Below are 141,717 nucleotides of genomic sequence, written 5' to 3'. Positions count from 1 at the left end.
ACTTTCATTCTGTTTTTTACCTCCAGATAATTGGTTTAGGTCATGTGATTAGATCTGGGATTTTTTAAAATTGTGTATGTTTTGGACTCATCATGAAAGGATTACAAAAATAAAAAGAATACATGAAAGAAGAATACGATTTTTAAGCTTTTTCAACTTGAATTCAGTATGTAGTCCACAGTATTTATTCTTCATCTTTCCTCCTCCTCCGCTCTGGCCAGACGGAAATCAGTCCATCTGAATTATTTACGTCCTGACTGGTGAGTCAGAAGGATAAACACCAAGAAATTATTTTTGAATCCTGTTTGAACCTGGCCTGGTTCAAAGACAGACAAGGAGAAGAGTGATATAGAGGGTGAGAGAGACAGATATGAAGCACAAGAGTCAGGAATGGAGACAGACGAGGGAGTAGAAAGAGGATACGAGTCATTCATCAATCTCATCCTTCTGACAACTCCGCGGCTCGGCTTCATTTTCGCAGCACTCCGTCATTGTTGCGGCACGAGACACTTACACAGAGGCCGGTCAGGACGTCACATGGCAGCATAAAAATACTTATGTGCTACTACTCAGCATGATGGGATATCATTTAGCCCAAATGGAAAACTGAAAACTTGCCATGCTGATGATTTGGAAACATGAGAATCCAAATGTATCTGGAAAATTTTATTTTCTCTTCTGACTGGGTAATGAACGCATCCCTGAGGTCTGTTTCTGACTGGCAGTTAATTATATCGTTCGGTAGTTAAGATCTCTACCTCAGTTTGGTTGAACCTTGTCTCCTACAAAATACATTTAAATCCTGATAATGAGCTTTTCCTAAGTTGTTTTGGGTGAACAGTAATTGCTGCCTGGGTTTTGTTTACCTCCAAGACTTCTACAAGTTGCCTTGTCATAACTGTAAAATAGGAATGTTCCAGTCAGGTTGTTCTGGTCTTGATCAGAGTCTTTTAATATTTACTATCAAGTCCAGTCCGATACTTATATTTATTTTCACAGAGCAATTCATTACAAACACCTGTGCAATCTAATACGACAGCTCTGCAATAAATTCTACTTTTACAAAGCTTTTGCATTTTCAGTTTTTGTTGACACTCTCACAAAATGGTGATAACTCTACTTGATACACGATCAAACAGTAGCTGCAGGTGTAGGTAGGTGAACTTGACTGTTGTCCTGATATAGAGCGTAAACACCAGACACCAGATGGTCACTGACAGTCTTGTTGGATAGACAAAACTGCTCCATATCTGATAGTTCCTCCCTGTTTATTCTGTGCAGACAAAAGCCGCTTTTCCACCATGTGGTACAGCTTGACTCGACTCGACTCTATTCGCCTTTTTTGGTTTTCCGTCGGGCAAACGTTGCGGATAGTACCTGGCACCTGGTGCTTTTTTTGGTATCAGCTCCATCGAGGTTCAAAGCGAACTGAGCCGATGCTAAAAGGTGATGTGAAAACACTGCGGACCACTGATTGGTCAGAGAGAATCGTCACTACAGTCATCCACTTGCACGACAAGGGACATCCTGCAGTGGAAAATGAATGAATGTAAAGGAGGAATGCAGAGGAGGAAAATTAAATTATAATAGCATCTGTTTCCACAGTCCACATCATCTGTTGAGTGTTTGATGGTTATTTATTTGTGCTTTAGAAGATAATCACCATAAAACAATCAGAAAATAATATTATTATTTAATATTATATCTCTCATTCACTGCTTTGTTCTCTCTACCGCTGCTCCCTCTTCTCACTCGACCACGTCTAACTTTACTTTTAATGTTATCAAATGAAGAGAAATGTCCTCCCCTCATCCTAAACTGGTCCTAAACTGATACTAGAATACTTCCTTGTTTTATAATAGTAATAATAATAAATTAGATTTATATAGCGCCTTTCAAAACACCCAAGGACGCTTTACAAAAAGGAAAAAAACAAAGAAAACTAAGCTGAGCTTAAATAATAAGCAACTGAGAAGTTAATTGGTTAACTGTGGGCCAAGAGCCTGAGCAAACAGGAAGGTTTTGAGGGTTGATTTGAAAGAGTGTAGGGTAGGAGCGTTACGGATCTCGGGGTTGCCACGCTGAAGGCTCTGTCTCCGAAATTGCGTTTATGAATGAAGCGGTACACAGATACACAAAGGAGATGCGCTGTGTGTGTTTGACCAATCAGCAACGGTTATCCCTGCAATACCTGCCCCCATTGTGAAGTTACTATCTGCAGTGGAAAACCAAATCCAGAAAAGTAAAGCAAGTAGAGTTGAGTGGAGTTTAGCCAGTATCATGTAGTGGAAACACGGCAAAAGTTCAAATCTGCTCTCAGATTAGATTAGAAAGTCACATTGCTGTTTTTTTTTTAATCACAAGATGTAATTCTCTGATCATCTTAAATCAAATGTTGCAGCTGTGACAGAGTTATTCCATCCCTCCTGTAATTGAGAAGCATTGGATTCACCTCGTTAACACAAATCAGTTTCAGGTGTTGGCACCGTTTGTTCAGAAGCAGGAAGCCTTTTGGCCTGAACGACGGAACAAAACTTCAAGAGTGAAACCCAAAACTTTTTCCTAAACACCTTCAAGCAAGTGCTCCAACCAGAGAAATTTGAACCTCTTCATTGTCTCAAACACACACCACACTCCCATGAAGATTTAGTGGAGTTTAAAATAAAGCTCTTTTTTTTTTTTTTTTTTTTTTTGGATAAGTCAACAAACAACAAAAACAACAAAAAAAAATCTCAAGGGAAAGCAATGCCATGAAACTGTGGTTTAGCAGAAAGACGTTAATTAGAGAAAACAGCATCAACAGAAACAGGTCTTGAAGAGTTATTTTGCCTTTTGCCATTTACTTTCTGCATACTTTTAAACTTAGTGTGGGGATTAGAGGAATAATACATTGGAATAGTCCGTGTGTTCCATTTTTTAAAAAAGTTTTTGGGGAGTTTTCTCTCATCTTAATCGAGGATGTAAGGATAGAGGATGTTGTATTGCTGTAGAGATCATAAAGCCCCTTAAGACAAATTCATGATTTGTGATATTGGGCTATATAAATAAAATTAACTTGACTTGTTAGTAAAAAGAAGAAACAGTGGTAGTATAATCAGAGAAATTAGAGTAGAATAAATACTATAGTGTTTTCTGATCTGATGCTCCAATTGATAGGATGACATTATTCCTAATAATCTCGGTTTATGTCCCATATTTGAAATATTTATCTGCTCTGGTTTTTCATTGACTTTTCATGTCGCCTCTGAAAAATATGTTTTGAGTTAAGTCTGAAGATTTACAATTCAGATAAGATGTTGTACGTTACATCTTTGGGGTAAAAGATGGTTTATCTGTCCAACACTTGAGTCTGACAGCTCTGGTTTGGATATTTGTGATCTCCGGAAGATGCTTGTGATATTTGTGAGCGTTCCTTTAGTGTCACCATCAGGCCAAAATATACCACCTGACCGACACTTTGGTCGATGACAAGAGATTACGAAGACCGATGTCCAGATTTACATGAAATTTGTCCCCAGAGGAGGAAGGCTTTACATTTTAGACATGAGCTGTGGTGCCGGAGGGATACATTAAAAATTAGAAGATACTGACACATATTCATGTAGAAGATGCGCTATACAAAACCAGTTCATTGTCATTTTTGGTTAGAACAAACAACATTTGACAACACGTATAGTTTTTAGATTTGTATGTAGAGTTTTGCTGGTGCTGAAACGTTACACGATTCTATATTTCAGTCTTTTGACACCAAAACAAAAATCCTCAAAAAACTAGCTGACAGCTGCACAGAGTATGTGTTGGAGCAGTATAATTAAAGTGCTTGAAGACAGAAGTGCTGAGTGTCAGAGATGCAGATACAGAGGCACACAGTGACAGACGGGTTAGATTGGATTCAGTGTTGCTCTTTTGTTTTGTTTTTTTTTTTTTGTTTTTTTTTCTGTGGCATGATGCAGCAAAATGCAGAAAGCCAGAGGAGATGACAGCAGCTGTACTCTGCTGCACCATCAGCCTCAAGCTGCCAGAAATAGGAGACACACTCCCAAAACAGGAGACACGCTCTTCACTTTGCAGCTGCTCTGACACAAACACTCGCCTTTCTTCTTTTTTAATTTTTTATGAAAAGGGCAGTTCTTATATTCGACTGTTTCAAATGTGTTTTACAGCCAAAGAAGGCAGGAATGACATATCTATTATTTAACCACAATAATGGAGGGGTGACTGAGTGGGCCTATAGGCCACAGGCCCTCACCCTGCATAGAGGCATCTGTATGAATTGAATTGACTGCATACTGGCAGTGTTTGATGGGTATTTATTTGTGCTTTAGAAGATAACCACCATAAAACAATCAGAAAATAATGTTTTATTTCTCTCATTCACTGCTTTGTTCTCTGTACCGCCGCTCCCTCTTCTCACTCGACCACGTCTAACTTTACTTTTAATGTTATCAAACGAAGAGAAATATCTTCCACTCGTCCTAAACTGCTCCTAAATTGATACTAGAATACCTTGTTATTCCTTGTTTTATGAATGAAGCGTCCCTCGCCCTGCACAGAGGCATCTATATGAAGTGAATCGACTGCATACTGACATCATGCAACACAGGATGTCTGACGTCGCTGCAAGAATTTAAAAACCCTAAAAGTCAAATTTTCATGTGGCAACTCTGATTAAAGTTGCTGCTATTTGCATTTTGAAACATTATACATGGTAGAAGACTTTGATTTTGTTGTTTTCTTAGTTTTTCACCGTTGAGCTTCAATTAGATCCAACAAAATCTACTTACGTCCCATTCACCTGCAGACAAAACATTTGATTTTCATGCATTTCAATATTAGAATAGAACTCAACACTGTAATATAGTACGTTAAGTATATAAGTTTTGAGAAGAAACAGTATAGATCACTCTGTATTCTTGACAGTGTTTCATTGACTCCCCTTATGGCGTCCAAAATGACAGGATCAATGGTTGACAGGAGCAAAGAAGGAAATCAGGTGATGTTATAATAGAGTGACAAGGTCCACGTAGGGAGGATGTTGAGATTGGGTCAATAAAAAAGAAAGACTTACAAAACATGGGTGACTGACTCGATGTTTCCTCATTTCCAACCATGAGTCAACATTGTTTATTACAAATCAAGAGCACAATCAACCCCTAACCTTAACCATGTGGCTATTATTATAATCATGACAACAATGGTCCGTCTTTCATAAGGAAGAAGTACTTTTAACCGAAACCACAAGGTTTCCCAAAACCTACCAAGGTACTTCTTTTAACTCAAACCATGATCTTTCTCTAAATCTAACCAAGTGGTTTTTGTGCCTAAACCTAACCAGAACAGATTTGAGTATTTGCACTTCTTTGTGCGAACAAGCTCGTACGTGACATATAGGGTTTGGTTCTGATATGTCTGGTTACATTTCGAGTCAAAGTTACCCTAATAAAGTTGATGATTAAGTGTTGATGTGTGGGATCGATCAGTCAGTCAGTAGCGAGTCACACATCTGTTTCACAGAAGCGGGTAGCTGTTGCTGGGTGCGGCAAATATTTGTAACAGCAATCAAAGAAATATATTCAGATGTTATTTCAGTAAGTGGAGTTACAACAACGTGTACAGCTGCATTATTCATCCACATCCGTTTTTTTTTGGGCAGGGTTTTTTGGCTCCCACCTTCAACACTTTGATGGGTCGACTGTTTTTTTTCCAGAAAACAGCTGTCAATGAGAACAACACCAGCGCTATTAAAATCACTGAGAAATATGAGACTTTCAATAGTTGAAAACTCGGATGTGTAGGATCTGAAATTGATAGCAGCACATAAACTGCACCACTGCAAACTAGCCCTAACCCTAGCCATAACCCTAGCCATAACTCTAACCCTAACCCAAAAGATTTATAGATTTGTGCATCAAAAATGTACACATACATGTAGGCTTTTTGTCTAAAATTCAAAGCTGAACCTAAATATATTCTGCAACTTGAAAGTATTGCGAGTCTATGATTTGCTTCTTGATAAGATACCTAAGAAACTTAACACAATGAGCAGTTGTTTAACACTTCTGCACACTCGATTCTCTGTGTTTCAGATACCGAATGATGCTGTCACTACTGTTCCAAACACTGGATTTATAGCGTTTTGGAAATGAACTTTTCAAATGAGCCTCAGCAGAGCGAGCAGCAGCCAGGCCTTCATGTCTTTTTTTTTTTTCTTTTTTTTTTTTTTTCTTTTATGGCCCTCGTGCATCAGACACTTGGCCTCCGTCCCTGCAGAGCAGAGCCAGGTGGATCCTGGACGGTTTAATGGAAATGGGTTTACATTCTTCTTTAACTCTGAGTCCAGGAAACCTGTGGTTTGAAGTCAGATGAAATAAGAGTTTGTCTGTCTGTCTTTTTCTCTTACGGTCAGAAAAAAGCAGGGGACACCTGACCTGCAACAAACTAGTCCTGCCTCGATATGGCTACAAATCTAACTACTGGAGATTTATCCCGCGCAGACATTTTGACGTGTATCCTCATTTTTTTAAAATACATTTGACAACCTTTTGGCCCGAACAAGCAAGAGGAGGAAAAATATACAGCATTCATCTCTTTTTCAAAGCCTTTATCTCTCTCAGTTACTTCTGCTGACCGACTCTTTTTACAGGCTGATTTATGGAGTGGAGGATTTATCGTAGAGGTTTATTATATAGAGTTTATGGTACCGAACTGGACATTATATGACGAAATATGAGGTTATGTAGGAATTTTGAGGATGAACAAATAGGGTTATTGAGTCCTATAATAGATGAGGTTTTTTCTTCCCCTCAAATCAGTTCATGAAATAAATCTAAAACATGACTAGAAAATGTCAAAAGTTATAACCCTCATTTCTGTTTTAATGGCTTTTTATTCAGTATTTTTCCCATACTTTCCCTTATTTTTCAGGCATTTCAAGTTTTTTTTTTTTTTTTTACATTGCATTTAAATTATTAAAGATGGGCTCAGTGTTTTTACTGTTTGTGACATTTTGCTTACATTAATGTCATTCAGCACCTATTCATTGCTTCAGAACACATTGAAGTTGTGGGTTTTGAGTTTGGTCAAGTGTGAAGTGTGTTTTCAGTCATGTTGTGTTGGTGTAACGTTTTTTGTAGCGTGTGAAAAGTTTGCTCCTCTCCCTCTTCACTGGGTCTTGGTTCCCAACAACCCTAACCCTAAACCACTAGGTTCTTGTGTTAAATCACCAATTTCAGTCCAATGTTTCTCTTAATTTATCTGTCATGTTACACAAATAATGGAATACAGGTTACAGTTGAGTATTTTGTGTTCATATTGTTGAAGGGCTTCAGTCCTATTGTTGTTGTGCATCATTAGCTGCACGAAGCAGTCAGTCACAGCTCTGTCAAGCTGAGGTAGGAGGGATAAAACTGCTCTGTAGTAAATGACATTCTGTATAATTTGGTGCACACATGGCTGCGTTTGTGACTGTAGGAATTTTGTGATTGTCAGCAGTAACAGAGAAATTCTACATAAAAGTTCTATATTACTGTATAGTGTTGAAAGTTTCTGTAGTAAAATGAGTAGATGGTAAACTCGTGTTAGGTGAGGCTGACAAGCTTTACCCTTTTTACACCAAAATTAGTGCACATATGCAAGTTTTAGGCGATTGACTCCTTTCTAATTGCTTGTTTGACATCACGAATGTGCAGGAAAACAAGGTTAGTAAACAGTAGAGAGCATGGAGGCCAATGACAAATGTTACTATGGTTACTTTTTTTAGATCTTTTACTTCAGTCTGTCTTTCAAACTCAACACCGACTGAATGATGTTCGAGCGCTGCCTGAACAGAGACACAGGGTGGAATTCGTTGCACGTTGCGTTCCTGGCTATTTACGCACCAACGTCTGGAACTTGAACGTGAAAATTAGCGTGTCCACCCGGGTGTCATGCTTCCATCACTGCCAATCGGAGCTGGAGGCAATAAATACCCGTGACTACTGCAGAGTTATTTGATCCAGCAATGAATACCGATTGTACCCTTTCCCACTGAGGACAAAAGCCAGATGTTAGTGGGTGTTAGTGTGAAAGAGGCTTCACCAGTGAGAGGAGTAGGGAATAGAGAAGCTGTCAGCTAGCTGTAAGGCTGCACATTTTATTTGTTTGTTCTTTACTTCAGCTCAAGTTATTATTGTTGGATGTCTCTGGGTTACTTTTTGCCCATTTCATTAATATTTTTGTAAATAATCATCACTTTTTTTGTGTTGCACATACTCCTTCCTGCCAACCTGCTTCATTAACGCCCCCTTTTAAAGTTTCCAGTGCCAAATGACATCTTCTGCCCTTTATATTTTTATAGTTTCTCTTTTTTTCTTCCTCTCCCTCAGACGTATCCCATGGTTCTTGAGTACCGGCCACGCATCGACTTTGGCTGAACCACGGCTGCAAGAAGAGGACCACACACACGTACACACAAATGACATACAACATACATAAGTATACAAAACATTAGGAACACCTACATTTGCACACACACACACACACACGACCACAATGTGCAGAGAAAGAGAAAAGATTTAAATGTATTTTTGTACAGCCAATGATGAAGTGCATACGTTGTTACGGTAAAGAGGTTTTATGCTACATAGAATAATATATATGCTATAATATATGATATTTTTAAATGTATGTCCCTGTGCCTAAAAACCTGTTCAGATCAGAAATGAAGTACGACCATATCTTGACTTGCCTGTCTAACTCTGTAGATTAAATGTTGATTTTCTACTGTTGATGACTGGTCGTGTGTCTGATTTCTCTACATTGATCTTAACTTCAAACAAAGTGAGTCTAAATGAAAGGTGCACAAAGTTTTTTTACCCTCAAGACAGAAGATGTAACACTTTTCAGGAACTGCATCTAATAAATAAATGAAATTATTAATCTAAGGGGATTTTTTGGCCGTTTAGGGGAAGAGGAAACAAGTAGTTGACACAATCCGTTGAACTTGTTAGCAAACAGTTGCTTATTTCCACATCCAGCAGTTATGGAGCAACATTATCATTCATTTGGAGTCGTGTTTCTGTCCACCTGGTGAATGTAAGTCCAATATTCACTCTCTTTTAGCTCTGTGTTTGGTCTCCACCAACTCCTGAGGGAAATATCTGGCTCTTTAGCTGCTAAATGCTCCACTATGTTCACCAGCTAGTCTACAGCTAACTGTCAGTTGGTGCTGAGCAGGTAGTGGACAGTAGGGTTTTTAGAGCTTTTTCTCTGAAAACAGCTGCATGCTGTGGCTGAAAATGAAACAATAAGAGCGCAGAGAGTGAACCGAGAGGGTGACAGATAAACAATGAGCCGAAACTCTCTATAAAGCTCCGTAAAGCCGAGTGGAGCTGCAGAGTTGCTGATAATTCTCTGTAGTTTCATCACTTCGAGCCACAACCAACATATTACACACTTAAAGCTGCTGTAAGGTTGGTTAAATTAAGGCAATACTTTTCTAAAGCTCGAGAAAGATCACAGTCATGGTTAAGGTTGTTTTTAGCATTTACACACATGACCAATGCAGACTTTTTTTTTTTTTTGCTTGTGAGGACAGTCCCTGACACTTCCAAGCACCCATTCATTTAATTCTAGTAATTAGAGACAGTAAAATATTACTGTTTGCACCTTTAAGTAAATGAGTGCTGCTTCTGTGCCCGGTCATACTTCATCCCCCAAAAATACACACACAGAAAATGTTGAATGTGTTGTGGCGGTCAGGGTCAGACAGACAGTTTGCATCTGCTCACTAAAACAGTCACCAGGTGAAATATGTCGGTGTCTGAATTTATGAGTGAAGAGAGCAGACAGAATGATAAACAGGCAGAATGACACACACACACACACACACAAACACACACCTCACACCGACCCACATAAACAGTATATGCACACTGTAGTAAAAACAGGTGCATCGGATGGCACGTTAGCCTCCATTCCTCACCGGGGACTCAACGTGTATGAATGCATACAAACAATGACATGACAAAAACAACTCTGACAGTTTTACTCACACAGTCACACACCCTCGAACATGCTCATATCTACACTGAAACACACACATACACACACTCGTCCTTCCAACTGTTCGTCTTGCCCTCGTAGTTGTTTTTTTTTTTCAGGTCAGAGTTATGTAGGCCAGAGGTCCCTGTGGTTCTTCATATGAGCCGTCAACGCTGTATGATGCTGTAGTATAAGGTCTGGCTTTATGAGAAGATGAATGTGAGTCTTCAATATCATCTTCTTTTTTTTTTTAGGACTGGACAAAGAGAGCTGAGAAAAAATGTTGAGCTAAAATTTGAAGTTATAGACGTGATAAATTGTCAGGTGATGTGATGCAAGTCAGTAAAAAAACAACCTTTACCCCCCCCCCATAAAAATAAAAAAAACTGATTGCTGCTTTTCATTTAGCACAAAGACATTTCTTACTCAAACACACACACACACACACACACACACACACACACACAGTCCTCGAACAAGTGTGTGTAAAAGCAACCTTGACGTGAAATAAATCCTCAGAGGCTGTAACTATGTTTCAAAGGTTTACTGAGAAAACAATGAAAAGTTGCAAGATCCATTCTTTTTCCCGCTCAACTTGGCTCTCAGCCTTAAAAAAAAAAAAAAAAACTGTCTCGCTCCACGGACTAATTAAACTGAGAGCTGTTGGCTATGACATCAGCGGTAGAGCACATAAAGGAGCATTTGAACATTGTAATATATCAACATTAGCAAGAACCATCTTTCAATATTTAATAGTATTTTTCAAAACAAATAATTTCACATGAGAGATTTTGCTACTAATATTATCTTCTCTTTTTATTCTCAATATGGCTCTTACACACATACACATACACAACAACAGGACTGACTGCTTTGAGCTAAATGCTAACATCACCATGCACACACACTAACATGCTTATGTTTAGCAGGTAATATTAACCATGTATGCTAATATTTGCTAATAAGCACCTTATGACCAAGTCAAAGGATCAAATTCATCCTGAAGGTCACATGAATGTCTGCACAAAATATCACGTTAAACCGTCTAAAAGTTGTTGAGATGTTTCACTCTGAAACAAAATGTCAACTTGCTGGTGGCACTGGAGGAAAAGTCAGATGATCAACGAAGTCTGTGGACTTTCGTACAAAATTCTGGGCCGATCGATGCTGCGGATGTTGAGATATTTCACAGAATCAATTAATCTCTTAATTAATCTCTGTAAGTCTCGGAGCAGCATTGATATCTCTACCAAACTTTACGGTAATCCATCCAATTAGGGCTGCAACTAACGATTGTTTTCTTGATTATTCAATTAGCTGTTTGGTCTATAAAATGTCAGAAAGTTTACTATCATAGAGGATTAAAGGAACCTTTCCTTTCCTCCCTGCCTCCTCTACATCCTACATTTCCCAGCATACCTTTTAACAACTTCTTGCGAGGGTGTGTGAATTTGTCTCTTCCCTCCATTGGTTTGTTATTTGTGTGGGTGAAAAGAGTGAAAATGAGTCTTATCAATACTAAAAGTCCCAACCAGTAAGTGAGTGTTTTTCCAGCTTAGACAAAATGAAAGTTTCTGTGTCGTTTTCAGAACACGAGCTACGTTTTGTTTAACGGAAGCCGCTGTGGGAGGACAAACAAGTTTCACTCTCTGTTGTTTGATTCATTACGGGATGTCAAATAGAGAACAGAAGACCTACAATCACCAAGCCCAATTTCAGCCTTTGGCTTAGAAAAACACAATTACAATACGTGACTCTCATTGAATCTGCTCTGTCTACCTGAGATACCGTGCGCTTTGAAAGATCACATCAAACCAGAGCCTTTAAACCTGCTGCGAGTCCTTCAGCTCTGGACTCCTGCCAGTCTGCTGGACGGAGGAACACACAGTGCAGTAAAATCAGTGATATTAAAGGCAAACGACGTCTGGCACAAGACACGGACGTGTTTCATAACCAGCAGCCACATCTCAGTTTCAACCTTGGATCCAAACATCCTTTATGATAAATATATCACCCTGAGAGGACGACTCTCCTACTGCAGGTGTAAGGCTCATTACCATACTTGTTATTACCTTGGAAACAGTTCTCATCAACCACCAAGGTTCATTTAGTCGCTCCGGAGGACTTAAGTGACCTTGTGGTGAAACTGTTTTGTCAACATACTTAGACTTAGACATATTTAGATTGTTATCCCAATTAAGGTTAATTCAGTAATTTAGTTCTGATTTATTATTATTATTATTATTTAATTCTTTCAGTCATGTCATGAGAAATATGTTGTCTGATCCATGCATCATCAAATGCATGTTTGTGTTATTTGTAAGACTTGTGTCAGATATACAGTGGATTTTCTTCACTATTTGCACACTTTGTGTTGTAGTTTTCATTTTAAACAGAAAAAATTGCTATTGTTATGACCATCAAGCTACACACAATAACCCATAGAATGACAAAATTCAAACATATTTTTTTGCAAATTTATTAAAATCTGAACTTTTTCGTTTACAGAAGTATTCAGACGCTTTGCTGCGGCACTTCTAATTATGATCAGGTGCATCCTGTTTGCTTTAATCTTCCTCTAGATGTGTCTAACACTTGACTGGAGTCCACATGTGGCAAAAGAACAGATTGGACATAGTTTAGAAAGGAACACACCTCTACAGAATCGATAAAATAATAAAAAATATTACAATTAATTGACATTACATTAAATCCATACAGAGTTAAAAATCTAGAGAAAGAGAAATAATAATAACAACAACTAAAAATCATCCTTTCTGAGACCTTTTTAGCAGCAGGAGCCTGATAATGTAATCATATGTCCAACACTTGTAGTCCAGAGCAAAATATCTCAACAACTAATAACCAGATTTCAATAGAGAGCTTGTTGTAATGTGTATAACTTAAAAATCCAGCCTTGGAACATAACCTCACTCACAGTATGTTGTGTTCACTCCATATGTTTATATAAGGTTAATGTTTCCACTGTATCTGATGAACTATGTAGGTTATCAGGACAAGATAAGACGCAGTCACCTTGTTGTTGTTCTTTGTATTTACTGTTGTGTGACTCTGATGTTTGAGTTTAATGAATGACTGAAAAGGTGAAATGCAGAGGAGGAAAAAGAGACAATCTTTATTTAAAACACGTCTGAAAGCCGACAGCAAGAGCAGAGACTTTTATAAACCTGCAACTATCCCGTTGGAACTAAAAATCAGTCCCTGGTTTCTCTGGTCGAAACGCAGGTTCAGTTCTCGGTCTTCTGCGCCTGTTTTTTCGAGAACGTTTTCAATTTACGCATAAAAAAACCTGAGTGGCATCTCCAGAAATATAACACACTCTGATATCTGCAAAGGTATGTATAATGGACGCAGCTTCATGACACTACCTCACCCTGATACCATCCCGCCACTCAGTATCAACACTCAACACAGATATCAACGTGTCAAAGGTCGGGCCAAGTTAAACAGCAGATGGCACGGAATGTCCCGCGGCCGGAGGGGGAGCTGACATCGAGTCCGCTCAGACAAACAGCAGCTGGCAGAGTCCTGCTGAGAAGGTCTGCGTGCGTGACACCGAGACATCACAAGTGCATGTTCACACTGTGTGTGTTTGATCACTACAAAATATATTAAGGAAACTTACACGTAAAACGAGATAAACAGTGAACATAAGTGCAACAACAACAACTTCTCTGCAGTCGATCAGTGAGTTTGAAGGACAGATTATAGATGGGAGATGCTGAAATTCTTGGATCTCTAACAAATAACAAGTCTGGATGTGTTTTTTTTTTGTTTGGACTCTGAATTAAGTTTCAGCTCACACATAAACAAGGTAAACAAAACAGCCTTCTTCCATTTGAGAAATATTGCCAAGGTTCGGTCTCTCATCTCCAGCGGGTTAGATTATGGTAATGCAATTTTGACTGCATTTTTTTCCCAAAAAGTCAACTGAAGCCTGACCACAACTAAAAATAGAGATCATATCACTGCAGTTTTAGCCAAGAAGCCAAGAAGAACTGATTTTATGGAAGCAAATAACCGTCATAATAATCTGAATATCACTTTAAAATGCAATTAAAGCCATTAAAAAGTGAATAAATAATTAAACCTAAAGTTAAAACTAATTAAAGCTAAGTGGAAAATATGTTGAATGCTGTTCCACAGTTTAGGAGCATACTTTATAAAAAGCTGCATCTCCAGTTTTATTTTGATTTTATTTTGGAAACAAACCAGCAGTCTGTAACGTTACGTGGACCTAAACCATTTACATATACATATACACTAATAACAGGAATTTAAAGGTGCAGTGTGAAGAATTTAGACTTGGCAGAAATGGAATATAATATTCATCAGTATGTTTTAACTAGTGTATAATCCCCTGAAAATAAGAATCATTGTGTTTCGTTACCTTAGAATTATATCTTAAGAGGGAGCGGGTCCCTCTGTCTGTGCTGGCAGACACCCGCCAGACACGACATATAGTAGCACATGTGACAGACATCAGATATCATCACAAGGGTCGTAAATATTTGTCTTGTCTGTTATGTCATTTGTATTTATTATGATTATAAAACGGATTCTTGTAGAAGGTCAAAAACTGGCGGAATGATGGATGTGTTATTTATGAGTAATAACAGGAATTTAAAGGTGCAGTGTGAAGAATTTAGTGGCGTCTAGCAGAACAGACTTGACAGAAATGGAATATAATATTCATAAGTATGTTTTAACTAGTGTATAATCCCCTGAAAATAAGAATCATTGTGTTTTATTATCTTAAAATGAGCCCAGACAAACCACACACTGGCTCTAGAGAGAGCATTTTGCATTTTTCGTGTATTTTACAGCCACTGTAGGTAGTCTGTTGCAATCCTACACACTGGTACTTTAAAATCAATTTTTTCTTGGCTAAAACTGGAGGGATGTGCTCTCTTTTTGAGTTCTGGCAGCAGAGTTTTGAATCAGTTGCAGCCTCTCAGTAGACCTTTTGGGAAGGCTAGTAAAAAAAACCTGCTGGAGATGAAGGCCTAGATTAACCTTTCAGCATGTTTCTGGCTGAGAAAACACCGAACCTTGGCAATATTTCTCAAATGGAAGAAGGCTGTTCTGGTCACCTTGCTTATGTGAGCTGCAACTTAATTCAGAGTCCAAGAAAACATCCAGACTTGTATGGAAGCAAACCATTTCCATAATAATTTGAATTATATCAGCAACTGAACACCAACATTTGAAATTTAATCACTTCTGAATATTTAATGTTGAAATTTAAATACAGCTGTATTTATTCCAATGAAATATTTGACTCTGAAAACCATCTTTCTGAATTTATGTGAATCTGAATTTCACTTGACAAGTGAAAAGTGCAATTTTAAAAACTTTATTTCTACTTTATATTTATTTTAGGGCTTCCATATTCATTTAGAAAATCAATGTGGCTTATATTCAAAAGCTGTACAAGTCAAGTCAAAAACTCTTGTTGCTCAAATACTTTCAAATTAAGGTGCTAAAATTGAATATATAAAATTCAGATCAGAACATACGAGAAACTAAAAGCAATCAAGTCTGAATGGAATCGATCCAACCTCTGTCCTAAATATAAAATTAATACATAAAGTATGTGAATAAATATACCCTGGAAAACTTGCACAACCTGAAAGTGACTATTGAGAATCTCACAAACTGAAAATTAAGACCATATAAATTCAGAAAAGATGATTTTCAAAGTAAAATATTTAAGTGCAATAAAGTCAGTGGTGATTAAATTTCAAATTAAAGCTACAAAAATCAACACAAACTAATCTCAAGAGCACAGAAGGTTTCTGTAGATGATCCAACTCCAACATTTTGTGGCCATTTTTTTTTTACAGCAGTAAACTGGCGGTAATACTGCTGCAGTGTGTATTCACCTGTCTGTGCTGGCAGACACCACCAGACATTACCGCTATAGTAGCACATGTGACAGACATCAGATTTCATCACAGGGGTCGTAAATATTTGTCTTGTCTGTTATGTCATTTGTATTTATTATGATTATAAAATGGATTCTCGTAGAAGGTCAAAAAACAGAAAAGGTGACTGGTGGAATGATGAATGTGTTATTTATAAAACCAACACGTAACTTATTTTTATGTGATATTATACAAGAGATAGTGTGTGTGTGCGTGTGTGTGTGTGTGTGTGTGTGTGTGTGTGTGTGTGTGTGTGTGTGTGTGTGGTCCAGGTATTCCTCACATTGTGGGGACATAAATCTGTTTACACAATCATGTTGTGGGGATTCACCTCCCTTATTGGGACAAAAATCAAGTCCCCTTCATGTAAATCATTCATTTTAGGGTGAAGACTTGGTTTAAGGTTAAGGTTAGGATAAGTCTCCAGGAAATGAATGTAAGTCAATGTAATGTCCTCTGAAGTCATGGGAACACGACTGTGTGTGTGTGTGTGTGTGTGTGAGTGTGTGTGTGGTCGAGGTATTCTTCGTGTTGTGGGGACGTAAATCTGTTCACACAATCATGTTGTGGGGATTTTCCTCCCTTATTGGGACAAAAATCAAGTCCCCTTAATTTAAATAATTAATTTTAGGGTGGAGACTTGGTTTAAAGTTAAGGTTAGTTTAGGGTTATGTGAAGGTTAGGGGTAAGGGTTAGGGTTAGGCATGTGATGGTTATGGTTAAGGTTAGGATAAGTCTCCAGAAAATGAATGTAAGTCAATGCAATGTCCTAATGTCCTCTGAAGTCATGGAAACATGACTGTGTGTGTGTGTGTGTGTGTGTGTGTCTATCATAGACAAATGTCAGACCAGTTGACTGGGGAAAAGCCGTGTCCCCAATTGGTAAACCACTGATTTTTGGGTCAGTGGTTAAGGTTTGGGTAAGTCTCCAGGAAATCTGGAAATGAATGTGAGTCTATGTAAAGTCCCTAAAAGTGAACTAGGACAAGATGTGTGTGTGTGTGTGTGTGTGTGTGTGTGTGTGTGTGTGTGTGTGTGTGTCTAAAGACTTAAAGACAGAATGAGGACATTTTTGGAAACTGGTTTTTCACTTCTTTAATAAGCGTGTGTTTGATGAGTATGTGTGAGTGTGAGTTCGCGTGATAACATCTGCGTGAGTTTGCACCCTTTCAGTGTATGTGTGACTTTTTCTGTGAGATATGTTGAGTGTGTGTGTGTGTGTGTGTGTGTGTGTGTGTGTGTGTGTGTGTGTGTGTATGTGTGTGTACTTAAGAAAGTGTGTATGTGTGGAAAATATTTACCGCAGCAGTCTCACCTGCAGGTTTTGCCACCTTCCCTTCAGTCACATGTTGATCTCTGCTTCTCTGTGAAGGCAAACAGCAACAACTGCTGCGGCAAGAGTGTGACTCAAACCTGCAATAATAGATTATTTGGCTTCTTGGGGGCAACAGAAACAAGTAATGAACCAGGAAACTGAGACAGAGTCGTTCATTTACACATTATTATAAAAATATATAATATGGTCTGCAGCTCCTCTTGTCTTTATGGAGCTTTATAGTGAGTTTCAGCTCATTGTTTATCTGTCTGGCAGCAACTTTACTGTTCTGGTTCACTCTCAGCGCTCTCATAGCGTCATTTTCAGAGAAAAAGCTCTAAAAAGCCACTGTACACTACCTGCCCAGCACCAAACAGCAAACACAGTTAGCTGTAGACTAGCTGGTGAACATAGTGGAGCATTTAGCAGCTAAAGAGCCAGATATTTCCCTCAGGAGCTGGTAGAGAGCAAAAACAGAGCTAAAAGAGAGCGAATATTGGACTTACATTCACCAGGTGGACAGAAACATGACTCCAAATGAATGATAATGTTGCTCCGTGACTGCTGGATGTGGAAATAAGCACCTGTTTGCTGACAAGTTCGACATATCAACTGAAAAGTTGATGATGTGTCAGTGTTGGGTTCAATATTTGCTTCCCATGAAAACAAGTGGCCAGAAAAAGAAGTTTTGCAGGTTTAAGCTAAATTCATAGTTGCCTAAAGAGTAACTTGTCACCTACTATTCTCACCGTGTTACAGCAGTGTGAACATGTTCTCAAAGATCTACACAACCTGTAATCAGTGAGCTATAAGATGAAGTGGTTACAACCAGAAGAAGAGCAGGATGCAGGTTATTTAACCGCCTGATCACAAGAAAAAAACAAGACTGAAGCCATACATTCAGCTACATTTAGACTAAATATAACTAAAGACGGTTATGTTTCACAATATGTCTCAGCCTGTCACAATTAGCTGCAGTGTTTGCAGCGCCACAAATTTGGACCTAAGCGTCTGACAACAATGGTGGAGAAATGGTAAATGAGTTTAATAGGTGATGTCACAAACAAGTCATCCATGTTTTTCTACTGAACCTCTCTATTAGGGGTGTGCCTGAATACAAATACATTGTTTGGCAAAGCACAAATAGTGGGTTTTATATGAATATTTGTTCCGTACAAATGTTTTAAAAATTATTTTTTGGGGGTATTCCCCAGAGATAAAGCTGAGCTACTGACACAAGTGAAGTGCTCCCAATGGACTCTCCATAACCTGTTGTTCCCCTTCTCCTTTCCACAAAGTTAGGTTGTAAAAAAATAAGCAATACATGAAAAATGCAAAGCAATAATCGCCTTTGAAGTTCCTCTCTACACATTACACTGTGTTATGGGTGTATAAATAGGTAGAGGTCTGTCTACATGAGGTGATGAATAAAGTTTTAGCTCAGTAATCAGCGCAGTCGTCTATGATCTGGGAGACTCCAGTTCAAGACCCGGTGTGGGGACCTCCTTTGTAAGGTAGTTTATTCATGAACACTTATTGTAACACTTTAATTTTCTGAAATTAAAAGTGTCATAAAAACAAAAACAGGATTTTTAAGCCTCTTTCCACTTTTATTCGAATACAAATACAGATACAAATAAGTTTGCTGCCTCAACAAATACAGATACAAATACAAATACTGGGATCTCTGCACGTCCCTACTCTCTATGGGATGGACATAATAAAATGAACACTTCTCATGAAGTCTTAATATAACCTTGATAGACATAAATGCTTAATACAAGAGTGGCCTAAATCTGGCACTGCTTGTTGTGGGAAACATGTCAGACTTGTGATGAATAATGCACCAGAAATGTCTTGAGCATACTCCATCTGATTCCACCAGCCGTCTCTGGCATAAAGCTGGCCCGAGTGCTGCTAACTGGAGCTGATTTCTCCTCCTAAGTCCCAAGAGATGGTTCATATATTTGGTTCTCTGGTGCAACAACACAGCTGAACAGCTGGCACAAAATTAAGTGAAATTACAGCTGAAAAAATAAATGTGTTTAGAGAATTGCAGGAACATCTGGGAAAGCAAAAAAAAAAAATTATAAAATGGCAGATGGGTAGTAACAAAACACATTCACTCAAGTACTGTACTCAAGAACAAGTTTGGGATACGTCTACTTAAGCATTTCAATGCATTGCTTCTCAGTTGTACGGAAGATTTAAAATGCCTAGAAACAAAATCAAAGTGAAATATAATAAACATTGCAATAAGTCATTTCTTAGGTGTTAAATGTGTCGTAATTAAATGAAAAAACATATTAAAAGGACAATTATTTAGCTTCTTGTCTTTAGTAACTATGTTTCTGCAACCAAACTGTGATTGGACAGTTGATTGTTTTTCATTTTGGCATGGATGATGTGTCTCCTTGCATCTTCTGATGGAAACAAGCTTTGTATTTAGTATCGGCAGGTCTGCTGTCCTCTGCTGGACAACACTGAAAGTCAATAAACCGTTTGCTGTATTGTGATTGGATTTTAAAAGCATGACATGGAAAATTCATGTCAAAATGAAAAACAATTCACTCAATTATCAAAGACAAAAACTAAATCCTTTTCTATTCAATAAACATTTTAATTTCATTATGACACAGTAAATGCATAAAAAGTATTTAAAATTGTACTTTGTTTTGTAATTTTTGTTTTGACAAGCGTATACAAATAAAATCTGTTATCTGTTCAATTATTCTGTTGGGCGAGGTTTTTATAAAAAAAAGAGAATGAAATTGGTGCAGTTCACATGATGCTTTCCACTGCACTGTCTCTTTTTTGTTACTACAATTGAAGTAGAAAAAAGTAGGACATTTTCAAATTCTAATAATATTTCTGCATTTCTGCTTTATTAAAGGATCCAAATACTTCTTCCACCACTGTGGTTATGTCCCCCTACACCACATATATCTTGAGTGTAGAAAATAAGTTGTTGGAATAACCAGAATTTAATCGTTACTTTCCATGTGTACATTTGGTGTGCCTGTGCTAGTATCTAGATGTCAGGTATACAGGTAGGAAAGTCACTGTGGTGCTAAAAGTTTGTTTGTCATGATGTAAGTTGATTTTTTGGTTTATGGAAACTGGAAAAGGGAGTTTCATTCACATTTATGCACGGCGGAAACAATAAAAAGGATTGTTATTCTGCTACTGAAGAGCAGCCTGGAGATTCTGTACTGAACGCAACACGTAAATGTTGAGGATGATATTAATCCAAATAACAGTGTTTCCAATGTTAGTAGTAAACGCTTTTAATATAACAGTGTTAACAGTTTTAAATTAAGAGTGCTAAATCAAGTACCACATCCTCTGCACGCATAAAAGCTGAGGCAGATAGAGCTGCACTTGTCGCTCGTGTTGCAGCTTTAAAAGAAAGGCATGCTTTGGAAGAGCAGAAACAACAGCTGAGGAGGAAAAGGGAGCAGCTTGATTTGGAAGCTGAACTAGCTGCATCCACCGCTAAGTTGGCAGTACTACAGGCCTCTGATCTGAAATGTTCTTCTCAAGGACCCTCAAATGGCATGAACTCCTATTTTGAAAAGGAAAAAAGGAAAATGGAATCTGTCAATGTCTTAAACCCTAAGGCAAAGGAATGCCAATTAACAACTGCTCAGTTAAATGATGAGGAAAGGCAATCTACATTACCATCATCAAATCAGTCAAAATCCACTTGGACATACTTACCATCATGCACAGGCACACATTCCCACATTTGAGGGGGATCCTCTCCAATCCAGAGCATTTATCAAAGCATATGAGCAAGGAGTGGAGGACAAGGCAGGAAGAGCGGATGTTTGTTCTATTTGGAACAGTTTACTAGAGGACAGCTGCGAGAACTAGTGTGTAGCTGCCAGCATATGGCTATTGAGTGGCAAAGGGCCTTCTAGAGAAACACATTGGAAATCAGTACAAAATCGCAACTGCTTATATGGAAAAGGGTTTGGCTTGGCAAACAATACAATCTGAGGATGTGAAAGCACTCCAAGCCTACTCCTTATTCTTGCTTGACTGCTGCAATGTAATGGAGGACTTCCAGTACATGCAGGAACTGGATATGCCTGTAAACATGAGAACCATTATTTCAAAGTTGCCATTCAAAATGAGGGAGGAATGGAGGACCATAGCTCATGACATACTGGAAAAAACAACCGCAGATTAATCTGTGTCAGAATTCTTTCTGACTCTCTGCTTGGTGACATACAGGATCCAATATCTGGTGTTGCTGGGATAAACACTTTCATTAGGTTTAAATCACAGCCCAGGAACAGAGTAAAGAGAAATATTGTCACCACCACAGTAACATCTATGGACTTGCCTGATGGAGTTAAGGAGCCAACATCATATCCAGGGAAGGCAGAGAAAGCTGGATGCCTTTGGTGTTCTCATAGCCACTTATTGGAGGAGTACAAACAGTTCAAGGAAAAGAAGCACAAGGAAAAAAAACATTTTCTGAGGGAAAGGGGGTTGTGTTGGTCATATGAGCCAGGATTGTGAAGTTTGTGGTCAAACTCATCCCACCATGCCTCATATCAAAAGGCAAGCAACAGCCCTGGAACAGTTAAAGGAACCATCTAATAACTAATAACCAGCCAACTTCACTCAAAACATGTGGACATAAAGGGGCCAGTAAAGACCAGTGTGCTCTGTCCATTCTCCCGGTAAAGGTGAAATCTGCAAAAGTAAATCACATCATACAAACCTATGCCTTTTTGGATCCTGGTAGTTCAGCCATGTTCTGCTCAGAACATCTAAGAATGAATATCATAGGCAGAAGAACCAACTTCCTGTTAAAGCATAATGAGGCAAGAAATGGTTGTTCCAGCCTACTCCTTGACTGGTTTGGAGGTATCTGATGTGGACAGCAACGACTTTTATATTCTTCCAGAGGCTCTCACGCAGAAGAATATGCCAGTCACTGCTGATAAGATGGTGACACCCAAAGATCTGGCCATACCTGTCAAAAGTGCATCCCAAGCATAAAGACAAATGTCGACTTGTTGATTGGAACCAATGCTCCAAAGATACTGGAACCTTGGGAGGTCATCAACAGCTGCAGGAGTGGCCCTTATGCTATTAGGATGGTATTGGAATGGATCCTTAATGGTCCGCTGAATGGAAACAGTGGTGCTTTGGAGGCAGAGCTTCCCTCTGCTGTAGTGAACAGGATCTCTGTGTGCAAACTGGAATAAATGCTTACCAATCAGTACAACCACAAATTCAATGAAAGGACTACGGAGGTGAAGGAAATGTCTAGAAAAGACCTCAAGTTTCTGGAAACCATAGAGCATTCAGCAGTACTTCAGGATGGGAAGTATTGTTTGAAATTGCCCTACCCAACAACTTTGCAGTTGCTAAGCAAAGGATCCAGGATTTGAGGAAAAGGTTCCTTAACAACAAATGCGTACACCAGGAGTATGCAGGGTACATGAATGAGCTCATTAGTAAGATCTAGGTGAAGCAAGTACCTCAGCAGCAACTGCATTGTGGGAATGGGAAGATGTAGTACATCCCTCACCATGGTGTCCACCATCTGAGGAAAAGATCCCTGTGTGTGGTGTTTGACTGTGGAACCACAATTCAAGGAGCATCATTGAACAGCAAAGTCTTGCAAGGTCCTAACCTCACCAAACCACTGCTTCAGTTCTTACTACAGCTCTTACTCGCTTCAGACAGGAACCTGTGGTATTCATGGGTGACATTCAAGCCATGTTCCTCCAGGTGCGGGTTGCTGATGGAGATGTCACTAAGGACCTTGTGGAGTATAGAATGACTGTACACCTGTTTAGTGCTGTGTCATCTCCCGGTTGTACAAGCTATGAACTGAGGAAAACTGCTGATTATAACCAGTCTGAGTTTTTGGCTGAAGTGCTTCAATCTTTTAAGCAGAATTTCTATGGGGATGACTGTTTGAAGAACTCAGCCACTGAGGGAGAAGCTATCCAGGTGGTGAGAGATCTTATTGCTCTGTGTTGGAAATGGGCTTCACCTTGGAGAAATGGATCAGCAATAGTCGTGTGGTTTTGCAAGCCATTGCAGAGGATCAAAGGGACCGAGACATTCGGAAAGAGCTCTGGGTCAACAGTGGTGTATGGAGAACGGCTCTTTCAGATTCAAGATGGAGATAAAACAACAGTCTCAGTGTATCATCTTCTGGGTTTTCTGGCACCAGTCAGTTTGCATGCCAAAATGATGCAGTAAGAGCTCTGTAGAAGAGGTTGTGGATGGGATGATTTACCACAAGACATTTTAAACCAATGGAAAAGATGGTTGGAGGACTTTGATCAACTAGCTGCATTCAATGTGGACAGGATGCAGGCATCAAGCCAGTGGACATTGGAGAGGTCAGACATGCCCAACTACATCACTGCTGATGCCAGCAAAGGTGGATACAGAACTGAAACATACAGTTAAATCAGGAAAACTGCATCCAGGTCACCTTTCTGCTCGGTAAAGCCAGAGTGGACTCATTGCTAAAGGCAGAGTTAAATTTCCAGTTGGAGGATTCAGTATTTTGGACTGACAGCACTTCAGTGTTGAAGTACCTTAACAATGTCAAAGTCAGAGCTGACTTTCTGAAGAACAGCAGGCAGCTTGAAAGTCCCACATTTCTTTGGAAGCATGAGGAGGACTGGCCTAAAACTGTGTTGGAGGTGTCAGTGGACTCTAATGACCAAGTCCAGGTCACTCCTTGATTAGACATCTCAGTAGTTTAAAGTAATGGACTGAGCTTCTACACTGAGTATGCGAGGACTTTGTTGGACATATTATATCGGGAGTGTGTCAGTGATGATGATGATGACATGTAAGGCCCTCGACTCAGCACATGGCTCGGCTACAGCAGCCATTTGTGGGAATGTACATGTGCCGAGCTGATCACTTGTAGCTGGTGACACACGAGGATGCCAGAGAAGTGACTGCATGACTGCAGACGGGCTGCAGGTCAGAGGTCATTGAGATTTAACAGGGTGTGAAGGTTCAGGAGATGGAGTATACAGTATATATCAGTGAGCCTGCCATGTGTATGATTTTTGATACGTGCATAAGTGCATGCATGGTTGGCATAGAGAGGCTATGGATTGTGGCTTGGAGAACTTTAACTTGAAGATAAAAAGGGCACTTAGACTTTTACAGGCAAGCTTTCACATCCAGAGACAAACACTTCTAAAGGGAGACTTTGCTGGTTTGCTTGTGCATCAAATGCAAAGATATATCCAGGATTTATTTCTACACTGCTGACACTTAAATAACATTAAGACTCCAATGCAAACCAACAGGTGACATCACACCTCACTATATCTATCTTTACATATAAGCTATGGTAATAATGTACTTATTTAAGCAATTATTGGCTTGACAAAATGAAAACAGCTATTTGCTTGCTGACAATGATTTTGACTCATTCCCAGAAATGGTTAAAGAGGTAAAGTGTCGCCAGTAAAACTGTAATTACAGTGTAATGAGTCAAATCATATCATGGTACTGCCAGCAGCCTCCGTGGAGACGTCTGATGGGGTCAGGTCTAAGGGCAAGAGATCAGAAGACATGCACAAATGCACCTGTTCATCATGACCACACACACACACACACACACACACACACACATATTCTGTCAGCCTGCAGGATAAATGGCGTCTGGGTGTATTGCTGACGGCTCGCTCCAGATGTCATGTCGGCGAATGCTGTAAGATGAGCTGATCATTTCTTCCCTCCTTTTTAGTCACTTCACACTGATGGATTACTGTACTCAACTTTAGACTTGTAACCTCATTAACTCCATCAGGACACCAGCGTCCACTAGTTGTCCCCTCTCCCTTTCTTGCCTTCATACATCACACCCCTTGTGGTTTTGCCGTAATCAGGAAGACCTGCCTGGACCTTTTTCATGAAAAAACACTGTACAACTTTCAAACAGCGTGCTATCTTCTTCAAATTTGAGGCAGGTATTCACTGGTATTTAGTTTTTTAGCCCCATGGTGCCCTTCAACTTTACAGTCAAAACCACAAGCAAACCACAGCCCACTTTAAAGACCTTCTGCTCTGTTTCTATATCATTTTGAGTTTTTCTGACACTTTCACAAGAAACTGTGGGAGTTTCCTTTTGCGGCAACCTTATTTATGCAAATAGACACAGTTGTTTGAAAGCTACAGCCATTTTAATTTGGGTATGATATTTGAGGTGTTTTTTGTCCCAAAATAGAGGTTCAGTCAGCTGTTTTCTGTTTGACCTTCCTATTTTCATTGGAAAAGCTGCAGAGAAGAGTCTAGAAGTACAGTTTTGCTGTGTACTCTAGCCTCCTTATCATGTTGAAACAATACATCAATGCCCTCGACGAGAAGAAGATGTAAACTCTGAATCCAATATACAGTAATTCCCAGTAATTGATGTATCCCTAACTATATGTCCTCTTACAGTGACAGTACCTCAGTAAAAGTTGGTGGTGTTTACCGTCTCAGAGGAGTTGGTATCTGTCCTGTGAGAAATGAGTTATGTAAATGTGCTGCTCTATATTCTGCTCCAACTTAATGGGAGCATCTGCAGGATGATTTAACCTTTTCCAGTCCCCCCCTTCCTCCCTATCATAGACCCATTTTTGTCTTTTTTAGGGATGGGTCAGGACTGTTCAGGGACCACAATATGCAGAAATATTCAAATACATAATTTTTTAGGATAAGAGAAAATAACACATTTATACTGTTTGCAAAAAACTGCATTTTTTTCCCCAAAAACTGCATGGATGTGCATAAAGTGGGCATGTCTGTAAAGGGGAGACTCGTGGGTACCCATAGAACCCTTTTTCATTCAGATATCTTGAGGTGAGAGGTCATGGGACCCCTTTTGAAAATCGCCACGCCAGTTTTTCCCTCGCCACAATTTAGCCTAACTTTGGAGTGTTCTTTCGCCCTCTTCCCGACATCCTAGATGAACCTGGATGCCTTAGGTCATCTTGTTTCATACGATACCTGAATCTTCACTCTCGCTTTAAAACTGAGCCTGCTACAGCCTTTAAAAGACAGTAATGTCAGCCTAGGACGCCGGCGTGGAGTTTAAGAGGTTAAAGTTGAAAGAGGTGCTCTTTCTTGGTGAGTCTAAACTGTGAATAAAGGACCTCGTGGCGGGTTCATTAAGGAGCTGTCCTTGCAAAATGTAAATGAGTGTGGCCTGTGAACCTGCTGATTTGGTGCTGGACAGCTGCCTTCTGGAGGACTCCTTCTGAAAAAGTCACTATGTTCAATCTTTTACCCAACTTTGAATCTAGTGTTTGTCATTCATATTTCATCAAACTTCTGACTTAGTTACTTTACTTTATTAGTTATTATGACTCTCTTATTGTTGTTTTGGCTAAGTCTTCTTTAGGTTGTTTTTCTTTTTCAGATTTATCATATTCATAACAGGTAGTGACATACACTGCTGAGGTCGATATAAGCAGTTTACAATACAATAAATGCAATACTGATGGATGATTAAATTAATCCTCTCAAATATTAGCACAATTTGTACTTTTTCATCCCATCAGGTGGCACACAAGGTGAGTAAAAAGGTAATGAAAACTCACCAAACATCCAGCCATGTTGGATCATGTTTGTGACACCAGTTTGATTTATAATTAAATTAATCATACCAAAATTCTCTGATGTCTTACAGAAAGTACTTTAATTCTGGGCCCAGGAGGCAGTTGTACACAGACACAATAACAGCAGTAACAAATTCATTTTTTGACATCACAAAAGCAGTTGTTCAGTGAACTCAGTACTCCAGGGTCCGTGGATCTAACGGGCAGGTACATCTGAGTAACATCATCAGCATAACAATGAAAAGAGACACCGTGTCTATGAATAATGTGCCTGAAGGGGAAGCATGTACAAGGAAAATTAATTTGGGCCCAAAACTGACCCCTGGGGCACGCCAAACTTAATAGAAGAAAATGAAGAGACTAAGTTGTTTATAGAGACACAGAATCTCTTATTCAACAGGTAAGATGAAAAGATATCCTCATACAGTGCCTCAGTCTCTCTAACAATGCATCTTAAAGACATCTCACAGTGACTCAGCATTTTGGTACATGTTCTCTATAAATTTCTACAATTAAAAAACAGTAAAAAGAAAAAAAAGCAATATAAGCCAAGAAAGCAGCACATTCTCAATAATAAAAATGTAGCATATTACAGTATAAAAGTAATGAATTCAGCAAGAAATTGCTGCAATAAAAGCTGCAATACAGAAAAGCACAATTAAAGTAGTATTTTATTAACTGTCTGTTGTATTATTTTGATATTATTATATGTCCAGTAAGTACAAGTACAATCTTGAGACTGCTAATTTTAAAATATTTAAAAATGCTACAACTAAGTTTTGTTTGGCAACAAAATCAGGATTCTTCCACAAACTGTGAGTATTTCCCGCATGCTGTGACATTTACGTTGTTAATTACATGAAAAGGGCCGCAACCGACAAGAGAAGCTCGGCTAGCACCAGCACCATTGTGGAGTTGCTCTCATTTCAGAAATGGTAAACAGTATTTCTGTGATTTTTGACGCCGCGCCAAGAAACGAACTAAGAGCTGGCATCAAAGATAGCTAACCTCTGAGTGCTCGCCATTTTTACACACATCAGCGAATGACTCTCAGGTCATTTCTACTCATGAAGTCATAATTTACCGAACAGAGATTTATTCATACGGGTAGACTCTTCACGGAAACATGTTGCATAATCTCAAAGGGACCATAAAATAAAGTTCAAATCTATTACTGTAAGGGGAAGACGGTGACAAAAATAGCCAAATATCAAAATATCTTTGTGGTTTTAAAATGTTAATGGATGTGTATAAATAAATGTAATTTAGATATAAAAATATATATGTAAGAGAGGAGGCGTGTGGTGTGTGTATGTGTGTGTGCATGTGTGTGCGCGCGCTTGTGTGTGTGTGTGTGTGTGTGTGTGTGTGTGTGTATGTGTGTGTCCCTGAGCCACAGGTGTTTTTCTGGAATAGAAAGATGACATAATGCTGTAACAGGCATTCTGATGACACAGTATGATGTATGTGTGTGTATGTGTGTGTGTGTGTGTGTGTGTGTGTGTGCGCGCGCATGTGTGTGTGTGCGTGTGTGTGTGTGTGTGTGTGTGTGAGAAAAGACCGATTTAGGGACCGAAAGACTATAGATGGAGACTGTGTGAAAGTGTGAGAAAAGGGCGGTACAGTAACTATGCATGTGTGTGTTCTATATGAAAGCTCTATAGGCTGCAGCGTGTGTACGTGCTTATGTGCACGTCCGTGTGTGTGTGTACGTGTGTGTGGGTGGGTGTGTGTGTGTGTATGTGTGTGTGTGTGTGGGTGGGTGTGTGTGTGTGTGTGTGTGTGTGTGTGTGGTTGGGTGTGACTGTGTTTTATGGCAGCAGGTGTATGACAGCATGCTGCACATATGTGAAATATGCTGTTACTTCAACCCGTGTAATAGTCATCAGTAGTTGTGAACAGTTGTAGTCAAGGTTGGACTGAACGGGTTGATAGTGGATGATTTTTTTTTACTATACAAAGGAAATATTAAAAGAAAATATTACAAATCTGAATAATAGCAAACAAATAATTGAATAAATCATGTAAATTTGGTTATCATTTGAACTTCTGGTATTTCTCTCCTCCTTACTTAATGCAGGATTAAACACAGGAATCCAGCATAATACAATACAGTCTGTTAAACTTTAAATAATACCCGCCATATGAACCAAACAGAATATTAATACTCTTTCAGTTTTATTGGCTACAAATTCCTTGTATGCATTAACATAGACACCAAAAAAGCTGATTCTGACTCTGAAAGGTGCCATTCTACATAAAAACTACTTTTACTTTTGATACTTTAAGTGCATTTTACTTATAATGTAGCATGTTTATACTGTGGTATTTCCCTCATGTCCACACCTCATATAAATGTTCACCCCACGCTGCTCTGCTGCATATTTTAAATATACTAGAACAGAGAATGCACTTCATGTTGATGTTAACTCACCTTTTAACCTTAACAGAAATGAATGTACAACATTTTGTTAAGAAAAAACAAACAAAAAAGCAGATAAATATTCAAAAAAACAACAAAAAAAAAGAAAAATACATAAACGGACAAACTGACACAAAATTAGATAAAAGGAAAGTTTTGACCCTGACAACATATTGATAAAACTCTGGATGATACTACATGTGTCATGTTGATCAGTCTGCTCGATCTGATGGTTACAACATCTAAACTGATCAATTTAATGGATTGAATTCAGGCTTTGATGCAAAAACCTAATAAAACATCCCCGAGAATTTGACAGGATGTGTAGATTTTCATTCATACGCTGACTAGCGAGGGTGTAAAGTGTGTGTGTGAGTAAAGTACTGAATGACTTTTAATAAAGTATATATACTCTACAGGCCTCTGGACGTATCACGCCATTCGCCTTGACATATGGCTGCTGTGTCGTCAAGTTTCAGCGGCAAAGATCAGCCTCATCATTACCGTCTGTGACCGGATCGTTTTACGCGACAGGGACCTTTCAGCCGAGCATACCTGCACACAGCGCGTCCCTCAGGTCAATCAACAAACATTGTGAACATTCGCAGCCAAACAAACATGTGGCATTAACACTTGTGACCAGAAAGCTGCTACTGCCGCCGCTGCTGCTGCTGCCGCTGCTGGTTTCTATCCTCGGACCGGCTGTGATTGATTTATACTCGCTTCTGCTGGAGGAACACAAGTCTGATCACTAAATAAAATACATAAAGAGCTTATTACATAACATGACACCTAATACCAACACCTGCAGGCGAGAAGAGTAATAGCTGACCTTTTCATTTTAATTTCCAATAGCGCCACCTAGAGGCAAATAGTGTTAGAGCAGCAGTTTTTTGAGTTTTTACATGTTATCATTGTATTTTATTTGAATAATAATATTAAAATGTGGTTTATTTATTATTTGTGACCAATGAACAGATTTACTGTATTTATTTCTTGGTGTAAATGTGACACATTTGAAAAAGTATAAAATCTAACTTGTTCTATTTAAGTTATATATTTCATAGTATTTCTTAAATTCAAAAACTTTTCATTTAAAGAAGATTTTATTTATTGTATATTTTTGGCCACTTTGGACCTCCATACAACACAAGACTAAAGCTGTAGGACAAAGGTCAAAAGTTTAAACAAGTGTATGAGGTTTGTTCTCTGATATTTAATTCAAACAGTGTTTTTTTATTTCTACTATGTGTTCAGTCAGAGTTGTTTATATGTTTTGTTGGTTATAACAATGTGAATTTTATCAGAATGTGAGACACGGTGCGGAGACATGTGAATGACACGCGGTCACATAGCATCTGCTGACATGCTGCAACTTCACCTAAAGTGCAGGGCAAGACATCTATAAACAGTATGATTATCACATTATAATTATACCTTCAAACATGCCGGGAAAAGTCATGTAGCTGTTCGGTCAGCAGCATGTGTCGCCTTCACGTGAAATCCATGACGATGACGTTGCACAATTTACAACCTCTCGAAAGGAATTACAACATAAAAAGCAGGTCAAGTTTAAATATTTACATATGAATTAAATAATATGTTTGGTGGTTTTAAACAGGTTAAATCAGGGCAAAATAAATGTATTTATTCATTTATACACAAAGATTCAGCTCTGACTTCTGCATCAGTTTTATACATTCAGCTCACTTAAGGTTGTTTGTCTGCTGCTTTTTTCCACTTTCTGAACTCACATACTTAAATTGTTTTTCTTTTTTATGCAGTAAAAGCCTCTAATCTTCACCGACTCAGTCACTGAAAATGAAAGTGTTTGAGTCTCCTTTGAGAAAGTTCTGATGAATAAAACTTTTGAATCAAGAACTGAACCGATTAAACGCTTTATTCTTGAGAGTCGATGAGTTTAAATTGTTCTTTACTCACATGCTTTAATCTCATGATCGTTTTATATGTGTGTGTTTCTCTGAGTTAAATCTCAGTTTAACATGTGAATCTACGAGCACGATCTGCAAGAAAAACCTGTTTTAATGTTCATCTGGGCTCCTGGGGGAAAAAAATTGCGAATCCGCCCTTTAAATACTAGACAAGTCCTCGTTAAATTAACCTGTTAAAGTTCACTAATCATTACAAATCACAGCTAATATTAGTCTGAATCAAACATGGTTCTGTATTTAAAGTACAGTCTCACAGATGGCCTAGCAGGTGTCACACACACACACACACACACACACACACACACACACACACACACACACACACACACACACACACACACACACACGCACACACATACTGGACTCCAGCATTAGAACAGTTTGATGTGTGCAATTAATTAGATCATATTTCCACAGCAGCAGCAGCAGCAGGAGGCTGTAAATAGGTGGTAATGTGAGGCAGTAAATGTCTGAGGGACACTGACAAGAACACACACACACACACACACACACACACACACGTACACACACACACACACACGCTAAATTAATCTAGACACACAGGTGAAAACCTTGTATCTCCACAGTGTCACCTTTTTTGTGAACCACTAACACACAGTCTTATTTTCAGCAGGATGACAGAGCAGCTCCGCCGAGGTGTTTATCTGCTATCGACCCTTTTTTTAGCTTAGAGCGTCCTTGTGTTCACTGAAACCGAATCCTTCCTCATAAGGTAGATTTATTAAACATACATTCGATAACGCTCCGCTTAAATATCAAAACGTAAAATGTTAATAGATGTGTACATATACAGCTCATCCTCTCAGTCACTGCTATGTGAGAAGAATGAGGTATTAGGCCCGTATTTATTAAAGACTTAATAAATTTTTTATCCTTCCATATGAGTGTCTGGAGTTGGGATTTGTATGCCGTGCTTTACCCGCTTACTTTTGTTATTGATCTCTGTCTTGCTCCTGAGCAAGCGGCACTACATAAATTTGAATATATTATTATTATTTTCTTTATTTTCCTTTCAGAGCAGATTATAGTTCTTCTTCTTTTCATTCTTTACATTATTGTGATTTATTCATCTCCCCCCCCTTCACACACACATACACACACACACACACACACACACACACACACATATAAGCTTATTCCAACCACCTCACATACAGCACCAACACAATTGATCTTTCATTAGATGAGCTCAGTAGGTTTATTGCCTCCTACACCTTCACTGTAACTACAATGTTCATCCTCTGTTGCTTAAGTCTGATTTGCATCTTTTGTTTTGTTGCACCAGTTTAAAAAAGCAGAACAGACGGCAAAGATGAGGAATTTATGTGGTTAAAATGTCAATAAAATGATTATATCACATCTCATGGAGATATTTTAATCAGAGCACGAAGAAAAAAACAAGGTTTATGTTGCAACGTATGTATGACAACTGATGTGGTTTTGCTGAATCCAGACCACATGAATCATGGGTAAACTGCACCCTCTTGTGTTCAAAGAAGAAACGACAAGTGTGGACAAACGTTCATCATCATCATCATCATCATCATCCTCATTCCTGTCTGTGAAGAAGCAGAAAAAAAAGAAGTTGATGCAAATATTTCTTTGTTTGTTTGTTTGTTTGTTGCTTTTTCTGTCATTTGTTCTTTTTCATTTGCATTTTAATGGGGTTTTTTTGTCTTTTAAACATGTTTTTAATGTATTTGATGCAAATAACTTTGAATTTCCTTTGTGTAAGGAATGAACTATACAAATAAACCCTGCTTGCTTTATTCCAGCAGCCTCTCAACGTCTGTACATTTACTAATTTATTATTTATTTGTTTATATCTTCTTTCTTAGCTGTATCTGTTTTTATACTAACTTCCTGTTCTCATGTATTCATATGTTTTTTTTTTGTTTTCCATATGTTTCATTTTCTTTTCTTTCTTTCACTGCTGCTCTTGTGTACTGAAATGTTCAGAACGGACGCAGAAACACACCCTCATGTGCAGGAAATGTGTGCACCATTCACCCTCCTCCTCCTCCTTCTCCTTATCCTCCTCCTCCTCCTCCTCCTCCTCGCTCCCTTTCTCACTCTCTCTTTCTTTCTGGATCGCAGTTGAACTGCAGTAACCTCTCTCTCTCTCTCTCTCTCTCTCTCTTTCTCTCTCTCTTCTTCCATTCTGGTTTTTTGAGGAAAAGGCGTGTGTGTGTGTCGCTGCCAAAAGGTCTGAAAAAGAAGACTCTCTCTCTCTCTCTCTCTCCCAGATGTTCATTTTGTTCTCTCTCTCTCTCTCTCTCTCCCACATCTTGAGGCGTTGCTATGAATCAAACCAAATATTCCTCCTGACAACAGATGCCTCTCCTCCCTCTCAGCTCCTCTGTGTTCTCACATCACTGCAAATTGACTTGAGTGATCATAGCGCAGATGAGCAGACCGACCTCTCATCACTTCACACACAGAGACTGAATGTATTACTGCCTTTATTTGGTGTTTTATTCACTTGTAGCCTTTTTTTTTTCTAAATGTAATGCATGTAATACTTGAAGCTGTCTCAGCCTCTGTCCCTCTTAACACATTTTTCTAGACGTTTCATCCAAACTGTCCTTTATTCTCAACAGTTATAACTTCATGTTCTGTGTCCTCTTAAAGGACTCTTTATCTTTACCTTTATTTCCTGCTGCGACTGCACTGCAAGGTTCTGGCCTGTTGCAAAGATCATATCTTTACATTTTCTTTCAAAGGACCTTCTTTAAGGATCAGGGTGGAAAACTCAGAGGCAGGGCTACTGTTTTTTTTTTTTTTTTTTTGGTAATTTTCTCCAGGAGTGCCCAGCAGACTTTTAAAAAGTTGTGTGGGTCAGCAGCTTTGATGCTTATGTGGGTTAAAAATACTGCAGAGTTTCCTCTCTGCCAACAGGTCCTCGTCTGCTCAGCTGCTGCTGCTCAGCTCAAAAAAAAATCATGGTGGCACTCGATGAGGAGCCAAGTTGGCAAAAAAAAAAAAATCCACTTCTTTCTCCACTTCTTGCAACAGATATAATTAACATTTCTCGTTCTTTCACCTAGATGTTAAAAGAGCAGAATCTTTACAGAGTCACGATTCTTGCAGCAGTTATTTTCTGCCTCTGTCTCTGCTTTCAGCCCCGGACTTTCTCACCTGTTCCCTCTCCCCATTAACCCTCAGCTTTACCCGTTAACTCATCAGTCCTAGAAGCTTATAAACTGGTCCTCTGCCATCGACTTCCTGTCAGATTGTCAGTGTGTGTCAATGATTTGTAAGCCTGTTGTTTTGAACTTTGAAATATTAAAGTCCCCTGTCAGTGATCTGTTCTCGGTGTCTGCGTCCTTCTCCTGTTGCCTCCCACACAAACCCCCTGACATTTAGTTTACAGAGGAGCCAAGTTATCCTTCAGCTGATCTCCACTGATCCAAAACATCCTCCGACCAACCAGAACCTGTGAGTCTTCTGTTTGAAACGGTCAAAAAAACTGCCAAACTGAACCTGAGCCTGATACCACAGGACCCTTTTTACAGCCCCAGTTTTAATTCCTGTCTTTTAATGGAATTATTGTTGTAATAATAATAATTGTCTGTACAACCTGCTGTACTTAAGCACAGCGCTGCTTTGAGCTAATGACAATGCTAAAATGCTGATGTTAGCTGTTGCAAATGTTCACCATGTTAGTTTAGTGTGTTAGCATGTATGTTAGCATGCTATAACATTAGCTAATTAGCACTAAACACAAAGTACAGCCGAGGCTGATGGGAATGTTTTTAGTTTTGTTGGTATTTGTTCATAAACTGAAGTTTTGGACAAATTAAAACTTTGACCTGATGGTGGCGCTAGAGAAAAACTCATTAAAGTTATCAGGCTTCATCCTCTTGGTACTAGGGGTGTGCCCGAATACAAATACATTATTCGGCAAAGCACAAATAATATTTTTAAAAATATTTGTTAGTTAGAGGTTTGTCTGCAAAGAGGTGAAGAGTAAAGTTTTAGCAAAAACAGGATTTCTGTCCACTTTTATTCAAATACAAATACAAATAATTTTGCTGCCTCAACAAATAAAGATACAAATACAAATACTGGACTCTACTTGGTACCACAGACGTCTGCACCACATTTAATGGCAAACTATACAATAGTTGTTGAGATAATAGTCTAAATTAAAAGAATACATAAACAAGGCAGAGAATGTGACGCCAACATCCAGTTTTGCTATTTTCAGTACAAGAACTCATTTCACTTGTACAGAAACTACTCAGGTTTGATACTTTCACCCTAATTATTAGTTAACAAGGAGCACCTGAACGCACCACTGGGTTGAGGAACTAAGGTGAATCTGTGGATCGTTTAATTTATGAAGAAGGTGGTTTTGCTCCTAAAATGGGTCACAGCTAAATATCTGCATTACTTCAGAGAGGTCAGAGGTCAACCTCAGTGTTGTGATCCAAAAGGCTTTGTGGAGGTTTGGTGTCCGGGTCAAGGGCTGATTCCAGCAACTTTCAGCCTCTTAATGTCAGTAAATGTTTAGAGTCCAATAAGCAATCACTCATTCATTCATTCATTTGTTTCTGTATTCGTCTTCTGACTCATCCGTTCGCTCCGCAGCTCTCGTGTCGGCCCACAGCCCGTAAATCCATGAGTCAGCCACAGCCCATCTGCTCTTACATAACTCTCCCATAATGCAACAGCGCCCTGGTGCCTCGGTCCGCTGCCTTGATCCTCCAGACGTAAACGACGAAGGCGCAGGTTTGAATCCCGGCTCAGACCCGGTTTAGATTCTCTCAGCGACATACGTGACGTTTTTAAACCCCCACGTGTTAAAACAAGCGGGCGAGTTTCGTGTTTCCACATCAGGTGCGTTTCAGGCTGACAGTGACAGTTTCAGAAGCTGCAAAAAAAAAAAAAAAAAAAACAACGACCGAGGAGTGAAGCACATCTGCTGTTACAGTAACACGACGACTGTCTGCTGCCGAACAGTCTGAGCTCCAAAAACAAACAGAGCTCAACTTCACAGCCGGACTGAAACAACTTTATTGAAGCTGTTGCTCATAATATATCAAAAAGAAGAAGAAGAAAAAAAAAAATGAAATGAGGTTTGTTTTACAGAAACAAAGCAGCACCTTCTGTAAGGGAAGAAGAAAAACATCCAGTGTTATATAAGAATAAGAAACATGTTAGGAGTGATGTCCAGTAGGATTCACAATTTGTATTAAAACAATGTTCAGGTTTTTCTTGCTGTAATCATTCACAGAACATTAGAAGATCCCTTCATCCTCCGTCCTTCTGTGTAAAAGTGTATTTAAAAGTTCATCTGAAGCTAATATTAAGCGTCCAAATGAGTCAAATCAAGTAGATATCTTTCAACGTTACAGTCTTTTTAGTGCCAAAGTTAACAGACTGTAATTCTGAGAAAATGCTGACTAACTCAGAGTTTTATCTCTCACAGTGAAGTCATGTTCTGGGGACGTGTCTCCACAGACATAAAGGGAAGTCAGTATTGTATCAAGACAGACTTGAAAAAACCCCCGAATCTATCCTTTAATCCTGATTTTCTTACCTCAGCGTGTGTTTCCAGGTGTGTTTCCACAAAAGCCTTTTGTGTGTCCTTTGAGGGAGCTATATATATATATATATGTGTGTGTGTGTGTGTGAAATCTGATAAGTTGCCTCAAGTGACGTCACGCAGCAGCTCCGGGCCTTCATCAGCCGTAACGGAGCGCAGGTTCAGAACCGAACTGTTGGCGATTGAGTTGCGTTGTCGGCAATGAAGGCGCCAGGTTTGGACGAGGGCTAGTAGTCGTAGTAGGTAGACTGACTGACTGACGGTGGCAAACAGCCAATCACAGATTCAGAATAATGAAATCCCAAACCAGTACTTTCCAACTCTGCACTAAAAGTTTATTTTTGACTTCATGGTGTTAAAATAAAACTTAAATAAAGAGGAGAACTATCATTATAAAAATATACCGTCCAAAAACTGTCGTCTTCAAGGCTTTTCCAGGACCTGCAGAACACTGAAGCTGTTTTTAGGGAAACCAAGACCGAGACTTCAGATGATCTCAGCTTTACCGAGAAACCACACACACACACACACACACACACACACACACACACACGCACACACACACACACACACACACACACAGAGATCTGCGACATCAGGAGCCGTTCAGTTTCTTTATGTTCAGTGAGAGTTGGCCTGCAGCCCGGATCCTGTTTCTCACTAATTATGGACAGAAGTTAAATTGCAGCAGTGATACAGATCCCTGCAGGACCACCGTCAAGACACAAGGAGTCACAGCAGCATCACTTCCTGTCACAACTGTCAGATTAAAAGTCCTTTAAATCTTTGCAGAAAAGTCTGTAATCAGCAAAATTAAGAAATAAAATATCATGTAGCCTGTTTTGTGGTTTATGACACTTCAACATTTTGTATTTTTGACTCTGAAATTGTGCAAAAGTGTAACAATTATTCACTTCAACTCACGACTGAAACCAGTGAAACTGAACATAAAGATTTCAGGATTAATATCTGTCTGTGTCCATATTTCATGTGTGTTTTGTTGTTGATTCTTGATCACTTTATATCAAACTATACGCTGTTGTTCACGTGTCCAAGAGTAATTATAGGAAAACGAATCATTTTTTAATTTTTAAAAAGTGTCCAAAGATTTCTTTTTCTTTTTAAGGTGCTTCTCTCTTATTTAGGGAGTCAGTTCATAAAATCAATAATCAAAAAGAAAGAAAGAAAAAGAAAGACAATCAAATGTAGAAAAGGCTTCAAGACATAAAATATAAATACTTGTGTTAATTCCAATCATGAGCTACTGAGTCATCAGTAAATCAATTATAAGTCAATAAATTATTAAATTATTAAAGTTATTATTAAGTAAGTTAAGTTAGTTAAGTTAGAATAATGACAAACTAAGTCATTTTGAGAGTTTGAGCTTTCTAACTATAATGTTTACCTATAATAATAATGACTGATTATTTGTACTTTCTCCTTCTTACAGTCATTTCTGTCCGACTTTGTCTTCCATACTTGCTTTTATCATTTTTATTCTTGTACTTTTTGTTTCGGCTTCTGTTTGCGTTTTTGTCCGTTTCTTTTCCTTCTGTTCAGTTAGATTTACTGTCTTTCTTTCTTTCAAGGCTCTCATTTTACTCTTTTATTGTGAACCCAAAGCTCCTATTTCCCGTTATACGTTGTACTCCTCTCTCTCTCTCTCTCTCTCTCTCTCTCTCTCTCTCTTTGTGTGTGTGTATTATGTGTGTGTGTTGTGTGTGTGCGTGTTATGTGTGTGTGTGTGACGCTGCTGCCTCTGTGTCCAGGCTCTCCTCTTCTCTCCAGGCGCCTCCTCCTCCTCCTCCAAACATGGCGCCGGCCCGCAGCTGCGCTGCCTCCCCGACAGACGACGCAGAGAGAGACAGAAAGAGGAGAAGAAGAAGCGGATAGAAACTTATCCTGAACGTGTTTTAAAAAACTCTTTTAAAACTAACACAACCGCGCGCTCTTTAGGTTTACCCACCGGGGAACTTTACGCGCTGCTTTTGGAGACGTTTACGCTCGTGTCTGTGCGCGTAACGGAGCCCACCTGTCCGACGAAGGTAGATTTCACTCCGTTTCTTCTAGGATGTGAATCTCCCTGATTTCTAAGAAATAACGGAGCAGACTGAGCAGACAGGCGGGTAACTCGGGGTCAGAGCTGGCTCTGGTTAAAAAAAACATGTGCAGCCCTGTGAGGAGCAGAAACACAGAGGCTGTTGAGGACTGAGCCTTTCCAGGGGCAAAAAACAACTTTTTCCACTCTTCCACGCCGAGAGGATGGATGGAGAACATTCTGCGCTGTCAGGAGTTGAGAGAGAAAGAGAGAAGCTGCCACCAATCTACAACAGCTCCCCTCCTGCTGTAAGAACAACCAGCTTTTCTCTTCATTTCATCTCCGGATGAGTTAAAGTTTGTGTCTGTGTTGTGCAGAAAATCTGTTTTTACTTCTATAAAATGTTTAAATAATGTTCATGTAGCATGTTAAAGTGGAAAAAACCCCAACAATAAGCCATGATGCATAAACAACTTCTGTTTCTTTTAATTCAAATTAGACAAAAGTACCTTTTGTACCAGAAGTCATAAACTATATTCTTATAATATTACGAGAGGAAATAATGATATACATAATATGATACAATATGAGAATTAATATGTAGAATTAAAACAGATTTTCAGAACAAAATTTCATTCAAAAACAATATAGATTTAGACTTTTAATATACTGATCATGATTAGTACTGTATGATACCAGTTTTGAATGATGCTCATGTTTTATTATGAGATGATTCATTATTAAATGTTATTTTTTTTTAATATTTCTTCTATTTGGTCTTTTAAATCCTCACTGAAAGTTTCTTGGTCGACAACATTTTTATTCTATTTAGCTTATTTTCCTGTTATATGAAGTGTTTATTTGTGTTGCAGCACTGCTTATAATAACTGAACATGCTTTATATAACAAGAAAATAATAAAACCAAAAGAAGCAAATATGTGCTTAAACATACAAACATATATAAAATACTTTAATTTGCTTTACAGGAAGAAAACATCAAACAGCAGCATTTATTTAGAGAGCAGAACTAAACTGTATTTATGTTTTATTTAAATGAAAATGACAAAATGTACTTGATCCCAACTAATTCTATAATTAGCATCACTAAACATATCTTTTATTAATCATTAAACATTTTAACTTTTATCTAGAGCTGCAATAATTAGTTGCCAACTATTAAATTAATTTTTTAAAGATGAAAATGTCCAAATTTTCTGATTCAAGCTTCTTTATATGTGAATATTTTCTGCTTTCTATGACAGTAAATCTCTGAGTTGTGGACAAAACAAACATCTGAGGACGTCATGTTGGGTTTTGGGAAACATTTTTCATCATTTTCTGACATTTTATGGACTGAACAACTAATTGATTAATGGAGAAAATAATCAACAGATGAATTGATGATGTAAATAACTGTCAGTTGCAGCTCTGCTTTCAATTTTGACTGAACTGCCTCTAAAGTTTGTTTTGCAGCCGAGTGAAACATAAAACATAAAGCAGACTTGAACATAAGATACACGAGACAAAAGGAAATGTATAAAACATAAAATATAAATATGTAAAACATCTGTTAAAAGCTAGAAAACACATAGAAAACAATGAACATTACACTAAAACAAACTTTTTTTTAAAAAAACTGTTGTGTTTGGAAAAAGTGATGCTCCTGTCCTCCAGATACTCCTGACATCAGTTCTCCTGCAGCGTCCGATGATGTCATCAGTGTTTTTAAATGCACAGCTCGTGAGCCGAGAGCCGGTCCGTCGGTGTGTGTTTTCTGTTGTTCGATTCTGTCACTTTGTAGACTTCCCAGGGTTGCAGGCTGGTTCGGGTTGATGTCATCTCCATTGTGTCAGTGAGTAGGAATGTGCAGATCAGATGGTTTTGACCAATAAACAGGCTGTCATTGCTCAGGCTGACTCTGGTTGTGTCTGGAAATGCCATAAAGTGGCTGCATGCGTTCTCTCTCCGCAGCTCCTTTCTCTCAGACTTCAGAGTCGGACGGATTCTCTGATTCCTCCTCAAACATCTTCTGGCCCCTCGAGCTCCTGAGGAAATTCAAGCTCAAAGGCTGGATAGAAAGAAAAAAAAAAAAGTCTCAGAGACAGTGAGCTGTTGTTGTATTGCAGACCAATAAAAATAGAAGAATTGAAGACAGCTGGCGCTCACTGAAGAAGGAAGTTTGTTTTTACCTGAACAGAAACTGAACCGTAGCTGCTGTTTCTGGACGTTAACCTCAGGAACTCCAAACATCTCATTAGCCGCAGTTTCTTAGCGCGGTTTTTTATCTCCAGATGGTTTGACGAGATGATGGTCTGCTTACGTTAGATTAGATAAGACTTCATTGGCTCAACAGAAATGACATTAATCAAGTAAAAATGCAACTATTCTCTGGTTTCAGCTTCTCAATTTAAGGATTTTCTGTTTTTTTTGGCTGTTTTATGTCGTCTTTGAGTTTTCTGTTGGTTGCACAAAACGAGCAATTCTGAAGACACTTTATAGACTAAATGATTACAGAGTTTATTCACAAACACTCTCTGATTTGCAACATAGGGAACTGTTTCACATCAATGAGGATGAACAGGTGTCTCAGGAAGGTGTGGTTCTTCTCTTGAGGGACTCTACTGGACAGTTCTTCCAAAAGAAATTCCTTCATTTGGTGTTTTGATGATGATGGTGATGGAGAACTTTGTCTAATGTGTCCACAGTCTTCCAGATGTGCTCAGCTGGGTTTAAAGACAGATTCCCAATTGACAAGTGTGTCTTAAAACTACAGTCAGGAGCCCAAATGAACAATGAAATATGTTTTTCTTGCTGTAATCGTTCCTCCTGTTCATACTGACCATTAGAAGATCCATTCATAATGCACTTACAACGGAAATGACGGATGCCAAAATCCACAGTCCTCCTCACTGTGTTTATTTAAAAGTTTATCTGAAGCTAATATGAAGCTTCAGTCGTCCAAATGAGTCAAATCAAATAGATATCTTTCAACGTTACAGTCTTTTTAGTGCCAAAGTCCCTCTGTTCAGTTCACTGTGATAGAGGACTAAAGAAACCCAGAAAATGTTCACATGTGAGGCTGGAAACAATTAATCGATTATCCAAATAGTTGGTGATTAACTAATTGTTGTGGCTATACTGTGTTGTGTTTCTTGATTGACCACACATTGTTGGCCTACTTATAATTTTACTTCTTGTCTTATCACTCTGATCTGTGAAACCCTGAAGCACAAATTAAACAGCAAAAACTGATGTTCTCAGATGAAACATGAGAGGGATCTGAAGTGGTTTTTCCATCTAGAGTTGACTGGCAGCTGGAAATATTGAGTCAATGTTATAAAATCTGTTCAGATATCATGATATCATTTATTCAGGTAACTCAACATCAGTTTAAAATGAAATATGCACATATGAGAGAAACCTGTGAGTAAATAGACTAATCTGCACAACTGAAGATAACTCTGCAGTCCAGTGGATCTTTAAATTTTTGTATTTTTTTTTTCTTCAGTCTTCAGTGTTCTGATTTCTCCTTTATGGTAGGTTTCTCTCTCACACCTTAAGGTAGCCAATTGGACCAAACTGTGGCCTAAATCTGTCACGACTGGTCGACAGACCCGTGATGAACGATGCACCAGAATCAGCTCAAGTCTCTGGGCCCAAAGCTGGCCAGAGGTTCGCTAACTGGAACTCATTTCTCAGCCTAAATAAGCCAAAATTTACAGACCCAAACTGAGTCAAATCTGGCCGCTACATACGGGCCCCAAGCCATAGACTGTGTATAAAGACAGAGGTGTGATGTGACCTGTTGGTTTGCATTGGAGCAGCTTATGGTCGACCTTCCAGATAAGGAGTACAGGAGTGTTGCCTTTCATGCTCTGGAAACAAGCCCTGCTAGCTCAGACCGAAGCTAAAGCTAGCTTACTGGGAACACCAAGCGCCGCTAACATTAGCTAAATTATGCAATCAACACCCACATGGCAGACATCAAAGCTACTACAAGTCTTCAAATCTTATTAACGCAGCAATAATTTCCAAAATGACCACCAGCAAACTTTTTAGAGGGCCTGAATTTATAGATTGAGACCAGAATGACGTGTTGAAAAAATGACTGACTGAGTATTTCCAGAGAGAAGTTGAGGCTCTTGAATGGGAGTCAGTTGGAGCATCTAGTAGCAGCTTAGGAGTGCAGGAGTGTTGCCTTTCACGCTCTGGAAACAAGCTCCGCTAGCTCAGCCCGAAGCTAAAGCTAGCTTACTGGGAACACCAAGAGCCGCACACTTGGGCTAACGTTAGCTAAATTATTATCAAAGCTACAGAAGTCTTCAAATCTTTTTAACGCAGCAATAATTTCCAAAATGACCACCAGAAAACTTATTAAGGAGCCTGAATTTAGAGATTGTGACCAGAATGACGTGTTGAAAAAATGATTGAGAGTATTTCTAGAGAACTGGGAGGCAGCTGGAGGATCTAGTGGCGGTCAGTGGCACTTTACGGTACTTCAGCCTCCAGACGTGGTCTGAGCTGGCCCACATCTGGTCGTCCGGTGCCAGAACACAGCCGACTCTCCGCCATAACTGGCCCGGCTCGATGAGGAGGAATGATGGCTGCTGACTTAGCGCACGTTTGACACATTTTTTAACAAAATGCCAGTCTCAGTAAACACCTGGTCATCATGTTCGCACAGAAGAAACACGGACATGACAGAAAACAGTTAACTTATTATTGGAAAAGGCTATATTTCTATCATCAGCACACAAACATACAGCACACAAGAATCAACAGGACATAATTACAGATTAACAGCTGAGAGAAGAGAGGAGGCAGAGCAAAGTGTGTGTGTGTGTGAGTCAGATGTTGAGCTGTTCTTGGTGTGGTTTCTCTTTGGATGACAGCATTTCCTCTCAGACTGAATGACTGAGTTAAGTTGGACAGAACGGACATCACAAGACTCGCTGAGATAAAAAGCTGCTGGTCAAAACTGTTAATCGTTGTCAGATGTGAACCAGGACGTAGTCAGTGTTCATTTCATCAAGCAAGAAATATTAGTCGATAACTTTTTTTTTGTCTCCCTCCTCCTCTCTGAAACCCACTTTCCTTGCTGGTTTTGCTCGTCACTGTGGTGTGTCTCTCTCTCTGCTCCACGTTTTTCCCAAAGATCACCTGTCAGTCATGTGGTTTTTGGGTGGAGCTCTGACGGTGATAATGAAAGAGTCCCGGAGAGAGAGAGAGAAGCGGAGGAGTGATGTGGCCGCTTGGGTTGTTTCACCGAGAAGGGAGTGTAATTATACACGCGCCGCTTAGGTGCAAGGATGCAGGAAACCGACGTTACACGGAACGAAACTAAAGCTGTGTGCAGTTAGCGTGCAAGAATATCAACACACTGCATTGTTTTATACTAGCGGGAAATGATGCAATACGTGCGCTGTGCAGAGGTAATCAAATGACACCATTAATTAAACCCAACAAAAGACAGCGATATTCAATATTTAGTTTTGGTCTTCCGAGGTGTTCCTGGCACTGTTTCACCACCATCCACTATAACTTTGACAGCTCCGTTTCCTTTGTGAATTGCATTGTGGGAAAACACATTTTAATAACATCCTCCTGTAAATTTAGGTCATGATAACCTGCACTTTAATTTCAGTTGTAAACATGACTTTACATTCATCCAGTTGCAGAGGGAGATGTTGAAGTTTCCACATGAGTTTGTACGTTTTGTGTTGAATTATCAGATGTGGTTCTTTTTTAAAATGTTGATCTGGTTTCAAAAACCTTCTTTTGTATTCATGCATTCACTGTGTTGTGTGTGTGTAGATCAGTAAGTGTTAACTGAGTGTGTTTGATCCGATCTGAATGAAGAACCTGTTGCATCTCATCAACGCTCTCGCCAGGGAGAGGCGGAGCTTCTGTGTAAAAGAGACGGGATGAAAGTGTCTCTGCACATATGTGTGTGTGTGTGTGTGTGTGTGTGCGTGCGTGTGTGTGTGTGTGTGTGTGTGTTGTGTCATAAAAAACACAACCTGTCGCTAACTGTATGAGGTCAGTTCTTCTGAGACAAACCGTCCTTGGTGTTTCCTCTCTTTTGTTGCAGCGCACAAAAGAGAAAATTAAACAATGACATGAAAACAGTAGAATATTGTGTGTGTGTGTGTATGTGTGTGTGTGTGTGTGTGTGTGTGTGTGTGTGTGCCGCTGCCAGGACTTTGATTTTGTTCAGATTTTTCCTCGGGGTCTCATTTTTTTTGGAAACAGATTCATTTTGAATGGCAGATTAACCGTCTTCCTGCTGTCCCTGAACGCATCGCTGCTGCTGTGTGTGTGTGTGTGTGTGTGTGTGTGTGTGTGTGTGTGTGTGTGTGTGTCGTGTCATAACTCCTCTGAAAACACAACCTGTTGCTAACTGTATGAGGTCAGTTCTTCTGAGACAAACTATCCTTTGTGTTTTCTCTCTTATGTTGCAGCGCACAAGAGAGAAAATTAAACAATGACATGGAAACAGTAGAAGTGTGTGTGTGTGTGTGTGTATGTGTGTGTGTGTGTGTGTGTGTGCCGCTGCCAGGACTTTGATTTTGTTCAGATTTTTCCTCGGGGTCTCATTTCTTTTGGAAACAGATTCATTTTGAACGGCAGATTAATCGTCTTCCTGCTGCCCCTGAACGCATCGCTGCTTGTGTGTGTGTGTGTGTGTGTGTGTGTGTGTGTGTGTGTGTGTGTGTTTGTGTGTGTGTGTGTGTGTGTGTGTGTGTGTGTGTGTGTGTGTGGAGTGTTTGCTGCTGTCAGGAGCGGCTGTTGTGCATCTGTTGATTTCTTCTTCTTCTTCTCTTCCTCCACCTCTCATCCCTCCTCCTCCTCTTCTTCTCCTCCTCCTCTCCCTCCTGTCTGTTCTCCTTGTTCTCTTTTCTTTCCCGCTCTCTCTCTGAATATCTCTCCTTAATTTCTTTTTCCCACTTTTCCCTCCGTTCATTTCTTTCCCATCTTATCCGCATTTCAATTTCCTGTCCTTTCCCTCTCTTTATCCCTCCTTTCCTGCTCTCCTTCCCTCCTTTCATCCTCTTTTTATTTTTCACTTTCTTGTCCCTCCTCTCATCCTCTCTTCCTTTCCTTCTCGGTCCTTCCTGACCTCTAACCCCTTTTTCTTGTTGTTTGTTTTTTTATCCTCACCTTTCTTCGTTCCCTCTCTCTCTCTTTTGTTTTTATCCTGTGATTTCCATGTTCAGCTCCCTCCTCCTCCTCTAAACCCCTCCCTTCTCTCCTCTTCATGTCCTCCTCCTCGTCGCACTTGAGGCTCTTCATGCACAGACTTGAAACGTGTCTGAAACATCAAAGGACCAGATTGTGATTAATCGCAGTGAACATTTAATAAATGTGATGTTGGATAGATTCACTTTAGTTACGATCGTCTGTCAACATCTGATAACACACAGTGAATTTATTTGTCGGCAGACTGTAGCTGCTGTTTTTTACCTTGGCGTTTATTTCAGATATTTTTCAGGAAAGTATTAAAAGATAATTACACATGAGCACAAGTTTTCCATTCTTGTCTCTTTTGTATCAGCAATAAATTGTAAAATAAAGTGTTGTTGAACTCTGAGCCACAGTGTCTTAAATGATATCTTTGCTTTAAATGTAGCTTCAGTCGCTACTTTCTGAAGGAGCTTTTATTTATATTATTAGCAGGTTTAATACATCAGTATTATTAATATTATATTAGCTTGGCACAGATATATTACAGTGGTGAATATGTTGGCAGAGATGTATGTTTTAAAAGCTGCATTTCTGTTTATTTGATTGGACTTTTTTTATGCAAATGTAATATATGTATCTTATTTTTTGTTTATTTTTTTATTTTGATCTCTTAAAGAGAGTCCACACACTCAATTATACTCAATCATACATAGTAAAATACACAGTATTTGCACATTAACACCAGCGTTTCCCCTCCAACAGGACTAAATATGTTTATTTATCTTATTTACCACATTTATGTGCACATGTTACTGTAAGTGCAATAAGAGCTTTGCAAGTAAAAAGCCAATAAGAGTAATTTATTAATGTAATCCACACAGAAGATGGACAGATGACGACCTGAAAATGGCGAGTATTACTCTTCCATTAAGGCGGAGAGCAGGGAGTCTGCAGTCGAGAGAGGCTGGCGACGGAGCGGAGAGTAACTGTTATGATATGATAGATATGTTAGCAGTATGTCTGTGAATGTGTTTACAGTTTAGACTGTTTATCAGCAAATAAATGCAACAACTCCTCGAGACCTGAGCCAAGTTTCCCTGTCTGGCTTCTCATCTGCTGATTACAGCGGGTTAGCCCCAAAGTTAGCGACAGTGTGTTAGCCTAACCTGACCAGGCTCATTTAAGGTGGACTGACCTTTGAGGTGGAGCAGCTGATCTCCTAAACAGAGAACGGAGGAACGTCCGGCTGCTGAGTCTCTCCTCCCAATGTTCTGCTACAAACATCAACCTGTGAAGCATTTCTCACTGCGTTTGTTTGACATAGTTCTATACAAATACATTTGAAATGTTTAAAAAACAAGTTTGAGGAATCCACGCCAAAAATGTTAGTTTATGTTATGTCTGTACAGAACATATAAAATAATGTCCAAAGATATTGTTATCAGGCTCCGGATGACATAACGCCTCTGTCAGCTGTAAGTGATTTACCTGCTCAGTCATCAACGTTTACTGACGCAACAGAGAAATATAAGTAGTAATCCTTCCTCTCTGTCTGTTGTGGTGATGATGTCATCTCCCCGCGTCAGGGTTTTGGACGAGGAGCCAAGCAGCCGTTTCCGTCTCTGGGCACCTTCATCTCCACGCTGAACCAGAGGAGGGACGCAGGAGGACGGGCCTTCGCTGGCGGCATAACGGGCACCCTGAGCAGCACCTTCGGGCTCAGACACGGTGAGTTCACGTCCAGTAAGTTTTGGGTCCGTCAGGTGGACATCAGACTGCAAAATACAATCATATATATTCAATATTCAGCCCTAAATTTTCCAAAATTCTGCCTCTGATGTGAGATAATCCACTAATAGATCAAGTTAATAAATCTCACTGACAGAATTTTATGCTTGTTCCAAGAAAATTAGATTTTAGGATGTAAAGTTGCAATTTTAAGCACACAAAATAAAAAAAATATATACTTACAGTGTATTTTCTTATTGGTAAACTCTCCTTATGATTGTGTTTTTGGACAGAAGGTGAAGTTAATTTGATTGGCAGCACGATTACGACGGACAGACGCAAATTCAGCCAAAATGTCACAAGTTGAAAATGTTTTAATTTGAAAGATCTGCACATTTCCTGAGGTTTTATTTATCTACTTCTTAATGTACAGAGAGTCCAGTTAGCTGAACTCCTCCAGACACAGTCAAAGCATCTTTTGCGTCGCTAGCTTAAAGCTAATTGGCTGTTTAGGGTGAATAAACGCAAGCGTGAGGTTAAATTTTACTTTATTTTCTGTTTCAACACATTATTGGTAAATAAGTGCATAGGGAGGCTCTGGTTCCTGGAGCTCCAGTCATACTGGTTTATATTTATACTGGTTTTATTTGCAGGTTCATGGTCTTCTAGGTGTGCAGGTGCAATGATTTTTCTGCTTATTACCGGTTGGATTATGTGTCTCTTTAAAAACAAACCTCATCGCTGTCATTCATGCAGATTTTTTATTTCCATTTGATAAAAATAAACCACCAACATATGAGGTGACTTTTACAAAGAAAAACCCTTTTTTATTAACACTGGAGCTTTTTCCCCCCTTTAAATCTAGTATGTGGAAGTAGAGGAACAGTCCTTCAGTCAGTTCTCTCTCACATCCTTCTATCGGTTTTTTTTATCAGTCTCCATCTCAGTCACTTTCAAAGCTCTGTCGCTCTTTGTTCTCTGGGAGACGCTGTGCGCTCTCTGTCTCGGCTCGGATGTAATGATGTGTTACTTCCTCTGTTTACAGTACGCTTGACGTATACGCTCAGACTCTTTGTTTATGTTCAGTTGCTAGCGGCGACGTCGGAGCATCGACTCCTGAATTCTCCTGAAGAGAAAAGGAAAAAAAAGAAAAAGAAAAGAACAAGAAAAGCTGTTCATGTTTTTTTTCTCCCACTTGATGACTTTGCATTTTCAAATTTCTCAGTATGCAGAAAATCATAGGATCACACTTCTAATTAGATAGTTGCAGGAATTTTTATGGGGCAATTCAGGCCTCAGCTGACTCATAGTCCAAGCTTCTTTTTTTTTTTTTCTTCCATTTTCATTTCACTTCAATAGTTTCAAGTAGATTTAAGAGCTGAAATGAATTAGTTTCATGCTTAAATCAATGTGTTTAATGGAGGAAATCACTCCAACATGACAAATTACTGCAGTTTTGTTCCGTCAAATTAAGTTTTTAGGAAAATAAAAGCATTTAACTGTCACTCTAACAGAGAAAAAGGAAGATGACAAACATGGCGGTATTGTTTATTTCCTCGTCAGCGTCTTGACATTAAAAGGTTTCTTCCTCGCCTTTTTCTTTGACATTAAAGGCGAGGTTATTTCTGACTGCCGTGAGAACGCAGACCCAGCGGAGCGCTCACCAGCCCGCTTTGTCACCACGGCTACCGATGCCAGAATAATTATGCAAACCTCCGCCCCAAATGAAAACCATATGAAAGTGAAAACATTCAACACACACACACACAAGATAGTGTAGCATTCCTCGGGTCCGTTACAGTCGCCTGGCCTGCTGGATAATCACCACAATTTGCTATTTCATCTGTAAAGTATTACAGGAGGTTTGTATTTCCTTTTAATATTGTCAAATATGGTTTTTGTGTGCTGAGGCTGAGCCGAGCAGAGATCCATCTGAGTTTTATTTCAGGGGTGAAAAAACACTGACACCTTTTCTAGAAACACTGGCATGAAAGTTCAGCTTGTTGTGGAAAAGATTCAAAAAGTCAATTGATCTCAGCAGGAAACTGGGGAAGTGCAGCAGGAAACGGCGACAGCGGAGGGAACGGCATGGAGTAAAAGCACATAATGGTCGTATTATTATCATATCTGGTTATTGTCTTGTTCCTAAAAAGGTTTCTCTCAAGTTTAAAGTTCATCTACTGTCATATTTTTATGTTGCTAAAGATCAGTTTGTTAGAAAGCTGGTCTCTTATATTCTAAAATTTGAAATAAACTAAAAAAATCAATGAAATCAGTTTTTAAAAGTTCCATAAAAGCTGAGAAATGTTTAAGAAACGTTCAAATCGCGAACATCAGCCTCATGATGGATTTACAGACAATAAACTGAACTATGTAAGTATGTTATACAGATGTTATGTCAGAATAAAACCAAACCATTATAAACAGTATCTGCACGAATCAGGTCAAGTTGCATTCAAGTAAAACTGTCAGAATACACATGTTGCACGTCCTCGTTGACCAACGTGTGTTGGCTTATCTGCTGCTGTTTTTTATCATTTAATAAATATGTAATTATTGAAATAAGCAGCAGACTTTTTAATGGACGTTCATCTCCAGTCTCAACCAATCTCCTTGTTTGGTTTCCTGCAGTAGTGGATGAAACTACTGGGTTTAACATCTCATCTTCAGTCTGTTTATTCAACTTTTAAAAAGAACAATTAACATGAATAAATGGACGACACTGGAGGAAGATGACACGGTTGTCGTCTTCGCCCTTCAAAAGACATCAAAGAGTGATGACAAAAGAAGAAGAAGAGAGAAGGAGGAGGAGGACGAGGTCTCGAAGGTGACTCTTCTGATTAAAGGGCGTCATGACGACGGAGGTTTGTTGCTGTCAGGACTAAATTGGGTGACGCACAAGCTGACAGTGCAGGAGTGATTAAGAAGCAGAGGAGGTGGAGAGAGAGATGGAAGGATGAGAGTGTTGTCTTGTCCTCCTTCCTGCTCTGATCAGCTGTTCTTTTATTGTTCGTCCATTTTCAATCTACTTCCATCAACTAAACATCTAATAAACACATCTCATGACCAAGTTGCCATGGAAATATGCAGGATGTTGGTGTCTCCTTTTTTTTACCTTGAACAGCATTTTGATCCACAACAAGCTATGAGATGTGATGTGGATATTCAGTCACCAAACACTCATTTTGGAGTCATTTCCTTGAACTTTTTTTTTAAACTTATATTAGATGTGTATCAATATTGGACCACAGTGTATCACTGTTAAGCTATTTTACACTATACGTCTAAAAACTTTGACGTCATTTATGTGCTTGGATTAAAGTCACATACAATTCTCATTGCACCTCCTTCCACCCAGGCAAAGAGGAAGCGTTCTTTTAATTGTATAATTTTCTCCCTATATATTTTTTTGATAGATTTTATGTGTTTTTATTGTCTTCTAAAACAGTGGTCTCCAACCCCCGGGCCGCGGACCGGTACTGGTCCGTAGGTCATTTGGCACCGGGCTGCACAGAAAGAATAAATAACTGACATTATTTCCGTTTTATTTGTTATCTATTAGTCTGAACAATATTTTATTTTGAAAAATGAGCGGATTCTCTCGATTACATCCATCTATGATTTACTTTTGATGCATGTCAAGACGCTTGTCTCGGTCACGTGATACGTTACCGCTGAAATTAAACCCACGAGCTAGCAAAACGAGTAAAAAACAAACATCTATGGAAAGCTTCTTTGTGAAGGGGAAAAGGCCCAGTGAGGAGACAGAAGAAGAGCCTATGACTTCTAAGAAAAAGAAAGCTGCATTTAACAGACAATACCAGGAGTCCTACTTAAAATATGGATTTATCGCGACAGGAGTAGACCGGACATAAGCAACACACTTCAGGTGTCATTGTCTCCCGTTAACCCCTAGATGGGACCGTCTGGTTGCAGAGAAACAAGCTCAGGCCTCCCACTGCACTTTATATTTGTTTTTGTGGTGTATCTTATTTTGAAGGCATGTTTAAATGTTACCATAGCGACCAGAGAGCGTTAGGGGGGCAGAGAGGATGTTACTCATGTTATGTTGTTGGCGCAATGTTATGAGGACGCTGCTAATAAAGTTGCATACGAGTACACGGTGGATTCAGGTTTTTTATTATATTTAGAAAATACCACAGTTTTTACGCCGGTCGTATTATTTGTTTGTTGTATTTATCCGCCGCACCTCGTCTGACATTAAACCGGTCCGTGGAGTAAAAAAGGTTGGGGACCTCTGCTGTAAAATAGCTTGAATGTGTTTTAAACTGTTGCTGCAGTCGAGCTGTGAGGCACATTGTGTGTGAAATTTGGATATTATAATAAATATTGTACTTTATTTGATGACACTTGAAAATAGAGGTTGACAAAGTGCTTAAACAGAGTAAAAACAGAGATATCGTAATGCTGTTTTCAGAGTAAAAGCACTAAAAAGCCGCTGTTCTCCACCTGCTCAGCAGACACAGTTAGCTGTAGACTAGCTGGTGAACATAGTGGAGCATTTAGCAGCTAAAGAGCCAGATATTTCCCTCAGGAGTTGGTAGAGAGTTAAAAACAGAGCTAAAAGAGAGTGAATACTGGACTTACATTCACCAGGTGGACAGAAACACGACTCCACATGAATGATAATGTTGCTCCGTAACTGCTGGATGTGGAAATAAACAGCTGTCAACTTAAAAAGTGATGATACCATATAACAGTGTTGTGTTCACATGGAGTTTCCTGAACAGATCCCTGCTTCTTTGAACTCTTTTTTTATTTTATTTTAATAACTCTATGACCTCACCTGCAGCGCCACCTTCAGGGCGAACGTTTCATCTCCAGCTCCTCTGCTGTTTAAAAGAGAGCAGCAGTGTAATTTATCCGCCTGTGCTCGTGTCCCCTTTTATCTTCTGCTTTTGCAATCTGTCCACGCCTACAGAATGAGCTCCCATAATGCACCTGGACAGGCCCGGCGGTGACTATTGTTACCGTGGAGACAGAGACAATAGGAGGCTAATTATAAACAGAATGGATGGACGGATGGTCAGAAGTGTGGGAGGACGGGTGACTGTGTGTGTGTGTGTGTGTGTGTGTTTTTTACATTGTAGGGAATCGTAGTCACGTAGTGCAGCCTGTCCTCTGTGATTACACACAGATCACGGTTAATAGCTATTGGTTATGCATTTATGTGGTTGGTGTGTGTGTGTGTGTGTGTGTGTGTGTGTGTGCGTGTCAGTCTCACTTTTTCTCTTTTCATTCTTTCTCCTGCTCTGTTTCTTACATGTTTCTAAACAGGAACAAACTCTCTTCTCTCATTTGAATGTCTTTAAAGCTGCAGATCTGCTGTTGGTTGAGTAGAAATTTATGCTCCATTTGTCAGAAATTTGATGTTTTTATCAAAGTGCTGACTACTTTTGGCTGATTAATAAATCCTTTTTTTCATTCTCCTTAAATGTGGTGCATCTGAAACATGAAGTACAGCAAAAAAAATGGCAGCAAGTCGACTAGAAATAATGTAGAGTCAAACTTCTTCTGGTCTTGTGTGTGTGAGAGCTGATGTAGCTCAGTCAGCTGTGATAATGCAGCTAGTTAAGAAAATTGAAACAGGGTGTCACGCTGTAGTCTGAATCCAAACATGTGGAAAATGTGTTTTTCTTGTTGTTTACTTCACTGTGATGCTTGAGCTTCACTGTGAGAGCAGAATCTGACACTAGAAGCCTGTTTTCACATCATCATCTGCTGAAAATGGAAAGTTTCTCCGCGCTTATATTAAAGTTTAAGAGTTGGGACTATCAGCATGATTTATGACATCATGGCTAGTTTGCAGCCAATCACGATCCAGTATGCAGGTCGCACATATAGGATGTGGAAACTTGAAGCCTCCAGCGCACTTCCATGGAGAATCAACTTGTTTTTTCTTTTTTCTGTAGTAAAGACATCTTGTGTCTGTTATGGAGTTTTCTATCTTTAGGGGTCACACTTGGTCAAGTCTGGGCCTTGAGGTCATATTCTCCTCTCCTTGAGACTCCAGCTGTCTGTGATGTTTTGGGGAAAGCAGAAACCTCTCTGATAGAGGGTAAATCGGCGTCGCCATGGTCACTAAGGTCGGAGGAGGCTTTCCTAGACAACACAGATAGATGGACGCGTCGATTCTATCGACGCAGTCAGACAATCAAACCAACACTGCTGAAGTTCCACGCAACGTGACATAAACTGACACGAGTAAAATGCAGTTCCTTGTTTAGAAACTAGTGAACCAATCAGACTAATTTTTCATATTTTAGGCTGATAAAGACTCAGACCTTCAGGAGGCAGAACGGAAAGAGACAGCATCCGAGTTGCAGATGACTTTGATGTTTCAGTTCTCCGCTTTGCCGAGTACTTCAGTAAACCTTCTCAGCTTTAAGACATCAAAGGCTTGTGTGCGCTTCCACAACAGTGTCCAGGATTCTTTTAATGAGGGAGGAGGAGGAGATATTTAACAGAAATAAGGCAGAACATGATTTTTGTTCAGGTTAATTATGAATATTTAACCAGATTAACCATCAACACTTAATAAACAGACTTCATGTGTATTATCATGATTCTGATGTCTTCATTTGACTCCATATCTGCATGTTTTTATCATGTGTGAGAGCTGCTGTAGCTCAGAACCGTCTCATAGTCCAGACGGTGATGATGACAGAGATGATAAACTGAATAGATCATATCCAGCATCATATTTATATCCAGATTTATCATGAACATGTATTAATTGTGTTGAATGTTTTTTAACCATTTACACCAGTCAACAGCATTAAAAGTGGACAGATGATCACAGATAGTCTGGAGACTATCAAGAACTGCTGTGATTGGTCAGGACGTTGATCGATGAGGCTCGAGCAGTTCTCACTTCTGCTCTACAGGAACATTTAATAGATGGTTTCTGTCTTTATGTCACCAACATGTTTCAGCCCGGCGCCGCTATCAGAATGATTTACTGAAAAAAAATACACAGGCTGTATGTACTCAGCAGAAGTTATCCAATGAGAGCTAGAATTATGAATTTCCAGCCTCTGAAGGATGTTGCGCAAAATAAGGATAACATTAAAAACCAGGCTGAAGGTTTAAAACAGATTTTACAGTCAAAAACAACAAAACTGTTCTTAGATAATCATAAAAATGACTCTAGTTCTAACATCTTTATTAATTCCCCCTCTGAGATTTTAATAGTCTTTGCACACCAAGTCGGTTTTTTTCGTATACATTTTTTTTAATCCGTCATCCGACAAAAATCATCACACACAGAAGCCTCGCACACTGAGTCCGATGTGTTTTATTACTATATTCGTTGTGAAAATTCGTGATACGCGGCAAAATGGAGTCATCAAGCAGTGAGGATGATTTTGTGGTCCAAGAAAGAACCACACAGTAAAGAGGAGACCACCGATTTCCATGATCCAACTGATCCTGAACCTGATCACAGGTGATCGACTGGACCCGCAGATATTCAGGGTTTAGCCTCAAAACGCTGCAACATACAGACAAGATCATGATCAATAGTCGTCCTGTGATCAGTCTGTGTATAACTTCTCTGCTAGAGCTGATAGTATCAGTGTTTCCAGGCTGTGTTGTTTGCGTGTACGGTGGCTCTGAGTGTACAAACAACTCTGTAAAGGCTTTTGACGGATGCAAAAACCCCCCACAGAAAATCGAACCTGCTCCGGAATCGGAATCGGTGTGTAAACGTGATCGACACAACGTGACAATTTCGGACGAAAAAAACGGACTTGGTGTGCAAAGACCTTAGATCCAGAAAGCCTCTCTCTTTTCATTTCCTAAAAGAATTGACGTCACCCATCTGGGTCCCCAATTGATTGTATCAGAACCAATAAAAAGAAAAGTCCATCAATTCATTTTTATTTCTCCTCTTTTTGATGGAGTTCCTGTGTTTCTGTATGTCTCGCTCAGGGAGAGAGCTGCCTCCAATATGCAGCGACGTTCGTCAGAAGCAGCGACTCTCCATTGACACTCTACCTCCAGAGGTCAAAGCTCCGTTCCCCTCCGACCCCATCATCCCCCTGCGCACCAAGACCACCAAGGAGTTCCAGTGAGTAACCCCCAAAACCCAAACTCACCTCACCTTTTTGAAGCTCCAAACACCCATTAAAACAAATGAGTGGTTTGTGTTTGTGTTTCCAGGGAGGACATAGAGCGCGCCGTCCAATCGGGTGACTGGAGGGAGGTCCGAGAGTTTTACCTGACCACCTTCGACTCCTTCATAGAAATCAACGCTGCCTTCAAGGTAGAACACACGAACAGACGCACAAGCAGAGTCTGGCTCTCAGCAGATTGCCTGTTGTGAGACAACTGTTTTTAGATGCTGTTAAAATTTCACCAGACGCCATAACTGTTTTACGATGGGAAAGCATTTTCATTCTCTGCTGTTTCCCTTCTCATGCTCTCTCTCTCCCCCCCTTTTCCTTTTCTTTCCTCGTATTCCCCCTTTCCTTCTCTTTCCCAGCGAGAGGCGAACGGATCGTTTAACACCATAGACGACTCAGGAGTCAACGCCAAGTTCGTCAACGCCGTTTACGACGCGCTGCTCAGCACAGTAAGCATGCGGACTCTTTTACATAACAAGGTCACGCCTACAGACACGTAGAAGAAGATGCTCATATCTCATCATCAAACTTCTTCTTCTGTACATTTATTGGCTGTTGGGTGCAGTTCCTTGAACCACAGACACCAAACCGATGGATATATCATGACATTAAAGCTATAATATGTCATTATTCCACATTAAAATGTCTAAAAACAACTAGACCTATGTTATATATGTTGTTGAGTTGTGTACTTACATTATCCCAAATGTTTCCAACAGTTTTCAAACTCAGAGAAATCTGTAATTTAATCAAAGTAACGGACCGTTTCATTTGGTCGCCTGTCGATGGCGTCATACCTCCTCTACCAAAGAGTAAACACGCACAAGATGCATACGGCGGCGCTGTGTTTGTCCGCTACGATGGCGTCTACCAAAGAGTAACTTACACACATACAAGATAATACATCGGCGTTGTGGTTGTTCCACACAAACTGTTATAAATGGACTTTTATTCAGTTTTAAGCCACATTTTCATGATAAATTTAGGTTGTTTTTAACTATATCTTTTAGCCGGAAGAAGGATTTTAGTCATCGGACGTCTGGATCTTAAGTTATCAGAGAAATAAACTGGACAAACGTTAGCAGCAGCTCGGCTAACAGCCCCTCCAGGAAGTCCGGTGGTCGCTGAACATCGTCGGAGAAATATTGATTTTTTTAGGTGAAACAGCTTTAAAAAGAGAAATAAACCCAACAAGTGTTAGCAGCAGCAACAACGAAGACAACAACTCCCATGATCCCTTGCTACTTCACTCCGTCTTTTGTTATTGTTTTGATTGAGAGACGCCCTAGCGGCTGAGATTACATATTGTGCGTTTAAGTGTGTAACTGAGCCTCAGTATAAGTTTAGCTCCAGATACTCGCTGACTGACTCGATAAGCTGCCAGTTGATACAAATAAACAAGAAACTGTAACAGTATATTTTTTCCCCACAGCTGCTTCAGACCTTTGTGGGTCTCTGACGTTCAGGAATGTTGCTTCGATCTTTTGGTTCTGTCTGTCTTGAACACTGAAAATGTTTTGCTGTGTGTGTGTTTTAGCCTCAGGACATCCAGAAGTCAGTGCTGAAAGGGATCATCAACAGCCTGCTGAGAGAGTGGAAAGGGTGAGAACACCTGACGATTTGATTGACTTTCATTTTTATTGAATCTATACATCAGTTTGTTTTCTCTGGTGTGAATGTGTGTGTTCAGATCTGCCTAAACAACCAAATAATGCAGGTTTACACCCTAAAAGAAAGTCTGACAGGTTAAGAAATGAGAGTTTAGTTTAGTTTAAATTATTCTACCATGTATGACCAAAACGATATGTAGCAAACATCCAGTTATTGACATTATGATGATATAACAGCTGAAGGTTTTGTGTGTGTGTTTTCTGTTTTCAGGCCTCGGACTAAAGACGACCTGCGAGCTTATTTCATCCTGGTTCAGGTGAGACTGGCTAATCATACGCTAGCGAGTAATTCTGGGTTTAATGAGCTGCTCCTCTCGGTGCTCTCACATTCAGAGTTCTGTGGAGTTTGGACAGAAGCACAACTTTCATGTTATTCTTTCCCAAACTGGGTGTCTTCTGTGTGTTTTATAATTAATTTCAGACTAGTGCTTTTTAGGGCTGAATAGCTTCCACATTCACACACACACACACACACAGACTACTCTCATCAGGTGGAACGACTGCCGACCGTGATTAACCCAAACGTCTCCGCTTTCGCTGTCGGTGTGAATTCGGTTCCAAATCTCTTACTGCAGTAATTGTGGCAGCGTTTTGAGAGCGTAACCCATAATTCCACCGCCGGATCGGCCTATATAGCGTCTTATATATATATATATAATGTCCTTTTGCTGTTTTGTGAAATCTGTCGGCTCGGTCACAACCATAGATTCAGTATATGTGTTTTATGTGACAGTTTTGATCGATAATAACCTTTTTTTTAAAAATCTTTCTTTCCAATCATTTTTAATTTCTGGACAGAAAGTAACTCTCCCTGTCTTTTTATTCTCTCCTCTCCGTTTCTGTCTTTTTCTGTTTGTGGGTTTTTTTTTTTTTCTTTGATCCTTCTTTTGATCCTATTTTTGATCTCTCTCTCTCTCTCTCTCTCTCTCTCTCTCTCTCTGTCTCTCTCTCTCTCTCTCCAGTCTAATTTCCATATATGGTTGTGGGAATTAGAATCAGATAAAGACAGGAATCTACAGTAGTTCCACTGTGGTTCTACGCTCCATCAGCACACACACACACAAGCCAAACGTCTGATTTTTGTCCCATTTGACTTTGAGGACTCGCTTCGTTTTCCAGCTCTCAGGAGAACACACACACACACACACACACACACACACACACACATACTGGGAATGGGTGAGGTCATGTTGGAGTTGAGGACTGCTGGTTTCCTGTCTGATGACGACTCTCCCTCCTTTATAGCTTACACGTTCAACTCTTCTCTTTCTCTTCCTTCTTCTTCATCTCTGTTAAAACGCTGTAAAGACTAAATGACGCTCTTTGTGATTATCTCACTCATTATGTAATTTTTTTGTTTTTTTTTTTGTTTTATTGCATCCAAACAGCAGTCTTAACAACACAGAACCTTATGTTCTCAAAGTCAACATGAGTCATGTTCTTAAGGAGAAAATAGAGGAGTAACCACAAAAAACAGCCGTTTAAATCCAGAGTTGAATCTCACTCTTTTTTTTTTTTTTTAAAAGACAAATTCTCTTCCCCGTGATCCTGTAGTTGTAAACCAGATGAACATTATTTGACAAGCTCATGACCCTCACTGTGTCCCAGTTGTTTCATACTTACTGGTAATTCTAACTGTGAGTGTTGAGTATGTTGCGTGTCACATGGGGGGGGGGGGAACTGACAAATTGAGTTTGTTGGAAACTTTGGGTTTTATTTTCATAGTTTTGTCCGTTTCTACCCTGACGGGGCATTTTGTTGCTGTTCTCCACTGATTTCTCTTCACAATAAATTTGTCTTAACATGGAGGTTTGTTTCCAACCACGTCTGCTTGTGTTTCTCGACCTGTCAGACTTCTTTTTAAGAGGTCGGTATACTCTGTCTGACGTGCTTGTTGGATAGCTTGATCAATCGCTTTGAATCCCCCGAACCCGCCAAACTTTTCTTTCTTCAGATTAAGGACTGCTGTGTCGGGTCATTTTTATAACTTTCCAAACCCGACGAGCTGATATTCAACCCAACGTCACGCAGCGATTTCAAACCCGTGTTGTCTAATCCGATTGAATTCAGACTCTGGATCGTTTTCCTCCTTGGCACGTTTAATTTGGACGCATCTGACATCTGACCAATCATCATCAGCTCTGACTGAAACAACCGCACCGAGACCCTTTTGAGGAAGTGGTCACAGCAGTCGGGTCACAAATTAAATCTGGATCAGTTTGTGGTGGTGGGAACGTGATCCGACCTCCATCTGACAGACTACAAGGCTACAAGTTTGAGCTAAATGGTTCCCGTTAGCAGTTGCTATCACGTAGCAACAACGTACAATGTTTCTCTGTTTAGCGTCCTCAGGTTAAGCTAACCCATTGTTGCTAACCTTGGAGCTAACTCCCTTCACTTTTCCAGCAGTTGGGGAAACAACAGCCGAAACTTATCTTGGTCTTGACAAGCTGTAGCATTTATTAACTGACACGCTGTAGTCTGTACTGTACATTTACTGCCAGACTGACGACTTCCTGCTAACCTTTTCCTCTCCACCGTTCACATTCACCGTCACTTTTCTGCCGCTCGCTCTCTCACCCGCTACGCGCACATATGTTATGCACTGCCCTGTTCCTTAAAAGGTACCAGGAGTTTCCTGGGCAAAAACACAAAGGTTAACTTACATTTTGGAACAGCGCTGTACAGAGGCTCCCAAACACTATTGATTTCCGATTTAATGGATATTTGGTCAGTTTTTTTGGCCTGGGGGGGTGAGGAGGGTCTCATTGGTCTTACAGCCTGCCAGTCTTGTACAATTACAGGGGCAAAACTAACGTATGTTCCTTGCGCTTCCTCCTTTATGTTCGCACTCCCAACCAACAACATGAAAGAACATTCTCACGTTTTAGTAGCTTTTAGTGATGCATTTTGGTTCGCTGCATACAGGAGAAAACACCAACTCATCCGCTGATTCTGACCTGATGAAATGAACCAGAGGTTTGAAGACACCCTTAGTGGTTACACTGTGTTCCCAGATCTCGGCCTTTAACTTAGTGTGTAAAATGTCATTATTACTGATATAAAATATGCTAAAATCTACAAAAGTATAATACAAGTTGTAATGTACTGGCATTATCTTTTTAAATGTTTTTGCCAGCATGCAGACGTTTAAAGTTTTGAGCGTTGTGTTGTTGGACGCCTTTTGTCCCGCAACATAAATGGAGAATCTAACTTTAGTTCAGTTCAGCAGCTGGATCTTCTGCAGTCAGATGTTTGTAAACCAAATATGTGACTGATTAGCTTTGTCACAGAATGACGTATTCTGTTATTTGTGTCTAGAACCCCCAGTATTCGAGCACCAGCACCTACGTGATCTACGCTCACCTGCTGAGGCAGATCGCAGCTCTGTCTGAGGCCGACCACCACTTCCTGGTCCACTGGCTCAAAAAGTAAGTCTGACTGTTTTTATAAAACTTTTAATGTTGGTTTGCACACAAAGTTGCCACCACTTTATTATCTGTTTTTTTCTACCTGTCTTTACAAACTGTGTTTCCACCAAATTCTACTGAAACGTGTGTCAAAGAAATGAAAAAGTGAATCAGTTCCTTTCACAGCAGTGTTAAAACAAAGGCGTATTTCTTCATCCTCACTTGTGTATTGTTGTTGTATTGTCTTTTCGCTGTTTTTTCCCCCCCTCGTCCGAACCAGATCCAAGTAATAGAGCTTGTTGGATGCTGAACAGATTGAAAAGCCCTCTGAGAGAAATGTGTGATTTGGGAGCTGTAAATAAGTTTTGGATGTGTGGGCCAGTGGGTCTTGTCATGTCATCACTGCAGCAGAGTTAGCAGGTGATCGATTGTGAGACGGGAATGTAAATTTTAAGTATTTCCATCTTTGGGAAATGCTTTTTGCTCTGGCTGGCTTTCGTTACGCAAATCTCACACACGGCTCTGTGATTTAATGACTATTTTCCTTTCCTTGTCATTTGGTACAAACCTCCTGATTCTGGCAAAGTTGCAGCAGTTGCAGTCATTTTAAGCAACCGGCTTTGTTTTTAATCCGGATCCTCATATTCCCTCTCAAACCTGCTGACTATATACTTTATTACTATGGTATTGTCCAACTGCAAATCATTAATTAAAAGGATATGAAATACAAATCTAATCACGCTGTGTCCTTCTTTTGCATGAAAACTAAAACAAAAAACAACTTTTTTAAAATGTTTTTCATGGAACAACTACTGTTCATAATGTCACATCACAGATAAAAGGTGATGCGTATAGGAATGGCAGCCAATAGAGGCGTTTTCCGAAGACATTTTCCACATCCAGCCTAGTGTACAAACAACTTCTTGCAATTTGCGTGAGGTTTTTTTTTATTCATATCACTGTTAAATCTCTTTTAAATTGTCATACACAGCCTTCCAAGCATTGACACAGCTGATGTAGTAGGGCAGCTTCTGTCTGAACAAGGAGCCCTGAAGGATGATTTACAAGTGAACTGCTTCAAATTACAAGTTCGGTTTAGTTCCGCTCAAATCCAAAAAACCCCATTTCTCCGTCCAACACTGCTATTTTTCTTCTCTCTTTAAGTGCAAGCGTCTATTTTTGTGCATATGTATATTTCAGGATATGTGCAGTTTATGCAGTCCTGACTCCTGCCAAGTCGCTGATGCTAACCAATATTAACTTTTATGTGTGTGTGTGTGTGTGTGTGTGTGTGTCAGGCTCTCGGCGAGGCGTTTCAGGCAGCTGGTAGAGCGCCTCCTGCAGTTCATCTCCACTCGTCTTTTTCCTGCAGAACCGGACGAACTTCCTCCTCTGACCAAGTGCTCCTGGTGGATTCCCTCCGCTACCAAAGTGCTCGGCCTGTTCAGTGAGTATCACACACACACACACACACACACACTTAGGCTCTCCTTATCGGCACTTCCTCCTCCTTTTCCTCCTCATCTCCTAATCTGGGTTGTTAGGTTTAACCCTCAGCTGATGACTATAGAGGACATCTATGCAAAACCTCTTTCCACCATCACAAAAACATCCCTAAACTCCACCTTCTCTTCACTTTATCTCCTCAAAACTGGACTAATGCAACACGCTCTTCTCATGGATCCCTGGCAGGAGCATCCAGAAGCTCTGGTACATTCAGAGCAGCGCTGCCAGGATCCCTGATGAGAGTGTGAAAACATTCTGTTTTCATTGCACTGGTTCCCTGTCTCCTTCAGGGTCGACTACAAAGTCCCGCTACTCACATACAAATCCATCATCATGGACATGCGCCTCCCTAACTTACAGGAACCGATCACACCACAAACCTCCACCCACACCTTCAGGTCTGCCAGCAGCTCGCTCCTCTGGGCCCCCGCTACTAGGCTCGGCGCCATGGGGGGATTGAGCCTCGCGGATCAGCCTTCCCTAACCAATCTTGAGGGCGGCACAGACCCCTACGCTCGCGGATTTATTGTATGTAGCGAATAAACCGTCGGCTTTCCTCCTCTCTTTCTCTCTCCTCAGACGCAGCCAACAGCGTCTCCTCTCCTCCCATCATGCCTTTCACCGACTTCTACAACATCACTCTGGAGCACATAGATTTCATGGAGGAGTACAGGACCTGGCAGAGTTACGGCAACTCAAACAGGTCAGATGTTTCTCTTGTTTCTCTCTGTAGATCCAGTTAATCAAGCTTACTGACTTTCTCCCATCATGACTCATCCTGTGACTAAAAGTTCTCAGCTTTAAAAAAAAAAAAATCCCCGTCTGACCATTTCAAAAAAGTCTCATATTAGGTTTTTTTTTCTTTTCTGAGCTGTTAACTATTATAGTTAAATCTTTAAACTGTGCAACAACACTAGACCCTGCATGTAAAGATAGCGGAGCGGGGAAAAGAACCAGACGTTCCTGACAGAGCCGAAACACGACGCAGACGCTTCACTGTGGACATAACACTCCACCTCTACCGGTCCCTGCAGGCTTTATCGCTTTTTAAATTATGTCGAGCAGATATATCAGATGTAAGATAAGATTAGAGAGGCTGCTTTCAGTAATTGTAAACGTTTCCATGCGTGTGAATATTGTGGGACGTTTACAGACTGTAGTTGTAAATGAAACTCTGCAGGGGAAACAGCTTCTGAAGTCATTTTTCTTAGACTGATGGAGTTCAGGATTTATCAGGAGGACGGCTGCTTTACTCCAGACAATATCGCTGTATGAACCTGGACTGTGTGTGTGTGTAACAGCTGACCGAACACAGAACATTAATTACCTTTAGATGCTGACTGATGCTGTCAGCATGTCTGGAGATTTAACTCAAATTTTCTCACCGTCAACTTAAATAATGTTCCCGCAGCTACGTCTGCGAGTAGCGAGTTCTCCCGGAGAAAACAGTCTTGGGTTTTGCTTGCTAATAAGATGACAGATGTGACGACACATAACGCTAGCTTTTACCAAGAGTGATGTTAGCCGCTTCTGAAGATTCCTGGAAGTCAGACCAGGAGTATTATCTCCTCCCGAGCAGGAATAGATGGAGAGAAGTAACGTTCCCACTGCTGCAGTTTATCAAGAGCTGTGGAAACACTTTCAGAAGCCGTGACGTCTGCTTCACGCTGCGTCACGGCTCGTTAACGTCTGATAAAAAAAAAAAGAAAAGAAACGGATCCAGAGTTTAGTTTACAGTTCAAACAGGAATCAGCTCTGAAAGTCCCTGGCTAGTGTGACGGGGGGATTCTGCTCATCTGGAGCGTGCAGAACCTGCTCTAGTGAATATATTTAAAAATAAACTTGTAAAATAAATACCTTCTTCTCATCCTCCCACAGGTTCTCTTTCTGTCAATTTCCCTTCATCCTGTCGACAGTGGTGAAGAAAGCCATTATCCAGAAAGACTCGGAGCAGCAGATGATCAGTCAGGCCAGGGTGAGATACACACCCTTTAATAATTTAAATAATATCCTAACCATAACCTCAACCTAAACCTACAGCCCTTTGAAGAAGTGAGGAGCAGATAAAAAAATGTCCTCACTTTCTAAAAATGTCCCTTTTTCCTAAGAAAGACATAGAACGCAGGTGGAGAAAGGTTGTGTAGAAATGTTTGTCTGCTGACTTTATTGTGTGTGTTTGTGTTTGACAGCAAAGTCTGGTCAGTAAGGTTTCTCGCAGGCAGAGAGTGGACATGAACCTTCTGTTCCTCAACATTAAAGTACGACGAGCACAACTCCTCAGCGACTCACTGGATGAGGTTAGTACACAGATGTTAAAAAACTGGGGCTGTTTCCTGTCTGAAAATACTGAGATACTTAAAGTCAGGGGTTGTTTTTTTTTTGTTGAGTTATGTTCAAGGTTCAAGTGTTGTGATTGTTCAGGGCCAAATCTAATTTGTTTGAAAGGTTTTTTGTTATTTATATACCTTTTATGATTTGAGCTGAACATATGTAGAAGTGCTGCCTGCAAGTCAAAGGTCAGGGCTTCAGCCTGCACCTGAACGCTTTGTTTGTGATGTTTTTTTCTATCTTGCCGACAAGCTGATGTCGGCTTGTTGCACATGCCCACAAGCAGCTGTTGCTAAGGTTGTTGCTAAGGTTTTTCAGTATGTTGTTTGCGTTGTCTGCTCTCATATTTCGGATCGGATTTCAGCTCGAACATGTACGGATGGATTTGAGAAGTTTCCATTTCAAGTAAAGGACGAGAACAAGTAGTGAAATCCTGCTACTGTAGTTTGTTTCATGGTTTGTTGATGTAGCTTCCTGAAGCTGACCAATCAGAACAGAGTGGGCTCATCGGGAGGCGGGTCTTAAAGAGACAGGAGCCAAAACGGCCTGTTTCAGACAGAGGCTGAACTGAGGAACTGCATAAAGGACCAGTATAAACTTTAAATAATGCAAAGATATTCCAGTAGAGCCCCAGATTAAAAATATAGACCTGTAAATGTGCAGAATATGTCTCCTTTAATAAGATTATTATCAAAAATCACATACAGGAGTTTAATTGTTAGGTTGTAATTAGTAAACAAAGATAATGAAAAAATAAGAGATGTCTCGGAAACTGGAATTTATTGAGGATGTGATGACAGGAGAAAAATATATTTTTGAAAATATGTTTTGTAATGTGGAAAAAACATGCGAGTTTGTGGTGAGAGAGAGAGAGAGAAGCTTTTATCCTCTAATGTTAAATGCTTATTCTGAACTAAACCCAACTATAAATCTTAACATGAATCCTCGAATCTAAATAAGTTTCTTAAATAAGTGAGGTTCAACCCAAATGTCTTTTAATCTTGAAGACAGGCCCGTGTGGTTCTGAGCTCGGTCTGCAGACGTTTAGGAAAAACATGAACCCAACAAACAGCATTCATACTTATTTCTGAGGTTGTAAAACAACAACTGTGTTTACTTGCAAATTGTGTGACAGTGAATTAATTATACATGATAGAGAGTGAGTGACAAGATTAGTATTACTGCTTCATTTTCTAATCTGTTGTCTTTTGTTCTTCCTCCTCTTCCTCCCGAAGTTGACAAGGAAGCGGTGCGACCTGAAGAAGAAGCTGAGGGTGACGTTTGTCGGGGAGGCGGGCCTGGACATGGGCGGCCTGACGAAGGAGTGGTTCCTGCTGCTGGTGCGACAGATCTTCCACACGGACTACGGTGAGACAAACTTCCCAGAAAAAGTCTGGGATGTCAGTTTTAGCGTTGGCGGTCATACCGGGAGGTCATTCTTACTCAACTATGAACTATATCCATGAAACAGGCTTCATCAAGTGTGAATAAAGATAACAGAGAAGACAATCCCGTTTGATGCGAACTCAATGGAAAGTCGAGCCGTTCTTTATTGAAATCAAGTGGAAAGAAAATCAGATTTTTATTGGATAAAAAATGGAAAGTACATTTTTATTAGTTGGAGGTCTCAGCGGACGAGCGCTATGAGTTTTCAGGTCGGTGAAAACTGCAGCAGGAATAAGTGTCGGATGGCTGGGAAAAGTGGTCAGTGTTGGTTTTGGAAAGTCAGCAGCAAACTCATTTGAGACCGGAGCTAGTTCTTATTATGACTCTCTTCTTCTCTTCAGTCTGTTTCTCTTTTTAGTTTACTCTCCCGTCTTTACTGGCTGCCTGACTCTAATTATCTCCACATCTCATTGTCTCTGTTTGGCGCTTTGTTTGTGTTTCCTTGTCTCTTTCATTTCCCTTCTTCCTCTGTTTTTTTTTTTTTATTTTCTTCAGTTCTTCTCCTTCAGCTGCCACATGCTGAATTAATACGCCACCAGAAATCTACCTCACAGTCTTCAAAAGGTGGCTCTGAAAAGTTTCAGTCTCGCTCCTCCGTGGTGGACGGCTAAACACTCGTACTTGTGAATTTAATTTATGAAACATAAAGGTGAGGTGCTTAAAGAGTGTTTTAAGAAGTTTCTTCCTTTGTTTTATTATGACTTTCATTAAAATCCAGTGGAACTACTGTGAAGTTGACCATTGCTCCCATTCTCTAAGAAGGAGTAAGCTAAAAACTTTGAGTACCGTATTTCCTCCAGACAAAAACAGGCCGGGTATAAAACAAGGGTGGATAAACTCCTGGTGCCTGTTATATAATGTTAATGACAGTTAAACATAAGTAGTAGTTACCTGGATGTGACTCCAGTTTTATGAGTACATGTGTAGCCATCTAGCAGACAATCACAGAGAGGGGAGGGAGACGGAGGAGATAATGGTGCATATTTTAATGATAACGACGGCAGCAACACTACATGAGCGTGTGTAACCAGGGTAACCAGGGTAACCAGGGTAACTAAGTTGGCAAACAGAGATCCATGAACGTGCTACCTGCATGCTGCAGCTAAGTGGTGCAAAACGTTCCAGGTGGATTTTCAGTGCTAGAATTATTGTTCTGCACGTTACAAAAATTTAATGGAAGCAGATCAGAAAACAAGGAGGTTTTGTACTAAAACATGAGCAAATATACTTATCAAACAGAGAATTAGAAATAATGATCTCTCTCTAATATAAGCCTGCTTCCAGTAAAGGCCTGATACCACTATTAGAGGAAATATTCTTTATTAACTTCTAACTAAATAACTTCTTAGTTTCACTCCACTTGTTAAGTGAATATTGAACTAAAGTGTTAAATGCTGTGGAGCAGTTGCCAACAATGTGAAATGTTGTAAATGTGCTATGTTTCTGTGAGCCTACAGAGATATTATAGTGGGAATATCTGCGTATATCTGGCGGCGTTTGTGTTGACGCTGTGCAGTCGTGCACAGATGGAAGTCCTGCTCACTTTGTTATCTCTAAACCCAGATTACCGTGTTGCTGTTGTAGTTCACACGTCCAAAGGAACAAGCCGCGTGTTGTTCAGCAGATCATTTCTAATATTGTTTATTGATTGGCTTTACTTTTTGTTTGTCTTACAGCATGTTACATGTTTGCAACTTATTTACTGTATGTTCAATGTAGTCACATATACATTATGGCTACTTAACTCATTTAACCCTTTCCACCCAATGGAAGCACTTTGTGTCAATACGCAGATTCAGCAATAAGTCGGACTGTAAATATCTCTGATGTAAACGTCCAAAAATCAAAGTCGATTTAAAAAAGACGCTTTAACTGCAGCTGTTGTCTTATAATCATCACGTTTTGTGTTTTCTTCAGTGTCTCAGTAGTGATAGTTTTCTGTACATCCATGATCACAGTGCAAACAGGAAGTGCAAACAGGAAGTTCCAACAGGAAGTGCTAACAGTTCATTCAGCAGGGCTTTTCATGCCGACAATGTAAACAAATGTCGGCTAAATAAACAGGATTCAGGTGTAGCCCACAGCTAACTCACACCGACATTATCCCCCAAAGTATTATGGGTACTGTAGTTCCAAGACTTGGAACCAGATTATCCCCAATAAAACACAAAGAATACCAACAAAAAACCATTAATATCATTTTTTGACATTATTAAGACTCCTAATGTCCCATCAACATGGTTCTTATATTCCTGGAACACTGACACACTCTTCTATCCAAATATATATATATATATATATATATATATATATATATATATATATGTATAGAAAACATTTGGACACTTTTTTTAATAAATGCTATTCTAAAACATGTATAATACAACTCACATGCAAAACGATGGATTTCTGAGTAACCCGACTTATTCTTAAAATAATATATGACGTGTAGTGATTCTGCTAAAAGCCTGTTAATCAAATAAAGGGATATAAAAACTGAAAATACGCCACTTAATCAGTATTTGGAATCTTTATTTCCTGAATCTTGCATATTTGTAGAAGAAAAATTGTTTCTTCTCCTGCTGAACAGACTTCAGAGGAGAAATAAGAAAAACACACAAGCATGCCAAGTGTTAATAAATACATGCATTTATATACATTTGTAAATAGATTTCATGCTACAAAGCTGCTCTGGCATCTTTACTTTTCGATCACGCTTCCAGTCGCCGACTTTAAAAAGTAGTGAGGGACTTCTGGTGAACATCGGTGGGAATATGGAGCTGATCTATTACACACTTTCTTCCCAGCTGTTGTTTTTCATGGTGCAAATCATATAAAGATCCATCACATCCACACAAACATCAGCCTGTTCTCCCTGCAGCCTTCAGGTAGGAGCTGCAAGACTCTCACATCATCAACCAGCAGACTTTTTCCCCCTCAGGCCATAAGACTGCTAAATACATAACACACACACACCTTGACTTTGCTTGATTACATCAAAAGACATAATTTGAGCAACAGTCAGAGGCAGCAGCTAATGTCCATAGAAGGAGTGAATTAGAGTCACGGGGCCTGAGCGACTGGGAGTTTGTGGTTCGGGCATCATTTCAGGAAGTCCAGTATGACTGAAACATTTCTCAAGCTGCACTTTCTCCCTGACCCACTTTTTTTTTTTTTTTGATTCAACAAGTGTGTTTCCATCACTGTTGCTCCAATATTTTTCCTTTAACCACAAGCAACATTCTCACATGTGAGTGTAAACTCCTTTTTTTTTTTTTTTTTATAATGTTGATATAAAAATTCTAGTTTTCTAGTTCACTACATATGAATTTGCATAAAAATACTGGGATGGAAACCAAGTTTGACGTCCGTCTGTGCATCTGCCTCCCTCTCTCTCTCTCTCTCTCTCTTTTACTTTCTCTCTCTCTCTCTTTTTTTTTTTTTTGCAGTCGAGTTGTTCTTTCCATCGTCTTTCCATCTTTTCCGCGGTCGTCTGTGTTTTTCGGTGCCAGGGGGACGTCTGCCCAAAGCAACACACTCAATGAAAGCTGTGTTCCCCTCATTAGCGGCGCAGGGAAAGCCCCGACTCTACCTCAAACCCGCACGCGCACACACACACACACACACACACACACACACACTCAGCAGCACATAGGCAGGTGTACACACACACACACACATACACACACATACATAGGCTGTTTTATGTGTGAAGCCGTGTCAGTGTCTAGTGTTGGGAGATGTAAGCGGGGTCCAGATGTGTGTCTCCGCTCGGCGAACAGACCGCTGCTGTTCCTCTCAGTCGGAGCTGGAAAAAGCTTCACGATGATTCCGGTCGGAGTTTATTCTGCCGCCGCCGCCGCCGCCGCCGTGGCGACGACAACGACGTCCCGATCGACTCCTTTTATCTTTCTGTGACGCTCAACAGATATTCAACACCGACTGTGAATTGCTGACGAGGTGTCGGCAGGTGATCCAGACTGCGGAGGAGTGATGTCATTAGTTTCTAATGAAATATTCATCTAATAAATTTAGGCTCAGAATCTGTAATTTCCCTACAAAAGTTGTTTGATTTCAGTACTTTCTTCCCTTTTTCATGTTTATTTCATTTTTCCATTATTATCTTTTTCTATCTCAGGTATATAATCCCTCATTTGGTTTGTTAATTTGCTTCCTTAGTTCCTCATTTAGTGTCCTTTTCCTTCTTTCCTTCCATGTTTTTCTCGTATCGTTTCCCTTTTTTAGATTTAGTTTTTTTTTGTTTGTTTATTTTATGTTTGTGGGCATTTTTTATGTTGCTGACGGTCGAGAAATGAGAGGAGAGAGAGAGAGAGATGAGGAACAACATGCAAAGGTCCGTGGCCTCGTTTGAGTTTGGCTGGCCTCCTTCTTTCCTCTGTGCTTCTATTGTTTCTCTCCCTTATGACCGTATCGATACAGTCCGACCCCAAAAAACAGGATTTTTGTGGCTGTTATTGATTTTGATATTTGAGAGTTTTTAAAAAATAATAATAATTTATCTGTCATAACAGAAAAAGGTTCCCTCAATTTATTTTATTTTATTTTATTTTACAATTGCAACCCAGAAATGTGCTGTGCTCAGTTAAAACTAACAAATAAAACTGTCACTACTACTACTTAAATAAAATAACTATACTTATAATATCTTTGGCATCTCTGCGCTTCAATTTCTGGACATTTATTGGCTGACTCATACATCATTATATCTGCAATGAGCTCATACTGGCCAGTTTATTAACTGGTGTGGCTTTATTGTCTGATGGGTTTGATTATTCATGCTGCTCTGCTAACTTTCTTTTTTGTTTGTTTGTTTGTTTGTTTGTTTGTTTGTTTGTTTGTTTTATCAGGAATGTTCACCTACATGAAGGACTCGCGCTGCCATTGGTTCAGCAGTTGGAAGTGTGACAACTATTCTGAGTTCCAGTTGGTCGGGACTGTATCCTTAAAAGTTTTAAACACATTTGATCTATTTATGTATAATGTGAGAAATCAAACCGATGATGTCATAATGATGTCATCATCTCAACGTGGTCATGGAGGCTGTAAGAAAGCCTGCGTTACGAACTAGAAATATGGAGTTTGACCCGTAAAAGTCCCGACATCTCGACCCTGTGCTGATTTGATTATCGTTTCTGCACATGCTCAGTAGCGTCTTACACAGAACCACGTGATGCTGTTATTAGTCTTTGGAGCCGTTTCTAAACAAACTAACGTGACTAAACTCTTCATAATGTATCCTTAAAAAATATATATATATCAAGTGTTTAGTGTTATATATACTAAACACTTGATATATATATATATATATATATATAGTTTTAATACATTTATCTATTTATGTATAATGTGGGAAATCAAACCTGATGATGTCATAATGATGTCATCATCTCAACGTGCTCATGGAGGCTGTACGTTTATATAATAAAGCCTTCGTTACGAACTAGAAATGTGGAGTGTGACCCCTAAAAGTCCGGACATCTCGACCCTGTGCTGATTTGATCATCGTTTCTGCACATGCTCAGTAGCGTCTTACACAGAACTACTCTCCGGAGACTCAAAACGTGATGCTGTTATTAGTCTTTGGAGACGTTTCTAAACAAACTAACGTGACTAAACTCTTCATAATGAAGGAACATGTCACCCAGTGCATAGTTTAATAGTTTCTGGACAACAACAGAGGAATAAATCAGATATATCAGGCTTTAGATACACACACAACACTTGTTAGTAGATCAGTTCATCGTCGGTTTGGATCCAAACATGAGATTTGTCGACACTATATGAAAAATATAGAAAAAAGCTGCAGCCGCATCCTTTAACACGTACGATCTTTGACGTTTGTATCGACTGTGCGGTGGAATCAGTCAACTTCGGTTTAGGTTATTTAATCAACATTTTGTTTGTTTGTACATTTCCAGCTTTTTTTTTGTTTTTTTTTCCCAGCATTTGAAACGTCTACACAGATAAACCACATCAGGATCTTTTTAATGTTCTTTTTATTCTATTCATTATAATCATAGTTCTTCAGTGGTTTTACTGTTAGTCAGTCTGTCCCCCTGTAGACAAAACTAAAGTGTTTTTGGGGGACTGTAGTATTTGGGTAATGTGCAGACAGGCACCCCCCTCCTCCTCCTCCTCTCCCTCTATTTTCAACCACAGAGGAGAAAGAGATACTATAATGCGTGCTTTTAGGCTGTAAATCTGCACACTGAACACATATATATCAAACTAAGAGCAGAATATAAAACAGACGAGGTCTGGAACTGAAACAGTTCTCCAAAACAAGACAGCCTCAGTGATTTCACACCCACATCTTCTTACATAACAAATACATAAAAAGAAAAAAAAAAAAAAGAAAGAGCGTTCTCAACTCTTTTGCAGTAGTACTACAAACAGCCAGTGCTCCAAAAATACAGACATTTTGTCTAGTTAGCTAACAGAGAAAGTGTGTTTATTTGTATTTAACAGTTTTAAATGTTACCAGGACTCCAGCTGTTTATGTTGTGTTCCTGAGTTCTGTTCTTTGTACCTGGAACCAGAGTCCTGCAGCCTTTGGCAGCGCTTGAATTAGAATAAAAAACACTGCCAGTATAATATAAACCAGCGGTTTATATGCACATGTAGCATGTGAGGTGTAATATCTATTAATCTGAGGTGTAAATTCCTAATTTGTAATATAAAATACTAATATAAATGTGCACAAACTGTAAAATGCTTTACACCTGATGCCTGCGAGGCTCTTCACAGATCACAGACTTCAGAGAAGCTTTTATCCGTCGTCTCCTTAGAAATTATATTCATATAATTTGTTTTGCCAAGCACATATTTCTGCTTTTTTGATTATATTCACAGGCAACTTTTTTTTTTTTTTTCCATTGAAGGAAGTTTTTGTTCTGCACAGAAGTCAGCAGTGGTCGGGGTGGATGGTGGGTGTGCATCTGAAGTCCTGCGTGTCTTTAACTTTGGTTTCAGTCAAGGAAAGATTGTGGTTTTAGATAAATATTAATACAGAAAAAAAACACATCTCGTCTCGTGTTTCGTGTCGCTTTGGACTTTTTCAATAATACGGCACCTCGATTTTTCTCTGAGCTTAAAGGAGACGTATCATGCCTGTTATGATATCAGATGTTAAACATAGTCTAAAACTTGAGGTTAATGTATGTAAAAATGCTGCCTGAACCTCTACTTCCTCCTCGTGATGACATCAGATGGTCGTCCGTTGCTAGGGTTGTTGCTAAGGATGTTTCATGAGTTGCTGGCATGTGTCACTCTCATGCTTCTGATCCGAGAGATTCCCATCCAAAGAACTTAAAAAAATAAGCAAAGTCCGACTGCTACTGTTTGTTTATGTGGCCTCCCGAGCCACAGGAAGTCTGCGGAAGGCCAGCTTCCTGTGACTGGCCAATCAGAACAGAGGAGGCGGGCCTTAAAGAGACGGTAGCTTCTAAATAAATAAACAGGAGTTTCTTTGAACTGTAAGTCATGCAACAATATGAATATAGACCTGGAAATGTGCACGATACGTCCCTTTAACCAAGTGCTGTGAGTGCAAAATCATAATTAGAACATTTAAAACATTAAGTTAAGTATTAAAGTTAAATAACGTCTCCTTCTTATGCTGCTAACAAAACTATAATCTGGGTGTGTTATGAGAGACGAGGTTTCTGAAGCTTTCTGAACAAAGACCAAATATTTTACCTCAAACAGCTGCACTTTTTTTTTTCTTCCTCGTGCAGCTTGTTTGAGCAGGAAATGGGCCTATTTTGTCTGACACTTATAGTGTAGTAATTACAGCATGAGTACTCACATTTGTTAGAGAGTTGCTGTACCAAAGGAATAAGAAATGGTAGTCAGATGGACAGATAGACAGTGATGGATGGAGACTAGAACAAACCTGCCAGTGTTTTTGTATCTTTCTGTTAACTTTTAATGCAAACTCTTTTTTCTTAGGTTCTGTCAAAACAGAGCGTTCTTGAGTCCTGACACGGCTTTCTGTTGGTCCCGCGCTGTTAGCCAACTGCTGTTATTGATAATGTCGATGTCAGTGATTTAATATTATTCTAATATAGAGCACGAACGAGGTGAACACAATGTTCCCCACACGTAGGTTTCATCTGATACGTTTCTGTAAAATGTGCAACGTTTCTGCTATTTGTAAGAATGTACTTCCAGGACTGTGTGTGTATGTTTCCCTGTGTGTGTGTGTGTGTGTGTGTATATATATATATATACAGTATATATGTGTGTGTGTGTGTGTGTGTGTGAAGAGAGAACGATCCAGCACTTTAGCCAGCCTTAGTTACTAGCCAGCTGGGAACTGTCAAAAGGTTATATAACCTAATAGCTGCCTGTTCCTCGCCAGGTTATTGTGTGTGTGTGTGTGTGTGTGTGTGTGTGCGTGCGTGTGTGTTTGGTAGAGGGCAGAAACAGTGAGTGTGCTTGGAAAAAAGTCAGATAAAGAGAGCAAGACAAAGAAAAAGAAAAGATGGGGGGGAGGAAGAAGAAGAAGGAGGAAGGGTGGGAAATGTGTGTGTTAATGCATGCGTCTAAGTGTGTGTGTGTGTGTGTGTGTGTGTGTGTGTGTGTGTGTGCGTGCGTGCGCGCTCTTGGGTGTTCCATGCATGTTCCACATGTGTGCTTGAGCTAAGAGCTAATTTATCAATCTCCCTCGTTCCTGTTTAGTCGTCATGGCAGCGTTGCGTCACTATGGAGATGGAGAGAGAGAGAGAGAGGGAGAGAGAGGGGTGGAGAGAGAAAATGTGTAACAGAAAGACGGAGAGATAGAGGATAAATGAAAAGCAGAGAGAGAGAATGTGGTGCACTGGGGCTGCAGTGTAAGATGGAAAGACAGAGTATAAACAGATGTAAACAAAAAAAGGAACAAACAGTGACAAAAAGGCAAAGAGAGAGAGAGAGAGAGAGAGAGAGAGAGAGAGAGAGAGAGAGAGAGAGAGGGAGGGGGAGGGGGAGAGGGAGAGAGAGAGAGAGAGAGAGAGAGAGAGAGAGGGAAACGGACAGAAAAAGGCAGATGTAGAGAGTTGAGACGGAGGCACGGCTGGTTTAACCAGTTCCTCTCACTCATTGGTGCAAAAAGATCCTTTATTTAAGAGAAAGTAGAAATATCTCAAGTAAAAGTCCACAGCTGTTATCTGCTATATTTACTTCACATATTAAAATTAAAAGCACCCCTGCAGTGATATATTAAATATGTTTAATTAAGTACATAATTAAAGCTGCTCAAGTTGAGTTTGAATTACTTTATATACAGTTAGCTAGTTCCCAACCTTGGGGTCGGGGCCCTCCAAAGGGTCAGCAGATAAATCTGAGGGGTCGTGAGATGATTAATGTCAGAGGAAAGAAGAATAAACAAAGTTCTGATACAGAAATTTTTGGTAAATTTCCAGACTTTTCACTAATCTTTGCTTTTCTGTGAGATATTGAAGAGTTTTACCTCTTTGGGCCTCAAACAGTTACTTATGTGAGAAATATGTAGAAGAGAAATGTCTCTTTGATTGAACTGCTAATAACTCAGATACATGTGGTTTGAAACCACATATGTTATTTCATGTAAAAAGCTGTCAAATAAATGTAGTGGAATTAAAGTATCAAGTATCAGAAAATGGAAATACTCAAATTAAAAGTACCTCAAAACTGAGCTGATGTTTCTGTCCACTATTAATCATCAGGAACAATTAGTGAATGCAGCATCTTTTAAACTGAACTAATTAGCAAACAGTTGTTTATTTCCACATCCAGCAGTTACGGAGCAACATTATCATTCATGTGGAGTCGTGTTTCTGTTCACTGGTGAATGTGAGTCCAATATTCACTCTCTTTTAGCTCTGTTTTTAACTCTCCACCAACTCCTGAGGGAAATATCTGGCTCTTTAGCTGCTAAATGCTCCACTATGTTCACCAGCTAGTTTACAGCTAACTGTGTCAGTAGGTGCTGAGCAGGTAGTGTACAGCAGGTTTTTTTAGAGCTTTTACTCTGAAAACGACGCTATGAGAGTGAAGCAGAACAGTAAAGTTACAGCCGGACAGATAAACAATGAGCTGAAACTCAATATAAAGCTTCTGTTTATTGACTTATTGGAATAATATTAGGATGATATGAGTGACTGAAGCTTTGTCTGATGTTCAGGATGTATTTTTATTATATTTTATATCAGATTTTTCATACATTTGCCATCAGAATATGATTCATTTAAAGAACTCTGTGTCTGTCTTTGTGTCTTTCCTGTTTGCAGAATATTATAAGTGAATCCTGTCGCACCCATGAAGTAAATACTACGTTTCAGAAGCAGTCTGACAGATACAGTAAAGGGAGGTGGGCAGAAAAACAGACAGAAAGAGGGAGAGAGAGAGAGAGAGAGAGAGAGAGAGAGAGAGATAATGTGAAACAGAGCAGATAGAGAGAGAAAGATTAAAAGAGAGAGAGAGAGAACTTTATTCATGGCTGTCTCATAAAGTGAAGATATATGAACGAGGGCCTCTAAATGCTCTCTGTTACACTATATTTGATGTGTGTGTGTGTGTGTGTGTTTGACTTCCTAATGACCTTAATGGTTGTAGTAATAGTACAGTTTATGTTTATTTCCATGTCGGTGCCTCCGTGTATGTGTGTGTGTATGTGTGTGTGTGTGTGTGTGTGTGTGTGTGTGTGTGTGTGTGTGTGTGTCACCTACCTGTAATCAGTAGTGTTCATTTCACACACACACACACACTCAACCTACACACACAATTACACCACATATGGTCACCACATGCAGCAGCTGTAAGCACTTTGTGTGTGTGTGTGTGTGTGTGTGTGTTGAGCCGCCGCCTCTCAGACGTTTAAAAAAAAAAAAAAAAAAAATTATTGCAGGTGGACGGGACGTTCAGTACATGAACTCGCCATCGCCCGGCCACACACACACACACACACACACACTGAAGCTACACAATGAAGTCATTTAGTCTACATTAAACTCCTTCTGCCATAGGAACACACACACACACACACACACACACACACACACACACACACACACACACACACACACACACACACACACACACACTAACACACACACACACACTCAGTAGCCTCTCAAATAAAACATGAGGTCAGTTTTTACACTGTAGACTTTCAGCAGATGAGACGTGTCTTCCCTTTTTTTTTTCTGTCTGATGTTATCGATGTAATACTTTTTAATTAGCTTCATGTTTTTTTATATATATATTAGCTTCTATCCTGCTAGTTTAATTTTGCAACATTTCTTTCATCAGTTCTTAAAAAAATCTGAAGTTTTTTGTCCACATTTAATTTCATTTCAACCAAGATCAAACAACAACGATGATGATTATCTTGTTGCCGTGCAACAGCTACAACTGTGTCAAAACCTCATCTGACCTGTACCGTCCAGGTCGGTGCTGTTATTGATCTTCTTTTATGTTTTTTTTTTTTTTAAACAAACAAACATAAAATAAAAACCCCATCGAGGGTGTTCTGGAGATGTTATCAGATTTCTCCCGGAGCTCAGACGATGACTTCATCACACAGGCACACAGAACGTTATGAAATCAACCACACAGCAGTAACCTTGATACATAAAAACATGCTGCCACACACAGTAGATTCATGAACATGATCAGTGAGATAATTATGAAAAATACACAGTTGAAAACAGGCCTTGTTTGTAGGTGTAAAAATGTAAAAATGACTCGTTAACAATCACAATCATGATGTTAAATTGTTGTTTTTTTTCTTGTATGTATAAAGTTTTAAAACCACTATTGTCCTGGTAAATTCATTAATTAATGATGGGGATATTTTAGTGTTTGTTCTGTCAGAAGTTATTTCCTCTTTAACCTTCTATATGATCAGCTGATGGGCTTAGCAGTTTACAACAGCATCGCTCTGGACATCCATTTCCCCCTGTACTGTTACAGGTGAGTGTGTGTTTCCGTCTGCCGTATCAGTGACGGTATTCACTCCCGACATCTGCAGCGACGACCGTGAAAATCCCCCAAAACAAACATCAACCACATCTGGAAGATGTTTAGTTCAAGGTTTTTAAAGAATAAAAGTTGCACGTTTACTGTAGATTGTTGTAGCTGTGATAAGTAATTATAAATATTATACCGATGTATGAAGCTGTTGGAGGAATATTTTCTACATGTTTATTGATTTGCGTCTCACCGTTGGCTTTATTCTCATGGGTGGAAACGTCAGTGTGCAATAACAGAAACAATCAGCCTACAGAAACACATAAAGACTTCTGTAGGCTGAAAAAGATGGAGGCTGAAGCTGCAGATTATTGTGTCTACTCTTTTAAAAACGCCTACATCATCAATCTACAAAAAAAAACCCCAAAACTGCATCCTATCCTGCTCTGCCAGTGTTCCTTCCTGGTCATAGATTTTTATATTTGTTCAGTAAATTATGTTAAAACGTCTTTTACATGTTTTAAGTTCTTCAGCTGTTACAGAACAACTTCTAGTTACTTTCACCAAAGCTTTAAATATCAGAGTCTTTAATTTAATAAAGTTTTCAGTTTTGTTTACAATTTTTATGGCTGTCTTTTTGAAGTATGAAAGTTTTATATGTATTTCCTCACATTTAAGTAGAAGACTGTGTATCATTATCTGCTCTACACATGTGTTTTCTGTCTATGCGACTGTGATGAAACCTGCTTCCCTTCCCTTTACAGGAAGCTTCTCACGCCACCTACTACACCATGTGACCAAAACGCCCTTATCGGCATGGCAACCGCCACCCTGGACGACCTGCAGCAGATCATGCCGGTAAGGTGTCAGACCGTCCGTCAGGGTCAGTGACGTGACAATCCGCTGCTGGATTTGCACGTCGTTAATGTTAAACCTGCTGCAGTGAGCAGACTGGAGCAGGAAGCAGCTGAAAGAGAAGTCAAAGTTTATGAATAAATAAAAGAGTTAATTAAATATGTTGAATAGAAGTGAGAATGTGATATATTTGCTGTGTTTTCAGCAACACATTAGCAACCAGGCAGGATATTTACTGAAGGTTTGCAACCTTTTTTTAGGTGCTCAGTTAAATTGCATTTGTCCTGATTTAATAGAGATGTTTACAGATGTTTAGCGCCGGTTACATTAATGTGTTTGTGTTCATGCAGTACATATTTTCCTGTTCAGAGGCGCAAAATACAGATAAAATAAAATGTATTCAGATATCTTCAGCACCTGATGTATCACTGCTGACTAAGACTTTATCAGACGTCTCAGTTCAGCATCAAAACACAAGACTTCACCTTTCTGTTTCCCTCAGTAGCCTTGTTCTTCTTATTATTATTATTCCTGACTTATAATGGCTCCCAGCAGCTCCAGTCCAGTGTGATCTGTTGTATTAGCCAGTAATGATGCGATGTGAGATCTGAAAGCGTCGTCTCTTCCATCAATAATCAAAGTTCAATAGAAGAAAAAACACTTTCTCTTTTTTTTTTTTTTTGCACTTCGTCACTTTAAAGTAAACACGTGTCAAAGTATCGGCTCTTATTTAGCTGCACTTTATAGAAGTCAGATGACCTGCGGCTTCGCTCTTTTACATCTGCAGTCTCGCTCAATATGCCGCTTAATTGAAAAATTGTGGCTAAATTTCAGGCCTCGAGCAGTAATTTGCAACAGGCTTCGTAAAAAAAAAAAAAATATCAACCCCAAGAAATGAATTGAAAAGTAAAAGCAGACATTTGAAAAACATTTGTAAACTTTTTTTAGTTCCTTTTAGTCATTATTTTTCAATATGTGTTATTACATCTGGATCGGTTACTGATCAAACCAACAAAACCAACCTTTGAATTCAGCCAGCTTTATTTATATGATTATGATTCTATTATTATGATTTAAGTTTTACATGGAGATTTAAAGTGTCTCCTTCATGTCTCCGGTTGCATTTCTCTTTTCCGCCACTAGAGGGAGCCAGAGTTAAACATTTGACGTCTCTGCTCAGTTTCACACTTCTCCTCCGTCTGATCTTTGCCTCTGTTGAGCCTTAATTTACCTTCATGTGTCGCTGTCAGATTATTAAACTCCTCCATCAGATCATATGTTCACTTTGGATTGAAAACCCTCACATGCATGTTGAAACCTGCTGCAACTTTAAATATATACACCACATTTTTCCATTGGATTTTATTCTTAAGAGATGGTTTTTTGGGGTTTTTTTTACCCATGTTGCTGTCTTCATATCTGTGAACACTGATGGATTTTAATCTAAACTCTGTGTCTCAGTTTTTCCACATCAGTATTTGTTCTGTTCAAATCAGCTGAAAACACGTTGGACAGTGTAAACAAAAGATTTATGAAGTTTTGGTTTCAGGATGCTGAATGTTGCCAGATGTGAAGCTCATTCAACCGCTTGAACTCCTTTTCCCTTCACTGTTTCTCTCTTTCTGTCACATATATACATATAAATATATATATACAGACACACACAATCACTCAGTCATTCAATCTTACACTTGACACACATACAGTTGGGTCCAAAAGTCTGAGACCACTTGAATGGGAAAGTGGTCCCAGACTTTTGGATCCAACTATACATTCTCCTTCACACTCGAGCATGCCAACATACAGTTATGTCACATTTGTACAGACTGTACTCACATCACGTACACACTCTCTCTCTCTCTCTCTCTCTCTCCCTCTCTCTCTCTCTCTCAGAGACACGAGCAGATTGCAATTCATTTTGACAATAGAGCAATTGTGCATTATTATAAGTATGTAAACACCTCTTTTTGGTTCATATAACAAAAAACATGATACAAGGACAGTTTGAAAGTCCAGCTGAGATATATTCAATTTGAAAAAGTAGCAACAAAAAGTAATTGTAAACTGTTATTGACAGTAAAAAAAAATCATAAGCTGAGACAGCTCCAGTCACATTTTTATATGCATAAAAGTCCAGGCTGCAGAATGCAGAGAGAGAGATTTTGGCAGACGCGGTTGCCGACCGAGGTCGAGGTGCCTTTGAGCAAGTTATTAAACTTCCACACGTCTGCTGATGTGGAGCCGCAGAGGCCAGAAGTTCTTTACTGTGTTTGTGTGTGTTTTCGGCCGAGTGATCCTGAGCTTCAGCTGAAAATGTTGTTGTGACTTTACAATAAAAAAAAAAAAAAGGGGGGGGGGGGACGTGTTGTCTGACGGATACAATACGTCTGAAAACATTAACAGTTTCTCACTGCGGCGCTGAGAGAGCTGAGAGAAAGAACCTGAACTGATACCTGATCCACCAGCCGCTGCACGTCCTCCTCCTCACTGTGAAGGTCGAAAACTCTGCTCCCCACTAGGATACACACACATATATATGTATATATATATACACACACCAGGGCGCTAAAACTGGCCCAGTGGTTGCATAACAGCAGGATATCAGATATGAGGCCTACAGAGTCACCGGTGACGCCAGACAAGCAAACTTCATTCAAACTTTATTCAGAATGAATAAATATATATGTAAATGTTATGAATGACTTTAGGAGGCATAGTGACATCAGCAGGTACAGCTGTCAGGAGCTGCTGCAGTTTCCAACACAGTCTGTCATTTCTCAGAAACGCTGCATCACACTTGACCTGAATTCATGCATGAGTAAGACAAAAGACAAAAGAGGAAGTTATACATCACCACCAAACAACTATCTATCGGTCTGAAAGTTTCTCTCTTTAAGTATCTTTCTAATAAAACAAACATGTGAGCTGATGTTTTCGGGTCGTCCGTCAGTCCCGGTTCTCGTGAATGTCATATCTCAGAAACACCTGGAGGGAGTTTCATTACATCTGGCACAAACATCCACTCGGACTCAAGGATGAACTGATAAGATTTTTTGGCGGTCAAAGGTCAAACTTAATAGCTTTTATTAAATTCCTTCCTTCCACTACAAAATGTTATATATGAGTCTGGACAGACATGGATGTAAACTGTGACTGGTTGGTAGTTGTAGTTTATTCTAACTGTTGTTGACTACTGGTATCTGTCTGCAGGAGCTGGCTCACGGTTTGGGAGAGCTGCTGAGCTACGAGGGAAACGTAGAGGAAGACTTCTACCTCACCTTCCAGGTATCAAGCTACAACTTACAGTAAAGCTACTGCATGCATTTTCATTTTTGTGTGAGAGTACAAAAACATCAAAAAGATGTAATTTATACAAAGAAACTGAGGAGAAATATGATTTTTTTTTCACCAATCCTCTTCTTTTTATTCTGACTTTGACATTATAAACTGCTCTAACTTAATTAAAACTGTAAATGATGACATATTCACCAGGTTTTTATCGATCGCTGTTGATAACGATGTCACACACACACACACGTCCAGAGCGCAGATGTCATGATTAAAGTAGGCAGGTCTTACGGTGTTGACAGACAGCTGTGACTGCTGTCACCGCTTTGTAAATTTAATTCACAAATCTGTAAAAGTTAATTGCGGACCTGAATCACTTGCACTGATGTCACGCAGCAGATTAGTCATCGTTATGTCTCGGTTCATGTTCGGTACACACAAAAAATGTGTCACAGATGATTGAAAACTATCACGTGTGATATTAGACTACTTTTCATTGAATTACTTGTTTATACAACATGTAACATTTCAGATTGTTTATATTTCTCATAGTGAGGCATTGCTATCATTAGAAAATTACCCAGCCCTCATTTTTCCTTTTAACATAAATACACTGGAAACTCGTAGTTATGTTTTGAAGGTAATTAATGAATAACTTTGGATAATGATCAAAACCAAATATGGATGTTTGGTGCTTAAAAATAACAGAAACAGAGCAGAACTGTGGATGTTTGATCAGTAGAGTAAGATGTGTTCAAACCTTAGTCTTTAACCTAAAACTGAACCACAAACTTCAATCAAACCTCATCTTGTTTGCAGACTGAATTCACTGCTTAAAAAAAAAGAAAAAGCGACTTTAAACGTTCAACATCCTGGTGAGATATCTGACCTAATTATCAGTTACCAACTTTGACCCCCAACCCCTCCCCCACCCACAAAAACCATATCCTTTCTGAAACTAAATATCTGATTAACAATTTATAGATAAACTCACCGGAAACAACAAGAAAATAGTTGCAAATTGCATTAAAAGTCATAAATGCTGCTACAGAGTTTGTTACTTTTGGTTCCCAGTAATTATTTTCTACCACTAATTCAATTCAATTCAAACTTTATTAAGGACACAACTCATGGAGGGTTCATAGCATAATAAAATACAAAGTGTAAAGTATAAAACACAAAATTAATAAACAATCTCAAAAAACAAAAGGCGTTCCACAATAATCAGGTGATTGCATTTAGGCTATAACACCTAAAGTCTAGATGAGAACCTGATGGACTCAATCCAGATTTGGACTCATTTGCACACACATCTATATATAAGATTTCATATTACAGCAGAGCAGGTTGATACTCCAACATTAACAAACATCTGGCTCGTGCTGCAGCAGCTTTGTACCGTCATTATAAACCACCGTGAGTCTCTGCACGCTGCCTTTTCTGTAGCGACGCCACAAGTGGGTTGATACAAAAAGGTTTTAAAAAGAGAGATGTTTGCTTGTGCGTACAACTTTCTGACACCGTCTGTAAACGTCCCCTATCATCTGATAAATCATTAGTTATATAACGACCCAAATATTTATATACTAAATCTATAGTTTTACATTTCATGACATCAGCATCTTTTATGAAACCTGCTCAGCCAGCTCTGAGCGTAGTAACCAGATATAATGGAATACTTTATAGAGCAGCTGGAGCTATATATGAAGCAGACACGTATGTGTGTGTGGGCGGGGGGGGGGTGAAAGTATTATGTAAAAGCCTGAGTGAGGTGTTATTTTAACCCACAGTGTGAGCTGACTGTGAGCTATAGGTTGGTCACAGTCACACCACTGTGTGTGTGCAGATGAACCTACTGACCTGCGGTACACTGGATCTCTCTCTCTCTCTGTCTCTTTACTTTCTAAAGCAAATCCTCCTTTTTTTTTCTGTATATTTGTTTATTTCTGTCTGTATTTTTACTGCTCTATTTTTCCACACACTTCTTTTTGACCAACGTTTCTATTTAATGTTCCCGTTTAGTTTGGTGCGGGTAACAGGAACATAACAGAAAATGCACTGACACAAGGAACACAGATATATTCTAAACATTAAAATTGGATTATAATGAACATTTCCAAGATTTGTTTCAAAAATGTGTGTGTTTTTGTGTCTGCAGGTGTTCCAGGAGGAGATGGGTGTGGTCAAAACCTACAACCTGAAACCTGGAGGAGACAAGATCCCCGTCACCAAGCAGAACAGGAAAGGTGAGTCCACACTGAAAGTAACCAGGTAACTACCACGCGTGGGTTGAGGTGTTTTCTAATTACCCGCATAACCTAGTTTCTCTGTTTAAGTGCATGTGAATGCAACACATTGATTGCCACACCTAGAGGCCAAGCGGCTAGCATGGCTGCAAAGATAAGTCACCATACAAGGTGGTAATCTTGTATATAATGATGCTGTATCGTAACATTCGTAACTGGATCTGAGTATTTTATTTCCACAGTGAGACATTGTTCACTGTGAAAATATAATCGAGGAACTTTACAAGAGAAACCTGGCTCAGCGCAAAAACACCTCTTTGTTCCTTTTTAAGGGGATGAAGTGGAGCTTGAGAACGTCAGCTTTGTTTGCCTTATTAAACCATATTTTCCGTTCAGCAGCTACTGTTGCTCCCTGCCAGCATGTCTCTCTCCCCTCTCTCCCTGTGTGAGTGTTAAAACGAAGGAGCCAACACTGGAGGGTAAACTGGTAAAAGTGTGTAATGGAATTGTGTTCTGTGCCCTCTCTCTCCATCTCTGTCCACAGAGTACGTTCAGCTCTACGTCGACTTCCTGCTGAATAAATCCATTTATAAACAGTTTGCTGCCTTCTACCACGGCTTCCACAGCGTGTGTGCCTCTGATGCACTCATGGTGAGTCTACAGTGTGTGTGTGCTGTATGTGGACAATGGTATAAGATGGACTTGCTCACTGGTTGCATAAGTGATACATGCATTCCAGTTATCAGTCAGCCCTACTTTTTAGGGTTTTTTTTGTCAGTAAACATGCATTTACAGTAGCTAACGAGGAGGTTGCACGCACTTATGTAACTTTTTTTTTTTCTCCCCAAAAACACTGGTGGTCACTCACACCACTTACAAATGAAAGTCTTGGGTTTCTTTAAAGGTCTTTTGCATATGTGAAAATTAATCCTTTTGTGGCTCGAGAGGGAGCTTCGTTGAGCTGTGTTTGGAGTTCAAGACTACAAGTTTGAAAATGAGAAAAATCTGAGGATGTGGAGTTAGAAAGAAGTCAGGTTACCAGACCTCTGTAACCTGCTCCTCATCTCTGCTGGAGGCTAGCAGCTCCAGGCTACATTAGCCGCTACTAGCTTAACACATTTGAATCTCTGCTGGAGGCCAGCAGCTCCAGGCTACGTTAGCCGCTACTAGCTTAACACATCTGAATCTCTGCTGGAGGCTAGCAGCTCCAGGCTACGTTAGCCGCTACTAGCTTAACACATCTGAATCTCTGCTGGAGGCTAGCAGCTCCAGGCTACGTTAGCCGCTACTAGTTTAACACATCTGAATCTCTGCTGGAGGCTAGCAGCTCCAGGCTACGTTAGCCGCTACCAGCTTAACACATCTGAATCTCTGACTGAACAGTCGGCGGTCAATTTGGATTGTGAGTTTTGACAAGGAAAAATGTGTCGATTTTGAACCTTTTTTTTAAAAACTGAACATAAGTCCAACAAGGTTATAGGAGTTTCTTTTTAATAAGCACATCAACAGCTTCCAGGACAGCATCTTAACAAGGAAATAGTGACTAATGACACACAGAATGTGACAAACCTGATTTTCTGCATAATCAGAAAAAGTGTGGTTGTGGTTAAAAAAAAAGGTTTGAAAGGCAGCTTGAAAATGCTGCACATTCAAGAAATGACACAAAAATGGAGTCAAACCCAGAGAATGGCTTCTACATTTGTATGGCAGATTAGTCAGTGTATATATATATATATATATCTTTGTCAGAACTCACATTTTAAGGATAGGTCATGTCTTATATAATATATATATATATATATATATATATATATATATATATATATATATATATATATATAGTAAAGTAACAAAAAGAGGGACTAAAAAGACTGTAACGTTGGAAGATATCTACTTGATTTGACTCATATGGACGGCTGATTTTACCCCCCTCCATTTACATTGTAAATGATGTAATATTCACTTCTTTACATGTTTACATTATTACTTCAGGTGTTATATTTTAAATGTAAACAACCTCTGCTATAACAGCCTCATTTCCAGTCATTAAGGTACTTATTGGATTCTTGGTGCAGTCATCACACTGTGTGATCAAATTTAGAAGAAGTCATTAGATAAAACCAAAACTGGAAACCGGAATCAAGAACTTGTCACTTCCTGTTGAGCAACAGCAAGAGGTGAAAATTTCATATGTTGAGTCATTGTTGTGTTTTAGTAGAAAGAGGAGGAGCTACAGAGAATTAAACGTACAACGAAAACACAATATCCTCCTCCTCCTCCTACCTCCTTCCTCTTCTTCATGACAAAGACGTTTGCCCAAATACGGAGTTCAGGAACTCTGTTTGCCTTCCTCCCTTAGTCAAATGTTAGCTCTGGCTGATAAAGAGTCGCTGACTCAAATCTGACCATGTTGTTGGTTGTTAAACCCAGACACTGTGTATAAAGATGGACGACGCGTCTCCACTTCCTACCGCTGTGCAAAAGTGAAGCCAGAATATCCATAAATATCCATATTTGCGGGAGCTGCCATCTTGCTTGTGTGATGTCATTTGCAGCCAGAGTTGTGCACTATAGAGTCAGGCGGCAGGATGATGGCCCACGGTACACACCCCCCTCAGCCGTCCCGCCGCCTGACGGAGGTTTGAGAGCTCATGCACCATCTACTAACATGGAGGGGGGCGGGGCTTATGACCTATCCTGCAGCTAGCCACCAGGGGGCGATCCAGATTTTTTGGTCGTCCATCTTTATATACAGTCTGTGGTTAAACCTCAGGGACCCTGAAGAGGACGAGGGCCCTAAAACACAGCCCGATTTTTCTTACTGTTTCTTTTGGAAATAAATTTAAAAATTCAGTTGGACGACTTTGTTTCATTTGTAAATAAACACATTACACAGTACACAGTATTAGAAGTAAAGTGAAATATATCTCAACACTAATACACTTAAAAATCATCTTTCTGTACGTTAAAAAGAGTAAAATTTCCTACACATTCCTCTGATATCATTACAACAGTAGCACATGGAAGTGCTGTTAGTTTATGTGGGATGTCTGTGACCTCTGACCTTGTAGGGTCTCGTCTCACAGAGTTTATTGTCTCAGGTCACAGTTCACATGAGTCAAGTTCACAGTGAACCATGTAGGTCTTTGTGTGAGTTTTTTATTGAAGAGTTTCATCTCTAATCTTCTGCAGAGTGAACACACTGAAATAACTCTTTGTCTGACTGCAGATAAGACAGACTGACAGACAATCGCACTTCAGTTTATCAGCTGAGAGCCTGAATCTGGGTCAGAGGAAGGGTCAGGCCGATCCACACTGTAGAGACTGAAACAGCCAGGACGAGTCTCTGCTGTGCAGATAGAAATGAACTCCTGACCTGATTTTGCCTCCTCTGCTTCCCACAGTTTAGAAAAACAACTTCATTACTGTCAGAGAGATCTATATACAGTACTGTGCAAAAGTTTTAGGCACTTATTTATCAATTAACTTGATACAAAGTTGAGTAAACAGGAGAAACCTACATGATGAAATCAATATTTGGTGTGAGCAGCAGCAGTTTAACGTGTATCTACAAGCAGGATTTGTGACATCACAGCTAGTTTGGGGCCAACTGTGGTCCACAAGTGTGATGTGGAAACTCGGGAGCTTCCAGTACACAAACACTGAGAACAGACTTCATAGTGAAAGAGACGTTTCGTGTCCAGCAGGAAAACTTTTGAAATGAGCAATATTTATCTATAGTCATAGATTCTGGAGGAGTAGATGTAGAAAAAACAAATCAGACAAAAATTATTATTCTAAGCAGAGTATGAAATACTGGAATTGTTGTTACACTTCAGCTTAAAAACAGGTTGGACAGAACAAAAAACATGCATTATGTGCAATAAATGTAATGTATATCTGTATAAAACCTTTATTTACAGCCGTAAAAGAGGAAAGCTCATGTGAGTGTTTGTCCTCTGTAGAGCATGAATGTAACTTTTATGATGATCTGTAGATGTATTTATTATCTGGAGGAAGTAGAAACTTTGTTATGGTGGTAGATGAAATGTCAGGAAGTCATCACAATCATTAATATTCATCCTTTTGGAGACCTTTTTCTATTATCTTCCATTGGTTAGTTACAACTCCGGCAGTAAACGAGCCTAAAACATGTATCTCACACAGGTACACTGTAGTAAATAACACAAATAACAGCTTGTTGACCTTCACAATGACCCGGTGCAGATAGAAACACCTCATGTACGTCTCATACTCCGATTTACGTCACTGAATTAATTAATTAATTTTTTTTGGACCAAGGTAAGAAGTTCAATGTATGACTCTGCTCATTTTCAACCTCTATGTCTCTATTTCTGTCTTTCTCCTCTGTTGTGTTCGATCCTTCAGTCACGTCCACATTGTGTGACGTCTCAGGATGTGGTGAAGCAAGCCTGCTGTGGTTAGTTGTGAGTGTGTGTGGTGTGGTTTTGCTGGTTTCAGTATGAGTGTGTGTGTGTGTGTGTGCATTGAGGTCAAACTCAGTGTGAGGGTCGTACCAGCTGGCAATACACTGCAATCTCTGAACATACATTTTAAATATTTAAAATCATTATGTTTATTTTGAAAAAAAAACTATATTTTTTTGAACATGCATTCTACCATTAATAATATATATATGATATGATGTTGTGTTCAGCATCTAAGACATTAAAAGATGAGTTTTCTTGTAAATAAACAGAAGCTACATTACATTCAGTGTGAACATAATGTACTGTGTGTATCCTTGAGGTCTATAACAAAACTGTTGGATGCATTTCCCTCATAAACCATTTGCTAAGCTGATTTTTAAGTATTCCCACATTGTGTACGTCCATGTTTACTAGTTATAAACTGCTCCATAAAGCTACCAGGGATCAGAAACTCCACAGGGAACCTTTAAATTGTGAGTTACGTGACTGTTGGACTTATAAAATCTTTTCAGGAATTTTTGCATAACTGCAAATAAGAAATTCAGACTCTCATGTATGCCCTATGAAGCTGACTCATTGCACACATTTTCCTGTTATCAGCTGCTGAACTTCCTGTTCCTCCCTCTTCAGTTATTGGTTGTGATGCTGTCACACGTCACTCTTTACAACATTCAAGCAGCGGAAACAACTGTTGCATTTCACTTCTCTTGTGTTTAATCGGAAATTCTGCTGAAAAGAAATTCAGCTGAACCTTAACCTCACATCTCAGAAATCAAAAACCTTTTTATTTATCGTCAGCAGAAGCCATTCAATGTATGTAGATTCTGTGATGAACTCTCTGTAGTAGGGTTCTTTGTAAGTGACGGCTCCTGCACTGATTTAAATTCACACTCATGAGTGAATCACAGGAAATAAAACCTGAGTTACTGTTTGTCATTTTATGTCTTTGATATCATGGTTCTTGTAGATGAAAGTAATTTTTTTAGGGATGCACGATATTGGATTTTTTGCCGATATCCAATATGCCAATATTTTCAACACACTGTGGCCGATTGCCGATGTCGATACTGATATATGCACATATTTTTCTCCAGCTGGCTGAGGAGACTATAGTGCATGCAAGCATAGATTGTACTAAGTATGATAAAGAAAGACAATATATGAAGGAAGAACTCAGGAAGACTGGAGTTCAGGAGCTCAGCATTAAAACTTTAATGAACCTGCCAAGTGGGAGCAGCAGTAGAGTTTTCATTTAGTTTATTAGACAGACAGGATTAATGTGTAGGATTTAATCTCTGGTCCACACTCCGGAGCAGAAGAAGAAGAAGAGCCGAGGCTAACGTTAGCTGGGAGGTTAGCGGAGTGTTAGCAGCAGCATGGCCGGAGGGAAGCACAGCCAGCTAGCCTCTCAGCTAACGTTAGCCTCGGCTCTCCGTGTGGATCCAACTGAAGCACCGAGCGCCGGTTTGTTATTCAGGTTAAAGTGGGAAGAAGCAGGGGGTCTGACGGGCGGCTGAGTGAAGTGCAGCCTGCGGAGGAAACACCGGGACCGTCAGAGGGAAACAGTCCGTCGAGGGAAGCACAGTCGGGCGGCGGAGGAGATGGCGACATATCGGCCTCTCATAATCAGCAGAATTCGCCGATGCCGATATTTCATTTTAGAGCTTTTATCAACCGATACGATGACGTGCTGATAATATCGTGAATCCCTAATTTTTTTTATGGTTAAGTGATATTAGTATACATAGTATACATTATATTACCAGAGTATTAATGTGGTGAACCATCTATGAAGAAGTTGTTGTCTGTTTTGTTGTTTTTATTATGTTGTGGAAGTTGCAGGAAAGTAGAAACGTCTATCTTTGACTACACAAAGGTGTAAAGGTGAAAATCCAACCAAACAAAATGCTGATTTTTTCCAAAGTGACTTACAAATGATCAATCAATTATCAAAATAGTTGGCAACTAATCGATTAATCAACTAATCCTTGCAGCTCTACAGTTATTTGTCACTGTCGCTGACCTTGTTTTTGTTTTGTTTGTGTATAATGTTTATTTATTAATGTTGATATCTGGTACATTTGAAAGGCATGTTGATGTTGGTTTATTAAACCTCAGCTGTGTGTATGTAACATCCGTCTTACAGTTGCTGCGGCCGGAAGAGGTGGAGATGTTGGTGTGTGGCAGTCCGGAGCTCGACATGAGCGCTCTGCAGAAAGCTGCTCAGTACGAAGGATACAGCAAGACCGACACCACCGTACGGTAGGAGCACTGCACTTCCTGTTTTCATCAAACTGATCAAGCTTTGCTCTACAGGAAGTCCATAAATAATACACACATGTTGCACACACTGTGAGTCAAACTACCTCCCTTTTCCTTTTTAGACTCACCAGATGGGCCAGAAAGTTCACATACTGGACACTTTATAAAAAATGAATGTAGAGTCATATAAACAATTACCTGATCTCATGAGGCACTGTTCCTGAATAACTCCTTATACCTAAACAATAAAACAGGTTCTTTGTAACTTCCTTCCAAAAAATGACGAGGACTGATTCCCAAGAATTGAAATTCCTGTATTGTCTCCAAAAATACATGAAAGGCGACTTCTTTTCCTTCTTAGGAAAAAAAACACCCAGTTTTTCCACCACTTCCAAGTTAGAATACTTTTAAGAGAAACTGTCACCACGTAATATAACAAATATGAAAGAGTAGAACATCAGACTTTTTCAATAAACTGCATTTTAAGGATGAATTATCTACTTTTCTGTGTTTTAAGATTTTTCAGGAGAAGAGTGAAATAAAGACATTCAACCCTAAAATCTTCTTATTTGTCTTTTACAAAAGCGTATCAGCATTTCCTGACTCGTCACCTCTACGGCTGAGGTGTCATTAAGTTAAAAGCAACTAACAGTAATGGATTAAGGTTCAGGAAGGATCAATTTCCTGATTAAAAAAATACAACAAAAAAAAAGTATAAACATTTTTTGACCGGATCCAAACTTATAGATACAGCAGGCAGCAAGATAGAGTCTCTTTATCATGAAGGGCAAATGATATAAAGTATTAAATTAAATATACAAGAAGAATTGAGTTCTGCTATAAAAGAAACATTGTTTGTTGTTGTTATTTAACTCTGACAGATAGTTTGCAATGTGTTTAACCTTCGAGTGTTTGCATGAGAGGAATCAACTCTGTAACAGGAAGTGTAACTCTCTATCTTACACACACACACTCACACCGTCACACTCAGATGCCCTTCAGTGCAGTCGGGAAGGAAAATGAGCCGACACTCATCAACCACAGATAACACAACTCAGCACGATGTTGACAGCTGCCAAACCAGCAGCTGTAGGCTCGTTACACAACTCCGGTGTTCCTGTCTGAGACACACAGACACACAGACACACACACAGACAGTCAGACAGTCAGACAGACATACATTTAAGCCTTAGTGACACAGTTTAGTTGTTCCTTCTCCACACTGAAATACAACTCCAGCCTTCTCAGATTCATCCATTCTGCAGAATATTTAACTTTTTTTTTAATTAATGAAAAATGCAGATTTATTGTTGATGTTTCACATTTATCCACATTAGTGTAGACTGAAAGATTTCCTTTAATTATATCTTGAGCTTCATAGTTTCAGTTATGATAACATTGTACTCCTGGAAAACAGCAACATCACTCCATCAAAGTCAGACGGGATGACCGAGCTCATGTTGGGATGAAGTGAATGATGTGATGTTTACAGCTGGTATTAACATGCGTCTCGGGTGATCCGATCACAAGTGGACAGCTCTAAATCCAGGTGTAAACACACCCAAGACGCATCGAGGACGGATTGAGATCCGATCACTTGGACCACATTCAGAGGTGGTCTTGGCCGCATGTGACCACGTTCTTTAAGTAGTGTAAACGCAATGCATCCTGGACCACACTGAAGGACCGCCTACTCAGCTGACCTCCTCTATTTTCCAGCAGACTGGACACAGGAACTTGTTTGATAACAGGATAAACAAATTATTCCTGTGTTTCCCTCCCCAGTCGACAGTTAGAATATAAATTAAATCATTAATTTTTCGCTTGTCTGTCTAAAAAAAATATTTCAGGAGCTAAACGTTGCTGGTTTCTTCTGTCCTGTCGAGTTGATAACGAGTTTGATGAGTTCAGGATTTATCAGGATGACGCTGCTGCTTTACTCCAAACAGTTTCACTGTATGAACCTGGACTTTGTGTGGAACAGCTGATCTACTGGATGTGTAGAAGAACACAGAACATTAATGAACATTACATCCTGACGGCTGCTGTCGGCAAGTTAGAGATTTAAATAATCAATGAAGTTATGCTGCTGTGTCTTGTGTGTAAATGCTCATAATGTCTCTGAATGGAGAGACGCAGCTGCATAACTCTCTCTCTCTCTCTCTCTCTCTCTCTCTCTCTCTCTCGACGCAGAATATTTATATACATCCTGAACATTTATCAAGTTGAACTCAGCTTTGGACGAATAACAAACGAATTTGGTCTTTGAAAACAGAAATGATGTCTGTGTTTATTTGCATACAGAGCGGGGAAGTGAGATCGGATCACATGCGGTCACTCAGGACGCACGTGGAGACGCGTGTTAATACCAGGTGTAAACAGGACCCATGTGACTAACAGTGCACATACTTGTGTGTTGTATGACAGCGGTGTCTGTGTGTCTGACCAGGTGTTTCTGGGACGTGGTGTTGGCTTTCCCTCTGGAGCTGCAGAAGAAGCTCCTCCACTTCGCCACAGGAAGCGACCGCGTTCCCGTCGGAGGAATGGCCGACCTCAACTTCAAAATCTCCAAGATCGAAGTTCCGACTGACTGGTAGGTTTTCACCGACCGAACCAAAACTCGACCCTGAACTGAGAACATATCAGTCACACACGGATGCTCAGAAACTAAACATTTACTTTGAACTTTGTGGCAACGAGTCTTAAACATAACTTTAGATATTTTAAACAGATACCGTATTGGCATGAATATAAGACAACCTCCACTTTTTTTTTGATAAAAGCCTTTTATCTCATAAAAGTGAAATACTTTCATCAAAGCAGAACGTAAATCCTACATTTGTTTAGCTTGTATATCAGTCACACTCTCTCCTGTCCGACTCTTGGAAGCAATCACAAATATTTTTTCTGGCATTTTTAGTATTTTCCAGCTTTTAATTCTTGGCAGCTTGACAGAAGATTCAGTCCGTGTTCTGATTCTGCAGAAAAGACGTCATAAGATGCTTTAGATTTTCACTTGTCATGAATTTATATCCTCCACAGCAGAAAAACACATTACATGATCCCTCAGAAACTCCTGCAGGTTCAACTGAACTAACCAAACACTCTGAGTGCTGACAGACTCTAACAGACTCACTATAAACAGTCTGTTCTTGTTAGCCTAGCAACATTAAACACTGCAAAACACTCTCTAGATACTCTCTACATTCAAAAAGAATATCTGATCTTGTGCACATTGAATAGTCTCCTCCTCAGATATAAAACCTCTTTTTAATCTTAATTTCCAGCATAAAATATTGTCCTATATTCCAGCCAATACGGTAATGTGACAGAAAGTGTCGTTTCATTTTAGCGCCTGATTTTGATACTTTTAGTCAAATTTATTCATTTGATTTGTGTTGGTAAAGACATTTTAGTCTCGTTTCTGTCATGCATTTAAAATGTTTATGTCTTCTAAGCATTTTGAGGCTACAGCTGTCGCCATCTTTGTTGTGTACAGTTACCATGGTTACTGTCCTTCAGAAACTCCTGCAGGTTAAACTGAACTAACCAAACACTTTATTTTTAATAGTCTCCTCCTCAAAATATCATACCACTTTTTTAATCTTAACTTCCAGCATAACATATTGTCCTATATTCTAGCCAATACGGTAATGTGACAGAAAGTGTCGTTACACCACAGAGAGGAAGAAAACACCGTCTGCCTTGTCACTTTCTGATTTATTGATCTGAAGTGTTTGTTAATACTTTACCAAACAGTGGTGTGGGTTGTACTTGACTGACTGTCATATCATAGCAGCAGATAAGATATATTGTTGAACTTTAACAGCTGAATCTGGGTCAGTGAACGGAACAAGCTGCCCTACTGCTGTTCAGTCTCACACACACACACTCACACACACACACACACACACACACACACACACACACACACAGGGTTTGTCAGTCTCATACTAATTATATTCCACTCTGGGTATAATTTCATATCCAGCATGTTATTCAGATTTTTCGTTTGTCACGTCGTCATGTGACATTTAAACAATTAACAGATCGTATGAGTCAAGAATGTTGAATACTGACACTATTTTAGCTCAGATTTCATAATATAGTTTGTTACCTCATTATTGCAGCCGTGCATCTGCTTGTTAAATGAAAACCTTTTAGCACCTAATTGTTGATTTTAGCGCCTGACTTTGATAGTTTTAGTCAAATTTTAGTCATTTGATTCGTGTTTGTAAAGACATTTTATTCTCGTTTCTGTCATGCATTTTAAATTTTTATGTCTTCTGAGCATTTTGAGGCTTTCACCATCTTTGTTGTGTACAGTTACCATGGTTACTGTCCTCTGTAAATCCAGTGTACATTACCACAGCATTACTTGTGTTTTCCACTGCAGAGCAGCTAACAAGTCTAAAAACGTATTTTGTCTCCGTCTCTCTCTTCAGGTTGCCGATCTCTCACACCTGTTTCAATCAGATCTGTCTGCCTCCGTATCGAACCAGGAAGGAGCTAAAACACAAACTCACCATCGCCATCTCCAACGCCGAGGGCTTCGGCCTGGAGTGACCCGCCTGCACGCACACGCACACACACACACTCACACACACTATTAGTAATGCTAGCTATCTGTCCGCCACAACTACCACAACATGCCTTATATATCTGTGTGGTCGTGGATCAGACTGTATCATGGACTGTAATGCGGTTTGAATTGTTGTGTATTTGGGTACTGGGGGGGGGGGTTGCCATTGCTGACCTTTTTAGATTTATAACCAATCAGATGGAAGCTCTCGTTCTCCTTGACAACAGCTACAGAGAAACACTAGACATCTTTATATTTGCACATTTGTTTTGTTTCAAATATAAACACGACTGAAACAAAGATAAAAAATCTTTATTTTTAGACGTCAGCAGTTTAAACTTCTCAGCTCGGAACCAGTTGAGAATCACAGATCCATGACATTGAAAACATATCAATTATATATCAGGTGATGAACCTCATTGTCCTCCAGAGACCTTGCATCACCAAATAAACTCTTTTTTAAGGTTTAAAATATTGCAGTTTTGTTCCCTCTCAGGTATTTATTATTATTCTTATTATTTTAATCACATTACCAGGTATTTGCCACCATCTACATTTTTCATAAATTTCTGACTTCAGGCTTCAATTTAACTTACAAACATCTTAAATTACTTCTTCTTCTGCTCCTTGTGGCTGTTCCCGTTCCATCTCTTCCCGTCCTTTGTATCTTCGTCCGTCACGCCAACCACCTTCATGTCTTCCTTCACCAGATCCATAAACCTCCTCTTTTCCTCTCGCCTGGCAGCTCCATCTTCAGCATCCTTCTCCCAATATAACCAGCATCTCTCCTCCGCACATGTCCGAACCATCTCGTTCCCGTCCCATCTCTGGCTTTGTCTCCAAACCGTCCAACCAGAGCTGTCCCTCTAATATACTCATTCCTAATCCCATCCATCCTCATCATTCCCAACGAAAACGTTAGCATCTTCAGCTCCGCCTCCTGCCGTCTTTCTCTCTTGCTTTTTATTAAATCACAAGGATTCAGTAACCAAAACTACATTCTTACTTTACAATTTTGTGTTTTTGGGAGAACAACAAAGGAGATGCAGCAACAAGATACAGTACAAAGTAAAAGGGAAGAAGGGATCAGTGTCAGTAAAATTGGAGATTCAAGATTTCTGGAGGACGCATTAATATCAGAGATGCATGGGTTAAATATTTGATGTGTTTTGTGTGTAATCTGACGTCGCTGCTTCGGTGACTCTTTAAATCTATTTTATATGAAGGCATAGGGGAATGTCTTTTGTATCATTTTTTTTGCTTTGTTTGCAGCACACTGTCAGGATATAAAGCTTTGCTGGGAGAAGAATGCTATCGTGTATCATGAGATATAGATTGTCTTGTGAATAGTTTTGTTGTTGTTGTTGTTGTTTTGACATTGCTGCCTGTTTACTGAAAAAGGCTGCAGCAAATAATGTTCTAATTTTGTGTTAAATATTGTAACGTTATGTCACAGTTGAACCAGAGCTGTTGATTTTGACAGTTCGGTGTTTGTTTCTTTATGTCGTATCGTGGCTGCGAGATGTTCGGCAGCCTGCAGACAGACAGTCAAGCTTGTAGATGTTTGCTTTCAGTTGAGTGTTGATCATAAGACGAAGCAGGACGGGAAAAAAGAAACCATTGAAATGATTCTAACAAGTAGAATCCCGAGTTGAATAGTAGTTATTTATGTATTGAGAAGTTTCAGCTTGTTTAACCTGCAGCCACCTGGACCTGGACCCAGCTGAGGGAGTGGCATCACATTAAGAAAATAAAGATGTTCTTTCACTGGGCCTTCAAATCAATGTTCCAGACAGTGAGTCAGAGCTGTAAATAATCAGACAGCCCTGATTTAGGCGACATAAATTCTGCCTCTGGTGTAGCTTTCTGTAACTTTTTTTTTTTTTTTGGCTCTCATGCCGCTGCTGTCTCTTGTCCAGAGCTGAGCAGTGCTGGTTTTAAAACACACTTTAAGCACTGTCTTATACACGGTTGCCATGGCGAGATGTCTGAAGTCCCACTAACGAACTGGCAAAACACCAAGAAGTTACCGAGCAATAGTCAAGCAGCTCAAGTATGGCTGCACTATCCAAACTTACATCAGGCTGATCTGGGTCACTCATTCACTCGCTCTATAGGGTCTGAAAAGGCTCTTTTTTTTTTTTCATATCATCATTTAACGAGCAGCAGCAGGAGCCAGAAGCAGCTCTTCTCCAAGCATCTGTTTGAGAAGGACTTCATGCTGCGTTCACACCACGTCGGATTCATCATGAAAACGTCGGCATCCTCCTGCTGAGTAGAGAAAGAACACTTTGAAATGTTGGAGGAGGAAGTCATGCTTGGATAATTGGGATAATATAATGTGTTTTTTGTTTTTTTTTAAATGTTAATCTCACCCAGGTCTGTTTTATGTGAACGGGACCAAACTGTGTCAGGTTATACAGTGGGACGGCAGTGTAAAGAAGACAAAAATCTGTTTGAAAATAGTTCAAATGGATTCAAAATGATTTGTTGAGATGTAATTATTTTCACTTGTGAGATGTTTGAACTGACTGAACCGAAGTGCGTAACAAGCACTTAAAAGTAGAGGAGGAAAAAAATCCTGTATTTCCCATGTTTGTTGTTATTATTTAACAGTTTGAATCCTTCAGGTTCACCAGTATCTGTCTGTTAGCTCTGGTGGGTTTTTATCATGAGTTTTGTGTAAACAGTTTGAGATTCATTGACCATGCATGACCCATTTTTGGAAACATTTAATGCTTCTATGTTGCCCAAGTCTTATATAATGTACTGTATGTACCGCAGTGTTTACACAAGTATTTCCAGTAAAAAGGTTCAAGAGGGTTCGTCCCTCTTTTGAAAAGTTTTGCTGAGTATGCATGTTTGGTTTTTTTTTCATTTTACATTAATATACATCATCATATCCAGTGTTTGAATCGACAGAGAAATGTATTCAGAGAGGATGATTGATTCACACTAAATATATGATCAATAAGACCAGAAACAAGAAGAGTCTCTAAAGGTGAAAGTAACAGGATTAGTAAGTGTGATGCAATCACTGAATTTTAAACTTATACACTTATTACTGAAGAAATGACGTAATCACACAACTGTAATGTGTAACTCAGTAATGCTGTTGTGTCATGACTGTGTAAAAGCTTTCTGTATTTAAAAACCATATATGAACAGACGACTGACAAACTGCTGCCTCACGTCTTGTAGCAGCCAGAAACAGACACGTGAACTGATCAGGTTGATATAAATCTGCATCAGTGTATGTGTTGGACTTTAAGTTCTCATCATAAGACGAAGCAGGACGGGTAAATAAATCATTGTCATGATTCTAACAAGTAGAATCCCAGTTGAATAGTAGTTATTTATGTATTGAGAAGTTTCAGCTTGTTTAACCTGTAGCCATCATGACCTGGACCCTGATAAGCAGCTGGATGATGGATGACGGATGTTTCTGCAATTGTTACATCATGTTAATATCACGTTTCTGCAAAGCAATGAGAGTTAAACATCTATTTCTGGCGCTCAGTTCATTCCTTCTGCATTGGACCAATCTAGAAATATAAACCCTTCAGTCCTTGTAAAATTCAAAGTAGCACATAATGTCCTCATTTACTGTAGCGACTGGAGCTCTGCTTAGAAGCACTAGACTCAGTGCTGCCAACGGTGGTCAAAAAGTATATTGCAGCAAGATTTATAAAACAATTTAAAGTTTCTGCCCACCTGGTGTAACTTTTACACTCAAAGATTCAGGGAAAAAGGAAAATATGACTTCTGGCCATAAAAGGAAAATCTCTTCTGTTGCTTTTACATCTCAAGACTTCTTGACATCTTTAATAGAACAGCGAAGAAATGCAGGATGAGAAAAAAAAGGCTTTGTTATAATTTACGACCGGCAAAACACATTAAAGATGGTTTGAAATGGAAACTTTAGCTTCCTGGAAAATAGTTAATAGAGACAGTATCCTGTATTTGCAGGTGTAAACAAAAAAAAGAGTTTACATCACATTACTCTTCCCAACATATATTCCATTGCCTTGGACTTTATAATAATCCTTAAATGTGGTGTATCCACAGGAGTAACATCACATTAAGAAAGTTAAGACGTTCTTTCACTGGGCCTTCAAATCAATATTCCAGACAGTGAGTCAGAGCTGTAAATAATCAGACAGCCGTGATTTAGGCGACATAAATTCTGCCTCTGGTGTAGCTTTCTGTAACTTTTCTTTTTTTTTTGGCTCTCATGCCGCTGCTGTCTCTTGTCCAGAGCTGAGCAGTGCTGGTTTTAAAACACTCTGTCGCACTGTCTTATACACGGTTGCCATGGTGAGATGTCTGAAGTCCCACTAACGAACTGGCAAAACACCAAGAAGTTACCAAGCAATAGTCAAGCAGCTCAAGTATGGCTGCACTATCCAAACTTACATCAGGCTGATCTGGGTCACTCATTCACTCGCTCTATAGGGTCTGAAAAGGCTCCTTATACAACGACGGATCCTTTTTTTTTTTCATTTAACGAGCAACAGCAGGAGCCAGAAGCAGCTCTTCTCCAAGCATCTGTTTGAGAAGGACTTCATGCTGCATTCACTCCACGTCGGATTCATCATGAAAACGAGCTGCTGACTGGAGAGGAAAAAAAAACAAAAAACGTCAGCATCTTCCTGCCGAGTAGAGAAAGAACACTTTGAAATGTAGGAGGAGGAAGTCATGCTTGGATAATTGGGATAATATAATGTGTTTTTTTTTTTTTTTTTTAAATGTGTCAGGTTATACAGTGGGACGGCAGCGTAAAGACAAAAATCTGTTGAGACGTAATTAAAAGCACTTAAAAGTAGAAGAAAAATCCATCCTGTATTTCCCATGTTTGTCACTATTATTTAACAGTTTGAATCCTTCAGGTTCACCAGTATCTGTCTGTTAGCTCTGGTGGGTTTTATCATGAGTTTTTTGTAAACAGTTTGAGATTCTGTCCAGAGACATTGACCATGCATGACCCATTTCCTTCTCTGTTGCCCAAGTCTTATATAATGTACTGTATGTACCGCAGTGTTTACACAAGTATGTCCAATAAAAAGGTTCAAGAGGGTTTGTCCCTCTTTTGGAAAGTTCTGCTGAGTATGCATGTTTGTTTTTCATTTTAGAGATATTTGCTTATTGCAGATATACGTTTGTCTGTATCAGTGTATGTTGTGTCATCGTTAACACAGTTTGTCCTCCAGAAGACTGACAAGGTGATTATTTAACTGTAAAATGTCTTGATAAGTATGCATCTCAGTCATATCAGTCATACCTCTTAATTAAAACAAATCTAAGGGTTTGAAGGAGGATGAATCAGGTTATAGTTCTCTTTGTAGCTGAACAGGTTTGTCCTGCCTGGAGTCAGCTGGCCTCCTCAGGTCTTTATAAATGTGGTTGATCTTGTTCAGTTTAAAAAGACAGTCTTTGAATATAATGTCACGTTTACATACTTGAGACAGATCTGGTAACAGAAGTCAAGCTTTGGGTTGCCAGAGTTTAAAGTGGATATAAACAAGATTCACTAAACATTCAGCAGTTCTCAGTCCGCCATCTTGCTTCTAAGAGATAGAAGTCAGTCGCTCCTCCGACACTTTGACCAACATCCAGACTCGACATGTTCCTCCAAATGCACCGATAATGATAGATATGTGCTGGCATGTAAGGAGTCAAATATGCCAAATTGACTTACAAAATATCTTCCTATCAAGTCAATTTGATCTGTAACTGAGTTCTTAAAAGTCTTAACTACTTAAAAATAAGTGGAAAATATCTGTTAGTGTCAGAATATTTCATCCTGTTTCCAAAGCAAATCAACTTGTTCTCTTAATAAATAGATTTGTATTGGACACATTCTTAAAAAACACAAGACAATAAGGACTCAGTCACAGGCAGAAATGACTTGATAAGATTGAGACTTTTTCATCAAATGCAACCTGCAGAAATATTCTAACAATCCATGTTTCCACTTGTTACACAGATGTGGAGCGTGTGCAACTGACGCAAAAGGCCACGTCTTGACCTTAACATGAAACAAATGCCTGGCACAGAAAAACGCTTTTTGAAAAGTCTGCTACATCAGTATGAACATAGAGAGAATGACAACACTTTGCCTTTGTGTTGCAGACTCGATTGTTTAATGTTCATGCTCTCAACATACTTTCATCTCAATAATTCAGCTGAACAGGAAGTGTGATGTTACCCCCACATACACAAATGCACACACTCTCTTATTCTGAGACAACAATTAATGCTCAACAGTGTTTTTTTTCTGGTGCTTAGTTTCTTTTTTTCTGTCTGTCTGTCTGTGTCTCTGTGGTGGCGAGGTGCCCTACTTCATTGCCGGGAACGAGGGATCTTATCGTTTATTGAACAAACAGAAATATGTAGGCCATGGCCACCGCCGCTTTGTCATTCAGTAACTCGCCAACAGTCCACCATTATGTTTTTTTTTTTTTTTTAATAGGAGAAACAGACCGGCTGACTCAGCAAAATTCACCCTATTAAATTTTCAGAAATAACCAGACAATAGTGCCAAGTGTTGGGACAATGGCCTTAAGTCGGTCCTTTCATTAATTTGTTGGTGTTGTTTCGATGTGGTTTAACACAGACGGCTTTAAAATCTCATCAAATCAAAGACAGTTCTTCCTCTTATTGATCTGTTGCTGTCATGTTCTGTATGTACACATGATCAGGGGAGGAGTGGTCAAAGTCTGCTTCTTGTTTTTGTTGTGTGTTTTGGAGGTTATTTTAGGCTCCTTTTTCTCCCAATCTGACATCCAAGACATATAAAAAAAATACTCTGCTTGGAACAGTAATGTGGGTCTGATTTGGTTTTTCCACAAACAAAGTATAATTACAACTTTACAATCCTTAAAATCTCCTCCTTTCTCCATCATTAAAAAATCCAATATCTATAAATATGTAAATATTATTAATTTCTCAAGTTTTCCTGCTGGACACATGATGTCTCCTACTTCACTGTAGAGTCCATTCTCAGTGTATGTGCAGTGTTTATTAACATTTGATAAAATGATCTGTCACAAAGCTGAACCAAAGTGCTTTTGTTGCCTAAACCAAACCACATACAGGGCTCAGGATGTGAACTTCGGCCTCTGCTGTCACATCTTAGTTTTGTACAACCATCATCCACCCTGACCTCCTCCCTATGACTTTATATATGACAGTATGAATTTAAAGCATCATTCATTTGAAAAAAAAAACTACCTGTGAACATAATCTTGTGACTGCAATGCAATTACAAAAACAATTAAGTTGCATATATATATATAATATATAGGAGACAAGGTTGACATGAACTATAAACTCCATGTTATATTTAGGACGACTTGATGTTGAAATTTTCTGCATGTAAAAATATCAGTAAACAAACTCCATTCACCAACTATACACATGATGAAGTGTGAAAAACCCGCTACTGTTAGCATGTTATCATGCTGCACAGATCAGCAGTATTTGTTTTCAGTATATTTTTTATGCATTATTTGTCTCTTTGCTGTTTTTTCTCTCAGTTGGAAACACTTTGGATCAATTTTTGTGTGTAATTTTCTACATAAAAAGTTTTAACAAAGACTAAATAGCTGTTAGCTTATTCTATTAGCTTTCAAGTATTAAACAGTGACATATTCCAGGAGACTCGGCCACAGAAACATTGTCAAAGCCTCAATGGATGTGTCGTGGTTGAGTGCTAACAAAATAATCTGCTCTTTTTTCCTTTGTTACAGTGTCGTTGTTCAGCAACATGTTTCAGCTTTTCAGAAAGACTGAAAAGAAACTGAAGCTAGTAGAACTGAAGCTAACTTGAAAAGGAACAGGACTGTGGCTGTATTCAGTCTACTATGTACTACCAACAAACACATTATGCAGTGTGTACTACATAGACTACTGCATACTGCTTTTCATAGTAATATGCAGTATGAAACTGTAAAATTGATTTAATTTGCAGCATGCTAGGCCAGGTTTAGCCGGTTCCCGGGTTTGGAAAACGAAAGTAAACAATAGCGCGGCTAATAGCAAACCACCGCTATAGTGTAGCATCCTCTTGTGCTCTGAAGGAAGAAAAAGTTATAAATGTGAGTTTTCATGATACTCAAATGTGAAAAATCGATTTTCTAAATGTTAGTTAATAAAGGTTATGTTGGCAGAATGAACAGAGATTCTGCAGTATTGCCTTAAAGAAGATCCGTCATCATGCTGGCTTTGTTTTTTTGCACTGAACCAAACAAAGCCGTCATAATGCCGACATAAAGGCATGACGTGTAACATGACAGTTTCAGTGTCCCAACATGCCGGCTATCCCTTTTACAACAGACGTCAATAAGGCAATGTGACTACCTCCGCTGCCGGCTTAATGGCGGAACAACAAGGCCCCCTCCCGCCCCCTCCCCGCCCCCCATTTGCACGTTTTATACAGGAAAACGAGACAGAATAACAGGGCAACATTCCTCCATGAACAGGCTGTATAAAAGGGTTGTTAACATTGGAGGGTCTCCAGCAGGGACGACAGAATTGTGTAACTGAACCTGTTTCATCACATTTATTTATTTATCCCACTGAGTGTCGTGCTGCACAGATCGCTGGTTTAATAAGTAACTTCCTTGTGATATTTAACTTGTCATATGTAGGTTTATTTGTTGTATATTCTTCAACAAAAGATTGTAGTTATTAGCTCTTGGCTCATATTGGAGTTACATAATGAGGCTCATTCATATTGACTTGACTGAAAGTTTTGTTGTCAAAATTGGCAGAAATTTCCAGCTGCATTCTGGCTTTAATTAAATTTTAAAGCCGCATTTCATAATTTTTTATCCTTGCTGCCTTTTTAATGTTATATTTTGTAAAGCACTTTAAATTTCCTTTTTATACATAAACAAACTTTGTTTTAATTTCCTCCAAAAGTCTTTTCTTTACTTTCATTTTATTTACATTTGATTTTGCTGTTTGAGTTCTCAGGCACTCCTTGTATTGTCCTTTGTCACACACCACATACCTGATTCCCATCCAGGTAGAACCAGCCGTTAAAAACCATTATTTCTTAATCCAGTCTGACTCAGGTGTAAAACCCAGACAGGGCAGGCAGACAGACAACAGAGGCAACTGTAAACTCACAGCGTCACATGTGAATTTCACTCCAAACTGATGATACAAGCGCATGTGATGAAGGACTCATCACTTCCTGTAAAGATCACCTGATGATGGACAGACGTTCACACGACCCGATCGTCCAATACAGACACTCCTCATTCAACTTTTTAACTCAAACGTTATAGAAAGTAATGTGTTTTTTAGACAGAATAATAGGTTCATCACTTGTCATTTTTTGGGTGTTTTGTTTGTTTTGAGTTGTTGTTTTTTAAATCCTGTTATGATCCCTTTAGATCCTGTCTTTTTTTCCCAGATTTAGCTCATTTCTCTCTATAATTATACTTTAATAGATATGGATCGATATAAGATAATAATTGGATCGAGCTCCCACTGCTGTCAATACTAAACTACTACAATACTGGATTGGAAGAGAGTATCAAAGAAATAGAGCATTAAAGACCAATTTATCAATTAAAGGAACATTTATGCAAAAGAATTATATCATAAAAAATGACTTTTATTCATTTGAAATTGTTCTAATCTTTATTTGTATAGCACATTTAATACATACAAGCAATTCAAATTGCTTTATGTAACACATTAAAAAAAAAGAAAAACAACTTAAAATCTAACTTAAAAAGAACAGAGACATAAATACATGATAAATAATGGACTTAGAAGTTAGAAGTTGCCTTGAATGCAACAAAGGAAATAAAAGTGCAGAGAAACCAGTCAGTTAAAGGCTCAGGAGAACAGCAGGGTGTGTAAATTAGATCTTAAAGTGGTTTAAGATTATCAGCAATTTGATTCCATCTGTGTGCAGCATCGTAGCTAAAAGCAGCTCCACCCTGTTTGTTTCTTACTCAAGGTTCAACCCATTGACTACCTCCTAAAGATCTAAGAGCTCTAATGAGTTCATATTCTTCAGGGAGACCAGATTAGATTCATTTTATTCCAACAATAGTATTTTGGAGAGTCAGACTTCCTGTATTTTCAAACAGTTAAACCTGCAGGAATATCAACATCTGTGACTACTGCATTCAGAGTCGAGGTGTGGTCAGGTTACGGTTAGCGCTGCTGTAATCACTTTCCCACACTTGATATGGGTGTAACAGCATGACATGATGAAATGTTAATGTCATGCTACTCAACCTGTGGTGCTGTGGTTTAAGGCAGATTGCAAAGCCTTTGAATCATTTCACATAAAAACACATAACATGATGAGACTGCTGTGTTTTTGTTGTATGAGTTGTCGCCGTTATGATGTTATATGAGATATTATCTGCAGGAATCTGTCAGTCTGCAGACAATAATCACTCTGCAAAGGTTTTGACCTAAAAATTAAGGATTTGCAGAGAGCCCAGTATCTTTATTTAGGGACCATGCCCAAAAGGCAGAGGACTACTGTAAAACAGTATTGTTTTTCATGTGTCTTTCTTTCTTTATTATTACGCCACTTAAACCTTAAATTTGACCCCCTAAACATGCTCAAAAACTCACCAAATTTGGCATGCACATCAGGTTTGGTGAAATATTTGATAAAATGTAAAAATTAACCCCTAAAGTGCCAAAATGTACTCTCTAGCGCCACCTATGTAACTAAAATGGCCACCACGGCCCGTAGGAATGTCGTAGAGAGATCAAACCAAAACTCAATTATTCGTCTCATCAAGACCTACAAATCATACACTGACACCCCTGATCTAAATCCAACAGGAAGTCCGCAATAAGCCCATCAAAGTACGACTTTGCGCCAATTTTGGACCCCCAAGAAACGCTATCTCCTCAAAGGATGTTAATGGTATCGGCTTCAAACTTTGATACATGACTTATGACACTATGCTGAAAAAAAGTTGTAAAAAATTTGCAATAATTCGAACGGTTTGGATTTAATAAGCCCTGAAAGTTGCAGACATGTCTCACCCTGCAGAAAATTCTCATCCTGTCAATCAAACTTTCAAAATAAAAGCACACCACACTTGTAAGAAATATCGCTCATTTTTAAAAAACAAAATGATCTGATCCCGACGGGTCAGAGTGCGAGGTCCCGACCAACGCTGCTTGCAGCTTTAATTTGTATTTGAATAAAAGTAGAAATAGGCGTAACAATCCTGTTTTTGTGTTTATTACACTTCTAATTTTAAGATATTAAAGTGTTAAAACAAGTGTTCTTCAATAAACTGTTTTGCAAAGTAGGATTCCCGCACCAGGTCTCAAACCCTGATCTTCCAGATCACGGATGACTGCACTGACCACTCAGCCAAAGCTCAGCTCCACCAGACACACACAGACCTGCAGCCATTTATACATCAATGACAGACAGACAGAGTGGAGCACGCTGTTATTTGACATTTCTTCCCGAAAACAAATAATTTTTAAAATATTTGTATGAAATAAATATTTGTAAAAACCCACTTTGTGCTTTTTTGAATAACCGTGTTTGGATTCTACTAAAAAAGAAGCACTGTTTTCCTTACAGAGTCCTGTATTAAAGTCAAACACTGTCTGTCACAATGCAGTAAATTTTCCCGCTGTGTTAAATCCTCCTGCAGGCTGTCGTCCTCGGTCGACCCCTGAGGCTGCTTTCTCCGGTTTTGGCTCCATAAAGCAGCTCTGCTGGCCAAAATAATACAGAACAGAGAACAGAAGTGACATGTGAAGTGCCTCAAGTGAATAATGTAGCCACAAGGTGCCATGTTGTAGAACAACCTTCTGCTACACATCCAGTTTTTAGGATTAGGATTTATTTACAGAACAGATTTATAATAAAATCTGCAGTGACTTTGTTACTTTAGCTATCAAATTGTCCTCATATATTTTGATGTGGGTGTTATTATTTCTTATTTAAATTGTGGTGATGTGTTTTTGGATTTTAAGGATTATATTGTTTATTGTTTTTATGTTGAATGTCTTGTGTTTCTTTTTGTTTCTATGTCATTTAACATTTTGGGACCATGTTGGAAATAAGTGTTGTGGTGGGAAACTGTCCTTCCATGAATAGGCCAGTAAATGTGCAAATGAAACATTTGCATCCATAGCAGACAGTTTCTATGGGAATACAGAAGGGGCGAATCAGCAAGGTCATATTTTAATCTTCTGCATGTGATGAGCGAAGGCCTCTGGGCCATGTGTATTATGAGAAATGTGGACAAGGCCGAGTACAACTGATACATGTTAGAGAAATGTGAGACACCTTTGTTTTCTGTAGCTGAGTCATGTCTGGATTATTACCAAAGTGTTAAGATCAAGTTAGGTGGAGTTTAGCAATTAAGCTCCACGTTAGGAGGGGTTATGAGAGGTATATAATTTAATGTTTTATGATTTTTCTTTAGGTTATTTGTTCTGGGTCAAAGCCTCAGTTTGCTCTGTATTTCACTTCAATGCACAGTAAATGTATTCACATTGAACTCTTTCAGCTTCCGGTGTATTCTTTCGAGTCTTTTTCATAATAAGTAGTAAATTAATTTCTGAGTTGTGGGTGACCTGAAGATCTCTGGCCCATCTGAAGATTTCCCCACGACAGTGTTTTCACTTTAAAATGGATTTTTGTTTTTGTGTTTGTCATCCATGAATGATTCATATCATATTCATATCATTTTCACTGTGCATTCACACACACACACACACACACACAGAAAATTACATTGATATTCCAGTATTGACAGTAGTATTGCCATTTATGTAATACAGTGTAATTTCTTCAAGTTTTTCTTCTGTAATTCTGTAATTCTTCTGTAATTAGAGAGAAGTTAAACATAAATACAATTAGGATGAAATATCAAAATATTACTGTTATATTTAAAAAGCTTATTGTGAAAACATCTTAACAAGCCAGGTAGTAGTGGTATAAAAATATGTTTAACCAATAAAAACTGTGAAAAAATTGCCAAAACATGTGATGAAGTGTGGCTTAGAGTGGCAGCTTTGGACGTTCTAGAGTTGTTACACTTCACTTTAGTTAAGAAGAAGAAGAAACAATAAACTGGAAACATTTTTCATACTTGTAATTCAAAAAAAATGATGAATTATGCAGTTTTACGCTTCATGTGGGATTTTCTTTTTCTTCAGAAATGTTTTGTTAAGCTCATTTCCCAAACTTGGATGCATGACTGTCAAACATTCTTTAAAAAACTACAATACAGTAAAAGTTCCCTCATGTGTTCACACCACCCTCTAATCTCCTTCTCGTTAAAGTCGTTTTTTAAACACATACACACATATACACACACATACACACACACACACACACACACACACCCACCCACAGGCCTACAAACTGTTGTTGTTCCTGTTCCAGATGTGAAGAAGCAGTCTTTGTGCTCAGCAGTCGGTGGTCTGGAGGCGTTTCAGAAGTTTTACAGACTTAACAAACCTGGTTGGTGGAAGAAAAAGAAAAAAAAGAAGAAGAGTTGGCAGCGAGAGCGAGAACAGTTACACAAGCAGCTTTTTTAGCTTCGTCATTACTTCCTCATCACACTGCAGTCAGAGCAGAAACGAGAGAAAAATCCACGATTCTGCTTCATGTTTCCACCTTTCCATCCTCTCATCCATCACGTTGTCACACTGTCTATCCTCAATGATTGCAACTACTTATAAGTCAATCAGTTAATCAATAGGTTTCCTGTCTTGGCTGCTAAAAAGGTACATGGACCAAAGATAAATCCATGTAAAGCTCATCAGAGTTGTTTACTTCTTATTTAGGGTTCTGCATAGAAACCTGCTTCAGAGTTTGTGCTGTTCTGACATTTTAAAGGAACCAGGGTTTAATTTAGACACATCCTCTTTTATTCAACTCATCAAATCCTGCTAATTAAATCTTTAAAGTGTTTTCATTGCATGTCGATTATAGATCGATAAGCTACGAGCATGTTTAAGAGTACAACATTTGATTCTGGCTACAGTTGGATTTGCAGGTCATGTGATGCACAATGGTTCAAACAGACTTTTTCCAATGCATGAAGCTTTGGCGAAAGTTCAACAAGGAGGATCTCTTCCCTCATGTTCTGCCTTTTATTCCACCATGATATGAACCATCTTCTGGCTTTACTCCACCACCAGCATCTAGATTGCGGGGGAGTCTGAAGAATCTCTGAAGATGCGCCACATCAATGGAGTCTAATCACCAAAACCTTGCTCTGTTTCCAACCTCAATAAATATTGTCATTCACTTTCATTTGATCTCTCCTTATTGAAATAATCATTACAAAAAGGAACAGCTTACGTACAATATTGAGGTATTTGTACTTTACTTGAGTATTTCCATGTGATGCTACTTTCTACATTTAAGAGGGAAATATTGTACTTTCTACTCCACTACATTTATTTGACAGCTTTAGTTACTTTTCAGATGAAGATTTGACACAATGGATAATATAACAAGCTTTTAAAATACAACACATTGTTAAAAGTGAAACCAGTGGTTTCCAACCTTTTTGTCTTTTGACGTCTTACAAAAAGCAGTGTGTAGTCGGGGTCACATTTCACATGTCTATGAGTTGTTAACAGCTCCACCAAATAGTGATTTTTCCCTCTAAACTTCTCACATGCTTTCATTTCAATAAATGTTCAAATGATCCAATATTTCAGCAAAAATCAAAGATTAGAGAAAAAGTCCAAAAACTGAAAACAGATTTGTGTATCAGAACTTTGTTTTTTCTTCTTTCCTCTCCCATTAATCATCTCACCACCCCTCAGATTTATCTGCTGATCCTTTGGAGGGGCCCGACCCCTAGGTTGGGAACCAGTGGACTAAACTAGCTAACTGTATATAAAGTAGTGTAAACTAGCTCCACCTCCAGCAGCTACAACAGTAACATGCTAACACTGATGCTTCACTATTAATAATCTAATGATGTCATATATAATAATATATCAGTCAGAGGGACCAAACCACTACTTTTACTGCAATACTTTAACTACATCAAGCTCATAATACTTATGTACTTTTACTGCAATACTTTAACTACATCAAGCTCATAATACTTATGTACTTTTACTGTAATACTTTAACTACATCAAACACATGTACATCACATTTAAGCTCCTAATAGCTCACAGCGCTCTGCAAACACACTCCAGATAAATGTTTGGAATATTTTGAAGCTGAAATCAGAACTTTAACCTACAATCCTGTGCCCCAAATTTTTGACTCCACCTGATCCCTTCTTCTTCCTCCTCCATCCAAACTCTCCTCCTGGTCATCAAACACACTCTGTTTGGATATCCAGTATCTTCAGTATGTCTAACTTGATGCCAGGAGAAAGTCATCTGACTTGCTTCCCTGCATGTAAACACCATCTAAGCGTATGCCAAATATCCAGCAGTAAACATGACCTGTCCTGCTCAGGCATGTTCACGCTCTCCGGAGTCAGTGGTGTAATTATGTAAAAAGGGGGGCATCTCTGCAAGTGTCAAAGAGTTCGTGTCAAAAAGACCAAATCTAGAAGCAGCTGGTAACAAATAATGAAAAAGCCATTTTTTGGGTTCATATCAGTATCTTCCAGTTTATTTTACAATCATGAAATGTATAGAAGGAGTGAAATACATTTTTGCAAAACATGAAACCATTCAAATGATGAGAATGTAATTTTAACTCTTCGAAAACAAAAAAATCTACATGCTACATATAGTATGCACATTATACAACATACTAGGGGTGTGCCCGAATACAAATACGTTAATCGGCAAAGCACAAATAGTGGGTTTTATACGAATATTTGTTTCATACAAATGTTTTAAAAATTATTTGCACAGGTCGGTTACATCACTATCTCAGTGTCTCTCCTCTGCTCCACTGTTACGTCTATCAGCAGGTCTCAATGAGGGGAGTCACATCCACCTGCTACATGACGCACATTTCCTAATTTGGACATCACTCCCGGAGTTGGGAGTGTTCCACAGAGATAAAGCTGAGCTGCTGACACAAATGAAGTGCTCCCAAGGCAACACTTCATGAACACTTATTGTAACACTTTAATTTTCTAAAATTAAAAACATAATAAAAACAAAAACAGGATTTTTAAGCCTCTTTCCACTTTTATTTAAATACAAATACACACAATTTTGCTGCCTCAACAAATACAGATACAAATACAAATACTGGCCCTCTGCACATCCCTACTACATACTATATTTTACACATGAAAAAAAAATATGATTTGATTTGTACACAACAGCACCTCTCTATCTACATGAAGATTTTACCACATCACTAAAGGAAGATGAAGATGTTTAGATGGTCTAGAATATGAATAAATGCTTGAATCAGCACCACTGAGCCCATCCATCCATCCATCCATTTCCTGCCACTTATCCGGGACCAGGTTGCGGTTGGATTAGACTGAGTAAGGAAACACAGACATCCTTCACCCCGGCATCACCCTCACGCTCCTCCTGGGGGGATCCCAAGGTGATCCCAGGCCAGGAGAGATATGTAATCCCTCCAGCGTGTTGTGTGTCTGCCCGGGGGGTCTCCTACCAGTTGGACGTGCCTGGAACATCTCCAGAGGAAGGCGTCCAGGAGGCAACCTGACCAGGTGCCACGGAGCGCTGAGGTAAAATGTTATAAATAAATAAACATACTGTACAGATCTGTAGTTTATTGATACTAAAGACAGTTAAAAAGTTCAAGATTGTGAAAAAGCTATAAACAGTTTGTTAAGATCTGAGGAGTATGTACTTGCCCATGTAATATTACAGTAATAAGTAGGGATAGATTAGACTATAATAAGTTGCAAGAAGGCAAGATTATAGTATAGTATTAGTATAGTAACCATTGTGTTTAGCAGGTAAGAGGCCCAAAAATAAAGTAAAAAAAATGACAACTAAAGAAATAGAAACAATATTAAAGAAATGATTAATGCAGCTTTAAGAAGAGAATTGTATTGTGAATTTTTAAGCAATGACTACAAAACCTGAAGCAAGTATGGAAAAATGACCTTCAAACAGCAAGGGCTCATGGGTAGAAGGAGGTGGATGTGGATGGAACACGATAGCAATAGACAAAATAAAGTCTGGACTGATGTTCACCTTTAACTATTTCACCATGTGTTCTGAACAGGAATGATGAGCAGAGATCATTACTGTTACTGGGACGAGAATCAGATCTGTTGTGCATCATTAAATATAAAAATTTCAGCAATGAATATCAAACTGATCTAGGTCATATTTACCAACATCACAGTACAATCTGAAGTAAAAATCAGGTCACATGCTGTGACGGGTGAACATTCCCTGGGTCAGTAGATCAAACAGAGACTTGGTGTTCCTGCATATGGACTCCATGTCCCATACTGATATGTTGTGAATGTTTGTTTATTTCTTCCTGCATCAGCTGATAGAAGTTGACAGAAAGCAGAGAGGAGGTCAAACAGCATTTTCCAAGAGAATAAAATGTCTTTTTTTTTTTTTTTTTTTTTTTTAAATGGCAGCACTCAGCTGGGTAGATTTATAGCACTAAAAGATAAAGTAAAGACACCAGTGGTGGAAGAAGTATTCAGAGCCTTTACTCAAGTAAAATACTACTACTTCTTTATATACAGTTAGCTTAGTCCAGTGGTTCCCAACTTTGGGGTCGGGCCCCTCTAAAGGGTCAGCAGATAAATCTGAGGGGTCGTGAGATGATTAATGGGAGAGGAAAGAAGAAAAAACAAAGTTCTGATACACAAATCTGTTTTCAGTTTTTGGACTTTTTCTCTAATCTTTGATTTTTGCTGAAATATTGGATCATTTGAACATTTATTGAAATGAAAGCATGTGAGAAGTTTAGAGGGAAAAATCACTATTTGGTGGAGCTGTTAACAACTCATAGACATGTGAAATGTGACCCCGACTACACACTGCTTTTTGTAAGACGTCAAAAGCCAAAAAGGTTGGAAACCACTGGTTTCATCTTTAAGAATGTGTTGTATTTTAAAAGCTTGTTATATTATCCATTGTGTCAAATCTTCATCTGAAAAGTAACTAAAGCTGTCAAATAAATGTAGTGGAGTAGAAAGTACAATATTTCCCTCTGAAATGTAGTGGAGTGGAAGTATAAAGTAGCATCACATGGAAATACTCAAGTAAAGTACAAGTACCTCAAAATAGTGCTTAAGTACAGTACTTGAGTAAATGTACTATACTTTCCACCACTGCCTTTACCTAATGTTTTATTGGATCTATTGGAGTGTTTGTAAATTTTTGTCAGCTGTGTTTTAAAGCTGTTCCTTTTTGTAATGATTATTTCAATAAGGAGAGATCAAATGAAAGTGAATGACAATATTTATTGAGGTTGGAAACAGAGCAAGGTTTTGGTGATTAGACTCCATCGATGTGACGCATCTTCAGAGATTCCTCAGACTCCCCCGCAATCTAGATGCCGGTGGTGGAGTAAAGCCAGAAGATGGTTCATGTCATGGTGGAATAAAGGCTGAACATGAGGGAAGAGATCCTCCTAGTTGAACTTTCGCCAAAGCTTCATGCATTGGAAAAAGTCTGTTTGAACCATTGTGCGTCACATGACCTGCAAATCCAACTGTGGCCAAAATCCTACCTATAATCGACATGCATCTGAAATGTGACCCCGACTACACACTGCTTTTTGAAAGACGTCAAAAGCCAAAAAGGTTGGAAACCACCGGTTTCATCTTTAACAATGTGTTGTATTTTAAAAGCTTGTTATATTATCCATTGTGTCAAATCTTCATCTGAAAAGTAACTAAAGCTGTCAAATAAATGTAGTGGAGTAGAAGTATAAAGAAGCATCACATGAAAATACTCAAGTAAAGTACAAATACCTGAAAATTACATATTTAAGTATATTAATTCATTCATTTTCTTTACTGCTTATCCTCTAGAGGATCTCAGCTGACACTGGGCGAGAGGCGGAGTACAGGCTAACATATAGCATAGAGACAGACAACCATTCACACCTACAGGCAATTTAGAGTCACCAGTTAACCTAAGCTGCATGTGTTTGGTCCGTGGGAGGAAGCCGGAGCACCCGGAGGGAACCCACGCAGGCACGGCGAAGAAACTCCACACAGAAGGACCCCAGACAGCCGGTGGGTTCGAACCCAGAACCCTCTTGCTATGAGGCAACAGTGCTGAAAGACATACACACACACACTAATTCTTTTCTTAACGCTGATACCAGCTTTATGGACGAGTGAAGAGAGTGAAGATGAAGAAAGAAGAGCGTACACACACTTTGGACTCTCAAGTTAAATTAAAAGATCTGTATCCACATCCAGATTATCTTTACAGGTTATAATAAACCCGGTAAACCTCTAGTTGTATTATTTAATACTTTGTATTATTGCTGTAAGCTGTTCTGTATGTGATATAAACAGATATTTAGAATCAGAACCAGACACAAACTATAATAACAGAAACATTTTTAAATTAAATTGTGGTTTAAATATTTCTCTGGGTGTTTAATTTTGGGGTCCATGGTTTCATATATGTGAAGACTTTCCTTAGTTTTCACTGAATTTCTTTTGAAATTGAAATTGAAAATGATCACCAACAGTAATACTGAGTATTATCAGTAATACAGTATTACTGAGAACTCAGATGCATCATGTGATCTTTACTGGAATGCCAACTTCCATGATGTCACAACTTTCCAGAGAAATGTCAAATAAATCTAATTTTAGAGGTGTGGTGGTGGCTTGAGACACACTGGACGTGACAGGAAGAGAGATATTAAACTGAAGTTTTGACATTGAAATTTTCAAAATAAGACTTTCCATTCTTGTGTCTTTCCACATTGTCTCTCTACTGTTGGATCCAACAACACTAAACTGAAAACCAGCACTTAAATACAAACTGAACTAATGAAACAACAAGGATCAGGTGGCAAGAACGCAAGGGCCAGCTGGGAGCTGATTGGCTGGGGGAGACACAGGGGAGCAGGAAGGCGGGGCTAACGAGGATAATGCAGGGCAGGTGTGGAGGGAAGAGCAGGCTGGAGAAAACAAGAAAAAAAAACACAAAAGGTAATTGCTGCTCTGGGATGAGGACACATCAGAACTTCATCCATGAGTTATAATAATAATAAAGGTCTAAAATATAATTATGTACAATCCTCTTCATATATAATGATGATAATAATAATAATAATAATAATAACAATAAACCTTATTTGTATAGCACCTTTCATACAAAATATAGCTCAAACTGCTTAACATTGAAAGGATAAAAAACAAATGATAAAAGAGAATAAATCAATAAATAATAACAATAACAATTCAGAACATTAAACAGGACTACATGCGTAGAATAAAAGGAGGCAAAAGAAGAAAAATGAGAGATAGTGCATCACATTAAAAGAGAGGAAAAACAGCTAAAAATCTTAAGTAAAAGACATAATCATTCATGAAAAAGAATAAAAAATGACTTAAAATGGATTAAACTGTTTAAATATATGATACAGTGCAGTAGTCAACTTATAGAAAGGCTAAATGTTAAAAAGATATGTTTTTAAGTGTCGTTTAAAGCTTTCAACATAGACTGCTTCTCTAACGTCGTAATTGAGGAAAGCTGCATTTCTCCAATTTTCTTTTGGGTAGCCTTATGGATCTCAAGCAAGCAATGTCTCAGGATTACATAAATATAACTTAAATAAGTGCACAAGTCACACTGAGCAAACACAGCAAATAAACTTCAGCATTACATTACCAACCTAGAAGCTTTTACCACAAAGATTAGAAACATAGATTGTCTTCGACATAAACATGAACCAATAAATCTGTCTGCATATTAAAGCTGCAACATAAATAAGCAAGCAACAATATCTCAAGTGGTCCTTGACTATAGTTTGTAACCTCTCTTATCTGTAATAAACATTTAAAAAAAAAAAACACAAAAAGTCTAAAAACCCCAAAACACAGAAAGTCCAGAAATAGAGAGTGACAGTCATCTTGTTGTGTCTTCTTCTTCTGCACCGACTGGAGAATTAGTGTCACTAATATTTATCTCAGAGTCAGGGATTGATTTGTTTCCGAGCTTCTATATCTTGACCTCCTCCATCTTGACATGACTGCTGCTGTAAAGTCTATGAAGACATACCTCAACATTCTTATCTTGCATCATTTCCTTTCACCGGATCTGAGTCACTTCAGAGAACATAACATTACAAATCACCTCCATTTCCTCAGATGGTTTTTTTTTCATTATGATACACAAAAACCTACAGTATGAGGTCATTAAATGATTGCTTGACGCTTTTTCCTTGATTTTTTACTTTCTTTCTTTAACAGAGAGGTCAGAGGTCATTTTGACTTGACTGATATATCGTATGTATTGTGCTAAAAAGCTCAATAAATTAACCAGTTTCTGGCTCATACAACCATGTGTGACAGACGCAACTACTTTCTTTTTCCCAGTTTAGATCATTTTGTCCTTCACTTACTATTTAAACCAGACTGCAGGTTCAAGTTCAGCGTGCATCTGTCTATACGTCTACTCCCATCACATACTGCAGCTTGGTCAGGACCCCGTGGCGGCACTTTTTAATGCATTGGGTAACACCTTAGCGTCATTTTTCAATGTGCAGGGTAGTCTGATAGACTTCTGTTGAACTCCCACAACGTCTAAAAGAGACCAATGACGTCTATATAAGGTGACAAATTTCAGCCTGGTCACCAGAATAAAATGTTGGCATTGTACAGTCTACGTTTAAACACCTGTAATACGGAGCATGTTAACATTTCAACAAGGGGTCGGTGGATGGCTTGCAAGTTTAGGGTTAACCCTAACCCTAACCCTAACTCTAACCCTAACCCTAACCCTAACCCTAACCCTAACCCTAAACCCTGACCCTAACCCTAACCCTAACCCTAAACCCTAACCCTTAACCCCTAACCATTTTTTATTTTAACCCAAACCATGTTTTCTCTAACCCTAACCAAGTGGTTTTTGTGCCTAAACCTAACCACACCTTAACCACGGCATTGTCACATCTTAACATATAATTATTTTTTAACAGTGACTGCCGTGATACTTACACATTGAAAAATGACTCTAAAGGAGTACCCAGCACCTTAAAAAGAGACGCCACGGGGGATCCTGACTAAGCTTCGGTATGTGAGGAGTTGGGAGTGAGAACGTGTTGGTCCTACAGTGCATTCCTTGTAGGGCATCGCTTGTTGAAGTGACGTCTCTCTCTGACAGTCGGCATCTATCATTCTTCACTTTTGACCTGTTAATGTCGACCTTTTACAGAGAGCTGCTAAAACATGCAGCTAAAATAACCCTCTCTAGTTACAGAAAGCTGTGGGGTCCACACGTATATGGTTTCTTATTACTGTAAAAGAACATACCTGGATTTTACTATGATTTAACTCATTTACTTTACAATTTTGTATACTTAACATCACTTGTATATTCTCCAAAGCATGCTATAGTGTTTTAGATTAACTTTCTGAACTGGACAATCTATTGAAAAAGGGACATGTTAGCTATAATTATGAGTTACTCATTAGAGATGGTTATATGTGGGGAAAAAAATGTTCCCAGTGATTAATATAATGGATTTAAATGTATAAATGCATGAGTGCAAGTGCCACAGTTAAAGGAGCAGTTCAGAGCTACATGAAGAACACAGAAGTTTCTTGTTTCTGGGTTGACTTTAATGTAGTTAAATCTTTTTTTTTTTTTTTATAAAGCATGCATGACTGAAATCAAACAATAATGGGGGAAATAAAAGAAAGTTTTGTTCTTGCAGGCCAGTTTGCAACAACATGAGAGAATCAGACTGTTGGATCTACGTCAGGCCTCACATTTCTTTTCTTTTTATTTATTTAGGATGTCTGTTATTTACAATATATACATATTACTAATCTAAATAGTATTATTTCATGTTTTGTTTATGTATGTCTTATTACAAAAAATAATATTATGGCTCTATACTTATTATCCTTGTGATTATTTGTGCTCATTAGTAACACACATGGACACAATAAACACTTATGTTTATTTCTTATCTTTTTTGTGTGACTTTTATTTTGTAGACTTAGTCATATTTAAAAAAAAAAAATCAAAGGAAAGATGTTAAATCTGTTGTTGCAGTTATGTTATAATTACATATATGGCCTATATATTGTATATATTTGTTTTCTTTGCAATTTTTCCTTTTCCGTCAGTATGTCAGTATTATACAGTGCTTTAGCAATACAGTGTTTGATTATGCAAATAAAACCCACTGAATTTTTAAAATCAGTGAATCAGTGGTGGTCTTTTTCAAGAGAGCCTTTATGTGTAAAAGAAAATATATGCAGTGTTGAAAAGCCAAAGGACAATTGAGACCTGTGGTAAATTAAAAAAAACAAAACAAACTATTGCGAGAAGTATTTCGATTGTCTCACCACTATTTTGAAATGGAAGTTTGAAAGGTTGTGTTGCTCTGCTGCTGCTTAGTAATTACAAAACCAATAAAACCCCAAACACAAACACAACTGGTGTGTAGACGCGCAACACTTGTTGTCTCCACCCATCTTTCACTGCCAGTTAAAATTTCAACATGTACATAATCTTTCTGCAATTTCTGCTTTATTATGCAAAGCGAGATAAACAGGACGTGATGTTTGGCAGCAATGAAGCGAACGAAACCACCAGAGAAACACAGTCTTTAAGCCGTTGATGGTCCTGCTGTCTGTCTACTCAATTACCTTCAGTCATTATTTGGCAAATAAAGAAAAATTCACATGAATGTCCACAAGTTCTGACTGTTTATGTGCCTCAACTATCATATACTGTACTTTGCTCTAATAGGAAAGGTATCTTCTGCACAAAAAAACAAAAGTACAGCAAGTTCATACTGTTGTTTTTTATTTTCTTGTGGACAAAATCTCAAAGACACAAAGTCTCTAGGACGAGAGAACAGAGTATTTTTATAGTTTGAAGTGCCCAGCTCTGTGTCTTTGCCATCAAACTCATTTCAGATTGTCTCTTTTCTGACGAATCTAATGCTGTTTGATTGTGATACATTGATTTGAAACTTAAAAACTGGATTTTTACCCATCCTCTGTTCTGTGATATTTAAAAAATGAGCAATGTTAGCATGTTGTACAGTATTTTACGATTAATTTACTCTCCCCTTGTCATGAGTTTGCTTTCCTGTAATTGTGTAACATAAAGAAGTACCTTTCAAAGAAGAAGAATTTCTGCCATGTTGTTGAACTTCAGTCAAATGCAGCGTTGTTGAACATTACCAGTCAAAGGTTTGGACACACCTTCCTGTTCACTTGAATGAGAAAGTGTGTCCAAACCATTGACTGGTTCTGTATATCTGATTCTTACAAACAAAAATGACATGCAATTGCCATTTTGCACATAAGGAGATACTTGAAAAGCAGATCTTGCAGAGATAATGTACGCCTCACTACTTACTACTGAAGAGCAGCAAGCAAGAAGTGGACTCAAGTTACATGACTTGGACAAAATCCAAAAAAGCCTTGACTTTACTACCATGCACTTGTGCACTTGAAATACTGTAACTTAAACAAGCAGAAAGATGGTGGTTAGACTTGTGACACAAAGACGTTGGGGTGTTTGTTGAGCAGATTCATGACTCTTGCATGTAAAATCTTGTTTTCACTGTTCTCACTGTGTGTGCATTTGTTTTTTAAGGCAGGAGAACTCTATACCAAACCCAGATCATTATCATTAGAATGACTGGAATAAAGGAATTATCAGTGATGACTGGATTTATCTTCCTCCAGTTATGCTCACCCTCAGGGGGGGAGACAAAGTCTTATCAGCTGGTGAATGTGAGTCACTCTGAGGATCAGTGTGTGAACACTTGGGAATGTGTGTGTGTGTGTGTGTATTTCTGTGTTGCGCAACTCTGGGTAGACTGGATTTCTTACATAACAGGTGCAGTCTTGTTCTACTGAACTACCAGTAATCTGTTCAGTAGGTCAAGTCTGCTAGAATTAATCAGCATTTTATGTTGTATCTCTTCTATTGTGTGACGGTGGTATTTCCAGTGGAAACAGGATGTTTGAGATGGTTTAACAGATAAAGAGACCTTAAAAAGAGAAATAGAAATGTGGGGGAGGATTTTGGTTAGAGATAGAGGGATAAGTGGGAAGGATTCATTTTATGTTTGAGTTTTAGATAAACAAGATTTTTTTTAAAAATTGAGACTTCCCAGACTTGCAGCACCACCAGACCTACATCCTCAATCTGCCAAAACCTTTATGGATAATAAAAATAAAATAAATAAATAAGTAAATAAATAAATAAATAAATAAATAAATAACAACAACAACAACAACAACAACAATAATAATAATAATAATAATAAATAATAATAATAATATTTACAAAGCATAATACAGTTTCAAAAAAACAATAGTGCTTCAGAAAAGTAGCAACAGTAAAATAACTATCAAGATAAATAAAATATAAAAATAATAGAATATTGTGGAGATAAAACAAGGTAATGAAAACAATGTGCAAATATGGATACATATCTGTACAAAAACTAGAAATATACTGTATGTGTAGAGGCACACACACACACACACACACACACACACAAAACAATTGTGCATTACAAGAATGTCATCCAAAAGAAGTAGGTTTTTAAATGTTTTGTTAAATGTTGACGCAGATTTCAACAGTCTGAAGTGCATTCCAGAGTTTAGGGGCCCTGAGAGTAAAAGCCTGATCCAGTCTGGTCACAAAACTGGACCTGGGAACAGCGAGAAGTAATTGGTAAAATGATCACAAGACCACGTTCAGGCTCATAGGATGTTAAATTCCGGGGTCAGTCCAAGTTGTGCTTTAAAAGTAAGTAACACAATTTTAAAATCAACTGTAAAATGTAAAGAATGGAAGTGCAATGATGCTAAGACAAGCATAATATGGTAACCTTATGTTAATACCCATTAAAAGCCAGTTGAACCAGCTGTAGGCGTGAAAGTTGCTTCTGACTCAGGCAGGAATGCAGAAGGTTGCAATAGTCAAGTCTGGAAAAGATAAAAGGCATGTATGACCTTCTCCGTGTCACTGAAGGACAGAAAAGATTTAATTTTGGAAATGGTTCTTAGTTGTAGAAAGCAGGTTTGGACAACTCATGACAAGAACTGGATTGACTTTATAGAGTTGATTATAATAGATAGTCTGTTACCACAACCTTTCTGAGCCAGCACTGTAAGGTCGTCCACAATAAACTGGTTCTGGCAGTGATGTGAGTATTGAGTAATGAGAACCAATCAATTAGTGGTTTCTGTGTGGTTACAACGCTGACAGGTTTGGGTCCCAGTTTGTCTCAGAGCTGCTGCTTACAGACACCAATGGCATTTAATTGTGTCACATCAGCACATTTCATGTTTACACTACTGTGATGAGTCATGGTATGTAATCAGTCAAAATTATAGCAGCATGATTTGTATCTCACGTTGTCAGTCTGGCAGTGATAACAAATGTATCACAGAGAGGCATGAGACTGAGTTAAAATGGAAAACATCAGTATTGGCATTTATTGGCTTCCATACATGACACCATGACAAATATCATCACCAATGACATCTGAAAACAACTTGCTGCCTTTCAATGTTTTCCAGCTGCAGGTAAAATAATAATAATAATGATAATACTTCATTTTTTAAGTATAAATCCTATAAATTCAGTAATACACTGCAATTAATTTAATTACACAAATGAACATTCACTTGTTCATACTTGTTCGTCTGTCAGCGTGTAGCCTGAGGGCTCATAATGCCATGTCGTTGGACTGAAGCCCAGATGGTGTTCACAGTACAGCTATGTCACACTGGCTGCAGTATACAGGATTTTATTTCAGTCAACCAGCTTCTTTCCATAGTGGAAACACATGCAAGGGCACATTTTGTCTTAAAATATACTCTTAAATCTAAATATTTTATTACTAAATGAGATATTTTGCCTCATTTAGTACTTCGACTTCCTCTTATTTGATGAACTTTTAACTTTTTTAAATTAACTTTTTGCTTTTTAATTCAAAATAAACCCTGAGAAAAAAACCAAAGGAGCATATTGAGACTGCAGGATTCTGTACAAATATCATCAGCATACATAAATATCTCCTGCTACTTCCATGTATTTTATTGTGATTTTTGACTGCACACTTTCAACTAAAAGTTCAATACACACTTCAAAAAGCGTAGGGGACATAGGATACCCCTGTGTGGTCCCCCTGTACTATATATCCTATAAGCTTAGAGGATTTCCCAATGACCTTCACTCTAGCATTTGCTTCTGCCAGCTGCCTTTGCAGGATGAAGCATATTAGTTGTACATTAGCATCTTTTATTTTTATTCTTGCTACTTTAGTTGCCAATGTAGCATATTTTATTAAACCTTTTGTCTGTTTTCATGCATGACTGTAGTAACAGCATTAACCCATGTGTTCCCCAGGTTTGGTATTCACTGGCCAGTTAAAAGCTTTATGCAAGATATTCAAGAGCTTTTACTGTCACATGCACAGCAACACATCTGGCTGCAACGCTAAAGACAGTGTCAATGAGAGTACAAAGTAAATATTTACAATTGTAAACAAGGAGAGAGAGAAGAGAAAGATAAGAGAGAGGTGAAAATACATTAAACAAATAAAAACTAAATAAAGAAATGTAAATAAATAATCACTAGAGCATAAATATGGTCTTCCACTTTAATGTATTGTTTCATCATGCTTGATTGGTTTACTGGCTCCTCCCTATACTGTGTTTCTTATGTATTTATTTCCTGCTTTGACATCTATACCCTTGATTTCTCTTTCAAATGTTACTTTTCATAATTTTCATCATGCACACAAAAAAAAATGCATTTCTTGTTTTTACAAAATACCTCATCAAACTATTGAAACTAAAACTGCTGACCCAACAATGTACCAGCTTTATTAGGTGCACATTTTATACCTGCATGAACAAGTAAACAAGTACCATTCACGTGTTCATGCTTGCTTGTCTGTCTGTGTGTAGCCTCATGTTGTTGGACTGAAGCCCAGATAGTGTTCACAGTACAGCTATGTCACACTGGCTGCAGGTTGAAAGGTTTTATGTCAGGCAAACAGGTTCTTTCCATACTGTAAATACATGGAAGGGTACATTTTGTCTTAAAATAGTAAGTGTAAGGACAATAGATCACAAATAATGTTTGTTACTAATTGACATGTTTTGTCTCACCCATACTTTGGCTTCCTCTTGAATTGCTTGTATTCAGAATAAACCCTGAGAATGAACCAAAGGAGCGTATTGAACCTGCAGGATTCAGTTCAAATATGATAACATCGTCAGCGTACATAGATACTTTACGGACATCTCCTGCTATTTCTATGTATTTTATTGTGATTTCTTTTATATTAGAAATTCATGCAAAAGTTCATATGTTTCAAAGAGTGTAGGGGACATGAGATACCCCTTCTCAGCTGCCTTTGCAGGATGAAGCACAGTAGTTGTACATTAATTTTTATTCTTGCTACTTTAGATGCCAGTATAGCATATTTTACAAGAATTATAAGAATTTCAAAATGAACATTTTGTCTGTTTTCATGCATGACTGGTGTAACTGCATTAATCCATGAGTTTCCCAGGTTTGATATTCAATGGCCAGTTAAAAACTTTATGCAAGACATTAGAGATGCAAGATATTCAAGAGCTTTTACTGTCACATGCACAGCAACACAGCAGGCTGCAACACTGAAGGCAGTGAAACTTGGCTTTTTCAAGCTCTAGTTGTAAAAAAGAAGAGGAAGATGAGAGAGACATTAAATAGAAAAAAGACATAAAAATATCTAAAAATATACATCATAATGCACATATTTAAATTCATTATTGCACAGGGAATGCATTTAATTTAAATGCATTTAAAGTTTTATATGGAAAGTAATTTATTTTCTACTGAATCATTTTAAATTAGAGTATGGTTTTCATGTTTTTGAGCCAGGGGCTGGCTTCATTTCTCCCCCTTTTTTCTGGTCTATGATCACAGCTGCGCATTTACAGTCAGATGAGAACTTGGCTGTGGTTCTGCACTCTGGACGTCTTGAACCGCCTGAGATTTATGTTTGTGTTCCCAGCTCTTTCTATATCTTTCTCTTTGCCCGCTTTACTTTTTTCCAAAATCTCTCCCACCTGCTTATCATCTTTTTTTATCATCTACCTTCTTTTTCACCCATTTCATTTTCTCTCCCATCCATCTCTGAACTATTATTCCACTTTTTTTTCCACATCTCCAACTCTCTCTCTCTCATCTTCTCTCCTGCTCTCTGTAACTCATCCTCTCTCAACACTCTCTCACCTTATTTGGCCTCACCATGACCCCAGTGTTAAATACAGTATTGGGGCTCACATGTTCTGTCACGGTTTCCATCTATCTCGTGTCCACCTGTTTAGTGCTTTGAACTTTTTGGACTCAAATGTATCACCTCTTGTCATTAAGCACATTCTCTGTTTAACCTATACATTGAATGTTATACAGCCATATGCTGTCATGTGAATTTCTCTTGTTATTTTTATCTGGACTGAACTGCAACTACATGGCAACAAGTGTCACATTTTGAATTTCATGTACAGGCCACAAAGTAATACATGAAATAAAGAAAATTTAAATGAACTCTTAGATCTTTATATTATTTGATAAGAGAGAATTTTCTTTGTGACTAAAATAAAACTTTGTGACAATTGTTTTGTGCCAGGAAATAATTCACAAAGTGTCACAAAAGTGAATTTTGCCCCAAATTTTAAAACTTAATATGGTAATGATATTCTGATGATCTACTTGAATAATTATAAGATATTTAATTAAGTTAAGATAATCAATTTATGGCAGTTCATGGCAAAAAAAGGTATTCCATATAAAAAGTGCTGCATGTCCCTTCAAAGCACACTTTGTGTTTATATATGTGTTAGTTAATATTGTGAAACCAGTATATCCCAGTATTTGTATTTGTTGAGGCAGCAATATTATTTGTTTTTGTATTCGAATGAAAGTGGAAAGAGGCTTAAAAATCCTGTTTTTGTTTTTATTACACTAAAATTAAAAGTGTCTCCTTGCAGACAGACCTCTACCTATTTATACACCCATAACACAGAGACAGCACACCGTGCAACGTGTAGGGAGGAACTTCAAAGGCAATTATTGCTTTGCACTTTTTATTTATTGCCTATTTTTTACAACCTAACTTTGTGGAAAGGAGAAGGGGAACAACAGGTTATGGAGAGTCTCTTGGGAGCATTTTGCACGTGTCAGTACCTCAGCTTTATCTCTGGGGAACACCCCCAACAAATAACTTTTAAGATATTTGTATGAAACAAATATTCATATAAAACCCACTATTTGTGCTTTGCCGAATAATGTATTTGTATTCGGGCACACCCCTAGTGGAAAGTTGGCATGGAAACTAAGGTGCTGAATGAAATGTGTCACCCTGTGACCCATTTATCTGACGAAAAAATGCATGTTTGTCTCTTAATTTTACAGTTGATTGAGTTTTGCCTCAAGATCATTTCGATGTTGAACTACTTTTTGTCAGATTGCTTAGATATAACCAATGCCTCCTAGATTCATATTTTATGGGTAACTGGTGAAAAGAAACCTAAACAAGTATTATTTTTGTTAGAAATAAAAACATAAATTGATAAAACTGTTTTTCATTAGCTGGAACTGATCAAAATGAATCAGGTCAAACATCATTTACTGCTGTACACGTGAAGCTTCCTGTTACATTTTGTTCTACACTGGTGTGTCAGCACTGTGTGTTGTGATACGTTTCAACACCAGTTAATCAAGTCAATGTCCTGTGCACCTGCTGTCCTCAGTGAATAGAAACACCAACCTGTGTCCCAGAACTGAATGTCCTCTATCTGTTTCATATGCACACCTATTTAACAATTAGTTCAATCTGAAGGTGATCTTTAAACAATCCTTCATGCTGACCTGGTTGCAATATGTTGGCGACTTCGCAGATACTGACATAATGACAGAAGCAGCGACAGTAAAATTTATATCTATACACTATATACTTATATCTTTACATCTAATCGAACTCCTGATAACACAGCAAACATACTTTCTAAATTGTTATGTCAAGTATTCCTTCAGGTCAGAGATGAGGGCTTTGTGATGCTAATGGGTGTAAAATGAAGCATCAGAGGGTTAATTGTTCACCGCAGGACAAACCATACATACCAGTAGACCTCACAGCAGCCTCATTAGTTCACACAATGTGAGTACAAAGTCGAAGGGACCTCTGAATATACTCGTTCTTTCCTGTGCCTCATTTGGTATTTGACTTTTGACCTCTGAAGATTTTTCATGCTCCAAATAAACCATGTTTACGTTTTGAACGGAGATGAAGGACAGTAGCTTCAGAGACAAGAAGCATTTACTACATACATATGTACACATGCATATACATATGTATGTGTGTGTGTGTTTGTCTGTGTGTGTGTGTGTGTGTTTGCTTGTTTATTTGCATTCATGAAAGTACACAGTGTCTATTCATGTGTGTGTTTATGATGTGTATGGATGTGTAAATGTGCAGGCATGTATTGTTAATGCTTGTGTGTGTGTGTGTATGTGTGTGTGTGTGCATTTCTGTATTTGTCATATTAAATAAACTAGGAGTGTGACAACTGTTTGCTTGTTTGCTGTTTGTTGAGCTGCAGGACTGATGTGTGCTTGTGTTTGTTCTCTGTGGTCACATGAGAAGTTATTTTCATCACTCAGTAAATTGCAGAGCTTTTATTGTTTTATTTGTTCTATAAATGATTTTTTAAAATCTTTTTCACCATAATTAAATCATTTTATTGTCTGGTATTTTATCAATTCTCAAAACTCTGTTTGGCTGTCTAATAGCGCAGTTTTTAGCACAGTCCCACCATTTTTACTGCATTTTACCCCAAACCGTGATCTTTCCCTAAACCTAAGCAGACCTTATTACCTTAATATAATTATTGTCTAACAGTGATTTGTAACGGTTGGATGATGCATCTAATAATGACACAGATGGGTTTACATTAGAGTAAATTGCTACAGGATGCCTTGTGCATCAGGTGTGTGACAACCTCTCCAGTATGTCTAATCAGTTGTTATGTCCACTGACTTTCTCTCTGCTGAGAGCTGTCTCTGCTGTGTGTTTCAGGTCTGCCACACCCTCCTCTCTGCATGTGCTTAGATCATGACCTGAACTTCATCTGATAGTCAGCGGAGCTGTATATCAACCACCCACTGAACCAGTGCTTCTTCCCATTTGACCATCATCGCAACAATGTCATAAAACTGTAAAACGCCTTTCAGAGAGGTCCAGTGATGTTGATAATAAATATAATGGTCAGTGTTTTTCATCTTCTTCAGATCCATATATGTGTTCTTTTTCTCTCTCTCTTTCCCAGAAATGATTACAGACCCAAATAATTAGTTATATATCTGAGCTTCTGTGCACTAAAAGTCAGGTTTCTGTTTATATAACCTTGACTCCACTAGCTTCATCCCCACAATTATGACTAACAATTACAGCTGCTGTTTGTGTGACGATTACTACACCACACATGCTGAGTGCTGATAGAATAACATGTATTCAGCACAGTATTACAGTAATAGATATTAAGGAAGATTATGGACAGCTAACCTGCAGAGCATATTTCAGCTTTTAAAACAGGAACAGAGGATAAACTGGAAGTCGCTCACTTCCAGTAATTGAACAATGAGTCTAGTAACCAACAAGTAGGACGAATATTTTGTTATCACTTCACCTGGAACATAAATCCTATTTGAAGGTGGTTTAATTCTGCAAAATTATGAGCAAATAATCATATTTGAGAAGCTCTATGCAGGATCATGTACTCACATATGTGTGAAGGTACTTCTGAGACTATGTGTGTACTGTATTTGTGAGCAATCATGATGTGTGTGTGTGTGTGCTCTCTTTGTCTCCTCTCTATCCGGCCAGTGAGAGAGACTCTCTGTGTTGTCGAAACTCACGTGGAATCTGGTTCTATTCAGACTCTCTTTGTCACATTTCTCTGCAGCAGACACAACAAGACCCCATTAACATCTCCTCTCCGACAGCGCTGCCCTTCCTGCACGTGTATCGCTAGCGCTAATGGATGCTTTTTTTATCACTGATGGTCTGCAGTCCCGTGGTAGTTAATGACTTTTTAGATTTATCCTCCCATCATTTATTCCAGTCTGTTTCCACATTAGGCTGTAGAGCTGAAACTTTTTTTTTTTTTTTCCTGAATGCATTTAAGGCATCAAATAAATAACCAAAGCTCCCCAGATCTGCAGTTTACAGCTTCCATCTGACATGTTTCCACCATATTTCTTCTTAATGAATTAATAAAAGGTAAAGAGACTTAAAGATTTCCATTAAGATCCTCATCAAAACAACAAACAGTCCTTTGTCTTCAGTCCAAACCAAAACGCTCCTTGATTTTAATGGATTTGATGATTTTTAGACACAGAAACCTCTTTCACAAACACAATCCACACACAGGAAACAGGATTAAAAGAGGAAATTTAGAAAGAAATTAGAGGTGACCAATCTTCAGAATGATTTGGATATTAGGGTGTGAGAGAGAAAGAGAGCGAGGATAATATTACAACATATTTATCGGATGTTTTGTCATGAAACTCCCACATTTGTCACCGTCTCCATAAACTCCTCCAACAATATTACTGTAGCTTTTCCCCCAGAAACTCATTAGGAATTTTTGACTCATTACATATGAAATTTGTGAAACGGAGAACCTTATATACTACATTACATTAAAGATACCATTACTCATTTAAAATTCTCCCTCTTCTGATGACTAAATTCTTCAAAAAGGTCATTGATGAAATCATCCCACATATTTAAGAATATTTCAATATCTTTGACTCCGTCTCCTCCTTTTTTAAAACACTAGTGCAGTACCTGTTCAAAACGTGCCTGTTCGGAACGGGCCGATTTCTCAAAACCATCATCTCTCATTCAGACTATCAGTAGATGCTACAATTTATCGACGCTCCCTAAACGCCTCTGGAGACTACACTATGTCTTGAACATACATACAAAGTTCCCACTCATGAGGAGCACAGGAATAGAGTTTAACTCTCTGAACTTTTTCAATTCATTCTCTACGGTAGTTCTTATCACTACGGATGTAATCCCACCTCTGACCACAATATGGGTTGCAATGGCAGAGTGGCGCTGTACGTATTTCTACTCATTGACTCCGTGGACAGAAGAAAAAGAAAATCAACATTGTTTATGAGGTATTTTTATATATTTCTCAAGAACCGCTCATCCAAACAACTTCACACATTGACATTACACGTCCTCATTTCCCCAACAATCCACCTGCCAGGTATGAAGTAGATCGGATGAACGGTTCGAGAGATATGCAAAGGACATACATACATACATACATACATACATATATACATACAGAGATTTCTTGCTTTATATAGAGAGATATGGAGAGATGTTGAACACATTTTTATGCTCTTTCACGTAGCCTAGTTGTTCTGAGAATATCGTTACAACATGTGTTAGCTGAAGCTGTAGAACATAAAGTTTATACTCTTATAGAGCTTTATAAGAACGACCAGTGAAATGTTTCATCCCGTCCGGAGGAGTCACTTCAGTGTTTCATCTGAAAACGACAAAATGTTGAAAATAAGGTCTAAATCAACAGATCATTGAGCAAACTAATGAATATTTTGTCATTTCAGGTCACTCTTTATAACTGAAACCTTAACATTTCATCCAAATAAGTTATAAATTAATAAATATTTCTTATTCAAGCCACAACAGCTGTACTATACCTTTAAAAAATGGTGCATTACTTGATTAAAAAGAAGTACAACTACCCATTATATAATGCCTTTCTGTTCGGTCATTAAACTGATACTCAGTAACTGAGTAACTGTGATGATGTGTTACTTTCAGCTCCGAGGGTGAAGAGAGTCGCCTGCTAATCTTGACCTCCTGCAGCGTATCAGCCTTTACTTTTCTCAAACAATGACTCAGAAACTTTGTAAAACTTTCTTTTAAAAAACATGAATGTATCTTAATCAAATTCTTGCACCTGAAATAGTCTCTACTTGTCCTAATTTTTGCCAGAAGTCTTCTTGTAAGTTGTGGAGATCACAGATAAAGATTAAATCCAAACAGTATTAAACGTGTTTTTGAGATATTCTGATATTCAGCTGAAGGTCAGGGAGATGACATGTTTCAGTTCAATTTTATTGTTACAGTTGCATTTTCAAAGATGTTTATTATTAATTTAAAGGTGCATTGTGTCTCAGTTTCCCTCCATGTAAGATCTAAATACTGTTTCAGCACTTCTACTACATTTGAGGGTAAAATACTGGATCCTTTTAGTTATATTCAAAGATACAATTCATAGATGGTTTTATCCTTTAAAAGAAAACATCATAATTGTGATTAATGTATGTCTAAAGACACACAAAGCTCAGAGGAAAATGACCTGTGTGTTCTCATCAGCCCCTCCAAACAAAAGTTTATAATTGGGTCCTTGGACAAAATTAGATCATGTCCGGGTCTTTAGTTCTTAATGTGAATCTGTTTGAGAGTCCGTGACATTAAAAAAAGAAAAGACTGTGACCTGCTGCTACGTGTAGAATGGCGGGTTTGTTGACACACAAGTCTGGATTTGAACAAGCTCTCATTGAGGTCAGAGCTCTGAAAGGCTCTTTTAGTTCTGTCACCATCTCTCTCTCTCCCTCCTCCTGCAGCTCTCCTTATATTTCCTTCCTCTCTCAACTCCTCCTCTCTCTTTCTGTCATCCTTCATCACTCTCCTGTTACCCTTCTCCTCCTCCTCCTCCTCCTCCTCCTCCTCCTCCTCCTCTCCAGCTGATCACGCTTACACGGCGTGGACCCGGCGTGGGCAGCACTAGTGAGGCATGGTGTTACAGCTGCACACTCCTGCAGCAAAAAAACCTCATCAGCAGCCGCTGTGCTACAGGAATAGCTACTGTTCATACCTAAACGTGACCCCTGACATAAAGAGGAGAGGAGAGAGGACGGTTCATTATACTGAACATGGTTCTACGCTGTCGACACGTCGGCATGTGCAGAACCAGAGTGAGCTGCCAGTGTCGGTTTCATTTTATGAGTTTCCACGTCTATGTTTAAAGGGCAGAAAAACATGAAAAGTGCAATAAATTTACAGGTAGACACATCAACTCAGGGACTGTATGACAATTATTGGGGTGGGGAGTATAATAATAATAATGATAATAATAATAATTTGAATTATATCAGCAACTAATTACCACACGTTGCTCTATTCAGATCTGTGATTGACATTTGGTAACCTGTTAGTCCAGAAGTCTGATTGATTACAGACTCGATCGCTTTTCATTGCTGTCCTGCATGTCCAGATTCTGAATTTTAGCGTCTGAGTTTGACCAAACGTACTCGATCAACCAGAGCTTTTGATTTGACTTGCATTTATATAGCTTTTGAATATTTTGCACATGAATTTTCAATCTGAATTTGAGAATTTGACAACCCTGAAATAAACATTTTTTGAAATTGGACAACTTGAAAGTGACTATTAAGAATTTGCCAAAGTGAAATTTCATATTTCAGTGGAATAAATTCAGCAGTATTTAAATGTCAACATGAGCATTAATAATACATGCCTGCACACAGCAGCACAACAGTATTGAATTGGTACGGTTTCATTAACCATTAATAACTACAAATGCATAAGGAATTTAAGATGACATACTTATAAATCACATAATGCAAAAGAATGTAAACAATAAACATAAAAGAGGCCAGTAACATTAAAAGAACAGTAGAAAAAACAATAAATTAAAAAGTTTTAGCATAAAAATGATGAACTGCAGCTTTAATATTTAATTAAAAGCCAATCAGATGTGTCCTCAGATTAGATTTAAAGGTAGTCAGCGTTGTCTGTAATCTGGTCATTTGTTCCAGATGTGAGCGGCTCAGAAGCTAAAAGCAGCTTCACCATGTTTAGTGCTAAGTTTAGGAGCCACACGTAGACCAGAAGCAGCTGAGCTGAAAGCTCTGACAGCAGTGATACTGTAAACCAGCAGCAGCCGCCTGGATCAGCTGGATCTGTCTGACTGCTTTATTTATATGTTGATGGAACAACAAGTGGAATTAGTTATTATAAACTACCCTCCATTTAGCAAAGAGAAAGAAACACTTAACCCTCGAATATGTTTGTGGTCTGATTAAACACTGGTTAGATTTACAACTTTGGTCATTAAAATACTACCTGATTGATTTTAAACTGTAGTTAGACAGTAAACTGACTTAACTTGTATACTTAAAAACAGCTGTTTAGTTTATTAGCAGTTTTGATGTCAGGTAAGAACTTTCTATCTCATCTGGAGGGTTTTCATCCTCTCAGATCAGCTGAAGAAAGAAGAAAGAAGATCTGCACAGCTTCAGTAAATTCTCTTAAAATGTAAAACAATTCAGACTTTTATCTTAAACTCTAAACTAAAGTTTTTACGTGTTAATGTCTAAAGTTCATGTTATCAATTTTAAACCAATATAAGGTGTTTAGTTATTGAAAAACTGACATTTTGGAGATTTTTACCTGACAGCAGCCATATCCATATTTACAATGTAAATATGCAAATTATCCAATTATTATGTTTTTGTGTAAGATAGTGGAGAAAAAGTATAGAAAGTGCCCCAAACTTAAAGCATTTAAGTACCAGAACCTCAATTCTGCACTCAAGTACACATTTACAGTAAATGTAGCTTCCACCTCAGTGCAGAAATGTGTTTGACAGCTGGATGGGAGCATTTTTCACTCACAGTAACTTTACTCTCTTATCAGCTTTACCTTGTACCTCAGGCTCGTGCGGGAAATATACGGTGGTCGTACTGTAGACAGCTGTTACTCATTGACCTTCTGAAGAGGGCGTTTGACCCCGTCAGCTCTTATTATCATCAGGAATAAGTTGACCTACAACAGATAAGACTAAACAGATTCTTAGAAATTAGGGGGGAACTCTCGTTAGTTATTACGGACTCACGGACTCTGAGGCACATTCCCGCTAAGGGCTGTCAGATCATCAAGTACATGAGGGCTCTCTTCAGCCCTTTATACACACTTTCTATAAGTCTGCATCTCTGCAGACTTTGCCTGAGGGGATTACCCACAGTTCATAGTGTTGTGATGTCAAATCAGCATTAAATACGGGGTTACCAGGGGAAGCCAGGAAGCATTAAAGAAAAACGGTTAACAAACGTGGGTGCGCTTCATTAACACTACACTACGTTACATTAACAAGGTTTTAAGATGGTACATAAAAACATAGCAGAGGTTATATTACACACTACTAGTTTATTCATCAATTTAGCAGCTGGATGACCTTGATTTTGCAGATGACATAGCTCTGCTTTCACACACACAAAAACAGATACAAGAAAAGACAGCATCAAAACTTGGACCGACACCCAATACAGCAAAGACACAGATCATGAAGATCCATAGCAACCATCCATCCTCATGAACAACGATAGCCTGGAAGAGGTGGAGGAGGATTAACAAGGCAAGGAAGATCTGGAGCTCAAAAAACATCTCAACAAACACCAAACTGAGAAACACCAACGTCAAGCAGGTGTTGCTTTATGGATCTGAAAACATGGAGGACAACCAAACAAACAACAAACAGACATTCATTAACACCTGCCTAAGAAGTATATTCAAAATCTGATGGAGAGACAAAGTAAGAAATGTGGAAATCCCATTACCTTACAAATTCTGAGGAGAAAGTGGAGTTGGATTGGGCGTACCCTCAGAAAACCTGCCACAAACATCACCTGAAGCCTTGAAACGGAACCCACAGGGATCCAGAAAAAGAGGTCGACCCAGGAACAGCTGGAGGAGAGATGCCGAGGCGGAAATAACAAGAAGTGGTCTCAACTGGGGAGACCTAGAGGGAATCGCTAGTAATCGAGTGAAATGGAGGTTGTTCGTCGATGGCCTATGCTTTTAATTATTGCTTAATGATGCTGTTACCTCTCGTTAGGCAAGAGCCTGGAAGACGTTCAAATCAGGCAGTCGGTCCCTTACTTGACTGTAGTGCACATGATTAATTTATGGGTTCATTATTACCTGTTTTGTTCTTTGTTCAACGTATTATTTGTTTATGAGTGAGTGGTTTTACTATTTTTGTCTTTTTCTGTTTTTAAGTGAGCTCGCTAAGACAAAATTCCAATCAATCATGTTAACAATAAAGTATTGAATCTCGGCCCAGAAGAAAGTAAAACATAAAAAAAAATAAAAAGTCCCCCATGTTATGGTGTCATAAAGATAGCATGACATGTCTCAAAGTGCTGACTCACTCAAGCATTTACCAGGTGACGTCAGTTAAGTCCATGAGGGTTCAGGGTTCAGGGCTTATGGGGTCATTAGGAACGGGTCTAATTATCTTTATCTTAATATCAAAGCTTCGTTATCTTCTCAGCTTTGTTTATCAACAGTCTCTTTAACTCTCATCGTTAGTTATTGGTGACTCTGTCCAACCTGAATGGGTCTGCGTTGCTACAGGTGATGCAGGAAGTCCAGAGTTTGAGTCTTACAGACATGAATCCAGTCTGAACGGAGCTAAAGCTGTCGCCAATGTTTGGGCATATTTGCATCGTCAATAATCATTGTTCAGTAATAATCGTTATTGATTGTTTTTGTGTGATAAATTAGACATCCAAAAACTGTTTTTATTACTTTACTTCAGAGCAGAAGTAACTTCAATCTGTTTTTCTAAATAGTTTGTAATGTAGTTGCTACTTTCAACAGTGTTTCTGTAGCTTAATTACTTAATTAATCAAAGTAGCTTGATTTGGACGTGAGTTCGACCACTGAGATAAAGTCCTGATATTTCATATGTAAGTTTACTTTGGTTCTTACTGCTTTGAGGAAGTGTAAAAAAAAAAGCAGAAGATGAAGTGACAGGTGGCTGATTGCCTCACCTCGTTACAAACTTAAAAGTTCAAGCTTAAGCCATCGATATGTTTTTGTTGCAGTTGCTATAGTAACAGTAACACCTGTCTGCTTTCAGATTGGGATTTGATTGGCTTGTTGCATCACTCCAATATAACACAGACTAACGAGGTTTTATGTTCAGTTACTAATCAAGTTGAGTTTTACTTTCAAAGTTCCAACTAAAGTCAGTCATCGTTGGTATTTTTAGTTTAATTTTGCAATAACTTCTACTTTCTGTGTAATTCTGTCAGGAAATGATTCACTATTAACAACTGCAGTTATTCACAATGGAATTATTTGTCAATCATTATACATCATTAATCAAATGTACGTTTATTTCTTTCAGTTTTCAGTTCACTGTGAAAAATAAATGTTAAAAGTGTGAATATCAGCCTCAACTTTATTTTCATCACTGTGTTGTTATAAGTGAATTTCTACTGCTCAGCTTTGTTAACATTTAGGCGCACAAACACACACAAACACACACACACACACACACACTGAGACATATTTCTGTCACAGAGGAATGTGATCCTCTACTTTTCGAGTTTTCAGGACACAAAATATTTCTCTGCTGTTTCTGACCTTTAAAGCTGAGACACAAATACACGCGCTGACGCACAAACTGCACACATGACACACACACACGCACGCACACACACACACACACACGTACACACACGGCGACAGTCGTGTCTACGGTAAAACATACTTTACTTTATGAGCTGGTTAACTGAGCAGCTCACCGTGTTTATCATCAAACAACGATGCGGTTCAGCTTCGACTGGATGGAGCTGATGTGACCAGAAAGCTGAGGGAGACTCCTCACCTTCCTCATCCCTCTGTTGGTTTTACTAACTGGAGTTTGACAGATAAGTGTTGTCCAGTAATCCAGTATTTACACTGGCTTTGACCTCTGACCCTGGCCTTCTCCTCACGTGTAGACTCTGAATATCAAGGAGGATATTGGCCGTCGTTTGCAATTAGTTATGTTGTTATGTGTAAACATGTGTTTCTGATTGTTTATTAATTTACAGGTAACCATAGTAACAGCATCAATGCTTCAGGCTCTGATTAAACTAACCTGACTAGGGGTTGAATTGACTGCAAACACAAATACACACAAAAGATGAAAGAAACTGAAAAAAATAAAGCCTCTCGTTGTTTCAGACTCGATCTGAAAGCAAAAATATTCAAGTCTCAACTTTTAACCTGATAAAATCCTGTAGAAATAATAAAAAAATAAAAACAACAGCAACAGACAGGACGTGGAAAGTTATAGCTTGAATGCTGTATGTTAAAGACATACTATGCAAGATTTTCCTAAAAAAAAACAACAATGTATAGACTCATAGAAAAGTAATCCCTCTCAATCATCACTTATGACTCACTAGAAGTGTGCGGCGGTGTATTCATCTACTGTATTTTCAGTTTCAGTGTCTACATCTGTAGAATACGTCACAGACATCAAGCGTCACCGCTGCGGGAGAGTTGGTGAAACACTTTTCCCGACTCCTGCTCACTTCCTGTGATATTAGTTCAAACCGGGGCTCCCACCTTGTTGTTTCAACTGCTTCTAAATGGAGATTTGGTGTTACTTCTCCTTATTTGTTGTCAGTTTCCCTCCTGACGGTTAGTTCGTAGGTTTGTTTGTCAGAGTGTGTTTGGCTCTTGATGTCGTCTGGAGGGATTTTCTTCACTTGGAGCGGTGACAGCGGGGGTTTAACTTGCATATTAATCAGTATAATCGATAAAAAACCCGTCCTGTGTGAGGAGGGTATGTGGCTGACACAGAAGTAGACCTCACCATGCCCATCAGAAGCTGCTCTCACCTCACATATTATTTATTTTTTACAATTGAGCACACGCTTCTTAATCTTTTTCTGACTAAAAGAAATATAAATGAAGTTTATAATGAAATTATATGAAACATTCTACTGTTGACGGCCATTATCAAAGTCAATCTCTATGTAGAAAGATAGAGTGAACACCGCAGGCACTGCTCAGGCAGAGGTAGGTAGGCTGTGTGGCCCAGGCGTCATGGATGTATAAAGAGCAGCAGGTCTGTGCGTCTGTTTGACCGAGGGCGGGGCTGAGCTACACACACACACACACACACACGCACAGAGCAGAGCAGAGAGGCCACACAGCGGACAGGATGAAGCTCCGCATTCACACAAAATCCGGGCAATGCTGCACCTTCCCGCAGGGTTGTGCCGAGGTGTGGGCATGTTTACTGCTGTGAAACAATCAGAAAATAACATTTTATCTGATCATTTATCTGATATTTATCTAACCCCGCACCCTCTCTCTCTGTTTATCCCTCAACCCAACCGGCCAAGGCAGATGGCCGCCCACCCAGAGCCCGGTTCTGCAGGAGGTTTATTCCTGTTAACAGGGAGTGTTTTCCATGCCGTTGTTGCCAAGTGCTTGCTCGTGGAGGAATGCTGGGTCTCTGTACTGTCTAGACCTGCTCTATATGAAAAGTGCTCTGAGATAAATACTGTTATGATTTGGTGCTATGTAAATAAACTTGACTTGACTAGATTTGCCCCAAAAGACTTGAAAACAACTATCTTAAGTGGCTGTTATATACAATAAGGCTTCATCTCAGTCTTGTCTGTTATCTCTGGTCCCAGCAGAAAGTGACTCACAACAACTATCAGGATGTTTGTGAGTGACGACACAAAGGCTGCCTGCATTAACCGGGGGTGGGGGGGGGTTTCCAGCACAATAAATCTAGTTTATGCCCAAACTAGGTTAAAGAGCTGTGTTGACATTGTAGGAGGCAGGAAGCAGTGTTATCTTCACAGTGACTGAGATTAGTAATATAAATACCTAAATGCAATGCAACAACTGCATGCATATCTCTTCTTTTGTGTTTTCTAAATCAAAGCTCGGTATAAGCATATGTGGACAAAAAGTGTTTCTTTCTCTGCAGAACCAGAAGCAGCAGCAGCAGCAGGCTTGAATGTTTCCCAGGCAGCCTGCCTTGTTTATTCCATTTAATAAAGTGCTGTTTGCTGGCTGCTGACGTCAGGTCTCTGGAGCTTTGCAGCCTTATTAAACACAGGATGCCATTACACATTCTTTTTACTGCATTATATAACTGTAACTTATATAAAAGAAGCTCTTTGAGGAGCAGCTCGCTACATGACGACAATTATCCACTCTGCTCTCATCTGGTACACAAATAGAAAATGTTTGTATGATGGTTGATGGTCAAATGGTCCTCATTAAAGCCAGAGCCTGTGACATCCTTCTATTAACTAAGTACAGAACTTTTTTATTATGTGTGACATATAACGGTATCCAAGCCAGGAAAGTGCTCTTCTTCTCATTGCCACGTTGAAAGGAGTTCTTTTCTGCAGCAGCGGAGGAACATTTAGTCCTGCGGAGCTAATCTAGTACCTAAAACAGCAGTTTTGTACCCAAACTTGGTGTATTGGCCAAAACCACAAACCACATGTAGCCTTACTGGTCTAACATGAGATCCCAACCAGACGTTTCTCTCCTGTCTCATGACTTTCACAACCTTTGTGATAACTTCAAAAGCAGGGTGACTCATGAAAGCTAAAGATTTCAAACTCGAGGCATTTTCCCTAAATCAGATATCGGTTCCCGGCAGCTGTAAAGGTTTTTGTGTGTTAGTAAAGCTGTGATGAAGCCAGCAGTGATAGAGTGGAAACAAGGAGGTCTTTGTGCTTTTTTTTTATCAACATAATCCCACCTGAACACTTCAGAGGAACTGTGTGCTTTATGTGTGAGTGGTACAGTACGCACATTTACTGTTACTGTTTTATTATTATTATCTGTAAAAATCCTCTGTGTGCAGTTCTGCTGAATATTCCCAGTGTTTGTTTAATGTTTCTGAGCATTTAAAACTATCCTGAGACACTAAAACTCTTCTTCCTAACAGAAAGGGAGTGACTCATGAGACTGCAGTTACACCCTTGGATATAAATGTAATTTGCAAAACTATTATTCAGAAATTCAGAGGAAATTCCTTGACCAACTGCTGACCAGAGTGCTATTACATTTTTTGTGAGTCTTGGCACAGATCGAGGTCTCCAGAGGATTAATCATGATGATTTTATTGGCTCTATCACTCTTGTGTGGCACCACGATCATAAGCCCAGAATAACTTTAACTATTAGTTAACCTTGCGCTGCTCGTGATAAATGTGATTGTGATAACAAGCAATATAACAGATGAAAAAACAGCTGCAAAGACAGATTGTTTTGGTGCTTAGTCACAGTCCTGGATCTTTTGGTGCCACAGGGAACTCTACTGTTTTTCTAATGGATACTGGATGTGTTATACTGGCTGCAACGACCTCAGTTTGAAAGCTAATGTGCATGTGTTGGTTCACAAGTTAAGGCAAAGAAAGAACTGACGGTAACACTAACAGTTTAGCTCACAGTTAAAACTCTGCTTTCTCTATTTTCTCCTGATATGGTCGTCTGATTTCCCCCGGTGGGATCTCCTATGACCATCAAAGGCTTGAAAACTAATTGATTAATAACCATGAAGTTTACTGTGAATATTCATGTTCCCCAGTCTCCTCCTTACTGTCACTTAACTCTGGAAAAACTTGTGACAACCCCACATATCAGCTAACACATATCATGAGTCAGATCTCGGTGCTAACTATAGTATTTCCTGTCATATGTGTGTGTGTATTTATGCCTTCTTACATGCGTACGTACTGTATCTGTGTCATGTACAGACTCCCATTATGGCCGTCGTCCAGCTCGGAGACAGACGCTCTGTTACACTGAGCAACATTTGAGGCCTCAGCCAGACCAACATGGACTAAACTCAGACTATTTCCATCCTGGTTAACCACCATTTCACTCCTCCTACTCACCACAGAACAGAACATTTGTGCCAAGACAGACTCAGAGCAAACCTGTGAGCCTGTAAAAATCATCTATAAAATTCTAAATACATCGCTGCCAGTCGACTGTCTCTTGGGTAAAATCCATATTTATATGTTTAATGCACAGACAGGTGACAAAATAAAGGAAAAACCAACATAAAGTGTCTGAGTAAGGTGTTGGGCCTCGGCATTGATTCTACAGTCTCTGCTGGAGGGATGAACATCATACTTCAGAGAGATATTCCCTCATTTGGTGTTTTGATGATGATGGCGGAGAGTGCTGTTTAATACGCTGGTCCTAAATCTCCCATAGGTGTTCAGCTGGGTTGAGATCTGGTGACTGTGAAGGTCATAAGATATGATTCACATCATTTTTCATACTCATCAAACCATTCAGTGACCCCTGCGTGCCCTGTGAATTGGGGCATTGTCATCCTAGAGGAGATCTGGATAGAAATGTTTCATCATAAGATAAAGGTGATCAATCAGAACAACTTTGTATTGATTGGACAAGTGGATCCAAACCATGCCAGCAAAATGCCCTGCAAAGCACAACAGATTTAACATAACAGGATTATCCCACACTCTCCTCAAACGTTTCTTAAGCTGGGGACAAACATGGACACTAGCTGAAATCTACAATAACTGGATAAAGATCAAATCCACCTACTGGCACCTATTTTTTTTTTTTGACAACACACTGAACCACCAATCAGAGTTCTGGCAGTTGACGACCCCACAAATCCAGCAAGAATGCAAATTGTCATGCATTCTTGTTTCTTGTTTCTACCAAAACAAACATGTACGGCAACAAGCTGCTTGTACTGCTGTATA

General features: G+C 38.9%; 2 protein-coding genes across 6 annotated transcripts in view; both read left to right on the top strand.

Annotated features, from left to right (window-relative positions):
* pcgf5b (polycomb group ring finger 5b) overlaps positions 1–8,765 on the top strand; it is a 29,728-nt gene extending 20,963 nt beyond the window's left edge. For all 4 annotated transcript variants that reach the window (XM_042432766.1, XM_042432769.1, XM_042432767.1 and 1 more), the window contains exon 9: positions 8,364–8,765. In XM_042432766.1, coding sequence (XP_042288700.1) covers positions 8,364–8,411 — 48 coding nt within the window. In that variant the 3' untranslated portion in view covers positions 8,412–8,765. The remainder of the gene's footprint in view (positions 1–8,363) is intronic.
* A 29,826-nt stretch (positions 8,766–38,591) lies between these two features.
* hectd2 (HECT domain containing 2) lies at positions 38,592–98,777 on the top strand. Of its 2 annotated transcripts, XM_042432745.1 has the most exons (22): positions 38,592–39,183; positions 47,648–47,789; positions 55,743–55,881; positions 55,974–56,076; positions 56,296–56,385; positions 57,474–57,538; positions 57,818–57,863; positions 60,928–61,037; positions 62,315–62,463; positions 63,102–63,225; positions 64,401–64,497; positions 64,712–64,819; positions 66,086–66,218; positions 71,165–71,253; positions 78,187–78,251; positions 79,013–79,106; positions 82,314–82,388; positions 84,550–84,637; positions 85,182–85,288; positions 91,235–91,350; positions 93,800–93,943; positions 95,796–98,777. In XM_042432745.1, the coding sequence occupies exons 1-22, from the start codon at positions 39,100–39,102 to the stop codon at positions 95,914–95,916; spliced, it is 2,289 nt and encodes a 762-aa protein (XP_042288679.1). In that variant the 5' UTR covers positions 38,592–39,099; the 3' UTR covers positions 95,917–98,777. The 2 variants fall into 2 exon arrangements, with proteins under 2 accessions (XP_042288679.1, XP_042288680.1); XM_042432746.1 differs by lacking the exons at positions 93,800–93,943; positions 95,796–98,777 and adding an exon at positions 91,473–92,454.
* Positions 98,778–141,717: the final 42,940 nt, after the last annotated feature.

This window comes from Thunnus maccoyii, chromosome 14 (assembly GCF_910596095.1).
Source record: "Thunnus maccoyii chromosome 14, fThuMac1.1, whole genome shotgun sequence".
Lineage (NCBI taxonomy): Eukaryota > Metazoa > Chordata > Actinopteri > Scombriformes > Scombridae > Thunnus > Thunnus maccoyii.
The sequence above is the reverse complement of the archived record's forward strand: the minus strand, read 5'-3'. Positions and strand labels throughout refer to the sequence as shown.

Coding starts and splice junctions, on each gene's coding strand:
- hectd2 (XM_042432745.1), top strand. CDS start 39,100: ATGGATGGAGAACATTCTGCGCTGTCAGGAGTTGAGAGAGAAAGAGAG. Junction 57,539..57,817: donor CTGCTGAGAGAGTGGAAAGG/GTGAGAACACCT, acceptor TTCTGTTTTCAG/GCCTCGGACTAAAGACGACC. Junction 61,038..62,314: donor CTGGTCCACTGGCTCAAAAA/GTAAGTCTGACT, acceptor TGTGTGTGTCAG/GCTCTCGGCGAGGCGTTTCA.